Raw genomic sequence first — 114,699 nt, 5'->3', positions numbered from 1 at the left:
CATTCGCCGCACTCTACATCAAATTGGTGTGCATGGCTGTCACCCCAGGAGGAAGCCTCTTCTGAAGACGGTACACAAGAAAGCCCACACGTCTCATCAGACCATAGGACATGGTTCCAGTAATCCATGTGCTTTGTTGACATGTATTCAGCAAACTGGGGGAGACAGCCATGCACACCAATTTGATGTAGAGTGCAGCGTATGGTCTGAGCACTAACAGGCTGACCCCCCCCACTTCTTCAATCTCTGCAGCAATGCTGACAGCAATCCTGTAATGAGTCACATGACATTTTGGAGGGAAAAAGACAACCAGTACTCAATTTGGACATTTAGGGATGTACGTTTTTTCAAAGGGGTGTACTCACTTTTGTTGCCAGGGGTTTAGATATTAATGGCTATATTTTGAGTTATTTTGAGGGGAAAATAAATTAACTATTATATAAACTACACACAGACTACTTTTAATTGTGTCAAAGTGTCATTTTGTCAGTGTTGTCCCATGACAAGATATACCGTATTGGCTGGAATATAAGACGGTGTTTTTTGCATTGAAATAATATAAGACAGTGTTTTTTGCATTGAAATAAGACTGAAAAAGTGGGGGTCATCTTATATTCGGAGTGTAGACATTATACCCATTCACGACGCTAGATGGCGCCAGATATCATTGAAGCGAATGCTGAACTTGACTCCCCAGGCCAAAGCGAACCCCTTATGGCATGGGTCCCCAAACTATGGCCCTTCTCCACATTTGGTCCGGCTCCCTGAACAATACCAGAGAGCATTTTGAAATTTTTTTTTTCATTAGTGTTATAGTGTTATTTATTTCCTGCCCTTTTTCGGTGAACTCTGAGAGGGTTATTTGGTTATTATCTATTTAATTAATAGTGTTATTATTATTTATCATTATGATATTATATTATTATTTTTATTTACTTTTGTTCCATGAAGAATCCAGAAAGGGTTATTTGATTGTGGCTTTCTGAAAAACAAATTTTTTTTACATTTAGGCACTCCTGCAATCGTCACACTTTTTCTGTTACAAACTGACCCCGGCCCCTCATCAGAGAAGAAAAAAGTTATGTGGCCCTCACAGGAAAAAGTTTGGGGACCCCTGCCTTATGGTTAATGCAGTTATTGCAATTTTGTTGTTTTATCACAAAAGATTATTTACATTTCAAAAACCAGAAGCCATTCATTTACAAATGTGATCGCACTTTAGTTCACATATTTAAATGCTCAGATATTAAGATTTGAATGAGGCAAAATAACATGCTTTTTCTCTCAAATATATTGTTATAATCATTTGTTTCAGATGTACTATAATTATTTTCTGAATAAAAATTAATTTGGTGTTCAAAAAGTTTTTTTTTTTCCAAATTTGAGTCATGAAAAAGAGAGGGTCATCTTATAATCAGGGCCGTCTTATATTCGGGCCAATACGGTACTTAAATATCTGCAGAAATGCAAGGGGTGTACTCACTTTTGTGATACACAGTAAGTAAAGCTGATTTGAAGTAAGGGAGTTTTCAATGACATTCAAGGTCATTGAATAATTTGAAATCGTACCTCAGGGCACCACAGTGTTAAGTAAAACTGCCGACCTTTTCAAAGAGACCCACTAGTATTAATGTACACTGAACAGAAAAGTGCTTGCACGGTGTTACTGACACCTAGTGTTGTTTAATTGTTTGCCATGTATGCGTCAAATAATAAGACCTTGTCTTAATGAATTCCTTGCATTGCTCATATTGTACAGAGCAGCTGAAGCTCTCAAATTCTATGAGCATCATGGTTACGGATATCGCACGTTAGATCATTGACACCACTCACAAGATTTATTGAGGTCTTGGGTGACATCACACAATATGAGGATTTGAAACAGACTTAAATTATGAGGACTATTACTTGTTGAAATCCAAATGGTTCCACTTTTGGGGCAATGAACTATGGTGGTTCCACTGCACATATAGTGAACTATTCAGTTTTCACCAAATCGACAGTAAACAAAAACAACAATGATAAGTAGTCATGTAACAGATTATATGTAGTGAAAAGCTTAACTAGAAAAGAGAAGGCAAAATGTTTGATGAATTGGTACGAAGTACACCTGAGCTTAAAAAATGTATTAACGGTTCAGACGGTCTGAAAAGGTAGATCTGTTTTTAAATTGAGGTTACTGCTGTGAGTCAAGTGTCTTACTTGTAGTCCTTGCTCCACGTATTAAATGAAAGGGGAAAAAAAGATCTTGGGGGGAAAAAAACAGAATGTGGGGTAGGGGGGCTAAGAAAAAAAAAAGCTAAATACTGCAACAAAGTAAAAATATTAACAGCAACAATGATAAAAATCAAATAAAAATGGTTAAACAATTTAGTCACTTACCAACTTTCTGTACTATTCGTTATGTGTTACAATAGACTAGTTTACAGTAGTCTTCTAATATTGTTTTATTTGTTAAAAAGTAAATAAAAGCTAAATCAATCAACATTAGTAATTAATTGGTTAAGGAGCTACTGTATAATGTAGAACCTGTTTACATTGTTTTAATTTGAGGACAGGTTAGCTTCTATGGCCAGTTCTACTTAGCTTATATAGCTACTGTACACAAAACTCATCCAGCTTGTACTTTTGAATTCGACCTCATATTTCATCAGATTTAAGTTATAATTATGTAACACTACCCTATTTGAAGGTTTCTATTTCTATGCGGCTGCTTTTGCTAGCCAGATGATTAATGCTGCATTCCACAAGAATGGAAATTCAGAGTTTTTTACTTCCGACCAGGAAAAGTGCACTGGAATTCCTCTCAAACTTAGAAATCTAAGTCAGGGGAAAGTTATCTACACCAACTTCACCGAGTGTCCCAATCATAAAGGGTGAAACATTAAAAAAAAATAAAATAAAATAAAAAATAAATTTTTAAATGGTCATCACCTAAACTCGGAAAAACTTTTAAAATAATTTATCTTTTTTTTCTTCTTTTTTGGGGGGCAACCAAGAAGAATTAATGTTCTAAGAGTCTACCAAAATTGACCTTCGAGATGCCATGGACTACTGAGGCATTTATAGTTGAGGCATATTTTCGGCTGAAGTCTATCCACGCAGCTCAATTGCAATTCAAAGAACAGTTCGGATGTCGTGAATATCCTGCCCACTCAATGATCTACAGATGGGTCAACAAGTTCGGAACCTATGGGACTGTGCATAATCGCAAGGGAAAAGACACTAACAGACAATCACACTCTGGATGACTATGGGATGGCCATCAAGAACTTTGCCCGCCGGATCCAAATGTGCCTGCAGCGCCGAGAAGCTCATTTGCAGCACATTTTTTGTGCGCCAGTGAAACAATGTTTTTGTAGTACAGATGTGAAACTTTGTAGATGTCTGCTATAGACGTGTGCCAATTACCGGCTTCAAGACATGCCGTGGTATGAAAATGTTAAGGTTTCAAAACCGCAAAGATTTTCCGTCATACCATCCCTAGAGTATTAGCTGTTTCTTATGTCCCAAAAATGCAAGGAGAAATGCCTTGCTTGCAGCTGTAAGGCTCAACCCCCCCCCCCCCCCCCCCCCCACCGGTTGTTACTCAGTGTCAGTGAGTTAGCGGTGTTACACGATGGGTAGAGGAGGTGAAACTGAACTTTTTGCCCCATCAAAAAAAAAAAAAAAAATCGCTGGTATGGGAATAATTTGGCTAAAGAAAAGTTAGACAACTGCAGCTTGGAGGAGAAGAACCAAACAACATGTAAAACATGTTCCGAGGAGGCAATACCTCCAATATGATTTCGCATTTATACAAAATTAAAGATTACTAATCGCTGTCATGAGCGTTTCCCACCAGCCACGTGAGTTTAGTCCAGCGTGTTTAGTGTGTCTCGCGGTGGTAAAACGTGTTTTTTTTCTCTCTGGCAACTGTCTGTGTTGAGAAAGAGAGTGTGCATAATGTAAACATGATACGAGTCATACACACGTGCTGTTTATGGAAAGTAATTCAATTATTTTTGCTCTGATTGCATTAATGTTGAGCTGTGGCTGTGGGTTAGGCTTCCCTAAAGGATTGCATTAATTTGTGATCTTATTTAGAATACATATATATATATGTTCCAATTTGCTAATTTGTTTTGAAAAATAAAATTTAATGGAATAAAGTTTTTTTGTTTTTTTAAACCCAGATATCTCAAAGTAACGCATTCTAGAGCTGTAATTGCAATACCGTGATATGGTGAAACCATGATATTTTGCCTTAAGGTTATCATACCGTTAGAATATCATACCGGCACATGCCTTGTCTGCTACATACACTTGACCTAAAGTAGATAATGTTTTTTGTCGATCTAAATTAAGGAAGTTATTCGACTTTTGGGGATGACCTTTTTTTTTTTGTTTTGTTTTGTTTTGTTTGTTTTTTTAAAATTTGTATCGCTCTGTAAAATATACTTTACTAGAATTGAATAAATATCTATTGGGAATAACTAGAGGACACAATGTGTTCTGAGGAACAATACAAAAATATTATGCCAATAAAACATCTTTGTTGTTTACACTGGCCTTGAAAGCTTTAAGGTCGCAGCCAATACAAACAGACTTCTTACTTTCACTGAATGCAGCATTAGAACACCTGTTAGAGAATGAATACAAATATCACTTCAGCACGCTCCTGCTTATAACAGCATGTAGTTCACGAATATTAGTGTAATAATGAGAAACTAATTCTTCAACATGAATTAAACTTGATTGACAATGTAAAACCTTTATGAGGTTAGCTATAACTAACCTGATTGTGCCATCTTGTGGTTTGATTTTTAGTCAGAAAATACATGTAAAACTATCTCAAATCATCTACAACCCAAATTCATAACACCAGACTTATTTGAGGTCCACAATTTGTGTATGTTTACTGTTTAGTAATCGTGAAAAATACGCTTTGGGATTAAATTAATCTGAAACTAAAGAGCGAATGTGTACAAAAAGATAAATGCAGGTATGAGAGGATTAGTGATTAAGACAAAAGAAGGAAGATTAAATCGCTCCTTCGAGTCCGTTGACCCAGTTAAAATTCACTGTTGACGCAAATGCATGGTAGAAGCGTAGAAAGAATAAATTCTCCCTACAAGGGAAAAGCTCTAAAATGCCTTTTTAAAAGTGGAAAAATTCCATTCCAAGTCATTAAGATGACTCTACCTTAATATAATGTACAGTGTCAGACTAAGAGAAAAAATGTAGGAATCATCCAGGAAAGTCAATGATTATGTGGTAGCATTTAGAGATCTACGTCTCAAAATCGCGAAATTTTGAAACTAAAACATCTGAGGCATGTGGACGGTGCAAATTTAAAGCACTGCACCATATTTGATTGACCTAGTTTTGTGTTCTATCAAGCACGCATGATTAAATGAAACATGAATAACATTTTCTTGTGTTTATGTATAAAACACTTTCTTAGTTGCACTTCGGTCTTCTGTGTAGTTGGCTGGTAAAGTAGTTAATGCTGTAAATACGTTATAAGTTTAGATGAGGCTGATTGTTTTTTTTTCCCTCTTAGCAACATATACGTTTTTTTTCCTGAGAGTTATCCCAGTGGAAAAATTGAGAATAATATAAACTGAAAGTAATAGCTGTAATAATCAGCACAGGTTGATAAAGCACTTGTCAAAACTTTTCAAGTTTTTCACTAAGATAATGAATTAACTGCTTGTTATCATTACAAATTTCAAACATGACATTTTGCTCTCATGGCTGATGTTGATTGAACAGCTTGTCATTCCATCATTCTTACAAAAAAAAAAAAAAGATTGTTTCCTCTCCATGATCTACTTCAACTTAATGCCATGAGAAGCTGAAGTTAATATAACAAACCGCACGCTTCCTCCACTTATAGGGTAATGGGAAAAATCACAGTCACTTAAGTACATCGTAACATATTTTTGTTTAAAGTGACAAAGTAAACTGTTTATTGTCCATTTATGACCCTCATTCATATCTTTAAAAGATATTCTATTTGGACTTATCAAGCAAAGCTGGGCTTTTAAGATGCGAAAAATAATTATAAATTACCATTGTTTGTTTGTCATGTTAATATTTTGCTGCCCTCTCAGGCAATGTTTTGTTTCACATCCTTTACTTGTATAGCAGTCACCCTTTTCTCACTCCAGCTTCAAAACTGATCACACTCAGTTTCCCTTAGCAAGGTCAAGACGGAGGCAAAATCAAAGGTCAGGCAAAAGGACAGTCTCCCTAGTGCATTCTTGGGAAGGGCAATCTAGAATGAGAAAAAACATCCTTTGAGCAAACAAATGGTAAAAATCTATCTGTTGTATATGAAAGTATCATAGTTACCAAACATCAAATATGTGTCTCCGCATCAGAGTAGCCAGGCAGAGAGTCTCCATTGGAGCAGCTCTTTGGCATCTGTTGAGCATTGGGCAACATTTGAGTGGTCGTCTCTTCTGGTGCTGCTGTCTGGCCACGCTCCAATCGCCACTGTATCAGGGGTACACAGAACAGCACCACGCCTCCAATAATGGGGGAAACACCAGCTGCAGAGAAGGCTACCGTATAATTCCCAAAGTAGTCGTGAAGCAGACCTGAGGAGTGGACAAGGAAGACGTAAGTGTATGTTCTGTCTTCACCTAAAGAATTCCTGGTAAATCAAATTGCCAATTTTTATAAAGTGGATTTTTCTTTTCTGGCTGCTCTGCTTCCAGTACCCCTATGTGGATCTTAAAAGAAAGCTTCAGCTTTTATGTTCAACTAAGTCCATCTAAACTGTCCAAGGCCTTCAAAATAAGTCATACTGGCCAAAAAATTACTTAAATCATATTAGCAATGGGAGTCTTCATGAACCAGTCATATTTCTAAGTCACCTTAGAAGCCACAATAATGACTCTTTCTTACTCCGACTGGCTGGTCAGGGCAAAATCGATTACAGCCAAAAAGCAGTAGCAGTATACATACAGTGGGGCAAATAAGTATTTAGTCCACCACTAATTGTGCAAGTTCTCCCACTTGAAAATATTAGAGAGACCTGTAATTGTCAACATGGTTAAACCTCAACCATGAGAGACAGAATGTGGGGAAAAAAAAAAACAGAAAATCACATTGTTTGATTTTTAAATAATTTATTTGCAAATCATGGTGAAAAATAAGTATTTGATCAATACCAAAAGTTAATCTCAATACTTTGTTATGTACCCTTTGTTGGCAATAACGGAGGCCAAACGTTTTCTGTAACTCTTCACAAGCGTTTCACGCACTGTTGCTGGTATTTTGGCCCATTCCTCCATGCAGTTCTCCTCTAGAGCAACGATGTTTTCGGGCTGTCGTTGGGCAACACAGACTTTCAACTCCCTCCACAGATTTTCTATGGGGTTAAGACCTGGAGACTGGCTAGGCCACTCCAGGACCTTGGAATGCTTCTTACGAAGCCACTCCTTTGTTGCCCTGGCAGTGTGTTTGGGATCATTGTCATGCTGAAAGACCCAGTCACGTCTCATCTTCAATGCCCTTGCTGATGGAAGGAGATTTCCACTCAAAATGTCTGGATACATGGCCCCATTCATTCTTTCCTTTACACAGATCAGTCGTCCTGGTCCCTTTGCAGAAAAACAGCCCCAAAGCATTATGTTTCCACCCCCATGCTTCACAGTGGGTATGGTGCAATTCAGTATTATCTTTCCTCCAAACAAGAGAACCTGTGTTTCTACCAAAAAGTTGTATTTTGGTTTCATCTGACCATAACACATTCTCCTAGTCCTCTACTGGATCATCCAAATATTCTCTAGCGAACCGCAGACGGGCCTGGAAGTGTACTTTCTTCAGCAGGGGGACACGTCTGGCAGTGCAGGATTTAAGTCCCTGGCGGCGCATTGTGTTACTGATAGTAGGCTTTGTTACTGTGGTCCCATCTCTCTGTAGGTCATTCACTAGGTCCCCCCGTGTGGTTCTGGGATTTTTACTCCCCGTTCTTGTTATCATTTTGACGCCACAGGGTGAGGAGGGAGTTGAAAGTCCGTGTTGCCCAACGACAGCCCCAAAACATCACTGCTCTAGGAGGAATGGGCCAACATACCAGCAACAGTGCGTGAAAAGCTTGTGAAGAGTTACAGAAAACGTTTGGCCTCTGTTATTGCCAACAAAGGGTACAAAACAAAGTATTGAGATGAACTTTTGGTAAAGACCAAATACTTATTTTCCACCATGATTTGCAAATAAATTCTTTAAAAATCAAACAACGTGATTTTTTGGGTTTGTTTTTTCCACATTCTGTCTCTCATGGTTGAGGTTTACCCATGTTGATAATTACAGGCCTCTCTAATATTTTCAAGTGGGAGAACTTGCACAATTAGTGGTTGACTAAATGCTTATTTGCCCCACTGTACAAGAAACAAACGTTACAAAAATACATTCATCATTATTAAGTACCGTTGTGTTATACTGTTAGAATGCGTTTGAGAACTGCAGTTTAGGAGTAATGTTGCTGTTCATGTTTTGTGCTACTGGGAAGGACAAAACTCTACTCTTAGTACTATAAGTCCTGATCAACCTGTGACTGACTTCCCAGACACTTCATACCTTCAATGTTCCTTCCTACTTTCATACCAAGAATGTTTCAAAGCATGCATAGCTCCAGTTTAAAACCAGATTAAGGGTGAGACTCAAAAGAGGTCATAGCATAGAGCATAAATAAATCAATAAACGAAGACCTCTGTGCTCTGTTAGCGTGCCGTTATAGCCTTAAGGAGATGGGAGGTTTGCTTGCCAGAGAGAGGGCTGTAACCTAAAGATACATCCTCAAGATAGCCCAGAGTTGGCTGTAAGCCCATACTTTTCCACACATCATTCTCTTTACAATTACACAGCTCCACCCTCATCCCCCGTCCCCACACAGACACGTTTTAGTCTCTTTCCCCCCAAAGTCTTTTACTTGGCTAATATTTATAAACCAGACGCTCGCTCTGAATTTTACCCTTTAGTTAACAGCCCAGAATAAAATTATAATAATAATAATAATAAATAAATAACTCTTTAAAAAAAAAAAAAAAAGAGAGAGAGAGAGATAAAAAAAAGGTTAAAAGCTTGTCCCTTACCAGCAATGGGTGGACCAGCAGTCATTGGAAGAGACATGAGGCCGAGGAGATATCCTATGGCCTGTGACGCCTGCATAGGCCCAACCAGCTCAAATGCTATGGGAGCCATCATTGTCAGGAAACATCCGTCACACAGTCCCAGAAATACACAAACGACCACAAGCTCCTCAAAGAGAGAACACTGAGGGATCAATATGGACATGAGGCCCAGGGCTATAAAAGATACCACCTATAAAAGAAAAAAAATAAAGACTTGTCACAATCTTATTATTTTTTCTTATTTTTACATTGTGTACCATTATCTATCTATGTATACATTATTTATATGTATATTTGTAGTTTTTCTAAAAAAAAAAAGCCTGTTTGTCTGTGTTTTCATGAAGACAAACAAACAAAATAGTCCATCGACTTGTTTTGAAGCGACGGGTGTTTCGTTTGTAGATGACTTTTAAGCTTGCTTGGCACCATAGCGCTGTTGGGGAGTTGCTGGTGTCGCATTCAAGAACTACTCGGATTTCTCGCCATCGGCAACCTTGCTGTCCTCGCTAATGTGTTGGAATAAAACACATGGGGTAGGACTGACCGTCATCATGTATGGAAAGGACACTTTCGTGTACATCGACACTTGACGAGTCTAATCCAATGATGTACAGTAGACGTGCTGGGTCCACGTTGTTGCGGACAGCAATGTGGCTAGAAATCCGAGCAGTTCTTAAACGCGACACGCGCAATAACTCGCTCATTTGCAAACGACCGAAACCTTCTACCTAGTCCTTCCTTCCTTCTGCAAGTCCGCCCGACAACGTTAAAAAAAAAATGCAATCACGGCACACCTGGCAATCTCTCACAGCACACCGGTTGAATGGTAAATGGTGTTATACTTATATAGCGCTTTTCCACCTTTCAAGGCGCTCAAAGCGCTTTACACTACATCGCCATCTACCTACTGGTGACGCAGCACCAGGAGCAATGTGGGGTTCAGTATCTTGCTCAAGGATACTTAAGCGAGTTCATCAGGGCAGAGAATTGAACCCACAACCTCTGGGTCAGGAGTCAACTACTCTACCACTGAGCCACGCCATCCCCCGCCATTGAAGACAATCAACCTTTGCTGCCACCTACTGTCAACACTGTTGTTGTCCAACATGCCTCCTACCATGCATTGAAGCGCTACAGATGTAAATAAAAATGAAAATTCATGTTCTGTGCTAATAATTGCTTCAGTTAGTGTTCCAGTTGTTTGATTAATTGCTAGTTATGGTATTTGGTAACACTTTATCTGACAGTGGTGCCACACTGGCATGAGCATTAATGAACAGATATCATAGTGTTATCCGGCAAATTATCTCACTTTTGAATGGATGTAAAAGATCCAAGCTGGACATAAATGGAGTTAGTGACATAATTTACCCAATGACACTTCATAATAAATGTCACAAGCATTCGGTAATGCCCATTATGACGGTCTTATGACATTCTTATGACGCCTCTGTTAAATAAAGTCTTACCTAATTAACCAGAATTAATCAACAAATAAGCCGCACTGGACTATAAGCCGCAGGATTCAAAATGAAGGAAAAAAGGAACCGTTTATAATCCGAAAATTACGGTACATGTTTTTAGTACTGTATATTCCACACTATAAGGCGCACCTAAAAGCCTACAATTTTCTCAAAACACGACAGAGCGTCTTATAATTCGATGCGCCTTAAATATGGATTAATATTGGTAATCATGACCTGACATTCTCTTTAGCGCAGCTCTATCTAGAGGATGCATGACGCAACCCCAAATATTACTACTGCTACAACTACTACTAGTACTACGCCACAAAATGTGGTGCGCCCATATATGAAAAAAGTTTTAAAATAAGTCAATTAAAAGTGCGCCTTATACGCGGATGCGCCCTATAGTGCGGAAGATATGGTATACTATGTTTTAGTATACATTGGTGGACTGGTCCAAACTTAAGATCCATTTATGTGAGGCATTTGGTCAGGCATTTAGAATTTTATCAATATTCCACACAGCACAACACATTTGGTTAATATTCTAATTTCAAGATGTGTTCATTTACATTCTAGTCATTCAAATATTTAGTATTGACACTTGGTAAGACGATACAGAGTTACGGTCAAATGCAGTGTCTATTTTTGTAGCTGGCAAGTATTTACATCGCTACCTGCATTCCATAATGTGGACAAAAAAAGTCCTCGTAAAACAGAGGACATTTCCATTCACTGTGACGTCTTTCGCCTTGAGGCTAGTGTATATTTTAGTTTTATATCGTCGTATCATACAATATTTGCTTTTAAACTGTCAAGCAAGTAAGACTTCAAACATTGCTTTCACAACCAACAAAGGTATTTGATGGCACCAGTTTCATTTTGAAAAAGTACCAAGATTTCCATTATTTCCTATATGAGTTTTTCTTTTTCTTTTTTCCACGGTCCTCAGTGTCCTGAAGCGGATCATTTTTTTTTTACCTTTAAAGTTCCAGTCATAAAATTGCGTAGTTACTTTGAATTAGATATGCCTGTTTGCCTACTAGCTTTATAAAGGTACAAGGAAGGAAGGAACGGAAAAATGCCCCCCCCCCCAATATGTGTTTGATAAAGTGCAGGGTTTGCACTAGGCTACAGATTACCTTTGACGTAATATGCTTACTTACATGTCCTGGCCTCTAATTTAATGTGAGCACAGAGAAACAGCTTCAGCAGAAATTGAAAACAAACCTCTTAGTAACAACAAGAAAGGCATATTTTGAGGGCATGGACAAAGCAATGTAATTTGAAACTACAAGTACACAAAAGACACATGGCAGTTCACCTCATACTACTCTACTTAACTGTGTTGTACCTTTTCTACTCTATTAGAACAGCATCACCCCTAGCAATATCCAGCAGTTTTTCATTATGGAACTCTTGTATGAGTACAAATTGGGATTCATCGAAAGCCAGACTATTTAAATTTATACTGAATGAACTTTGGTTCTGTGTACTAATATGCCTGTGCCCAGGACTTGGTTAAATAAAGAAACAGTTTCAGATGAGGTTAATAGTTTATTTGAAGTTAGTTATTAAATGTGGAGGTTGTTGTCCTGTCCTTTGTATAAAAGTACAGCACACTGTGTGCGACTGCGCTTCAAAATAGAAAATGTAATTACATATTCCATTAGAAATGTACGAAAATGAGGCTATATAACGACAAAATTCAAAATAAAATGCACCTACCTACATTTGGTGCTTACATGAAACTATTCGTTTATTTGTAGGCTTATTGAATAAAGCCAAACTGTTTTGGCCAATGCCAAGACAATATGTATAATTGCAAAATAATTTTAACATACAGCATATGTTAAGCGCAATTTACATGTTAGTAGTTAGCACCGAGAGTAGAAACCTTTAAAGCAAGGGATGTTTGAAAACATAATTTGCTTTTATCTTGAAGCTAACCCACCAAAGGTTGATATACGGCATATAGCATACTGTATGTACAATAGTTTATCATTTATGAAAATAAAGTTAAAATGAAAAAATGTATTTCACAAAAATTACAATTTTTAAAAGTTTAAGTTTTTAAGTTTTTTTTTTTAAGTTAAAAGCTTATATAGATGGTAAATTAAAAAATAGCTATATAAATGGTTTTAACAAATGTTACAGAGTACATGCAAATATATTGAAATTTAAAGTAAAATACAACTGAACTGTACTAGGGCAGTGAATCAATCGAGTACCACAAGAGGGAGTCCACCTTCAGCTGGTCAAATTTACCGACATAAAGCTATACAGCATTTTAATATACATAATGGTTAAACTCTGCAGCTTGAGAAGATATATGTAGCTTGTGTTGTTCAGCAAAATAAAAAATAAAAAAATTAAAATGAATAGTTGCTATAAAGTCAGTGTATCCAGCACTTAATTTTGACAACTGACCAAGCTGTGAGGGTTTAAATTTAACCTAATGTTCAAGTCTCCATTGACATTTAAAAAAAAAAAAACAACAACAAAAAAAAACAGAGCAATGTTTATTATCTTCAAACTCTCTATTGTTATTCATTTTCTAACCTGCATGTAGATCTTCTTCAGGCCCGGAATGAGGTCCCCAACTTTGCCGAAAGTGAGACGCCCCACCCCTGATGATGCTCCGATACACACAAGGAGTACCCATTCTTTCTTGGTCCCCTTGAACTGCTCGTCCACAAAGTTCATCTATCATACAAAAAGTTAGACGGCTACAACCAAGTTGGTGCGATAGACAAACATAGCAATGTAAAAATAAAAATTAAAAAAAACCTCAAAAACATATTTACATATTTTGTTAATACTTGATTTAGAAACAAAAAAAGTGGTTTGTCAACTAAGTCAAATGGCCTGCAAGAAAACCTAAATTTTAATATGTGGAAATGCACAGCAAGAATATATGTTTATATATGTTTAGGTCAGAAGGTAGCAGTCACCCCTATCTCCTAAATCAGATCTCAAACATAAAATCCTCTAAAGTTTTTCTGTACTATTTGCACTGCTTTGAACAGTTTGTTATGCACAAATGGCTATAGGATAGACATATTTCAAAACACAGAGGGACTATACAGGAGAGGTTTCCTGAAGTGGTTGAGCCATTACAAAGGCCGGGGCTGTGTTTACATCTGGACTGAGGCCTGAAACAACAGGTCTGGCAGGGGGAGGCCGAATATGTAACATCCGACATCTGGATAGAGTAGTGCCAAATTCACAGCTCTGAAAAGCAGTTTTACTAACTACTTCAATGATAATTTAGTTTTATAGCTTAAGGTAGTTAGCAACCTTGCTACCAAAACTCTATACTAGTGGGGAAATACATTTCAAAATATTCTTGACATCCTAAATATACATCACTTGCTCATGTTTAGTTTCCCTTGAAATGTTGCATTATCAGACTGAAATGTTGCAACTTTTTACTTATTGTGTTTATAGAATTAGGCAAAAATCAGACAATAAATTTGCTCATTTGTTACCCATTTTCCCCCACCTTGCATTGCAGGCTATATAGACTGAAATTTTGCACTTTTGTTACCGACCATATATGACTTCTATGTTTTTCTATTCTCGATTTTCTGATTCCATCTAAAGAATGCCATGCAAGTCTTTTTTTCCTTTTTTGACGTCAATGCCATTTTTTAGTTGACATTCTGTTGTTATTTGCAGTGGCATGAATAAACAATACAATGTCTTTTACCTGTTAGGAAATAGTTTATAAATGTTTCATTGTTTTTATTTGCTTTTTTTTCATCTTTGAATCTTTGTCACTTTTTTCCCATGTAGAATCGCATTGTATCGTTTTGTTTCCCTATAGTGTATCAAATTTTATCGCTTTCAAACTGAACCTAATAGTAACCGAACAGTTATGCCTTTAAAAATATAGTTTTTGGATCAGATCGCAATGGGTGTGTCAAGATCAGGGGTGGGCAAACTATTCCACAAATGGCCGCAGTGGGTGCGGGTTTTTGCTCTAACCCATTGAGAGGACACCTTTTCACCAATCTGGTGTTTTACAAGTGCAATCAATAGCGTACCGCGTGTAACACGTCACCTTTTTTTATTAATATTCATGACGTTAGCAACTGCTGCTAGAGGGGTCAAACTCGCGTTTGTCCCTCATGCTAGATGCATGTAAATAGTGTACGAACAAGATGTTTACTGAGCTAAACCTAACAATTCTGTCCAAAAATAATGTCCCTGGCGCCAAATTCACTCGTAAAGATGTGAAAGAACATACAAATGTTCAGTGAAAGAGATGGCTTGAGTGTCAAGGGCTGAAAAAGATGGGGAAAAAGAGCCAACCTGATCCAGAGGTAGCTTTTTTATCGACACCTTTTTCTTGTGTGCATTGCCTTACGCCACTGACAATGACATTCTCCTGTTTCAACAAACTATCCTTTACCACTTTATGCCCTGTCTTTCTTATATATCCTCAGGTTGTCTTATGTCTATGACCGTTCTTGGGGGATACTTATATTGCTATTTTCCTGTAGCACTCACAAATGCTACTAAGTGACAGCCAACGAACACTTTTAACTTTTTCATTAATAACAAATCATAATTCTATTAATTTTTGTTCTTTACAACAGAAAACGTAAAGCTGTTAAATCTAGAGCGTACCTGTAGGCATTAACAGCCTTACTAAAAAAAGACCAAGGCCAAACATGGCTCATTTATTTAAATATCCGTATTTTAGAAAAATAGGCCTACATGACTGTTGTGATATATGAATAAAATTTTAATTTTTTTCAGGTCGTTTATTGTCAGACAGAAGTAGCACGGCAAAAAGCCACGCTATAAAATAAGTTAAAATATCAAAACGGCTTACCAATGGATCGGGGTTGTCATCTGTAGGACCATGGCCCCCAACAAAATGGTTACTGCATATGAAGGTGAATGGCTTCACCTTGCTGGTGTTAAAGTGGTCTTTTGAACGTGCACACATGTTGATCCATTGTTCACATTGTTCATTGTTTTTTTCCGCCCTGAGTTTTTGCCTTCGGGAAACGTATGAAGAAAACATCCTTCATATGTGGAAAGTCGTAATGTCTAGAGTCGTTTCTACAAGTTCCATAGGAGCAGTGTTTCCTCTGCATGCTCTTTTTGAAAGATTACTGGCAGAAAACAAGCAGTACTAGCATGGGTTGTATGTGAGTGTGTTTTTATGTTGACCCCCTTCCGGTTTAAGATTGGGACGTCACGCAGCCTTGCGGGCTAAAATTAGCATTTGTGCAGTACCCTATTGATTGCAGTCAGGTGTTTCTTGTTTTTGCTGAAACCTCATTGGTTAAACTGTCTGTGCTGGATCAGTTGGAACAAAGACCATGACCCACTGCGGCCCTCGAGGACTGGTTTGCCCACCCCTGATCTACATTCATATTAAATCTGGCTCATGCCAAGGATTCCCATCCCAATTTTTACCGTCAGCTGTTTTTTAAAAAAAAATAAAATAAAAGTGACATGAACCAAGAGAGTAATGTTCTTACCAGATGAACATAAGGCACAAAGTAGCCCAGTACAGCTGTAGCAACTCCGAATGCCCACACACGGTAAGTGAGGATGCGAAATACTCGCAGGTTGAAGTATTTTCTGACCCCCACCAATGCCTTATTCCACCAACTCCCATTCTGAGGAGTCACCCCTGCCTGGGATTGCGACTCAGCGGTGCCTGTTGGTCCCATGCGAGGTCCAGCAGGAAGCAATGGCTTGAATGTTAGCGCCAGGAAGGCTTGCACCAGCATGAAGACGCTGAGGATCTGGAAGGTTCTGCTAAGTCTATGTGGCTCCACTACTTTGTTCAGCAAAACCGGGAGACCCATGGAGAAGAGGCTAGCACCTGCTGTCACCACGCCATTGGCAAGGCCCAGGCGTTGGCGAAAGTAGTGGCCAAGGATAACCAAAGACGGTTGGAACGCGAAGGAGGATCCACAGCCAAACAGTATACCATATGTAAAATAGCGGAGGCTCAAGGAGCTAGAATAGAAAAACGCATGATAAAAGATTAATAGGGTGGCACTACTACACAGTGAGTCATTCAATGATGATTATTTTCATGGAAACATATTTTTACTTAGAAAAATAAAAGCGCATCTTTAACACTATAGCAGAGTTCTCAACTTATGAAAATGGTTGCGCGTGGGTGCGTGCGCTTTGTTTGTACAGTGTTTCCTGGAGGATTTTTTTTTCAGCAACTGGGGCACAACTGGGGCAGAAATAAATCTAAAGAAATACACTTTCAAATGTATTTATTTTATGTATTATGTATAAATGTATTTTATTTTATAATTAGTTTTTTTTAAACTTCATATCATAAATATATATGTATATATGGAGAGAGAGCGAGAGAGAGCGAGAGCGATCATGATCATGAAACTGGATACACATAAAAATGTTCTTTTATAATCATATGATTAACGAGACAATGTTTAATATGTTTTAGTTAATTTGATTGATTTGCATTGCTAGAGTATAATCTAATTTGCCCATTAGCTAGAAGCGTTTTCAATGAGGCTTTTAGTATAAATGCCAGTATGGAGCTATGCAGTAAAAGCTAACAGGTGGTGAAAATGATTTAAAACGTTTTAGAACCAAATTTTATTATGGACTAAACCATGACAGCAGTTTTTGTTTAAGAACTTTTTTAAAGGGGGTTTCAAAGTTATAACAAGTGGCCCTTCAATCACTATAAAACTGGTTGTTTCACAAGAGAGTCAGCTATCTGTTTATTACAGTACTGTTCAATCATGAAAAATTCTTCTTTGATTTGTCCTATACTAGATGCATTAAATTTATATTTCAGCCAAAAAACATTATCCTCATAAGCCACTCTTTAGCTGCCAACTTGAATGAATAGGGAGCAAATAACAGCTTACTTTGCAAAAGATGTACTCAGCAATCCGATGAATGCCAGGAGCGCCCCGCTGACGGCAGTTTTACGACAGCCAAAGTGGTCCGTGAACATGCTGACCACCGGTGAACAGAAGAAAATCATCCCCATGGCAAGAGCACCGACCCAGGCTACAGAGATAATAAAGGCATCATGTCAGACTATATTAGATCTTTATGTTACATAGATATTACCTCCGCACAATTAAGGCAATGATATACAGTAATTGATATGCATTGAATTAAAGCTAACAGATAGGTGTGTAAAGTATATCTTCTTTTCCAGAGGAATAATTGAGCTGGAAATGAAAAAATGTACAAAAAGCTACTTTTGTCTAACTTTGTCACATGCGTCACGTTAGTGAGCAAAATAGAGAACTCTTAGATAGCATTTATAATAAATGCAAGCATTCCATTTTAGAGCAAAACAGTGGAAAATGTTAACATTAATACATGCCATCTTGTACTTACTGACTTACTTGTATGTAAAGTATTATTAATAATATATGCAGGGGTGCACATAAGTGGTCCGCATGCGCACAGGTGTTGTGCTGAAAAATAGCCGCCCCGCGTGAAATGCCCCCCTGATGGGAACGCTTATTTATAACGCTTTATTGAGGTGAAAACATCAAATGTTTTCATGGACACATTACAGTAATGGATTTACGACTGCAAAATCAGTTTTAAATAAATAAATTAGACAAAATACTAGTACTTTATTTTAGTAAGAAATCGTGGACTGGGCCACATAACCATCTTTGAACAGAAATGTATTAGTCTACAGGTTTTCACGACCATATCTCAATGACAATCACACAGGTATGACATTTATTAGTTCAAGCAGAAAAAAAAAAACAAACAAACATATACTCACGGTACAAAAAAATCGTTTCCATGTCCATCGATTGGTAAGAAAAAGCTGTACAAGTGACGTGTGGGTGCTCAATAATAAAATCAATCAATCAATCAATCAAATAAACGCTCAATAAAGCGTTATAAATAAGCGTTCCCGTCAGGGGGGACATTTCACGCGGGGCGGCTATTTTTCGGCACAACACCTGTTGAACATCGGACGTAGACAAACGCGCTGGCCCTCAACGACTTCCATACGCTTTTGCGTACCGATGGCTGACCACCGTATTTGCGGCGGACACGAGAAAATAACTTCTCAAAATGTCAAAGAGGCAGGCCACACCGAGTAATTACTTCCGTGTTCACCCACCCCCGTCAAAAGACAGATAGACGACAGAGACGTCACCGGAGCTACCGAAAAAAAGGACTTTTGCTGAAAAGTGGCTACAGGATGTACCATGGCTAGAAGCAAATGATGCTCGCACGGTACAAAATGTGCCCTGAGAATCCCAATGTCGCCGATAAGAGCAGCGCATTTTATGTAGGGTCAAAGAATTTCAGCCATCCAAACTTTGAAAAGCACGAAAAAAACAGCATTTGGCAATTAAGCAAACTGTCGATGTCAAACAGGACCCCGCTCGCCCTATGGACAAGTGGCGGAATAAAGGTAATGAACAGCGACATGCACTGACAAACGTGTTTTTGCTCGCATTTTACAAAGCTAAACATGCACGTTCAATGAGGTCTTATGAGAAGGACATCCCACTTTTAAAAAGGCTTGGAGTTAATGTGGGAGCCGCATAATGCCTTTTATTTTGAATTGGTGCTTTTTATTTCTTTACATTTCACTTCAAAGTAATGGCAATTTTGTTGTGCCAGTTGATATTAATCAAGCATTAATTGTTAATATAATTAATTAAAGTTAATTGGCTCTAAGTAAAGCTTGTCATAAATTTATCGCATCAGGCGGGTCGGCTCTCAAGCTCAATGAGGACCAAGTCACATCTCCAGGTCCTCCTCTGAGAACCTGGGCAAAAAAATTATGTGCACCCCTGAATATATGTATTAATAGATGTGCGGACATACAGTGTAATTTAAAAAGTCTACATAACCCCACGTCAAATGCTATATTTAAATGCTCAAGATACATGGTCAGCCTGTTAAAAATTTTCACCATTAATATGAAAATAACCTATCCTGTCCTTATATAGAGTAATTGTTTATTAAGTATGCACATCTTACAATTGCACATGTGGCTGTGTTCTGAATCACCGGTACTCAATCAACATTCAAACTCAGGTTAATTTGAGTCAGCACACATGGATAATACTTATAATTCCTCTAATTATGCCAAAATAAATCTTAGTTATTCTGATCAACTTTGAAATCATTTTTTTCCCTTCTAATAGCAAATGTGAACTTTCCTCTCATCCGGTGTGATTTACCCCATACGATTACATGAAACTTTTATGTATACAGTATATGAATATTAGGGTGGGGGTCTGTGATGTTTAATTAAGATTAGGTACATCAGAAACTGGATGAAGTTGGTCAGAGGTTCAATGTCCATACAGCAAAGGGGGTGGGGGGTTGGACAACGTTCCAAATGGCCACACAGAGACAAATGCAAACAGACAACTGCCTGGCTGTAGTTACTTGGAGAGCAAAGGTACAGAAGTTTTGAGATCACCCTCATTTTATAGCCCGTGCACTTTCAAGTACATAGTATACCCACCACTTTTCCTCCAGGATTCAGGCAAAATGGAGTGATTAACCCACTTGCATGGTTTTAGCCATGCAGGCTCAAATACAGGTGCATATCATATAATGATAATTAGAATGTCGTGAAGAATTTATTCATTCGGATGGCATTTCAGAATTAGAAACTTATTTTTCATAAGTTCAGTCCAGACAAAGTGAGACACATACTTCTAGCTTTAGTTTCTTGTACTTTTGATGTAGTATATAAGTATATGGCTGATGTACTGTATGTATGTAAGTATTGTATGCATGTACTAAGGATGCAACAATACTCTGTTTTCGGTTCGTTCGATGCGCCCTCTTCAATTGAATACGCAAAAACATTCGATCCAATTGAAAAAGCTCCCAAAATGTATTTTCCGAACTTTTTTTGTGGTCTCTCTCGGTATAATGTCCGGCGCATCTTTGCCTTGTAAATAAAGCTATAAGAAGGCTCCTCCCCACTAGCAGCCCCCCTCCACTCCTCCCCCAAACTGCCTGAAGTGCGGGAGCCATGGCGCACGAGTAAACACAGAAGCTTAAGGAGGCGGCTTGTCGGTCTCACCGTCGTACAGATCCATTGTGTGGCAGCATTTTGGGTTAGTGATACACTGTCCCAACTCGTAGATATTTAACAAAGACTGTCTTCACAGATATGTACAACAATGCCCACCAATATTTTGTTGCCGACCTGGCTACTATGAACAGCCTCGGTTTGACACCAGACAGCTTAAACCCTGGGACACAGAGCGCTAACTCACGGTTACATGATGAGCAATGAGTGGCAAATTAAAACCGCTGCACTTAAAACTCGTCCTGTTCATGAAAGTCGATTGTCAAATGCTGGTGTTGTGCAGTAATGAGCAGACATGACTTCTGTGGCGTTTGTCAACTTTTTTAATGCCCCGAGTAAATTCCCCGACAACACTGGCGCGCACACACTAGATATCATCAAATAGCAACCTAGATGTGCTACGTTAGATCCCCCCAAGTCCCATGCAATTGGCTATGTGAACCCAGAGTGATCATGGTACGCGAAGTCCAAATACTACATCGATGAATTAAAAAACGCCACGACTGAATGGAAGTTATGCAGGCCAAATCAATCCATACAAGTGACTATAGATAATGATGCAAATATTGTTAATTCAGTACGAAACACAGATGGGCTTGAACCACAAATAGGATGTTTTGCTAATGTGGTAAACATAGCTGCTATGAGAGCTGTATCAATCAACAGTAAAGATTGTTCTTAGTACTTCTATACAAAATTTCCTCAGATTAGTAAAAAGTAAGCACACAAATATTATGCACTAAAAGGCATGTTAATACGATGGCTTGTTATTTTTGCTTGTTAGCAAAATTTTAAAAAAAAACGTTAAAAAAAATAATAATGACACTTGTATTTTTTTGTTTCGGAGCATTAAGTGTATTGAATCGAATCGAAAATCGTGTCCCTCGTAACGAAAATCGTACCGAACCGTGACTTAACTGTATCGTTGCATCCCTAGAATGTATGTACGGAGGGAGGATCTGTGAACCATAATTATCTAAATTAAAAGAAATAAAGAATCTACTCTATGTGCAATGATACGATACAAAGCAGTCTGAAATGACTGACAAAATATATTGAACTTTTTCCAATACAGTATTCTAATTAAAGGCTTCTGTACATGAAAAATTCCTTTTATGAAAAGTTTTTCAAAGCTTTTTCCGTTTCATAATATTACGAAAAATTGTCACAAAAAAGATCACACGTACTGAAATAGATATTTCCCGCTTGCAGCAATGCAATTATGTGGCTATATTTGACTTTAAATGTAGACAAATGAAATATACACACCTCGATGTGCTACACAATGCTCATGTATATTTAACAAAAGAAGAATATTGTATATAATTTCATCAAGACACAAATGAAATACAGGTAGTCTCAAGGTTACGAACGAGTTCCGTTCCTATGCTGGCGACGTAACCCGAATATCCGCGTTATCGTAATTAACCCTTTAAGTACCCCCAGTTTCCCCCTTAAATCTCAAATTAACTGTTTGTTTCAAAGTATTGTATTTTTTTTTAATAATGAAGATTACAATGTCCTCTGGTGGCAGTGTTGGGTCTGGCTAGACTCTTGCCTTTTATCGACTGAGGAACAGACTCGTCTGACATGGCTATAAGGGCAGCTGCGCTGCTCTGGTTTGGCCAACATAAGGCTGTAAATTGTTTCAGCTAATATATCTTTGTGTATGCATTTGTAGTTAGCTACAGTTTGCGGAGTTATGTGTGAGCGATTTGTCATAGCAGCCATGAGAATTGTAAATACTTTAGCATTCGTAACATTTAAGCCAGCAGACTTTTTTGTTAGGCAAATTAGACAAATTTAATCTACTAATTTTACATATTGATCAGACTAGTTGGATGTTTGAACACCAATTGTTTTGTGTTAAGTGTTTTATTGTCAAAATGTGTGTCGTTTTGAACATAAGTGTACATGTGAGAGTTACAGCTTGACAAATTGTCAAAAGTGAAGGAAGTAAAAAGCTTCAAAAATCACAATTACCTTGATTATAGTCTTTCAAGCTGATCAAATGCCCTTTTAATGAGGACAGAACATGTAATATTAACCAAATAAAGTATAAAATAATCATACCTGTGAGGTACAATAAGGTGGTGTTTACGCGACTTAAAATGACTGGAGACGAAATAGCGGGGAAGACTTCGATGTCGTAAAGTGAAATTACGTAAGTCAGGTTCGTCGTAACCTGGGGACTACCTGTGACAAACAATGGCTGCCGAAGTTAGCTCGTCTTTTAACACTCCGTGTTTACTATGAGCTCAAGTGGTCATGTAATAACGGCTGTAGAATAAGATGGAACCTAACAAAATAGTGACATTTAAGTACCACTAAGGCGCAACAAAGCATTACAAATAAAGATCAGCGATCATGACAGCAAAATTTAATGTGGTGTTTCAGTAGTGTTTGGACCTAATTAGATCATTTACACAAGGGCGTAGGTTTGCATAGGGACGGTAGGGACATATCACTTCCAACTTTTCAGGATGCTTAAATTGTCCCTACCAACTTTTACGCAACCTTATTTGCATTATATAATGACTTCAATTATATAGGTAATTTAAATTGTCTTCCCATGTTGTAAGGACAGAATTAACCCTATCATTATTTAGTGAATTACTATACTTTCAATATTTTCAGACTTACATTGACCCCTCTTCACTTGCTGAATGTGCTAGTCCATTTTTCCCCCTTCAAACGCAAATTTGATTGGCTGATAACTTGACACCCCCACCCCCCCCCCCTACATTCACACATGTGTTCACAGCTGGTGTTCTGTGAAATTTTTCACCCTGATACTATTTTGCTCCCGAAGCTTTTGTGGTGTTGAATAAGCACTCTTTTACATTCAGTTGGACCCTCAAAGTTATCCAAAGGTGCTAAATAAACAAGAGATTATTAGATTAATTAGATTATTGTTTTTGCCAGCGATGCCGAGAAGCTGTAACAGCTGTAGTAGTAGCAAGTATCTCTACCGATTTCAACAATGACACGTCGCAAAAATAATCACATGACTCCATTATACTAATCAAATGCAAGCTTGCCGTTCTAGCTTCACGCCAGCCTGCTCAATCATGTGGTCTTTAGCACTTTTGATATTGAGCGCTGCTCTCAACATGACTCGAAAGTGCGGGTTTCAACCTCTATCTCAGTTATTATTTGGCACTGATTGACCAAGGAAAACCAGATACATGCTCGTTTTGATTTCCAAATAGTAATAATGAAGGAACGCTTCACTATTAAAACTAGGAACTGTTTTCTCCACCAGAGGGCACTCATGCTCTTTGGACGAATAATGCCTCATTTATGGATTTTTTTTTTTCTCTCTTTGGAACTCAATGATTTTTTTTTTTTTTTTTTTTTAATTTCTTTGGTTTAATGTGGTTATGTAATGTGTTATTGTCCAGTACCATTATAACAACAATTCATGTACCATTGTTTTAAAAAAACAAACAAAAATAAGCAGTTACTCAAAATGTTACTCTTACTTGAGTATTCTTGTCACTGTATACTTTTTTACTTGTACTTCAGTACATTTTTTGGATGATTACTTTTACTCTTACTTGAGTAATATTATTTTGAAGTAACGGTACTCTTACTTGAGTAAAAGTTTTGGCTACTCTACCCACCTCTGCGTTTAAATATTGCAATTTAAATTTTCTTATAAAATCCAGACACCTATTCTGGAAGTTTTCAAAATGTTTCTTTAGTAGTTTTTAAAAACAAAGGTTAAATCAAACGGTGTACCACCGAAACCAATACGTATGCACTGCAAAACCCAAAACTTCCCTTGTTTTCAGTGTAAATTTACTAGAAATAAGTGAAATTATCTGCTGTCCTTCAATAAATTTTACTCACTTAGATTTCTTGAAATGAGAAAAATACCTAGCTGAAAATAAGCTTTAAAAAACTTGTCAGAAATGTTCTTAATTCAAGAATAGATATTGTTCAAAACATTATTTGAAAGCATTTTTTTCTTGATTTAGAAGAAAAATGACCAACTTGTAGTTGTATGGCCTTAATAAGAACAAATACTGTAGTAATAATAATATTTACATAAAGTAAGTGGAAGAATCTGATGCATTAATCTGTTAACCAGCCTTTAACACTCAGAACAAGATGGAGAAAATTATTGGAGAAGATTTAAGAAAAATGATCAGATTAAGACGTTATAAATTTGAAGTGTCGAAGTTAAATAAATTTGTGTTGCTTTATTTTGCATTATTAATTTAGCCTATCAATTAATTTGGTTCACATTGGTGAGAAGTGTAGCCCTGACCACCGTTCACCCAATCCGCTTGGTCTTATTAATGTCCCATCTCAAGCAAAAAGTGTACATGGAGGTGATGCTGTTATATCGTCCCTACCAATATTGTGACCAAACCTACGCCCTTGAATTTACATGTGAGACACGATTCGATATACGAAAAGAAATCATGATAAGAAAGCCTCTCCGGAATGAATTAATTTCTTAACTTGAGGTACCACTGTATATGCATATTTTTTGTTTTTAATTCATCTGCGGATTACAAGCACATGTTTTTTTTCTCAGTAGTGCTAGTTAAACAAACATATTATTGAATTAGTCCACAATGCTGATAGGTGACTGGGTTCAAATACAAAGCACAGTAAACCTGCAGGCTGCAAAGAATTTGTGAAAATGTTGTGTTCACGGAGCACTTTACTCAACTTACACTGTGTACAAAGACACACATATTAGTTAGGGGATAAGGGATGGGGTTGGGGGGGAGGGGGTGCACGTGTGTGTGTTGCGCTAAATAGTTACAATATATTGAGCAAGTGATAACTCCCTCTACCTATCAAAAGTCTGGTACTGAAGGAGCTGGTGAGGAATTCTTCAAGGCAATGCAGAGGCTGGGAAGAGTTTTCCTTCTGTCCACCACCTCCTTACACGAGTCCAATTGACGGGCCAGAAAACAGCTTTAGTTTTCTTAAGCCTCGCTGAAACTACACGATTGTTGTCCAATTTTAATCTGACAGAGAAGTCGTGAACAGTTGTTGATTGTCATGAGTTCAGAGTTGCGAATCACTTCTTGTAGTGTGATATATTTAAAGGCTGATGATTCTGGCAACTAGGATTCCTCTCGACTAGGACACAGAAAGTCTGGCGTCAAATCACTCCGTAAAGCCTCTTCCAATCAATGTCCATCCAAAACAATTATAGTTCTCTGTACATATCACAATATGTACCGCAATAATTATCGCAATATATCGCAAACCCCAAAAAAGTCGCAATGGCAGTTTTTTTTTCTCCCCAATATCGCCCAGCCCTAATTTCAGTGTTAAAAGCATGCTGTTCTCCAGAACTGCAGAATTCTAAGCTATGACTGTCCTTTGTTGGCAATTGATAAATGCATTTCATTTCCAATGAGCACTTTAGATTGAGAACACATTCACCCTGACGATGCCATGCAGGACATGGGGTTTCTTTTTAAGTTCTGTATTGAATAGTTGTAACGCGCTAAATTGTGTGATACAGAGCCCACATTTCACTTTCCCTACGCGCCAATTTTTCCCTGAATAGGCTGAATCAAGTGTACTCATTGTAGAGCATTACACAAAGAGTCTGCAGCTGAAAGAGATGAGAGAAAAGAGAAAAAGAGCGTGTGAGAGAGAAAGAGACTGACAGAGAGAGAGAGAGAGAGAGAGAGAGAGAGAGAGAGAGAGAGAGAGAGAGAGAGAGAGAGAAGTACTTTTTTGACAGTTATTTAAAGTTTAATATATTTAAATGAATGCAAGTGTTTTCACAAGAATCAAGTTGGAAGTTTTAAAACTGTAAAAGTACTAAATTATTTTACAACTGTTTTCAAAAGTTTTTGTCTTCTAACATGAGCAAATGTTTCCACATATTTTCTGGAACAAGACACCAAAATTTAACAGTTTAACAGTAAGGTTTGAAGTAGAGCTGTCGACATAGTCGACGTAATCGATGACGTAAATCCGTCGACGAGCACAACATGCCGTCGACGGTTAATGAAGGGTTAAAAATATATATGCGTGGAAAGTTAGAATGTCGGATGCTCTGTTTGCAAGCGGGGACAGCGGCACAAAGCCAAAAAAGCGCACCAGAGTGTCCAAAACATCGACTTATTTCAAAGAAACAAAGGAGAGTACGCTCTTCTGTCCTGTCTCTTCAGTGCCAAGCTTGGCTGCACGTCGGCCGTGAATAAACACCTCAAGCGCCTTCACGCAGTTTGTAATTTTTTTTTTTTTTCATTTTTTGTACACCAGAGGGTGCTGTCGCCTTACTAAATAATAATGTTTCATTGACAATGGGCCTATAAGTGCTATTAGTATTGTTCTTAATGCTAATTGAAAGGTTTATTTCATGTATGTTATGGTTTATTTTATGGTATAGAAAATTATATAAGGTTAAAAGGTCATAAATATATACAGTGATTGCACTCAAGGGAGAGATTGTCAATGATAAGGTAAAGGCAATTCATATAGGCAATTCATTGATATATAAATAAGGTTTAAAAGTAAAAAAGGTGAAAAGTTTTTGTTAAATTCTAATTGTGTTGCTTTATTTGTGTGCACCGTAGCCTTTACAGTGTGTTTACATCAAGGATGGAATAAAAGTTGTAAACCATCAGTTTAAGAGACCATCTTTTCAATCGGGATGCTACACTAGTTAATTCTATCAGCATTTGAACTCACTGTTTATTTGTGATTTATTATTGTTATTTACGTGTTTATTTGTACTTTAATAAATGATTTGAGTGTTCCAATGTTTTTTGTGAATTGATAAGCGTCAACAAAAATTTCATTGCTAAATTAGTAAAAAAAAAAATTAAATTAAAAAAAATTTAATTATTAGATTAGTCGACTAATCGTAAAAATAGTCGGCTGACTAATCGGGAGAAAATTAGTCGTTTGAGACAGCCCTAGTTTGAAGTACTATTTATCACATTAAAAGCATCAACTACAGTGCCTTGCAAAAGTATTCGGCCCCCTTGAACCTTGCAACCTTTCGCCACATTTCAGGCTTCAAACAAAGATATAAACTTTTTTGTCAAGAATCAACAACAAGTGGGACACAATCGTGAAGTGGAACAAAATTTATTGGATAATTTAAACTTTTTTAACAGATAAAAAACTGAAAAGTGGGGCGTGCAATATTATTCGGCCCCCTTGAGTTAATACTTTGTAGCGCCACCTTTTGCTCCAATTACAGCTGCAAGTCGCTTGGGTATGTTTGTATCAGTTTTGCACATCGAGAGACTGACATTCTTGCCCATTCTTCCTTGCAAAACAGCTCGAGCTCAGTGAGGTTGGATGGAGAGTGTTTGTGAACAGCAGTCTTCAGCTCTTTCCACAGATTCTCGATTGGATTCAGGTCTGGACTTTGACTTGGCCATTCTAACACCTGGATACGTTTATTTTTTAACCATTCCATTGTAGATTTGGCTTTATGTTTTGGATCATTGTCCTGTTGGAATATAAATCTCCGTCCCAGTCTCAGGTCTTGTGCAGATACCAACAGGTTTTCTTCCAGAATGTTCCTGTATTTGGCTGCATCCATCTTCCCGTCAATTTTAACCATCTTCCCTGTCCCTGCTGAAGAAAAGCAGGCCCAAACCATGATGCTGCCACCACCATGTTTGACAGTGGGGATGGTGTGTTCAGGATGATGAGCTGTGTTGCTTTTACGCCAAACATATCGTTTTGCATTGTGGCCAAAAAGTTCAATTTTGGTTTCATCTGACCAGAGCACCTTCTTCCACATGTTTGGTGTGTCTCCCAGGTGGCTTGTGGCAAACTTTAAACGAGACTTTTTATGGATATCTTTGAGAAATGGATTTCTTCTTGCCACTCTTCCATAAAGGCCAGATTTGTGCAGTGTACGACTGATTGTTGTCCTATGGACAGACTCTCCCACCTCAGTTGTAGATCTCTGCAGTTCATCCAGAGTGATCATGGGCCTTTTGGCTGCATCTCTGATCAGTTTTCTCCTTGTTTGAGAAGAAAGTTTGCAAGGACGGCCGGGTCTTGGTAGATTTGCAGTGGTCTGATGCTCCTTCCATTTCAATATGATGGCTTGCACAGTGCTCCTTGAGATGTACAAAGCTTGGGAAATCTTTTTGTATCCAAATCCGGCTTTAAACTTCTCCACAACAGTATCTCGGACCTGCCTGGTGTGTTCCTTGGTTTTCATAATGCTCTCTGCACTTTTCCACAACAGTATCTCGGACCTGCCTGGTGTGTTCCTTGGTTTTCATAATGCTCTCTGCACTTTAAACAGAACCCTGAGACTATCACAGAGCAGGTGAATTTAAACGGAGACTTGATTACACACAGGTGGATTCTATTTATCATCATCGGTCATTTAGGACAACATTGGATCATTCAGAGATCCTCACTGAACTTCTGGAGTGAGTTTGCTGCACTGAAAGTAAAGGGGCCGAATAATATTGCACGCCCCACTTTTCAGTTTTTTATTTGTTAAAAAAGTTTAAATTATCCAATAAATATTGTTCCACTTCACGATTGTGTCCCACTTGTTGTTGATTCTTGACAAAAAAATTAAATTTCATATCTTTATGTTTGAAGTCTGAAATGTGGCGAAAGGTTGCAAGATTCAAGGGGGCCGAATACTTTTGCAAGGCACTGTAAGTAAAATTTATTTTTAAACCATTCAAACACAGTTTGTTTCATGATTCTGGGAGAGCTTTAAATTGATCCTAGTTGGGGAAAAAAATATTGCATAAATAGAAAAAAATGGGTTCCAATTTCAAACCGTCTCTATCAAAGTTCAAGACACTGAACGTACATGTTGAACGTATTAATTATCAAATTAAAAGCATCGTCTAAGTATAATTAAAACTTCTGAACCAGTTAAACAGGCGCATTTTGTTTCAGGAGTCTGTGAGAACTTCTATTTGATCATAGTTGTGGAAAAAATATTGCAGAAATTAAATTGACTGTTTCCAATGTCAAACTGTTACTCTCTATCCTTACCGGTATATATAAATGAAACTGTGTGTGCGAGTGTTCATTCACTATGGACTCCGAAACGGCTGGGCGGATTTTGATGGAATTTTACTCAATAGTATTTTATCTGTCTGGGAGTGTTTGTAGATGGGTTTGATCTCTGTAGGGCTGCGTTTCAATAACAGTTTGAGTTGCCCTTGCTCAACTTGCAATGACGTCACACTGAGGCCACTTGGAGGGCGGAGGAAAAGTGGGTGGAGTGGAAGTGAAAGACATAAATGGAACACACTTGCCCTCGTTCATTCACAAGCCAGACAAGCATGGATCAATCACATGTTGAAGTGGCGTTATATGCCTTACTCCAAATCACACAAAATAAACGGAAACTCATGTAAATAAGACAGAGAAGTATTCCGCACTTGATGGCAATGCGTCCGTACCTGGGAATGAACAGAATTATTAGTTTTGTATAAAATTTTATTTGGGAAATTCATTATTTTATTTATTTATTTATTTATTATTTGTCTTTACCTTATCATTTGTAGACAGATTTGTTGTTTAAATAGATTTAACCTGCTTTGAGTTTAGTTGACATTAGTTTTAGCTTCAGTCCCTCCCAATGCCATTTGATTGACAGACCATTCCTTTTGTTAAAAGCAAAATAGAAAAGGCAAGCGAAATAGAAAAGTCAGTGACAAAAACTAATTCATTTTCTTCTTCTTTGGTGGTATATATACAGTAGCCAACGGTGTTTGAGCTTCATTATCACCACCGCAAGGACATATTTTCCGTGCACCACAGCAATGCATTGTGGGATATCAGGAGCACTGAAGTGACCACCGTTGTTGACTTGATCACTAAGCCCTCAAAGGGTCGATTTCACCAAGTTCACTTCGCCGTTTAGGGAAATGGAACAGCCCTTAAAGCAGAAATGTGAAGTAATTTCATAACATGCCAAATATGGTCACAATTAAAGTAATTAAACATTGTCCAACAAATAAAGCATGAAAAAATAATTTATATGTTGTATATTTGACAAAATAATCGTGTTTCCGAAGTTCGAGCCTGAAAGGGGACGAACCCGGAAGTGATACGTCACTCCGGGAACAGCGATGGCAGCTCCATGCATACGGCCGCCATACAAAGCCCTTCAAACAATGATTCAAACAGCGATATAAGCGATAGATCAAGTGCAAGGGAGGAGATCCAAGTTTTTGAAGAGTTGGAGGAAGAAGAGGAGCTTGGAATTTTATGTTGGACCTAACATGTATAAGCCAGACGCTAATCAGGATGCAAACAATGTGCCTAGACTACCTGACATGGAATGGAGACAAGACCCATCGAGATTACAAAATTGGTAAAATATAGGCTGTTAATATTTTCATGATTTGAAGATGCAGGCATTTGCACATAATTTTATGTTTTTGTCTATCTGATGACATTGTTAAAAAAAATAATAATCAGACTTCATGTTCATTTTGGCAGATCCGGCAGCTCTCGTGCATATAAAATAATAATATAAAAACGTTGGGGGGAAAGAAGATGAGTCGTTGATGGCTTTCTCCACTTTATTGTGGCAACAATAAGAAAACAAAATAATAGCGGACTGCCGCCACATTCGACCGCAAAGTTTTGCTTCTCGCTGATCTCCTCCTCGCCTCCTACTACTCCAGCGTCTCTTAAACGGATCGTGCATAGTGTCTTGTTATGAGCTTTTTGTTTACAAATGTATCGAACACACGACGTGCTGACAACTTTGTTTCTTTATTAACACATGGAGCTAACAGTACGAACACAGCTCGGGGCTCTCGGCAGGAAGTGGCGTCTAATGGCGTGAGGAAATGTAGTTTTTTCACACAAGTGAACAGATTACAAAGCATCACTTCAGTGTTGTCCCGAGACTACATTTCCCATGATTCACTGCGTGACCTGCACGCTCGCTGATTCGCTGCCAGACATTAAAACCAACATGCTTGTTGTTGTCACCTGTCAGCGGCTCTCGTACGTAAAACACAAACTAAAAGGCTATCAAGCGATCACCGTGAAAGAAACGCCGAACCGTACAAATGCAATGCAATGCTTGAAGCATGAAGGTGGAAATACATAATACAAATACAAATAAATGTGCACAAACTCACCGGCGGTGTGTGTCTCTTACGGCAACATGACCGTGAATTACCGCGACGCCTACCCGCTTATATGCACATCCACACCCCTTTCCCGATTGACAGTGGATTAACCCTTTCGGACAAGATCGTAGATGACGCACAATTTAAACACGCTTAACCTAGCGAACGCAACAACAACTATGATCGGGGATTGCCACGAGTTAACTTTCGGCTAACGTCGCTAGCTTATACTGTTCATTCCACAACAGTTGGCAGGCTCTGCTTTGACAAAGTCATCAGTCATCTATCCAAAAATCACACATACTTTTTGGCAAATCCTTGATCATAAGCAGACCGGTTAAGGAAGCAGGCATCTTCGAAGTGTTTGCAGCAGAGAACACTACCTGATGATGGCGTGAAATTCATTCACTTCGTGCGAACGAAAGATGTCCATTTACGTGCCCTGCTATCCTTTGGCCACTCATACAACTTTTCGTTTGAGTGAGAACAAAACATCGCCACACACCGCTGTGGGATCTTACCGAGAAGCAATGCAACAAACAATACTGTTCTATGGCGGACTTCCCTCGCACTTCCCGGTGTGACGTAATTTCCGAAGATTTCCGAAGATTACCGAAGAAAAGCATTTTCGTTGTCAAGGGCGTTGCTATGGGTTAAACAAAGAATCTGGAAGGGTTGCGTTAAAAAAAATAATGAAAATATGCTTATAATTGTTTAGCCATTGATATTATTCAAAAACATGGTTGGCCAACCTTACTTCACATTTCCGCTTTAAGATGGCGGCGGGAGTTCCCCCAAGGGAAAGTGCGCGAGGGCACATAAAACCGTGATTGAAACGAAGCCTAGGCCTCCATTTGCGGAAAATTCCTTCGAACTCCAAAAAGTAGCATTGAAAATGCTACTTGACTGTGGATGTGACAGTGCCATCTTTAGGCCGAAAAACGCATCTCTTGTGATTGCAATGTCACAGTTTGCGATCAAATTTTATGGTTTCATGTGATAATATGTTGTGGCTTTGAGTACTCCACAACAAGACACTAAATTACAAAAAATGTTCAATTTGCCGGAATGTTTATATTAAGGGATTCATTTCAGCTAGATATTTTAATCTATATAAAGGCGAGTTTGTCTGTGTGGCTGTTTGTGTGTTCTTGTTTTATGGCCGCCGAAACGGCTGCGCGGATTTAGAAGACATTTTACACAGTTGTACTTTATGTGTCTGGGAGTGATCTTAAATGATCTCTTTAGGCCTCCATTTAGTGCAGAAAATTAATTCAAAACCAAAAAAATTAGCATAGAAAATGCCACTTTGCATTTTTTTATCCGAGCCACGCTGGTAAAAATCTAAATCTATAAATCTATCCAGCATACGTTGAAAAAAATCATGAGGAAGCCCACATTTCGAGGTTCCTTATGTGTCGATTTAACAAACCTTGGCCCCAACAACCCAGCACAGGCTATTCATTCATAGATGAAAAATAAGTTTGCTTTGATTTTTTTTAAAGTCAACAGAAATGCAAAGGTAATATGCATTTTAGATGCACCTCGTACATATTTATTTTTCTCATTTTAGTTTTTTAATGTGTGATTTTTAATTGTCTTTTTTTGTATGACTTTCAAGGCATTTTGTTTTCTTTTGGGGGTAAAAATTAACTTGTATAACTTTAGGGGCTTTCCATTTCTACTGGTTAACTGTAAAAAAAAAAAAAATCTAGAAATTTCTGACATTCTACAATATTCTCTTGACAATAGACTCAGTTACCAGTGAGTGTCTCTTTTCCTGTCAATTTTGTGAAGCAATTAAGCAAGGAAGAACACACACTGCAGTAATATACTGTATTTCATATAGTTCTACACTGACAGAATATAATGTCAGCATACACAGTTGGAACCGGTTCTTCAATCAAAATTGTCAAAAATAATTAATGGTTACTGTCCCAATTCAGGCTGGGTATCAAGAACAAAGCAGTCCTATCCTTGAAACACAGCCATGAAACAGGCATGTCAAATAAAGAAGTCAACTGAAGCAATACCATGTCCATGTCAAATTAAAAATGATAATAATTCTATCAGCTGAGTTTTAAATCTTTAAACTCGTTTGGTTGCATAAGTATTGAAATGCAAACCTTAAATCTTAGGTCAGTTGTGCCGGTAACATAAGGTGTCATGTCACTGGCATGTGGTGTATGATCTTGGTATAATGAATTAAATTTGAAGTAGAGGATACTTAGGCTAGGTTCATACAGCAGGTCTTAATTAGAGATTGACCAATATGGATTTTTCAGGACTGATACCGATTATTAGTAGTTAGAGGGGCCGATAAACAATTTTTGGACCTGATATGAATTTGCATTAAAAGTATAAAAACTGGCGTAAAAAAATGAATAACGCAAACACTGAACTTCATTGAAACGCCTCAAGCATGTTTATTGAATCACATAAATAGTGCTGCACTTTGAGGGCCTTAAAAGCTGGAAAAGCGCAACACAAGTGTAACTCCTTACTATTACCATTTAACCAATCAGAGGACGGTGTGAATACCAGTGCAAGAGACAGCAGGCAGGAGAGAGAGGCGCAGCTGTATCTGAGCCAAAATAACCGAGTTTCAAATGGATTTTTTTCATATCGGACGGTCGATTTAAAAAAAAAAAAAAAAAAAAGACAGATACAAATATACGTCAAATTTCCAAATATCGGCGCCGATAATTGGCCCGGCTGATAATCTGTCTATCTCTAGTCTAAAGGCTGATTTATGCTTCTTCGTAGCGGTGACGGCAGACCTACGCCGTAGACTGACTTGTTCCTCCAACAAATCCTGACTACACGTCACGTCAACGCGCGTGACGTGAACGTCAAAAGAGTGTGATTGGTCCGCTCAGGATATTGTTTCCGGTTCAGCAAAACAACAACACCATTTTTAAACATTCGCAAACGTCTTCTGTGTCGCCTACGCGTCAACATTAGCATTAACAACATTTGTTGTTCAACATTGATTAGCTACTGCTGCAAATACACACGTTCCATCTCCGTTGCCATGGCTATCAATGACCGTAGGAAAACTACAGGAATTCGAGAAGAGTCCTCTAAAACCGTACAAACACAAAGCCACATCCCTCCAGTGGCATGGCGGTGAATTACAGCACAAAGCGTTCCCTTGACGCAGAACTTCGAATGCGCATTGACGGCGTCGTATCTACGCTGTCGCTCCGCCGTCACGGGAACACAGAAGCAAAAATCAGCCTTTAATGCACACTTCCAGTTTTCATCATATTTATTTTTGTGGCGTGCACATTCAGACTGCCATTTTCCATTGAGCCCGTTCAAGTATTACGCATGCGCACTAACTCACATCCAACAAACGCTGAGCAAAGTGACCCGCATGCACAAAAGTATCAAAACAAATGCATTTTTTTGATTTGCAAAAAGAGAACACAAATAACAGACATAAATAATCCCAGTTTACTCTTATATTTAAAGTTTATATGAATTGATAAACCGCATTCACGCACTGTGTGCCAGACGCTCTAACTCTTTGCTTACGTAATTGCTGCATGAATTCCAAGTTAGGAGACTTGAGACTTCAGACTTTCGCCACATTTTGAAAAGTTTTGCCCAAGTCGGATTTAAAACCACATACGAAAGTGACCCAGATCGGATTTAAAATGGCCCACTTCTATGCGACTTGTCACGTTCAGACGGTCAAATTAATGCTTCACTAAAGTCGGAAAATCACGAAAAAATTGGACTTGTGCATTAAGACCAGGAGTATGAACCTAGCCTTAGAGACACGATTGAAACCCCATGCCTCAAGATAAACTTTTAAATTAGCCTAGTAGCAAACAAAACTAAGTTACAGGAGGTACGCTACAAAACATGAAACTCCCAATAAAGATAAATTAGTTATGAGTTGATATTAATTTAGCAAATTCTCTCGAGTAACTTATTTGAAGTATTCTAACTCATTTTATCATGTTAAAAATGAATTACGTAATGAGTCTTGGAGCAAAACTAAGTAAAACGAACTTGAAAAGATAAGTTGTTTTCAATTCAAATGTTGAGTTGTGCTACCTTGAAATGTTGTTGTGTGAACATAGCCCTAGTCTTTCTCCTGATGCGTTCAAAAGGGATGGCCAGCCAGAATGTATAGCTCACTTGTCTACACATTGCTCTGTCATTGAGTGACCCAGTTTTGAATCCTGCTTGGATCAACTTTATGTAGTTAAACCCGGGTTAAGTCCAGTTTACTAAAAATCTGGGGTTCTGCTTACTTAACGTAAATTCAGCTTAAAATTTTGAGTTTTTGGCAATAACTTGCATTTGTTTGTAGTTGTTTTCCATCAAAACTTACAAATGCAAGCGAAATAGGTTGATTTGAAATTTCATTTTTTGCCATTTTTTTAACAGTGAAGTCTTTTTTTTTTTAACTAATATTTAAAATGTTGGAATAAAATACTTACTGTATAACATTGAACATGGGCTACAAATAAAATACAGCCAATTTTTAATGCACTGGAAATGCACCAATTTACCTGTGCTACTGTGACATCTTTGGCTGCAACTGACTAGAAGGGGTCAAAATGTCTAAGTAATAATGAAAGCTCATTTTTCTGTTAACAAGGTTGTAAGGTTACATGAGATGCTCTTTGAAGACATGAGAATAATGCTGGGAACATGGAACCAAAGAAAACATTTACAAAGATAAACTGACGATGGGTCATATGTTTTAGTTGTGATGTCTTATGTTTTATGTTTTATGCTTTCTTTCTTCGGGTTAATCATATCACATCTTGTAACTGTCAGTGATACCGATGATGATGATGACAATAAATAAATAAATAAATAAATAAATGTTTTAGTTAAGTTTATTATTCTTCCAGTCACATAACACGACTACTGACTTAGTCACGACAATAGTCGTTTATTTATTGCTACAGTAACAGATTGAGGTACAAGACAAAAGAATTGGTACCAAGGCACATTCCAAAGCGACCACATGAACTGGCTTTAGCAGGTCCTGAACAAGGTTGTTGAGATTTTTAAGCCACACAGCAGCAACCAGTTTTAATTTGCAGAAAAAAAAAGAAGACATTTTTCAGACTAGCCTAGGTAACTGGCAAACTCCACAGTGATAGGACAGATTGATTGAAATGACATTCATTGTTGAATTTAACATCCATCTATCCACTAGCTGGACTTTAATCCATGCTGGCTTTGGGCGAAAGGCATCTTAGGTTACATTCTGGACCGGCTGCTAATTAAATACATGGATCTTATTGATCGAGCAAACAAACATTCACACTCATACCTATGGACAATTTGAAGGGTTAAATACTTAAAATGTATGTTTTTGATAGAAGGAAGCTGGTGTAGCCGGTGAAAATTCACACAAAAGATCTCCCCCCCCCCTCCCCACTGAATTTGAAAGCCTTTTCCGCACCCTCAGTGTTGTACTTGACCGAGCAGAATGCAGCTGAGTATACACCTTGGCGTTGCAGGGTTTTTGTATATGTTGGCACAATCGGAATGAAACATCTACATGCCAATGTGTAATTACTGGTCAAATCTAGACCACCTGCAAGTAATAAACAGCCCACCGGCTGCAACAGTTTAACAGGGTGGACTTCAAAGCCAAATAATCTGAAGTTACACTATTTTGAATTCAAGCAAAGGTTTTTATGAATATAGGCCTCTAAAAACAGTAAACTACATAGATTTGCCAATTTTAGGAAAACTTTGTTTGACTATTAAACAACTGTTTTTCGTGTCTTTATTGCAGCAAGTATTAAAAGAGATAACATTTATAAAATGTCAACCCATTACACGTGACTTCAGCCTACCCCATGGGACCCTGGTCCATTGAGTATCAAAGGATTAACTGTACTGGTGTTTTGCTTTCCCTTCTTGTTTTTTTTTTCTTTCTTTTTCACCATAAGAAGGGTTGAATCAAAAATTATGATGAGAATGACAAGAGCCAAAAAATAAAATATACAACACTACTATCCATACCACTAGTTCTAACAAAACATCTGTCCAGATTGTTTGTTTTTTTTTAAATTGTGTCAATTTGCCAAGCAATAGTAACAGTTCCCACAGTAATTTTTATTGCCGTCATTCCCGTTAGGATGTTTTTCTCAGTCCAAAACAATCTGTGTCATTAGCGTCACAAAATGATTTAGTGTCCGACCTCCTCAGAAATTAAATGAAATCACAATGTAGAAAAAGAAAGGTGTGCAAACATAACACAAAAATATTCATAGTAGTCACCTAGATGCTGACACAAAATTATTAATTTGTGAGTCAGGTGTAGATCAATCGCCTTCAAATTGCAGTTCTCCAGTGAAGACGGCACTTAAAGGGGTTTTAGAGGAGCATGCATAATGGATCACAAGCAGTGGAAAAAAACTTTCTTTTGCAGTTAAGCTTTGGCAGTCTTGTTTTGTTCATAATATAGTTGTTTTGTTCTTACGTTGGTTGGATTGATCTTAATCCTTTCAGATTCGACACTGGCCGACGAAGAATTATGTAAGGAAATGGAGGACAAAATGTACTGCCCTGTTTTTCCAGACCAGATTATGAGGAATCTTCCAGGTTTAACTCACGCTTTGACAGAGCCAAACTATACAGTACATTTAAATTCCTCTTGGGCCTTAAAGATATAACCAAGATATTATGAAATACATCAAGCTGCTAAGTCATGGCCAGTCCAAATGAGCAGAACACATCTGCGCTCCCCAGTTTATTTTCCTCCACATAACTGCTTTCACCGTTGATGGCGGAGGGCAGACATTGTTCCAGCGTACAGTCTAAGAACCTTAATCCTTTCCGATAGCTTGACTTGAACCTTCACGTGTGACTGTGCATCCCGTACGGAACGAATTCAAAAGGCAAAACCTACAAGTTTTGTGGTGTGAACTTCATTTATCCATTTATACTAGTATATTCCTTGACAGCAACAGGGGTAAGGCGGGACTCTGGTAAACCGTGGTCAACATTGTCAATAGCCTGTGATCTAAACCAGAAATATGCAGGTAAACAAAGCAGCAAACAATGGTCTGATTCCAGTGGAGGCAAGCTTTATGAAGAGCTCCACTCAAATGAAGTCAATTCCTGGAAATCTAATTATCACAAGCTTTTATAGTAGTTATTTCCTTCACAAAGCAGTCACATCCTGCCAAGAATCTTCCCGCCCAGGAGTTTCTGGCAACAATATAAGAAAAAAAAACTATAAGAAATACCAAATAATTAACACAACTTTTGGCTAATTATTATACCACAAAATTTTTCATTGTACAATGTAAAAGATGCAGCCCCCCCAAAACATTCCAAGACTAATGTCGCAAAAAAAAAAAAAAAAAAAAATTCAATTACTTACTACAAGTTTTCTTTTTCAACTTGATTGCCATGGAGTATAACTGTGACCTAAGCCTCAACACTCATTAAACTTTTTTTCACATGTTTTTTGCTATATTCTGTGTGACAGTCCATCAGGTACTACACAGTGTATGGTTATATGACCCATAAGGTTACACTTGCTTGGATGAGTAATGGATAATCAGGTAGCAAAACACAAAGGCCTTTAAGAGAAGAAGTCTTATGTTGCCAAGGGGTGAAGAAAGCAAACCCCAAAGTGTAGTCTTGCTACAGGGCCAGATGAACAATTAGCGCATCTACAAAATGATCCTGCAGCGTTTGTTTCATTCACGCTGCGAGAAAAAAAGCCAAGCATTGAGACAGGATGACTTAAGGCTTTTTCAACACACATGCCTGTTCACAATGCTCTTAACATATGGCATTTCCTGGTTACAAACAAACATCGCAGAGCTTGAACTACCTCCCTACTCATAAAAACGGATTATGTGTAGTGCATGAAGATGTGGTACTGAAAGCTGAAAAGGGTGTTAGACTATAGGGGGCTTATGTTGAAGAATAAACTTGTGGTTTTAACTTGAAATAAAATGTTTTGTGACAGTCCTGAAACTTTTTCCCCACAACTCATACAGTATTTGATTCAGAATGGAAAAGAAGCACTATCTGTTTGGTTTTCTTTTTGTTTTTTTACACTGTTGAGACAAAATGAAGTTAGAAATTGTTTGAATTGGTCATATACTGGAGGTAACTTATTGCAACCATGATCATTTTTAAAGAAACACTTGGTAATTGTTCAGTTTTGGTCAATTTTAGTGATGCCAGTGGGAAAAAAATGGTAGTGTTTTGCCTTACGGAAGACTGCGTTTCCCATGAGGACCAGCCCGAACCCGCAATGTGTCGTAAAATCATCAATCAATCAATCAAAAATCAATCTCCCGGTTACCTGCAGATGGATTAAACAACATTTCTGTTTCCAACGGCTGTGTGAAAGATGAATAGTAATAAGGTAATGAATCCAGTTGTGGCTAAACAATAGCATATGATGGTTGGCACCCGTGCGCCTTAGTGTGGCTACACCCCCAGCCCACCCAAACTCGTCAGCGCAGAAGAGTTCGGCGGGCTTTTTTTTTCCTCCTCAGACAAATTTTGTCTCTTTTGCTGTTTTTTTTGCAGAATTCAGGCGAAAGCATTCGCATGGACTTCAGTCTTTATGATGAATGGGGAAGTGACATCCCAGATAGCAGACCTACAATAAATAAACGTTGATTTTCCATCAAAATCACGAGTATGGTTGACATCGAAATTCTTGACGTAGAGTGACATTGACACAACGTTGATCTATGCTATGTCAGGCTATGGTTGGGTTAACATTATTTTATAGTTGATGAACTAATGTTGACAAATACTTGATTTATGTTTGACCGGGTAATATGATTGAAAAGTCATTGAGTTATGGATGAGCGGGCGTTTTGGTCGAAAACATAACATTGATTCAGCGTTGTTCCAATATTAATAATCAAAATGACGTTTAGGTTTTGTAAGGATTTCAACGCTGAAGCAACATTAAATGAGGATGCAAAAGTGACGTTGAATCAACGGTACATGATCGACAGTGGAATGTTGATGCAACATCTTTTCAACGTCGGTCTGCTATCTGGGATATGCCGTAAAGCAGTCAGCACTTTTGTAGGTTTTTTTTGTGTGCCTGGCAGGGTTCCTGCGACCCTTCTCAAACTTTATTAGTGCCGGTGTTCTGACAAATTTTGCAACCCATCGAAAATTAAAGTTAATTAAGTTAGTTAAAAATGGCCGCCAATGTAGCGATTCCAAAGTAAACACTACAGAATTTCTTTAAAGAAAGGAATATTTACTTACATTTAATCATGTACAAAAGTTCTCAGACACATCCTGCCATGTTAGCTGCACACAACAACTGCACCCCGCTCTTTCACTGTTAGCGACTTTGCCGTGTCGTTAAGCACTAATTTACGCCATTTTCGTGTTGTACATGTATGTTCATGATGTCATTAGTTTATTTAGCACCTTTGGATAACATTGAGAGTCCAACTGAATGTAAAAGTTGGCTTTTCCACCGCCACAAAAGCTTTAGGAGCAAATTTTTATAAGGGAGCAAATTTTGACAGAACACCGGTGAATGCGATAAAGACACCCTCAAGATATAAATGAGGTGTCATTCAACTAGTTGTCAGTCGACATAATATCAAAAATGTTATTAAAATATTTTATAATGGTTGAAAAGCTACCTAGTGTTGCTTTAAATGTCAAACTTCTTCGAATACTAAAACAAAGGTCATATGGGTGGTTTGCCATGATGAAGTGACTCACAACATTGAAAAACTGCTTTTGGGGGGAATGTGTTATTAATAGCTTACTGTTGTACGTTTATCGTGATATAAACGCACTTAAATTGTAGAGCGTCCCTCATCTAAGAGGATGATTTCATGTAGACTGAATGAATAAATGCAGGTATACTACTTACCCACTTTGAACTGGGAGGTCTTGTCCTCGGGGTCTGCATGCTCCCTCACCAGCATCATATGCAGGATGCCAAAAGAGTTCTGAATCCCGAAGATGGACCCATTGCACCAGGTGGCTGCCAAAACCACCAGCCAGCCAAAACCACCTTCAGGCGGAACGAATCCTCCGCCGTTCCGCTCCGTCGTATCAGGTTCAAGAGCCGGGGGTGGAATCAGCTTGCATCCAGTCTCGATCAATTGTACTGTGCTGTCCTCCTGGGGCAGTTTATGCTCACTCTCCGGTGAAAAGTCATCCTTCTCCCGCCCTGTATCTTTGGCAGCATCGCCCTGCTCGTCCGGGGAACCCGCGGCGGACTGCTCCGTCCCGGACACGCCGCTAGACGGCTGCGCCTGCTTGTCTACCCCGTTCGTCCCCATGCTGTCTGGTCTAGCGCTGAGGTAACTGCGGGCTCTTGGCGCACATACATGAGATATAGGTCACTCACATAAGCGTGGATTTGAATAGCAGATTTGATTGGCTCCCCTTCAAAACATAGTGGCCGACAAGCTCCCTATGCGTTGCTCACAGTCTGGGCGTCAATAATAAAAGCCGCGAGCCCAATATGTGCCATTTTGACAGACTGATTTGATTGTTGGCGCTGTTATTTTAAAAGAGAAAGAGTTCTAACAGATTGAGAATCGTGTTTACTTTTGCTGGCTTCCTCGCTCACCAAAGAACCGGCCGGACCACTAACCTGAGAGCACCTCGTCTCGGCCTATAGGCACCACTTTAGTCCCCGACGACAACGCAACGACGGCTGAGTTAAGGTAAACTGTTCTAATAAAGTGGGTCTAATTCACGTGTGTATATTCCACAGGCTCCTTCGTCTCGGCCACACACCGATCAACACAACGACGCCGGTCGGGCTGTCATTCAACAACTAACTCACGCCCTCCTTTCCTGGCAGTCGTGGTGGGTGGGTCGATTCAAGGAGCAAAAAATATCGATACACACAATGATATTTGTACGTTTTGGTATCAGTGTCATGATGTCGTTACTTGAGTTTCTGTTGGACTATTCACTGCTGCAGGTTTCAGTAAAGAGGTAAATTATCATAGTTGGCTGTGTTTGTATTGCTACTCACCAGTCACATCTTCCTGAACTTTTTCTTTCTTTTTTTTTTTTTTTTAATATATATTTTATCATTTATAAATAATAAATTACTTTTATGCTCATTGACAGCTTGTTGTAATGGAAAATGTCACTTTGGGACAAGTCATTTATGCCACCGGTCCCCAACTACCGGGCTGCGGACCGGTACCTGTACGTGGCGCATTTGCTACAAGGCCGCAGAGAAATAAATAATTTATTAACGACTCCAATCTGGCCTTTGGCTCTTGACACATCAATATCCCTGTCTACTCTATAGATCTCGCGGCACACCACAAACCAAAAATGTTCAGAATTTACTTTACAATATATTTAATTATAAAATGATTTCTCAATATTTATACTTTCTCAGTGTGCAACTTCAGCCAGTTTAGATGAACACAAAGGCGATATGCTGGCCGCTGCTCTCAGTCTGTTTTTTTTTTTTTTTTTTTTTGTTATAGCAGTTAGGCTTGAAAAGCTCAGAATTATCAGACAGGGGGACTTTAGCAATGTCTTTAACCGCATCAGGGCCGACAATGTCACTGACAATGGCTTTGCAGGCAGGTAATAGTAATGTCTCTGCTGCAGTGTGGGACTTTTTGGATTTAGCAACAACTTCAGCAACAAGGCTTGGAGGGATTTCTCATATACCTTTGTAGTTTTTGTAAAAAAAAGGGAAAAAAAAGAAAAAAAAAAAGTTGCCTGTTTCGCTGTGTTTTCATGAAGGCAAACAAAATAGTCCACCGACTTGTTTTTAGTTTGAAAATGATGTTTAAGCTTTCATAGGCGGACTTTGACTTTTGGGGCGAGGGGGACACAACATGTTGATAGCCCCGAAACATAGTGTCAACAATAAAATTAACTTACAAAAATATTTATAATAAAAAGTTAAAAATTAGCGTTTTTTGTTTCCCATCATTTTTGAGGGGAATTCAAAATAAGACTGCTTAGGACAGCTATACTTTTTGCCAAGATCATCCATTGTATATGGTAGGCATGCCAGTGTCGTGCCAATGTGGTTACCCCCGTCAAAAATTGTATCCCCTGGGCGGAGCCACTGTGCTGCACTTATTTGCTTGATTTCCATGTTTTGGTGATGTAGTTATCTGCAAGGTTTTAAAACATGGCCCGTCCATCCAAAAAAAAAAAACTTTTTTTTTTTCCTGACGTATAACGTAAAATATGTACTGAACGTAAAATAGGGCAATGCTTTACTGTTTTACTCGTAGGATGACCTATAACTGTTATTAAAGAAATTCAAGTCCCGTATGGAGTTCCTCCAGTTTAATAAATGTCGGTGTCCAAAATATATAACTGTGGTTCTTTTCTGGCTTCAATTAATTGTTTAAGTCGACATAACTCATAACTAATGCGTGTGTGTGTGCGCGCTCCCGCGGCCAGGGGATATAATTTTGATGGGGGAAACTACATTAGCAAGACACCAGTGGTGGCTCTGTTGTACAATTAGTGGGGTGAATTTAAACTCCACTCACCATTTTGACTGTGGTCTCTGGCATTTCATGGTCCACATCTTATATCTTTGGTTCTTGCTCAGTAGTTGTTGTCGCTTTTGAAAGAAATTACATACATCCATCTTTGGAAAGCTTAGGTTTGAAGAAATTATGTACATCCATCTTGCCTCTTTGCTCCTCGGGTGGTTTTGGCTAAGCAAAGCAGGTGCTAGTCACAGGATCTGTTCGAAAAATAATTTTGACCCATTATAAAATATCTCTTTTTTTCATTTAATGCATTTTTGTCGTTTGTTTTAGTGTTTTACAACTTTTATAGACAATATTTTACCAGAAAATTTAATTAAATGCAATGCAACTTTTTGGCCACTGGGGGGCCTTTAACTCCGCCTATGACTTGGCACCATAGCGCTGTTGGTAGCTGCTCGTGTCGCGTTCAAGAACTCCTCAGATTTATAGCCATCAGCCACCTTGCTGTCCTCGACAATGTGTTTGAATAAAACAAAGGGAGGATCTATGGCCGTCACATATGGATAAAATGGAAAAGACAGTTCCGTGTATATCAATACTTGACAATTCTAATCAAATGATGTACCTTAGACGTGCTGGGGTCCACATGGTCGCGGACAGCAAGGTGGCTGATGGCTAGAAATCCGAGTAGTTTTTGAATGCAACACGAGCAATACCTCGCTCATCTGCACACGACCGCAACCTTCTACCTACTCCTTCCTTCCAACTGCAACTCCGCCCGACGACGTTAAAAAAAATGCTATATTGGATAATTTGTCGCGGCACACCTGACGATCTCTCACGGCACACTAGTGTGGCGCAGCACACTGGTTGAAAAACACTGCTACAGACTAATCCGAGTAAAGATTTGTATAGGTCACCATCTATTGGTTGGCCACAATTACTAGGGTGTTTGCACACCTATAGAAGCCCAGCGCCGGTCAATGTAAACAGTCACTTTAAAAAACCGGAGATGTGATACTTTTAGTTTCATAATGTTAGGGTTCGCGGAACCGGTGGGGGGATCCCAACGCAGGCAACGTGACAAACACGATGAGAGAGATCATTCTCGTTTATTTGAGTCTCTAGCTTCAAGCGAGGCAGGAGGCGGAATGGTCGTGGAGAACACTGGCTTCCACGTGTGTAGCTGTCAGCTGGGAGTTTGACAGGCTGGGGTTGACAGAAGTATCCGACGAGGGGCGCGCTGATCAGGTCGTGGAAAACAGACAAGTTGTTCGGGCGACGTGGTGGTGCGTCCGCTGGGCTTTTAAACTGGCTGATGACGATTGCTTACAGCTGGCCGCTCCACCCGTCTGACGTTCGACCTGTAATCAGGCAAAACTCCCCTCACCTGAGGCAGGGCTCAGGAAGGAGGGACGGAGGCCCTAACACATCATAGGAAATATGTTTGCTCGACTAGGGGGTACTCATGCTCTTTGGACGAATAATGCTTAATTTCTGTGAATTTTTTTTCTCTTGCCAGAATTCAATGTTTTGTTTAATTTTATTTCTTTGGCTTAATGGGGTTATGTAATATCTTACAGTACAGTATAAAAACAACAGTTCATATCGAAAACTTTGTGCTGAGAAAAAAATAACCTTGTTTAAAAAAAGAGAAAATTTGAACATCTTAAGCAAATGCTCTCAATGTTACTCATTACCTACATATTCTTTTCACCAAACACATTTTTTTACTTGTACCTGAATTTTGAGGATGAAGACTTTTACTTGAATAATATTATTCAGAACTTACGCTACTCTTACTTGAGTGAAATCTTTGGCTACTCTACCCACCTCAGTTCATTTGGTAGGTTTTACCTGAAGAAAATGGCAGTTTTTCATATAGTATGTTTTATATGCATTCATCGGTGGGTAGATAATTTTGGGTTAGATGTTTGAAAAGTAGGTTGAGGCAAAAAATAAAGTGTAGGAAAACTTGCTGTAGGCAATTATTCAACACTGATTTGTAATTAAAAATCCAACTCTTCCATTACACTAACATTCATGTTTATGTAAGATGGGAGCAAGCTGGGAAAAAGTAGAAAGTCACGCTAGTACAGAAAGAACATGAAAACTTAACATTGGAACACGGCCGGATTCAAACCTAAACTTAAGAAGTGAAGCAGATCTACTCACCAGACAACCGCCATGCAAAATAATTGTTCCAAAATTAATATTTAATTTATTTCTAATTTATTTATTTATTGCTATAATTTAATTTAAATTTATTGCTACATTAATATTTAGCATTACCTTATAGTATTTTTCTCAAAGTGCCACTTCTCACCGGCCATTTTCAGAGCATAGAATTGATGATTCTGGTAGTCCAATAAAAGACATTTCGGCCTCTTATCCAAATGAATGAAAAGACCTGGCTGAATGAGATTATTCAGACACATTGGTTATCTGTTACTTTAGCCAATATTAAAATAACAAAAAATACCATTTCTGTTTAAACGTTTGGTTAACAGATTCATCAAATAGAAATTTGTTCTGAAAATGAATACTGGAAAAACTTGTAGACTACTATTATAATAAAGCTCAAATTACATGTAACAAACTGTAAATCCAGTTTTGCACTAACTGTCAGATGGATACTTTAAACTTGCTATAATTACACTATAGCTATTTCGCCAGTGAGCAATAATACGTGATATAATACAATTTTTTTTCTAATTGTAAACTTTAACCATTTGATTTCCTAGTTTAAAAACAAAGTCACACTCCAATGAAAATGATTCGGTGTGGGTGAAATATCGGTATCACTTGCAAGCTTATCGATAACTAGAAGGTACTGTATGGTTATGGTGTCGAATCGATACCTGGCCGATTCACTGACTTTTTCGACCAATGGCTGGGCTTGGTACGCGCGTGCGAAGCGATGATACTTCGTCTCCTTTCGGATTCACGAACAAGCACGAACGTGTCTCGGCGGATTGCGAACTCGCTCACCCGCCTGGTTCAATTCACGTTATACACGTTAGCTTCTTGGCTAGCAAACAAAATAGTCACGATAGTCACTTAATTTGTCAACACATGTTTGTCGGCGAATGTGAAGGTTTTACAAATTATAGCGTCATAACTATCCCAACTTCCTCATACAAATGGTTGTTGTCATGTGGGTGCTTATTATTTACGTTAAATTAAATCACCCTCGACTACAACAAGTTATTTGACGTGCGTAATAATTGCTGTTCATATGACTAATAGTTAAGCTTTAAAAAGGATAAAAGCGATTATTTTTCTGTCGTTAAAGAACTCGGTCAACTGAACAATTCTAAAACAATGGACCCCCTCCTTTTCTCCCCATCTTCATGAACGGCTGGGTGGGAAAGTAGTTGGGTCTGTAGCAAGAAAAATGACAAGTTTCCTGAAAAAGTTATGGAATGGGTAAATTGCCATAATGCCCTTTGTTACCAATAAATACATTCAGTAATCTATTTATGACACGGTTTTGTTATCTGAAGTTTCCTTTGTACTGTTTCATTCTAGCGTTTCCACCATACTGTTTCAATTACTGCACTGAACAGTAACACGTATTTACCGCAAGGAGGCACTGTAACTTTATTAAATCAAACTCAAGATTTCAAGAAATTTGTATTTTCCGAAAAAAGGTCAAATGTTGTGGATACTGTTAACGCCAATAAACCCAGATACAAGTTATGACTACTTGAGAAAAACAACAACAATGTGCTGCATATTTTCAATCGATGGTTAAGGTTTTCTTTGCACATGAACCATTGGCAGAGGAAAATATTTATATTGAAACCTAAAAGCAGTGCTTGTCAATTATTTTCTGTTATGCCCACCCAGGAAGACGTAAACGTTTCGCGCACTTCAATTCTCTGCCGCCGCTGTAAATAGTATCATTTGTCTATAAAATTATTTTTATAAGTACACCTCTGCATAACATTGTCTCCTTTCTTTATATTAAAGGAAAAAAAATACCTGGTTTTTTTGTTTTTTTTTAAGTCACATCCAAACTGTAAAAATACACTCAAGTTACATTTTTTGACCATTTGATATCGATTTTTTTTTTTTTTTTTTTTTTTTAATGACTGAAAAAATATAATAATAATTCAACAAAAATGACTGTCATTGGACAGAGGGACTGTTTTTATATTAGTATCAGTCTCAGCTCCTTTGCTATAGTGTGGGGTTATTTTGTACTGAGCAACTTGGTATGCCACCTTATATGATGCTGGAAGTGTTCGCTGAAGTACTGATGTAACACTGACAAAGCAGGGACGATTGTTTGGAATGTTCGGCACGTTTTCGCTGAAAAAAAAAATCAAGCGACCGATCAATGTTATTAAGGTCTAATGTCTTTAAGTGACCTCTTAATTGATTTGGCTTCCTGCTATCCGCTGCACACATTTTTAGACACAGTAAACTGACTGGTCTTTCCACACTGTGTTAAAAGTCATAGCCAAAAGCCAAAGATTCATACACGTCGTCATATTTCCTCGTCTTAGCTCTTCATATCTCCAGTGCTCTTTGCTGTGTGCTCTTGTTTGGTTCAAAAATACTTTGCACACTCTGAAAATGAGAGGACCACTGCCACCCACCGAGTGGATGCACAATTACACTTTATTCTAGTACGGCAAAAAAGTATGTTCCCCGAGGTCACATGCGCCACCCCTGGCAGTGCCCCACTATTTGAGAAGTACTGCCTTAAAGTATTGTGTTTTGACTTTAAAGCAAGACTACACTATGGAACAGTAATTATTGCCACATGCTGTACTTTTAATGTGGTTTAACCTGTCGCTACTATGGTAACACTTTATTTGAATGCGTTTTATGACCCTGTCATAAAACTGTCATAATTGTGACATGTCACTTGTCATGAATATATATGAATGAATGCTTCAACTTGCTGTCAGACGAGTCAAAGGTAACACCAAACAAGGAATGTACACGACAATACACCATGTGCCCTTAGGTTTTCCCCACAAAAACGGCAGTTATCGCTCATTGTAATTTGTGAACTTAAAATTGACTGCAACAGACAGCATGAGTCACAATGCATTTACATCACATCTGTGCTTCTGTGATTGATTCTTTTAGATTTAGTCTATGCTTGTTAGCTCACTAGCATCAATTTTGAAATCCAGCCAAACCCCAGCAAACCAGACTGACTTGCCATGACTCTTGCACATGGCAAAAGAAATAAAAAGGTCTTTACAGGTATCATTTTATGATGAACAGTTTTATGACACTGTCAAAAGAAACATTCACTTAAAGTGTAACCATATGTGGAGTTTGGGGGGGGGGGGGGGGGCAGGGAGGCACCCCCCCCCCCCGTGGCCAAAAAGTGTAATTGCATGTAATTGACATTCCTATATATGATTTTAAAATTAAGAGTTTTTCGGTAAAACATTGTCTATAAAAGCTGTAAAGCAATTAAACAACAAAAATGAATGAAATGAACAGAAAAATATATTTTTATAATGGGTCCAAATTATTTTTCGAACAGATCATGTGACTAGCCTTTTAGACAGTCATTTGCTTTGCTTAGCCAAAACCACCTGAGGACCGAAGAGGCAAGATGGATATACGTATTTTTTTCAAACCTAAGCTTTCAAAGCAACAACAACTACTGAGCAAGAACCAAAGATTTAAAATCCAGACCATGAAACGCCAGACAGCACCGCCAAAATGGTGATAAGTTTTAATTTGCCCCACTAAAGATGCTAATTGTACAACAAAGCCACCACCGGCTGGTGTGCCATATTTAATGGAGGACAATTTTGGCGAAAATTATAGCTGTTCTAAGCATCCTGATTTAAAATTCCCCTCGAAGATTATGGGAATTAAAAAAAAAAAAAAAAAGCTAATTTTCAATTTATTATTATAAATATTCTTGTAAGTTTATTTTATTGCTGACACTGCGTTTCGGGGTCATCAACATGTCATCACGATTTAACAGACAATGTCTAAGTTGTTGGGCATTTGGGAAGCTACCTAAACAGTTTCATTGCACAGTGACATGACATCATATTGCCTCTTTTTATATTCTGCCATTAACAGATTTGTTTCTCCATAGTTTGAATTCTATAGCATATAGGTTGAATTAGTGCTGTTGTTTTTTTTTTTTTTTCTATTATTATTATGTTGCATAACTGAATTTTTTTTTGTCATTACATCAGGTTGTGTTTGCTTTCGACGCTACTAGACATGAATGTAATGTAACACTCCAAAGGGTGAACAGTCATGTTGACATTTACTTATTGTAATTGCTATAGCATGTGATCCATCTCATGTTCATACAACCTAAACAGATCAGTTGAGGGTGGGGGTTACAGGAGGGATTCAGTATTAGTTTCTGGTGAAATTCCTAAAATAGTGATTCCACAAAATGATAAGGATTGTTGTTGTTTTTTTTTTTTTTTTTTATAAGTTAAAAATGGCAACCAAACAAATAACACATCCTATTTTTTTAAATTTTGTAATTTCCAAGACAGATTTTCATTTGCATGATTAAACATCCCTCAAACACGTGCTGAGTGAATGAGTCATAAAATGGTAATGCAACATCATCATTTGGTCACATGTTACCAATCAGCCCTTTCATAAACAGCAAGGCGACATTGTCTACTCGGAAAAATGTGCTTTAAATAGTAGTTCACCTAACTTCACAGAGGCTGGTCACACAAAATTACCCAGGGATTTGGTTTTCAATGTAATGTGGTGTCAAAGGTGATCGGCCACAGCCAATAACAGAGCTTCCTGTTAAAATGGGAAAAGAGAAATCCTCGGAGCTGTGTGGGTAGGAGGGTAATTAGTGTCTGTCTAGCAGAAGAAGGATGTTGAGAGGCCCACACATTTCTCAGACACAATGACAGTCCTGAAATGAACACAGTCGATGGGTATTTATTGGTCTGAACTTACTCAGTGAGCGTTCATAAATATCATAAATGGTGGTCATAGAATTGAGAAATACTGAAGACAATTTTCCATGAACGTCAAAATAAGTTGTGACGCCATCAACACCACTATGTTGGTTAGGATGGCATTTTGTGCAACATGCTCAAACATGCTGCACCAGTGGGAGTGGAATTCTGCACCGGCTAGATGCTTTTTATTTGCAGTTGCATGACTCACTCCGGGTTCATTTATTCCTCAGGGGCCTTATAACACTACAGTTTGTACAAATCATCAACAGGCTGGGTTGTCCACTGGCAGAGTAGTCCAATGATATATAACAAACACTCTCCCTTTTGAGTTTGCGAATTTAACCCAATCCGATAGATTTTTCCCTTGTACAGGGTACTTCACAAGGTCAAGTTGCTGAAGACTAAACAATCATATCCGTAGTGGAATCTCGATTGTCGAATCTAGATTTGTAATGCCCAATTTGAGAGGTGAGTTGGTTTTCATCCTAAAATGACTGTGATTATCCCATAACAAGGAGTGGAATAGCACTAGTCTGAATATGACATCACAACATGGAGAAAATATCAAAAGGTGATCAAGGAACAAACATGAAATTTATGAACCCCCTTTCAATTTCATGTTGTAAATGATTGACATACTTACATATTTCCCTCTTGCAAGAGATAAGCGCCTTATTCCAGATTAGAGTCATATACAAAAGTTTGACCACCATTAGATTGGTTGTTTTTCAATGGCTGTGTCCTGGAATGTCATTTAGGCGAGCCCAGAGATAGGCCAATGAGGAGTTGTACAGAATCTCACCCTCAGTCAAATGAACAACTGGGACATTGTCAGACGGGTTCCAGAAAATTCACAAGTAACGACAGACAAGATTGCACGAAAAAAATTTGCAAATCGGACACTTGTAAAATGCATTCTATTTTTCCATTGTGAGAATAATGTAATTTTATTTTATTTTTGTGTGTCAAGAAAAAACAAAAACAAGAATCAATGAGGAGTGCTGTAATAAAGCACAAAGGTTCACGTTCCTGCCATTTAAATGCAGAAAAATGGCTCGCTGTGATATTTTAAGCTCACATGCACCGCTGCAGTTTGTTCATTCTTTGAAATTCTCATATAAGGACTACAGAATTTAAAAATTAACTCATTGGCTTCCTCTAATGGCAATAGACGTCCAATGCCTACCAACCCTCAGAATTTATCATCTACCGTTGTCAATGGCAGTGAATGAATTAAGTAGTGTATTTTATGTTTACTTGGATTATCATTGTTGTTTGTTTGATGCTTAATGTTCCCAATGGCAGTCAATGAGTTAAGGAAGACCAAATTCAGAGAGCTGCTTCCAAAAAATGTATATAACATTTTAAATAAACTGTATAAAATAGATAGCCCGGTACATTCTTTCTAAAAATGAAATGCATCACCCTTTATGGCCAACTAATAATCCTGTTTGTTTGTATATCTGTTTTATTAAAAAAAAATATATATATATATATAAATCAGAGGTTGCGCTAGACATTTTCGTTGTCTGTCATTTTGACTGACAGGGTCATAAAAATCCAGTCATAATCTATTTTTACCAGTCACTTAAATTTTTAAAATGATAATGATGACATATTCAATAGTATTTAGTTTTCATTCATTTTTAATTAATATTGTAACGCTTGCTTGGCGGCGAAAAATTAGACACGGAAGTTGTATTTTTCTCCCTCTTTTTACTCTGCTTACCGCCAACGACATCAACAAAACAACTCCACTCCCAAAGAAAAAGAGGCAACTATATAGACCCCAATCACCAACGTCACACAATGATCTTAATTGTGGTTGTCAGCCCAAAATCTTCTAAATATATATTAAATGCATCTTACCAGATATAAAATGACTACTACATAGTCTGTGGATCGTTTGGTGCCCAGATTTCTTGTCGAATTACAGCAGTCCATCTCGCTCTCCTCTTCGGGTCTCTCAGAATACGGTAGAACTTCAAGTCTCTCCGTCTATCTTCTCTGTTACTGCAACCAACCGCCACACACGCCTTCGCCATTTTGATTATTAATGTTAACGAGCAGAAAAACACGCTGTAATAGGAGGCATGTACGTAGCGGTAATGTGTAAACACGACGAGCTGACGGACAATATGGCTGCTCCAGTCAGGGGGCGGAGTTGTGACGTCATGTGATTGAGGTCTATAGACAAGTTTCCTGAGCGAAATAAGGGCGCCGCCATCTTGGAAAATGTCTGCTTCGCACTTCCGGTCCGGTCGAGTGGCAGTGTATTAGCAGTGTATTAACGACGATAAAACTATGAAATCAAGCCAGAGAAACCCATGGAATCTTCAAAAATTGATTCAGCACGACCTAGATGACACGTAGATGAGATTGGATGGCAGTTCGTGTCACTTCGTTGATCATTCGTGGACAAAATTATTATCAACGGTCAGCCTATGTTAACGTGAGGAATGGATTGATACTACGGCCATTAGTGACCAAAATGTGGTGAAATTACAAGTAATATTACATTTGCCGACTGCAGAAGGGCTGACATGGATTGTTTTGTTACAAGGAAATGCTACAAGGTTATGTACATATGATGTAAACACAAATAGTATGTCATTCTTTTTTTTATTGCAGGCATTGATCGCAATAAAACATTTAGACATGATTCAATTTCTTGTTTTATTTAAAACGATTGGTGCACTCCAAAACAGGTCAATAAATCACATTTATAAAAGTATTGCAAAAATAACATACGAGAATGTGATATCAGACCGCAGAGCTCCGGAGCCTCGTGAACAAATAGCGACATCACGGAGGCCCTCGGTGGCATTTAGATGTGCTTTTTTCCCGTCCTCGGTAATTCCAGCTCCAATAGCATATATTTAAAGACGCTACCGTTCACAAGTTCGTAGTTGGATCACGGCGATCTCGGCGAACCACCGTCTGTCACAATTCCTGCCTCTCTCGGCCTCTCCCGGGAGTCGAGCTGTCATCATCATTGTGGAACGCAAACTATATATGTTCGATATATGTCCATCAACGTACAAGTCAAGTTGTCTTCTCTTTTATAACAGCATTTCCCAGCTGTAAACAAATGAATAAAAACTTGTAACACTTGGATTTATGCGGTGCATTCAAACACAATTAGCAACAGGCGGCTAGCAGCAGTAGCAGAAGCTAGTTGTTGTAAAAATGATTAAACTTCGTAATTACAATCATCATCGTAATATCAATAGCAAAGGCAACAAGTCGTTTCATGCGCCAGATTTTAGGTTTCGTATTTTTAGAGCACATTACCTTCCATAACAGCGGGGGCATGACTGCAGGAGCTGTCAGTTTTGTCCATCTCCTTCCCTCCCACCTGTATGACGAGTACGAGCACCCATGGTTTGGAAATCGACATGGTACGAAGCATGGAGGCCTTGGCTTGGTTCTCCACCCGCCTACATCAAAATAACATTCCCGGGATCTTGTATAGACCCTACCCACCGACGTCACAAAACCACGTGCTCGCTGTATGGTTCCGCCCACTTGTCCGTCATTTTGTCTCTGTATTAGCATTGGTTTCAATTGATCGAGGAATTTAAAATGCATTTCATGGAAGACCCGGTGCTTTCTGATGCCGTAAACTCACTGGATGTGTTGCATAAAAGGCGTTATGTGGAAAAGCTTCGTTCTATACAGTCGCCAGATCCATATTTGATGCCCAAATCGATGTTTTTCGACCCACTGTCTTCGCCCTGTCTGCCTAACATCTGCTACGCTGATATTTACAATTATCTTGTCCACACAAAATCAGCCTCTTCTCACGAAAATTTGAAAAACTTCAAGAGCTTGGAGGCTTATAAATACTTCGTTGCTGGTTGGGTGAAACAGGTCCTCGTCCACGAAAATTCGGCAGGAATCTATCTTGTGCTTGGAAAGGTGAGTTACGAAATTTTCAATTCAAAATCTTTTGTTATTGCTAACATCCACTGTCAAGTCTAATGTATTTCATGTCGTTTGTCAATGGAGTTAAGGCTTTTAATGTTTATATGGTTTAGCGATAGCACTCTCACTACATACATACGTGTATGTTGTCGGCGATTAGCCTAGCAATGATCTTAATTGTGGTTATTTGTCAGCCCAAAACCCTCTAAGTATATCTTAAATGCATCTTACCGGATATAAAATGACTACTACATAGTCTGTGGTGATTTTTTGGTGCCCAGTTTTCACGTCGAATTGCAGCCGTCCATTTCGCTCTCCTCTTTGGATCCCTTGGAATACGGTAAAACTTCAAGTCTCTCCTTCCATCTTCTCTGTTAGTGCAACCAACAGCCACACACGCCTTCACCATTTTGATTATTAATGTTAAGGAGCAGAAAAACACGCTGTAATGGTGAAGGCGTGTGTGGCGGTCGGTTGCAATAACAGAGAAGATAGACGGAGAAGACGGAGAGACTTGAAGTTCTACCGGATTCCGAGAGACCCGGAGAGAAGAGAGCGAGATGGGCTGCTGCAATTCGACGAGAACACTGGGCTCCAAACGATTACCACAGATTATGTAGTAGTCATTTTATATCTGGTAAGATGCATTTAATATATATTTAGAGGGTTTTGGGCTGACAACCACAATTAAGATCATTGCTAGGCTAATCGCCGACAACATACACGTATGTATGTAGTGAGAGTGCTATCGCTAAACCATATAAACATTAAAAGCCCTAACTCCATTGACAAACGACATGAAATACATTAGACTTGACAGTGGATGTTAGCAATAACAAAAGATTTTGAATTGAAAATTTCGTAACTCACCTTTCCAAGCACAAGATAGATTCCTGCCGAATTTTCGTGGACGAGGACCTGTTTCACCCAACCAGCAACGAAGTATTTATAAGCCTCCAAGCTCTTAAAGTTTTTCAAACTTTCGTGAGAATAGGCTGATTTTGTGTGGACAAGATAGTTGTACAGTTCAGGGTAGCTAGCAGATGTCAGGCAAATACGGCGGAGACAGCGGGTCGAAAAACATCGATTTAGGCATCAAATATGGATCTGGCGAATGGATAAACTGAAGCTTTTCCACATAACGCCTTTTATGCAACGCATCAAGTGAGTTTACGGCATCCGAAAGCACCGGGTCTTCCATGAAATGCATTATAAATTGCTCGATCTATTGAGACAATTGATAATACAGACACAAAGTGACGGACAAGTGGGCGGAACCATACAGCGAGCACGTGATTTTGTGACGTCGGTGCGTAGGGTCTATAAAGACCTCCCAACTTCGATTCCACCGCCACTGACTTAACAACGGTAAACAGGCGGAAACGGAAGGGGAAGGAAGACATAAGGAAGTAAACCGGAAGTACCTTCGAAACTTGTCTATACACAGGCGACAATCTAGTCCACCAATTGGATGACGCGCTGGCACACCGGGTGCACCAATAAGAACCTCGCGTTGATGTGTCAATCACGGTGCTGCCGCCAGACCACGGTGACGCTACAATATTCTGACAGAATAGCCAACGACGTCATGCATTAAGAGAGACAATAGCTAATTAATATGCCACCCTGTGGTCTGGGGTGTGAATTGCAACCTGTCAAAATGACGGACGGACTTCAGCTTTTTCCGTCACCGTTTTAAAAAACCGGTCAACGACGGAAAATATTCGGTTAACGCGACCCCTGATATATATACCAGTTTTTAATACCAAACTGTTAATTCAAACGGAATACTGTATATGCGACTGTTTGGAATGATACTTTGTAAATGTGACTAATTATACTAGTCAGCCTCTTTCGGTCATAAACCTCACTACTTATCTCTGTGTGAAATTTATTTTATGAAATCTTTCATTTCAGCATTATGAGTCTGTCATCCTGTTTGACGTCTTTACCGCATATGACACTTCCTCAAAGATTATTCATAGATTTATGGACAGACACATTTCTCAAAAGAAACAACACACCCACTTCACTGAATGCGCGTAATCTGTATGCATAAATAGTAAACAGATGTTTAAATGTTCAGAGTATAACAAACCAAAGCTAATTGAATATGTCCCATAAGAGTGTTTGGAAAAAAAGTTAAGGCTTTAGACATTCTGGAGACAGAGTGTTCTGAAAAGAAGACTGAAATGAATCAAAGTCTGATAAGCCATCGCAACATGTACCATCTCGTTACAGTTTTGTGAAACTTAAAAGCGCCCGCATTTGTGGCCAGTGTGGCTCATGGGGGCTGGAAGAAATGGTTGTCCTTCGGGCCCAAAATACCTGAAGACAAATACGAAGATTAAAGACACTCTTCTGTGATTTGGTTTGTCTCCAAATAGTGCAACCATTTTGTCCTTCATAAAAACTAATAAAGAACTTGTGACTTCTTTTCACCCTGCACTCCCAGACCCTCAATAAATCTGCTTGTCTGAAAATAATCAGCAACACTCCGAAAGAGTTGTTTTATGGATTACAAATTGCAAAACAAAACTCCGGACTCAATCTAAATTGTTTGTATTCTTGTAAATCCATTTTGCACTGCAGGATTCGGCCTAAATGACCCCACTAAAGCTGTTTTCCATCTGTTCATGTGTAGTCGTTGTGGGTATAGTTGACATGCACACAACTGTGTGCATTTTAACACACATTTTTCAGTGTCATGTGTAATGGTGAAACAGTAAGGAATTCCATTCACAAAGTCGTATTTGGCTGTGCTCTTCAAAGGGTTGTTTAATCTTTTCAATAATTTATTACTACTAGATTTGTTATCAAATAGGCCACACTTCATATGAACATGACACGATTAAGTCATAAAAGTTCGCATTCACACGATCTCACTTAGGTGCAGTTTGCAGTCATACCGTACATTCTTTTGAAGGAACAAAAGTTGTCTATAAAGGAATTTGTTATGGAAAACCAAATAAATGTTCCTTCATCTTATTCAAATTCATGAGTAAATACAGAGAGCTTGATATCTTTCACAGCTTTACTCCACAAAGAGGTTAACATTCATTGTTCCTCTTCAGTGACAAAATGGGCTGCCAGCGCTGCATGGAGACTATTAGAAATAAACAAGTGTGCATTCCTCACCCCCTACTCTCAAAAGCACACAGTGATGCTGACCCAATGTACAATTCATTGGAGCACCTGCATAGCGTGTCGGAACTTTCTGTCACAGCTTTTAGCACACAAAAAAACAACAACAAAACCAAGAAAAAAAAAGCTGTCCCACACAAGTAGCCTTATGCTGCAGAAAGATAAATATGCTGAGCAGTGCATGAGTTGATGGTAACATTGCACAAACTAGTCCACATATAAATTCCACAATAGGCATATAAAAGTGTTATCGTAGCTTGAAGCACTGTTGGGAAAGGCAGCATTGTGAAAAAAATGAGCAGAGGCAGCATGTGAAATAGAGAAGGGGGGAGGGAGAGGCACCAAGGGGAGAAAAAGAGGTTGGGGAGGAGGAGGAGGAGGAGAAAAGTTTTATAGAAACTCACAGTGAGAACAAAAAGCGAGAAGCGCACTCACAAGGATAGACTGAGAAAGACACTAGAAATATTCCTCACCATTCAACAGGTACTGTAAACCAGTTTACTTATTTGTGTTCTAGATAGAAATTTGCAATGGTTTATATTTAGAGATTGGTTTGTTTGAATAGAAAACGGATTACTCAATCAACTGAAACAGTTTTCTTACACTTGGATTCAAGTTAAGTTTCCACGGAAACCATTGAACAAGTGTGTGCACTTAATTGGTAGGACTCCAGTAGTATTTTCTCTTTTGTAAAGTTAGGGACTTTTTCCTTCTGGTAATATTTTCCAAGTAAAATCAAAACTTATTTTCCACATTTCCTGTTTAGGTAAAACACAAACATGCATGCTCAGACGTTGCGTGAATACCAAAAAATGTATACAAATAAACAAAAAGTATGATGAATTTTATTTTCCTCCCTAAATTTTTGAGACATTATTTATACCTCATGGTTATTTCCTTTGTTTTGTAATTTTTTTGTTTTTGTTTTAAAATACACACTTTACAACAGGTACTCCTGTCTAATGTGACTCCATTAGAAAAAAATGTTGTGCAAATCTTTTAATTCGTCAGGGGGGGGGGGGGGGGGCTGCATCTCTATCTAAAGATCTCAATTGTTTTAAAATACAACCCCTGGCAAAAAGTATGGAATCACCAGTCTCGGACGAACCCTCACTCAGACATTTTATTATGGAGAACTAACTCAGATAAAAAGCTTGAAAAAATAATGAATTAGTTCCAAAGTGCAACTCTTTAGCATTCAGAAACACTAAAAGAAATGAATAAAAAACATTGTGGTGGTCAGTAAATGTTACTTTTACAGAGCGAGTGCAGGTAAATAAATATAGAATCACTCCATTCTGAGGAAAAATATATCGAATCATGAGAAAGAAATAACAATCAAATAACATCTTTTGTATTTAGTTGCACCACCTCTGGCTTTTATGACAGCTTGCAGTCTCTGAGGCATTGACTTGATGAGTGACAAATAGTATTCTTCATCAATTTGGAGCCAACTCTCTTTAATTGCAGTTGCCAGATCATCCTTGCAGGTGAGAGCCTTGCTGTGAGCCTTGCTGACCATTTCTTTCAATTTCCACCACAAGTTTTCAATAGGGCTGAGATCTGGGCTACTTGCAGGCCATGACATTGACTGGATGAGTCTTTCTCCAAGGAATGCTTTAACAGTTTTAGCTCTGTGGCATGATACATTGTCATCTTGGAAAATGATTTCATTATCCCCAAACATATTTTCAATTGAAGGGATAAGAATGTTGTCTAAAATTTCAATGTAGACTTGTGCATTTATTGAAGTTTTAACCACAGCCATCTCCCCAATGCCTTTGCCTGACATGCTGCCCCATATCATCAAGGACTGAGGGAATTTTGAGGGTTTCTCCAGGCAGTCATCTTTGTAAATCTCACTGGAATGGCACCTAACAAAAGTTCCAGCATCGTCACCTTGTCCAATGAAGATTCTTGACCCATCACTGAAAATAACCTTCATCCAGTCATTCACAGTCCATGGTTGCCTCTCCTTAGCCCATTGCAGTCTTGTTCTTTTCGGTTTAAGTGTCAATGATGGTTTCCTTTTAGCTTTCCTGTATGAAAGTCCCATTTCCTTTAGACGATTTTGCACAGTTCTGTCACATACGTTGACTCCAGCTTCCTCCCATTTCTTCTTCATTTGTCTTGTTGTACATCTTCTGTTTTCAAGACATATGGCCTTTGTCATGACGTTTGGATGCCTTCCTCAGTCTACCAGTACGCTTGACTTTAACAACCTTGCCATGCTGTTTGTATACTTGGTCCAGCTGACTGTGAACAGCCCACATCTTTGGCAACCATACGTGTAGCGTTACCTTCTTCAAGAAGTTTGATAATCCTCTCCTTGGTCTCAAGAGGCATCTCTCTTGTTGGATCCATGATTCTTGTGAATCCACTTGGTCCACAAGCCCTCCAAGGTTTGATAACTGCACGGTTTTTAACTGCTGACTAACGAGCAGATCTAATCTGAGGCAGGGGCCCAATTAAGGAAAGAAAATTGACTGGGTTTGTCTGTATGTTCTACTTAAAATGGAGTGATTCCATATTTTGTTCTTCAGAATGGAGTGATTCTATATTTACTTCCCTGCACTTGCTCCATAAAACTAACATTTTCTGACCACCACAATGTTTTTTATTCATTTCTTTTAGTGTGTCTGAGAGCTGAGGAGTTGCAATTTTGAACTAATTCATTATTTTTTTCCAAAATTTTTTATCTGAGTTTTTTCTACATAATAAAATGTCTGAGTGAGTGCTCGTCCGAGACTGGTGATTCCATACTTTTTGCTAGGGGTTGTACTACTCCAAGCACACTATTAATCCTACTAGAAGCATTGTTTGTACTGGTCCTTCTGAAAATATTAGCGTATTGTGATAAAGTTCATTATTTTCTCTAATGTACTGATAAACATTACTTTCATATATTTTTGATTCATTACACACAACTGAAGTAGTTCAAGCCTTTTATTGTTTTAATATTGATGATTTTGCCAAAAAAGTCAAGAGAAACCAAAAATCCCTATCTCAAAAAATTAGCATATCATGAAAAGGTACTCTAAAGAAGCTACTAACCTTATCATCTGAATCAACGAATTAACTCGAAACCCCTGCGAAAGATTCCTGAGGCTTTTAAAAACTCCCAGCCTGATTCATTACTCAAAACCGCAATCATTGGCAAGACTCCCGACCTGACTGCTGTCCAGAAGGCCATTATTGACACCCTCAAGCAAGAGGCTAAGACACAGAAAGAAATTTCTGAGCGAATAGGCTGTTCCCAGAGTGCTGTATCAAGGAACCTCAATGGGAAGTCTGTAGGAAGGAAAAAGTGTGGCAAGAATTGCTGCACAACCAGAAGAGGTGACCATACCCTGAGAAAGATTTTGGAGAAGGGCCGATTCTAGACCTTGGGTTACCTGCAGAAACAGTAGATTGAGTCTGGAGTAGAAACATCCAGAGCCACCGTGCACAGGCGTGAGCTGGAAATGGGCTACAGGTGCCGCATTCCCCAGGTCAAGCCACTTTTGAACCTGAAACAGCGGCAGAAGCGCCTCACCTGGGTTACATAGAAGCAGCATTGGCCTGTTGCTCAGTGGTCCAAAGAACTTTTTTTAGACGAAAGCAAATTTTGCTAACACCATAACACCATGTCATTCGGAAATCAAGGTGCCAGAGTTTGAAGGAAGACTGGGGAGAAGGAAATGCCAAAATGCCTGAAGTCCAGTGTCAAGTACCCATGGTCAGTGATGGTTTGGGGTGCCATGTCAGCTGCTGGTGTTGGTCTATTGTGTTTTATCAAGGAAAGGGTCAATGCAGCTAGCTATCAGGACATTTTGGAGCACTTCTTGCTTCTATTTGCTGAAAACCTTAATGAAGATGAATATTTCATTTTTCAGCACGACCTGGCACCTGCTCACAGTGCCAAAACCACTGGTAAATGGTTTACTGACCATGGCAATACTGTGCTCAATTGGCCTGCCAACTCTCCTGACCTGAACCGAGTTGGGAATCTGTGGAATATTGTGAAGAGCAAGTTGAGAGACACCAAACCCAACACTGTGGATGAGCTTAAGGCCGCTATCGAAGCATCCTTGGCCTCCATAACAACTCAGCAATGCCACAGGCTGATTGCCTCCATGCCACACCGCAGTGAAGCAGTCATTTCTGCAAAAGGATTCCCGACCAAGTATTGAGTTCATAGCTGATATAATTAATTGAAGGTTGACTTTTTTTGTATTTAAAAACACTTTTTTTGTATTGATCGGATGAAATATGCTAATTTTTTTAGATAGGGATTTTCTGTTTTTCTGGACTTTTTTGCCAAAATCATCAATATTAAAACAATAAAAGGCTTGAACTACCTCAGTTGTGTGTAATGAATCTAAAATATATGACTTTTTTGCCAAAATCATCAATATTAAAACAATAAAAGGCTTGAACTACTTCTGTTGTGTGTAATGAATCTAAAATAATATATGAAAGTCTAATGTTTATCAGTATATTACAGAAAATAATGAACTTTATCACAATATGCTATTTTTTATAGAAGGATTAGTACATATATAAAACACGTTCCCTCTTTCAAAAATTTCCTTGAATTGTGAGGGGGAAGGAATTATATTGTCTATCAAGATTTTATCTATACTGATTGAATGTGTTTGACAAAGTTCTGTACTCTGCCTATAATGCTATTGTTTCTTAGCAAAACCAGTCTCATTAGCAAGTGCACTTATTAAGTGTGTGCATGAAAATGTGAATTTTTGTTATGATTAACATACCAGTAAATTAATGTATTTGTATTGTCATCATCATCAACCATGTGACGTCTCTCCACAGACATGACATCACTACGTAGGAACCCAACTGTGCTTCTCCTCTTTCTGAGTGCCTGGCCTCTCCTTCCCTCCTGCCTTATCACAGACGCTGCATCTACTTCGCCTCCCATCACTCGTCCACGATTTAGATTAATTACCGGTTTAGATCTCGATTATGGTGGGGATTATGGTGAAGATGATGAGTCTGGCAGCAAAAACCCTCCAGAAGTGCATGCCACTACTAGGAGGAAGTTTCTCCAACGGGAAATCTGCAATTTTAACCCTTGTTTGGAGAATCAGGTGCCCTGTGCCAAGCTGTTGGCAGAGACTGGTTGCCTCTGCCCTGGAATTAGTGGAGCTGACCAGTCTCCTCATGCACCACGCTTACACGCACTGATGCCAATCAACAAGGGGGAAAACAGGGGCAAAGTTGAGGTCAAATGGTGTGCTCCAACCTCTGTGGTGACTAAGTACAGAGTAGTGGTGGAAGGACAAGACGAAAAAACAATTGAATTTGGGGAAGCTTTTCGACAAGGTTTGGTCGGGTCTTTGGAAATTGGAACCAAGGTGTGTGTGGAGGCAGTTAATAAAGCAGGACACAGCACACCCACAGAGTTTTCCTGCTTGCGATATGACCCTCCCTCGTCATCAGGCTATGAGGTGTTAGGAGGTATTATTGGAGGAGGGATTCTCCTTTTACTCCTGATCTTTGCTGTGATCCTCTGGAGGTGTCAAAAGAACCGAAATGCAAAGAGAGACTCAACCGATGGACTCGGAAACCCATCATACAGTAAAGAAGAGACGTTGTAAACTAGAAGACACTTAAGGGCAGGCACTTAATAGTTTTTTTTTTTAAAACAATGGAAAACAGTCCAAAAGTGGATTATTTACCATACTAGGAAATATGTAAATATAGAGATTATTGGTGTGGGTTCTTATTTTGTTTTTAAATACCATGTTACATTTCAGGGCTAGAACTACCTATTTTTCCTGGCAATTTACTTTTATAGTTTTCTAGAGCAGTGTTTGTTAATATTTTGTAATAATGACTGAAATATGGGAGTAAAATAATTCTGCCAGGATTATGAGTAATTTACATTTTGTTTTATGGAGTTAAATCATCAGAGCAACCCAAAACTTATTTCCTTGTGAGAAATACAATATAATTTGTAATAGTAATGACTATGTATTACCATGAAGGATAATTCCCTTTGTAGAAAAAAAAAAAAAAAAAATTCTACACCACTTTGGGTTGTGTGATGTCAGGTGATGTGTTTCGGTTTTAATGTATTAAAAGAAAGAAAACATTTTTCCTCTTGACCACAAATTTTTAAAACCTAGAAGTATTTGTTCATTGGACAAAGAAAATTAGGGAAAATTTCAAACAATTTCAACTTGTCTTTTCGTGGTCCACTTTCTAAATCTGGAATATTTAGATATTCGAACTCAAAGATGACCAAATGAAACTATGAACATACCATGTGTATTTAATCGATGGGTCTTTGATTAAAAAATGTTTAGTTGCAATTCAAAAAGGAAATTTGCCAGAAATGTGAGCTGAAGATGCCCCCCCCCCCTTTTTCATGGAATCGGGAGTAGGTGGGGGGGGGGGGGTCTATGCTTAAAAGTGAGAATTGAAAGTTGTTGTTTTTTTCTTAAAGAACATTTGAGCATTCATTTCAGACAGTTTGCCGAAAGGAGGTAGGCAATGTACAGTACTACTGTGTGGTGGTTTAAAGCAATTGATTGCTCTTGGTGTGCTTTAGACCGTCTCTGTAAACAACTGTAAGAGTGTAAGAAATCACAGTTAACTGGTACACCACTTAATGCAGGCCAGACAATTATATACTGTACAGGCCCAAAGTTTGGACACACCTCATTCAATGCAACACAAATGAAGGTCCTAACCCCATTGATAAAGCAATAACTTACACAAATTAAACCTGAAAAGGCATACCTGTTAAGTTGAAAACCATTTTAGGTGACTCCCTCTTGAAACACAAAAAGAGAATGGCAAGTGTGTGCAAATAAAAAAAAAAAAATCAGAGCAAAGGTTGGCTACTTTGAAGATACTGGAATATTATACATGTTTTTAGTTATTTCAACTTTTTTGCTAAGTACATAATCCCACGTGTTCATTGATATGTCTATTACCTTCAGTGGGAATTTACAATGTCAATAGTAATGAAATAGAAATGAAAACGCACGAATGAGAACGTGTGTCCAAACGTTTTGCCTGTACTGTACGCAGACAACTTTCTGTTGGCAATGATGAATAAATCAATATTGATGACAAAATCATGCTCTTAACTGAACGGCTACATTGCATTTTTCACTATAATCATCAGATTCCAAATCAAATCAATTTTGGGGTTATTTCACTTCATTCCATAAAACACAAAAGACTAACAGCTCTCCTTTCTGGCTAATTTCATTTTTTGATTCGTACTTAAAACTCGACCAATACATTTATTATCATTGCTTTTATTAAAACACGGAGTGTCATTGAAAACCAACCAAGATAAACACTAAAATACATGGTTGCTTTTGGTATATTGCACCATGTTCTCATTCATGTCATTGCCCTCCTCTCTCAGACCACTCCTTGTATCCTCCGGTGTAATTTCGTGCACTGGAACACAAGAACACACAAGTGTTGATAGCACTACGTATAACAAATGCAACAGCGCAAGAAAGAAGAGTAAATACAATATTGTCAACAGACAAAGTCTGGATGACTTGTTTATCAAGTACTTTATGAGATAATAAATTGACGTACTGCGAGTAGCCAAGTTGCTTTGCTTTGCATGTGGCCGTTTCCCCTCGTTTTCCCATTTGGCAATGAAAGACCAGCTCTGAGGAGTTGAACTGTGGCTTGTTAACTCCGTATTTTGCTTTGAATTCTTCTGGTGACATCTGTAAGGCCACTTCCACTGCATCAACTGAGTTATAGAAGTGAAAAGAAATGGAAATCAATATTAGTGATTGTCAAATAAGAAAGACAGGTGGAGTTGCAAAACAGCATTCCATACTAGGCTAAGGAGCTTATTTGGTTTGGATTGCTGTATTAGCTAAATGCGCAAAAGGAGCAAACCTGGGATATGAAGAGATCCAGGTATACGTCCCTTGTCCACTTCCGACTGAGTACGGACGTCAATAAGACATATATTTGGGTGCTCCAAAAGTGCTTTCAGATCCTCATATGATATATCCATAATGACTGTAAAGCATAAAAAATATGCAATATGATTGATTAATGTTGAATGCTCCCAATAATTGTCAGCATTTTCTTTTAGGACTCGGATGACAAGACACAATCGCAAAGTAAGTAAAATTGAATTGTAAGCTAACTTGAAACTTCAGTGATAGGATTCCACGCCCAATTAGAACCATGGAAAAAGTTCTATAATTGAGCCTGCACCAGTGAGAACATGACACATGAATCAATATCAAAGCAACACTAGGTAACTTTTCAACCTTTATAAAATATTGTTATAACATTTGTGATGATATGTCGACTGACAACTAGTTGAATGACACCTCTTTTATATCTTGAGGAGGTCTGTATCGCTTTCACCAGCACTAATTAACTTTGAGGAGGGTGGCAGGAACCCTGCCACACAAAAAAAAACCCTACAAATGTGCTCACTGCTTTATGGCATATGTCACTTCCCCCTTTCCCTATTCATCATAAAGACGGAAGTCGATGCTAATGCTTTTGCGCGAATTCTGCATAGATGGCAGAGCAACAAAAGAGACAAAAAGTTTTTTTTCTGAGGAGGAAAAAGAAGGTTAGGCTACCAGGATATACAGAATAAACATTGGCCCGGCTTTCACTCGCTGACGTAACGGCAACCAACCGCACTTGTCAGCGCTGAGTTCGGGTGGGATGGGGGGCTTAGCCACACGTTTGCTAATGTTGCTATTGTTTAGCCACAACTGGATTCATTATGTTATTACCGTATTGGCCCGAATATAAGACGGCCCTGATTGTAAGACGACCCCCTCTTTTTCAAGACTCAAGTTTGAAAAAAGACTTTTTGAACACCAAATTAATTTTTATACAGAAAATAATTACAGTATAACCGAAACAAATGATTATAACAATATATTTGAGAGAAAAAGCATGTTATTGAAATGTAAATAAACCAATCTATTGTGATAAAACAACAAAATTGCAATAACTGCATTAATCATCAAAGTGAAGTCTAACTGTAACTGTAGTCTTGAAACAAATCTGAATAAGGAAAACATTGCAATAAAATAATGCAAACTGGTTAAACTAAAAAGAGTAGCTGAGATCTGTCATGACAGAACATCGCTTCAATGATATCTGGCGCCATCTAGCGTCGTGAATGGGGAGAGTAGCTCAGATCTGTCATGACAGAACATCGCTTCAATGATATCTCGCGCCATCTAGTGTCGTGAATGGGTATAATGTCTAGACCGTGAACATAAGACGACCTCTTCTTTTTCAGTGTTATTTCAATGAAAAAATACCGTCGTATATTCGGGCCAATACGGTACTTTTCATCCTTCACACAGCCGCTGGAAACAGAAATGTTGTTTATTCCATCAGCAGGCGACCATCATGATTGTACGACACTATGTGGGTGTGCGCTGGTCCTCATGGGAACCGCAGTCTTTCTTAAGGCAAAGCACTACCGCCTTTGTCCAAGGCGTCGCTAAAATCGACCAAAACTGAAAAGTTCCCAAGTGTTGCTTTAACTTTTTGAAACGTCAAAATCGTTTGTGTGTTAAAGAAAAGATCTTGACGGTAAATTGATACAGTGAGGTAATTTAGATGTCTAATATAGTATTGGGCTGTTATTGTGTTGTATCCGAGATGGAAAATGCTATTTAAATTGCAGTTTTTTTTTTTTAGCTGTTTTCTGTGTTGTGTTTGTTTTGCATGTGTGCTTGGAAAGTTTACACTTCCTGGTTTGGTCTCACTGCTCGAGTGTTTTGCTGAGTCAGTGCTTGTTCTTCAAGTGACTCATGAATAAACATAGCATTTACTGAAAAATGGCTTCAAATTTTGCACTACTTACAGCATTTCATGCTCGTACGTGTCATTATTATCATTTTAAATGCAAAAACCATGCACGATTGCCGTCTCTAAACTGAAAGTAAAACTATCAGAGCACGTTTCGCTAAATTGATAAACCTCTGAAGCGAGATAAAAATTCCAACCAAAAATAAAGTACTTGGAATATTCACTTACCTGAATCCGTCGTAGTCGAAGACAGCCTGTTAAAGTTTGCAGTGCTGCACAATGAATGGACCACAGAGTGCAAAGTCTTCCTGGTGTTGTGACTAATCATTGGTCTTTCACCGACAAGAGGCGGGACGTATGGAACCAGCGTTTTGACTCTGCGTTGTGTATCGTGACAATCACGACGGAGGAAACCAGTTTTAATTGAGGTGAGCCGAGGTGAGCCACAGTGTCAGACAAAGCCAACAAAAGACAATCCTCTGATCTAATGTGGTGATAAAACATGAACACACAAGTGGCGTTGCAAGCTTACGACAAACCTAATGGAGTCAATCAAATAACAATCCTCCGGTCAAATGCGGTGATAAAACGCAAATGAATGACAACGAAATGTGTTGAAATACCGGTACAGTACTTCATAAATTTGCAAATAGGAACAGAAAGAATTAAAGGGGGCGGACCCACTTTAAAGACTTCAGTGTTACATTAATTATTGACGTAGAGAAACACAAATATAATGGTCTATTTTGTTGACATTTTCTCGAGTGTTTTTTTTTAAATAATTCATTTGAGTTTTCCATGTTGTTGCATTTTTCCAAACAGGAAACTAAAGGGAATCTTGCAACAAATTATTCATTAGATTATAGTTTTTTATTTTTTTTTAATTATTATTATTTATAAGATATTACTTTGTGTTTGGAGGCTGACAACACAAATAGGGGGAGCGAAAAAGATATTTAACACAAAAAAAGCAATTTTTTTCACGTTACTTTTGTTCAAAAGTGAATATTTTTGGTAGTTAATTTTTTTTTAGCCCCATCAGGAACAGAGGCCACAATATTAACATTCGGTGTGGCTCAAAAAGTGATGTTCAGATAAGTGGACCTCATATCTCTATAAAATTATGTTTATTTATTTATTAATTTTTAATAATTACTTATATATATATTAATAACTTATATATTAATCAATGTCCATTTTTTAAAAAAGTATAAAAGTACTATGATTATGAAGAGATACAGAGGTTGGACAAAATAATGGAAAGACCTTAAAAAATCAACAAAAACTAAATATATATGGTGTAGGTCCGCCTTTTGCGGCAATTACTGCCTCGATTCTCCGAGTACAACTTTTGAATTGTTTCCAAAGGAATTTTAAGCCATTCTTCAGTTAAAATACCCTCTAACTCTTTTAAAGACAATGGCAGTGGAAATTGATGTCTTAATTGAATCTCTAAAACTGACCATAGATGCTCAATATTGTTGAGGTCTGGGGATTGTGCCGGCCATAGGAGATTCTCAACTTCATTAGAATATTTCTCATGCCATTCTTTAACAATTATATTCAATGATTATATTGCCAAAATGTTAGGTGTTTCCATTATTTTGTCCAAACCCTGTATACTGTGATTATGGCCCCCAGTAACACTGTAAAGTATTTTTTTAAAACAGTATTTAACTCATGATCTGCCATTGCCAATGATAGACGTTGAATTTATTCAAACTTGGTTGTGATGGTTCATCGATGGCACTACACGTCCAATACATTTGTACTGAGGGGCAAATGAACTGTCTTTTGTTCTCATTGTCATTTTTTTTTTTTTTTTTTTAAACCTTTAGGCCATATCGCCCAGCCCTACGCCACGTAATAAAAAATTACTGCGGGTTTGCATTGGTGTTATTTGGTCAATGAATAAAAATTAATAGCGTAGTCATATTATGTAAGAGTAATATAAAAATACGATTTTTTAAAATTAAAAAGATTATAATAAAATGCATTATAAATTAACAAAGCATATATAAAGAAAATATTTACCCCAGTAATAAAAATATTTTCAAAAATGTACTCTCTCTAAAAGCATTTATGAAAGCCACCCAGAAAGACATTACATGATGTTTTGAAACCAAATTATTGGGTTATAGCACGTGTTGCTTTTAATGTTTGCTTTCCTCCACAACAGAGCTACAAAAAGATGCTGGAACAAATAAAACAGGTAAAATTGGTCCTTAAACAGGTAAATAATGTACATTTCAAATACGAGACGCATAGTTTAAAACGTTATCATTCAATCTGTTGTCGAGAATTCCCCTAATGGTTAGCATACATATTAGCATAGCGACATGTCGGATGTGCTAGTACTAATGCAGTAATTTCCCTTGACCCATAGGCGCTACGGCTCCTTCTACTTTTGGGAAAGAAAGGTCACCCACAAGGGGGGGTTTTAGTGCTTCTCTGGGCCGAATCGGGAACCGCAAACTGCACTGGTATGTAAAACTATTTAGCCATTTTAGAATGCTTCCTTGGCAACAGCTAACGGTGGCAAAGTTCATGCTGATATTCTGTCTACATTTTCAAACTAAGGTTGGTAAGATATTATTCATTCTATCAATTACATAACAACATAAATAACAAAATATATTTATTACATAACCCTGTAAACTTTTTCGATGTACAGTAGGCTTATATGTTGTTGTGGACTCACCTGCATCATCAAATGATTTTTGTACTCCTCAGAAATTTATAAACAAATACGGAATTTGCCACAGGATATCTTATTCCAGATCACATTTTAAATGTGATGGGTTGTGTCAGCGCCTTAAAATCCCTCCAATAAATACAAAAGATTTCAGAGACTAATAAACCTTTAATTTCCTCACTTGAAAAAACAACAACAATTTGGCCTGTAGTCTAGATTAGTTTAGATTACTGGTCCTGAGAGAGGAAACCTAAACAAAGTCTGAAAAGTGTGTCCCCCATATGTTGTGCAGTTGCAGCTGCTGGTCCTAAGTGGAGGAGAATCCAACCGGAAACACTCCAGAATGGTATATACTGTATACTCACACATGTAGCTCTCTAAATACTGTCAGTCATGCCATTTTTTTGTTTTGCATTAGTCCTCACAGATTTAAAGTTTACCTGCACAGGACCACTTCCTGAGCCTGCCCTACAGGATCTATGCACTTTTACAGACAAGCACGGCTCATTGAAATTTCTGCTATCCTTTCAAGTATAAACAGCACTAATTGTTTGAAAGTATTTCGTCCAAAAAAAAAAAATCTTGTCTGGTTGTCTCTTGATGCTGCATATAGGCAAAGGATTTCAGATGCTTCAGTCCAGAGTGGCCTGCCCGTATCAAAGCTTTCCTAACCATATTTAGTCTGGCAAATGCAGCAGTAGGCATGATTCTGTACACACATATTTCACATTCTTGAACTGAAGTGGGAAGAGTAAGTGCTCACTCTCATTTTATAGATAAGAGTGCACCTTCGATGTAAATTTCCTCAGCAGACCATTCTGGAAGAATTCAGGTTTGTATTATTTATGTAGCAGTGCACTTCAAGTGGAATTCCGTATGTACGTATTTATCACTTCAACATTCAGCAAAGACAAAAACATTTAGCTAGTTGTCTTCATTTCAGTGGTTCAATTTAGTTATCAACATGTTTTGACTTTTACTGTAATTTGAAGCCAAAAGACCAATGCTTATCAAATACCAGACATCAACTAAGTATATTTCGAATTTAAATAACTATGAAAAATATCTGTCACTGTGATAATAACCTAATGTTTATATTCTTGCAGCGCAAACTTCACTAGGAGACTCACACTGGCAATGAGACAATCATTGATGTTGGATGTCACCTGCAGTTTCCTGTTAGTAGCAGTCGGTCAAGTTCATGTAAAGTTACCACTTTAACCACCACACATCTGCTAATAGTACTGTACTCTGTTTTCTCCCAGAAAAACACCTACATTTAACATTTTTTCCAATTGTGGTTTTTACACTAGTGTGGAACTGTTCTGGCTAATAGTCTGATCTTTTTCCTTCCCTCTCATGTATAACTAAAAAAGTTTACAATCAAATGTGAGAATTTATTATCGACATGCCAGTTTAAAAAAAAAAAAAAAATCATGCAACTCTATTATTGAATATTTAACTACTGTCACTAATTAATGCATGACTCTTAAAATATGCTGTCATTAATTTATCCTATTTGATATTTGAAGTGCCAACAAGCTAGTCAAAAATGGAAGTTGGTGTCCCGGTGGGCACCCTGTCTTGGGCAGTATGTTGCCTATCAGCATTCCACCTGAGACCATGGACAGAGGCCTCTACGGGGAACTCAGCATGCAGCTTGTATCTCTGTTGTCACCTTGTGTACTGCCATACCCCAATCTCAGAACCATTCTAACACATGTGGAAGTATCCTTTCATTTTTGAATGCTATTATTTCATATTTATTAAGCTAATTTCTTCAAGAGGAAATTCGCCCCACACGCAGCATTTGTTTTATTATTATTATGTTTTTTTTTTTTTTTTTTTTTTTTTTTTTTTTTTTTTTTTTGCAAATCATGGAACCCGATCACACAAGTCATAGTGGTATGAAAAAGTGTCTGAACCTTTTAGAATTTCTTACATTTCTGCATAAAATCACAATCAAATGCGATCTGATCTTTGTCAAAATCACACAGATGAAAAACAGTGTCTGCTTTAACTAAAACCACCCAAACATTTATAGGTTTTCATATTTTAATGAGGATAGTATCCAAACAATGACAGAAGGGGGGGAGTAAGTGAACCATCACATTTAATATTTTGTGGCCCCCCCTTTGGCAGCATTAACTTCAACCAGACGCTTCCTGTAACTGCAGATCAGTCTGGCGCATCGATCAGGACTAATCTTGGCCCATTCTTCTTTACAAAATTGCAGTATTTCAGTCAGAATTCTGGGATCTCTGGCATGAATCGCTATCTTTAGGTCATGCCACAGCATCTCAATGGGGTTCAAGTCTGGACTTTGACTTGGCCACTCCAGAACGTGTATTTTGTTCTTTTGAAACCATTCTGAAGTTGATTAACTTCTGTGTTTTGGATCATTGTCTTGTTGCAGCATCCATCCTCTTTTAAGCTTCAACTGTCTGACAGACAGCCTTAGGTTTTTCTGCAAAACATCCTGATAAATTGTTCAATTCATTCTTCCATTAATAATTGCAAGTTGTCCAGGCCCCAAGGTAGCAAAACTAACCCAAATCATGATGCTCCCTCCACCATGCTTCACGGCGGGGATGTTGGTGAGCTTTTCCATTTCTCCTCTACACATTACGTTGTGTGTTACTCCCAAACAAATCAACTTTGGTTTTATCAGTCCACAAAACATTTTGCCAAAATGTCTGTGGAGTGTCCAAGTTCCTTTTTGCGAACATTAAATTTGCAACAATGCGGTTTTATATAGCGGTGACTTCCTCCGTGGAGTCCTTCCATGAACACCATTTTTGGCCATAGTTTTACATATACAGTAGTTGATGTGTGCGCATAGATATTGGGCTGTGCCAGTGATTTCTTTAAGTCTTCTGCGCTGAACTCTTTGTGTCATCTTTGGTGGACGGCCTCTCCTTGGGAGAGAAGCAACAGTGCAAAACTCTCCATTTGTGGACAACTTCTCTGACTGTCGATTGATGAAGTACCGGACTTGGAGAGAGATGGTTCTGTATCCTTTCCCAGCTTTATACAAATCAACAATCCTTGATCGCAGGTCTTCAGTTAGCTCTTTTGACCAAGGCACGATGCACATCCGACAATGCTTTTCATCAAGATAATTCTTACCAGGTGTGTGTTTCATAGTGAGCAGGGCAGCTTTAAACCACGCATCAGTTATTGGGCACACACCAGAATTAAAGTGTTTGGTCAAAATGGTTTTCAATTGCTCTTTAAGTCTCCTTAGGCAGAGGGTACACTTACTTATTTTTCCCCCTTCTGTCATTGTTCACATGCTGTCCTCATTAAAATATGAAAACCTATAAATGTTTGTGTGGTTTTAGGTAAAGCACTGTTTTTTCATCTGTGTGATTTTGACAAAGATCAGATCACATTGATTGATGGTGATTTTATGCAGAAATTCCAAAGGGTTCAGATACTTTTTCATACCAGTCTACATTAGCAATGCTGAAACTCTTCAGTTCAGTTCAGTGCACCTCTACCCATGACACAGACTTTCAGTATATTTATTTTAACAGAAACTTTTTTTTTTTTTGGACCATAATCGTCTGGTTCCAAACTTGAATGATTTTTATGAGTTTCTGCCACCACACCAAATAGTCATATCTTCTCACACAAAACCTACATACTGTACATGAAACATCTTTAACCTTTGGTTAGGTGATGGCTTACACTCCTTCTAATGTTCCCATGACGTTCCGTTTCGCCTTCTTCCGCAATCTCTTGGCTCATCCGAATTGCCAGGAATTGATTCCGCGAATCCTGCATGGGCCCTCTCTAACAGGTTAGATGTCAAGTTTTATAGGGAGCAGCACTCATAGCACGTAGTCAAGATTCATAGAGTATAATTTTCTAAACAACCCAACATTAAACATACGTTCTAAAACATTAGTGACTTTTTAACATAGGATTAAATTTCAATAGTTTTAAGAAGCAAGAGCCCTATGTTTACAAAAGAGTGAGTGTAAGCACAATGATGGCACAAATCGGCTTGTTAAATGCACCCACATTACTTTGGTCTAAAGAAATTCAACTTATGTAACGAATAATAGTTCCCACATTGAAAGAAGATGCTCTGGGGTTCTGTGACAACAGTGATGGGGGATAAATAACGTTCACATGCTAAAAAAAAGACTGCTGATATTAATTCACTCAGCTCAGTTTTTAGCAGGACAAAAGCGTTAAAAAACAAAAGGAAAAAAAGTAGTTTCTCATTTGGAATGATCTGTTTTTCTTCTCAGCTGAACGAAAGATCTGTTTGAAATTATTTTAACAAGCTCAGTGTGCCTGTTTTGCTGCATAAAATTACTTCCAGGTTTGATGAAGACTGAAGCTTACGCTGTAGTTGTTTTCAGGCCTGTGGAATTATCCCACATATTAGCCACTGACTCAGTCGCCTCAGCGAAATATTCTGTCATAGAAAATGATATGATTCAGATTTCCCAAAATGCACTATTGTGTAAAAGGGAAGTTTGATATACAGGCTGTGAGGGAATTGTTCATCTATTGGTTCTAGCTTGTGTTCACATCTGCTAATGCTTGCATAATGTGGTTAGGGGGGAAAAGTTGTTTGTTTTTGGTTTCGCTTCAAGCGTGAATCAAGTTTCTCGAATGGCATAAATTTAGACTTAAAGATTGTGTAAAATAGTTTTGATGTTTTCTATCTAAATAAGTTTCAAGATAAGATTGGAAAACATGTGCAAGGTCTGAGAACAATCTGGCAAGTTATAGCAGTTATAGAGTTAGAGTATAGAAAGTTACAGCAATAAACTCCTTTCACCTCGTAGACAGGCAGTATTTTTTGGGGTCTAAATAAGGGATTTACCGACCTTGGCAAACCCTTTGATTTTTTTTTTGCATTCCCCCTTCCCCACACATGGACTAAGCAATGTCAGTTGTTATTTTGGACAATTTTGAGATGTCTTTTTTTTTTTTTTATTACAAAGCCCATTTACCATCCACTACATAACACTATTAGTGAGTAGACCATGCCTATACTCCTATCGTCTGCTGGCATGGAGCTGAGAGCGAGGTGTGTCGAGCCAATAATTTTGCCGATAGATGTGCTTCTAACTGGGTTCATAAAGCCTCGGAGGGATGGAGGAGGGATCGAGTCATGCCAAAAATGTGGCTGACAGATGCTTCTTCCTGTGTACACTGTACACGATCACAAAGCCTCACTGGCATGGTCGATGAGTTGTGTCAGCATAGGAAACCAGTTAGAAAAGTTAGATGAGTTCTCAATGTTGTAACAAGTTGAGGTAGTTGGCAGTTGGCAATTGAGTCGGGCGTGGTTTGAGCACAGTCAACGGATCCACCTACAATATATCTACCAAGACTGGACAGCCCTGGCCTTATTTTTCTCCATTTTGAAGACTTATGGCATATAGTTAGCAATTTTTTTTATTCATTCAAATTTGGTGTGCTTGTTAACTTTTTTAGAGGGCGTGTCAAATGATGTATTGACAAAAAAAGAAAAAAAAAAAAAAGCTACAATGCTCAAGTAGGTCGAAATCCAGCGTAGGGCTACTGTACCTTTAAACACGTTTTGTTTTTCCTTGAGATAACTGTTGTTGTGATTTGGTCTAAATAAATAAAAGTTGATTTTATTTTATTATATTTAGAACACATCCATAACTGAACAGTATGGACATGCAGATGACAATGTTTTTTTGACCCCCTTAGAATGCTTCAAAGTGCACCAAAATCGGCAGGCAGGTCAAGACAGGTGCTTGTAAAGACACATTCCAAATACACTATGTACCGCCCCCTAGCAGTCATTCTTTGTCCCGCCGACGCTTTGAGCCCTACTTAGACCCCCTCAAAATGTTTCAAAACTCACTAAACTCAACAGCCAGGTGAACACTGGTGAAAACTTTGATAAAATGTAAAAAAAAAAAAAAAAATTTAAAAAAAAAATTTATATATATATATATGTGTGTGTGTGTGTGTGTGTGTGTGTGTGTGTGTGTGTGTGTGTGTATAAATATGCGTAAATGTGTGTAGCGCCCTCTAGGAACAAAACCAACATTTCATTTCATTTTTTTTTTTTTTTTAAGGTAAAAGAGGTGATAACGCAAAGGTTAAAATTTAGAACACATCAGTACTATATGAATGGGATACCATACGTGGTGCCCAGACTGCCGTTAGTACTGCAGAGCGTGTACCCTGCCCCGCCCTGGTAACGATACAAAGGACATTCCACTGTTTTGTGCTTTTTTTGTGGTTACACTTTTGTATAGTATTTTGGTTTATATAATTGCAAAGAGATAGTGGCGGTATTAACACTGTGAATATTCTCATTCATCCAGGTCATTCATTCTCTCGGTATTGAATAGCTGGCACCTAGATTAGTTTGTTTTTATATTTGTGCTGTGATCTGAGCAGGCTTTATCTGTGCCCCACATGCAACAAGGCTTAAATTGGGCCTGATAGTAGTATTAAATGGTATATTATATTGGAACATTTCATACAAGGCTGATATGCCATATGCACATCTCGCCACTTAAAAGTTACAGTATATATCTAAAATTCACACCCGTCTAATTTCTTAATTTCAATCAGGTAATCTGAATGAGTAGCATTGTAGTGTACTTTAATGTTGTCTACCGGTATTTTGGATTTTATGTTTTTTTCCTTTATGTCTTTGATCATTCTCTGCAGATCCTTTACATGAAGGCAGAATTGTGTACTCTGTGGAGGACGAAACCTGTCAGGAACCTGAGAAAAAGTTAGATTTGCAGCCCGTAAAACAGAAACTCTTGATCTTCCTCCTCTTTCAGCACACTGACCCATTTGCATCGCAATTGATGGACTTCATTGGTGAGAGACTGGTGCAGCAAACCCAAAACTAGATTTTCAGTCTCACTGCTTCTGATGATGAGGAGAAATTGAGTTTAAGGATTCACATTGAAATGACTCTACCCTCAATTTTTTTTCAATCGTAGTAACTGAAGCCCTGATTGAGCACCACCTGGAGGATATTCTGAACAACAACGGACGTGCAATTACAGGAGCACTGCTCAGTGAGATAAGTAACACAATGATGGCTCAGGATTGCAGAAAGAAGGCAGGTTCAGTCTGACACACACACAGTAAACTACTGTCATAGTTAAGATACTAAAGGTGTGTGTATGTTTGTGCGGAAAGGACCAAGAGAAGCTGCTTTCGGCAGCTGAGGTAATTCTCAGCGCGTCCATCAAGATTGTGAGCTGCAGCACCAACCTGAACTTCAGACAAGCCTGCATGAGTCGCATGCAGGTGACATTTTAATGTTTTGGAATTTTTTACTTTACCAGATGATTACAGCCAATTTATGTGTGTGCAGGTGAGCGATACACATGGGCTGGCCGCCTCTCTCCGTGAAGCCTTGCTAAGGGTGATATCATGGAGATGTAAGCCCAGGACACGTTGCTATAACGCTCAGGTACCCAGGAGGCTCGTTAAATTTGGGGTAAATATTATTGTGATGACGTGCGGCATGTGCTATATTTCTTTACTTTAACAGATAGAAGAACATCTGCAAAGTTCTGAGGTCTCGAGAGAAGAAATTTGACCCTTAATGTGTATATATAGTATGGTAACCAGTATTTGTTTTTTAATTTTGAAGAAGCAGTTTTCTAAAGAATAGTTTGTACACAGTACATGGTTCTTTTAAATGTACAGTTGTTGAATAACAATATGTTCAACCTTTTGTTAAGAATTCGAAATTTGTCAAACCGCATATACAAGAGCAAAAGCTTACTAATCAAGCATTCCACAACATGTACACGTGGACAATAAATCCACAGCACATTTTCTATTATTCAAATTCATATTCTGTATGCACACGCAATGTTAATTTAGCCTAAATAAAATTTTGACTGGCTTATGAAATGAAACAACGCTCTTGTTTTGCAGCAGTATCTTCCTTATCTTATGACCCCAGAGCTGTGTTATCGTTTTAAACAACTACAAGCGAAACCAAATGTGTACAATAGAGACTTGTCACATCACCCAGTTGGTGAATATTCCTGCTGTGGGGTGCTGTGGAAACACACAGTACCATGAAATCATCAGGGGTGTTGTGGGAAATTAATTATCTTATTAATTATTAATATTTTATATATATTTTTTGCCATTTTAAAATTATCTTTCTTCACTTATCAATGACGGTGACGAATTGTGACCGGATCAGCCTGTAGTGTGTTTTTCCACTTTAATTTTGAGCATAACTCCAAATCCAGACCTTCATGGTTTGATACATTTGATTTTCATTGTTAATGTTTGTGTGATTTTGTTGTAAGCGCATTCAGCTATGGAGAGAACACATAGTATTTCGTTAACTCAGATCTACAACGTGTGTCTTTACTTTTCTCTTTATTTTTTTGTGTAGTGTACATATCATTGCTTCCTTTGTGGTGATTACAATCAACAACAGCATGATTTCTGGAGTGTTTTAAGTCAGCACATTGAATGTCACTGACAGCGGCACAGCGGTCATCCACGTCACAGTTCTGAGAGCAAAGATCCCGGGCTCTGGCCTCCGTGTGTAGAGTTTGCATGTTCGCACTGGGTCTGCGCCGGTTTTCTCCGTATACTCTGGTTTCTTCTCACATCCCAAAAACATGCAGGGTAGGCTGATTGAACAGTCCAAATTGTCCATTGGTATGGGTGTGTGCATGAATGGTTCATTGTCTCCTTATGCCCGATGATTGGCTCGCAGCCATTTCAGGGTGTACCCAGCCCCTACTGCCCATTGTTATTTGGGATAAGCTCCAGCACCCCTGTGACTCTCTTGATAAGCAACATAGAAGATGAATGAATGCCATTGACGACGACTGACGTTGAATCCATTTGAACAGGGAGGTTCTGGCAGCGAATGTTCATTTTTCAGTGTGATCATTCACTGCCAGCCCCTCTCAAGCACAATAGATTGGACGTCTACCACCATCACTGACAGACAATGAGTTTTATGTAAAAAAATATATATATATATATTATTCCTCATGTTTAGCGTACCGCACGAATGCTATTTTTAGACCGTGACGTCACCATCGTAAGGTGGAAGTGGGTCTTTATAGACACGCCCTCACATACAATCCATATTATTTCTGCGTTTTCTCTCCGGTAATCTTTCAAAAAAGAACATGCCGATTAAACACTGCTGCTATGGAACTTGTAGAAACGACTCTAGACATTACGACATATGAAGGATGTTTTCTTCATACGTTTCCCGAAACCAAAAACCCGGAGGATAAAATGTGAAGAATTGGTCAACTTACGCGAACGTCCAAAAGATCAGTTTAACGCCAGCAAGGTGAAGCCATTCACATTTAATATGCAGTAAAAAATTTGTTTGGGGCCATGGTCCTACAGAGGACTAAGAGGTAAGCGATTTTGATATTTTTACTTTTTTTTTTTTGTGTGGCGTTTTGCCGTGCTGCTTCTGTCTGACAATGAATGACCTAAAAAAAAATAAAATGGTATCTACTGCCACTGTTACCTCTTCTGTTGTACAAAAACAACTCTAGTAATGGGAAGTGTATATAAATTATAGAATTAAGATTTGTTGTTAATGAAAAAATTTAAAGTGTTTGTTGGCTGTCACAGAGTAGCATTTGCAATTGCTACACAAAATAGCAATGTAAATTGCCCCCAAGAACGGTCAGAGACGTAAGACAACCAGAGGATACAATAATGTATATAAGAAAGACAGGGCATATGGTGGAAAAGGATAGATTGTTGAAACAGGAGAATGTCGTTGTCAGTCGCGTAAGGCAATGCACACAAGAAAAATGTGTCGATAAAAAAGCTAACTCTGGATCAGGTCGGCTCTTTTTTCCGTCTTTTTTAGCCCTCGACACTCAAGCCATCTCTTTAACTGAACATTTGTATGTTCTTCCACATCATTGCCAGTGAATTTGGCACCAGGGACATCATTTTCGGACAGAATTGGTAGGTTTAGCTCAGTAAACATCTCGTTCATGCTCTATTTTCACGCATTTACTATTAGGGACAAACGGGAGGTTGACCCGCCTAGCAACAATTGCTAACCTCATTAATGTTAATGAGAAAAAGTGACGTGTTGCTTGCGGTACGCCCCTGCGGTACGCCATTCATGTTTGCATGAATATATGGTACTCACTCCAGAACTTTAGAGGGCGACAATGCGTCTGATTCGCAGAGAAAAAAAAAATACCGGAAAAGGAGGGAGCGCAAAGGCAAGCTTTCGCGGTAAAATGAAAGTCTCCTTCGAATGTTGACCGAAAACGAATAGCGTCTGGGCCCAGAACACAATTGAAGGATTTATTCATAAGCATATTTCTTAAGGTCGGACCCCTGGTATGACGTCCGAGTCTGGAACTGCTAACCGCTAAAGTATTACCACAAAGAATTGCGTTCGGTGCTGTTTGAACTAACAATGTCTCCGACGGTAACCACAGAAAACTTGAAGTCTGAACTTGAAATGTTCTGCATATCTTGTGAAGATGACTCTGCATTAGAAAAAAGTAAGTAAGGTTTTAAACCTATGCTGTTATGTTGTTTGGTTATCTCCTTCGGCTGACAAATGACTTGTGCAGTTTACGCGTTCACCGTGTGTCTTGTGTCCCTCAGTGGTGGAACAATGTCTTTGTAACGCAATCAATGCAGACAAATGGGTTTTAGAATGGGTTGCATATAGTACCACAAAAAATGGACTGGCAATCTCTGTGGACACTCTGGAACAATTTGAACACGAGGTGCGTGCAACAACCAACATATTTCACTATTGATAAATCTGTAAACAATGTTTATTAAGTGGTACGTCATCATTAAGTTGATGTTGAACAGTTTTTCATTGTTTTGGCAGGTGTTAAATAAGAGGCATAAATCAAAGCATAGCTCCAAAACAGAAGAGCGACACAGACCCAGGGACATTCACACAATACAGGAAATGTATCCTTTTTTTTGAAGCTATACATCCCGCCATATTCTACCTTTTGGATTTACATGGCGAGAGGCCAATGCATCACAGACCTTAATTTATTTTGGCTTCAGAATAAAAGCAGAAGAAGAGGAAGATAATCTACTGGACTGCTATACTACTCCTTCAAAAGTTAGTTGTCACTTTTGTCTTTTGCAAGTAAAATTTTGCTCGTCAGTGATGCCAAAGTATCAGAATATTTTCCTGAAATGTGGCCCATTTTTTTGTTTGATAAATAGAACTGTTCAGTAGATGTGTCCATTTTGTATCCTTGCATGAGCTCACTGAGTTTGTGCACTTTTGTTTGTTTTTGTAGGGCTCCCAGAAACGAGTGCTGACCACACCAGAAAACCCTTACTCAAAGAGGAGCTCAGCCTTGTTGGCCAGTCCTGGCGTCCTGTTGTCTCCTGCCTGCTTTTCTCCCTGGTATTCTGCAATACATATTATTAATCCACATTGAAGAAGAATCCTCAGTGCCCGCGAGTTTTTTTTCCCTACTCCTCTTGTTTTCTCTACTGTTCTGAAACGCAATTTTGATTGTTGAAAGCACTGTGACATCTTTTAAATGTTACAAAAGACATTAATCATTTTATGTGTGTTTCACTTAATAATTATGCCTTGCATTGAGATGTCTGTCAACCTCTAAACTGTAGCCTACAGAAATTGTCCTTGTCTCTTCAGTCCAACTTCTTCACAGAAGTATAGTCAACGTGGCGGGAAAGGAGAGGTGGTGGTTTCGTTTGGGGCAGTGCAGGGTACACGTTGGGCTGGGAGGAAAGCTCCCAGTGCGGAGTTACAATTGGAGCTACTGGAAGGGCCTGAGGATTCCCTCCGCAGCAGTTACAAGTACATGTTCCAGAGACTGCGAGACATTCGCAATGGTGAGGGAAGGAAAATAGGTTTACCTGACAGTGTTATATTGTACGATGTATCTCAACTGAGTCAACCCCTTGTTGAAATGTATTTGAAAAAATATCCTTTGTCAATATGGTTTGTGTTATAACCAATGCCCTTTTGTAATATTGATATCAAAATTACTCGTTTTATTGGTTCATTTCAAACTACTGTAGATTCTTTTCATCTGCAAAAACTGTACGTGTCACTGAAGAATCTTAAAATTAACTTTCTAACACAGTGGTTCTTAACCTGGGTTCGATTGAACTCCAGTGGTTCGGTGAGTCAGTCTCAGGGGTTGGATAAGGTAAAGAAATGTAAAGCTTTTTTCGTATGCTGATTAAATCTAGGTAAAGTGGCTTTTTAGGCCAGGTTTTGGACTGGTTACCTCCCAGTTTACAGGCTTAATCCATTTCTTTTAATTGCTAGTCCTCGATCTGATGGGAGGAGGAACTGGTTTGTTCAGTGGAAGGTTGACTCTCACTTGGTATGAAGGAATACAACAGACCAATGGGCATTGTGGTCTCAAATTTTAATCTGTTTATAAAAACATGCTGTCAAACTGAGAAGAAGTTTGAACGCGAATTTCCAAAATTATAAAATTGCAATTGCCAGCTTGGATAAATCTGTTTTGAATTTGAAAAAAAAAATGCTGTAATATCTGATTTCAAAGGGTTCAGTGAATCCACAAAGTAAACTTGTGGGGTTCGGTACCTTTTTAGCAAGGTTAGGAATCACTGTTCTAACATGATAGTCACACTGATTTATTCTCAATTGCATTTTCCTTCAGTGTTGACAGACAAGATTGAGATGCTCGGAGAAGACCTTAGGTCTCACTACAACATTGAGGAGTTTTCCCCTGCTTCACTGCCAGCACAGGTACAGCATTGTAACAAACACTTAAAATCCTAGTTTTTTTATGTCATGACTTTTTCATATTTACTGTATATTAGCAACTAGAAAACATGCCTTAGATTTTTTATCACTCAATCCATCATTATATATTGTGCAGGTGTAAATGTGTCGCATCATCCATTGGTGTCTAATGTTGTATTTGTCCTTTTACTAGGACAGTGTGTCAGTTTTGGGCCAGGTGTGTTGTGACAGTAATGGCAAATTGAACGCGCAGTCTGTTTTGTTGGAAGCGGGACAAGAGCAAGGTGGTCAGCAAGTACGTGTGGACCTGTCAGAGCTCCAGCAGTACTCACTGTTTCCTGGCCAGGTTAGGTTTTTCAAACTACGGATTAGTAGTTTTGAATGAATTTAAAATGTATTGTCACCAAATAGTTGTGGTTATTGAAGAACATACACTGCACGGTGGTATCTCCTTTGCCTGTGCGCTGAGACTGTGTGCAACAGGTTATATGGGCCACCAAAACTAACTGAGTATGCCAAGGAACTGGTCTGGAGACTCAGCCAGCGTCCGACCGAGAGCTCTCACAAAAACAAAACAAAAAAAAAATCCCATATAGGATATCCACCCTATGCTTAGTGGAAATCCATCTTCACAAATGCGCCGCTAATTTCCAATCTGTTTCCATTCTCCAGGTGGTGGCAATGGAAGGGATGAACACAACCGGAGGGAAATTGATGGTTTCTAAACTCTACGAGGTTTGCTACAGTTTAAACCTTATAGGTCCTCTGCCAACAAAACCACTTTAGCCCCCACTGTTTTATGCTTAGTATAAACATGAGTCTGTGACCTGGTTTAAGTTTGACACGTAATTTGACAGACGCCTTTGACTCAAATTGGCTGACAAGCAACATTCTCATAAATACATTTACAGGTTTTAAATGACCATGGCTCAGCAGTCCTCTTGTATTTATGAGTACAACTGATTTTCTGATAGTGGGGATGGCTTGAGAAATAGAAGAGGGGAAAAAATGTCCATTCCAGGGGACTTCCTTGCTGCCAAGGGACCTGCTAAACGTACATGTGGATGAAGTTTTCGGTCTTTATTGCCAAAACGTACACGTGCGGCCGTGACACACATTGAATGGGAGCGAGCTGACGTGCTTCAACAAGTGACATTGTGATTTCATGTTACAAGGCAATTAGATTGCTAGGTATAGAAAAATGCTACAATGCATAACAATTGTCAGCCATTTCCCAAGGTGTCAAGTATACCACCAACCGGACCAAAGCCCATCACATTCAAATTAGAGGTTGAATTCGATCTAATCATAGGAATTAAATATCGAACCGTAATCAGAAATCCAACCATCTAAAATAATTGAAAACTGGTGTCTGGGGCTTTTGCAACCTAATATATCTTGCTTTAGCCTGATAAGAAGAATGTGGTGAAAGGGAACCTTAAAATGAAAGGTGATATCAAGTTCATTTTTACAGAGCTAATCTCACTTATCATGTTGATACTTTTGTATTTTCCAGGGTATCCCACTTCCCTTCTATTCATCAGAAGCTAAAATGGACTCAGATGAAGGTAAGGGAAGGATGCTCAAGATTCTTGATTGCTTCGTTGAAGATTAATGGACCTCAAACACTTGCAGTTTCACGATGGTCTGAATTTGTCTTTGGTGCAATTCTAGAGCCGGTCAACGTGCTAGTGGCTTGTGGGCCTTATACTCCATCTGACAGCCTGAACTTTGAACCTCTCCTGGACTTGATTCATGTCATTGGAAGGGATCGTCCTGATGTGTGCATACTGGTAAAGCCTCGGTCCTACATTTTCCAGCAAAATACTCAGTTTTCACATGTTTTCCTTCTTTTTTTGTTTTTTTTATTTATTTTTTTTTGCAGCTTGGTCCTTTTGTCGATTCTAAACATGAAGAAATTGCGGTAAGGTCACCATTTAATGTCTCTGCATCATCAAGCAAAATTAAAATATACACCTTCATATATTGCCCATGCTAAAAACAATCTATTCCCCCAACCAGAAATCCCAGGTGACTGAGCCGTTTGAAGCTATTTTTGCTAGATGCATTGAAAGCATCTTGGAAGGCACAAAATCGTAGGTTTAAACGTCCATCAACACTGAACATCATACATTTTTATAGTATCTTGCTCTTCATACAGGCCGTATAGTAGTGGTTGTGGTTACAGTGGATAATGGTTCACACTAGACATGTGCCGATTACCTGTTTCATGGTATACCGTGGTATGAAAACGTTACGGTTTCAAAACCGCAAACATTTTCAGTCATACCATCCCTACGGTATTAGCTATTTTTTATGTCCCAAAAATGAAGGGAGAAATCCCTCGCCTGCAGCTGCAAGGCTCAACCCTCTCCCACCGGGTGTTGCTCAGTGTCAGTGAGTCAGCTGTGCTACACGATAACCGGAGGAGGTGAAACTCCTGCGCTGTTTTCCCCATCGAAGAAAATGAAATCGTTGGTATGGGAATACTTCGGCTACAGAAAAGTTAGACAGCCGCGACTTAGCGGAGGAGGGCCAACCGACATGTAAAACATGTTTGCGAAGGGTGGCTGCCGAGGAGTCACTATCTCCAACATGATTGCACATTCATAGAAAAATAAAGGTTAGTAAACACTGTCTTGAAAGTTTCCCACCAGCTACGAGAGTTAACTTCAGTGTGTTTAGTGTGTCTAGCGGTGGTAAAACGTGTTTTCTTTTCCTCTCTGACAAATATCTGTTGAGAAAAGAGTGTGTATCATGTAAACGTGATACGAGTCAAACACACGTGCTTTTTATGGAAAATACTGTATAAGCCCAACTATAAGACGGCCCTGATTATAAGACGACCCCCTCTTTTTCAAGACTCAAGTTTGAAAAAAAGACTTTTTGAACACCAAATGAATTTTTATATGGAAAATAATTGCAGTACATCTGAAACAAATTATTATGACACTATATTTGATAAGGGTGTAACGGTACATGTATTTGTATTGAACCGTTTCGGTTCGGGGTCCTCGGTTCGGAACAGAGGCGTACCGAACGAGTTTCTAATGTAATGTAACCCTTACTTTTCGAGGCTGTGAGTCGATCGGGTTACAGTTTCTTTGTGTAGATTATATTTACTCCGTCTTCTCTACTGTAATGAGGACCAACACGGTAGGACTGTTAAGAAACGTCAACTGCGCGACAACATGGCCGCCGCGAGAACGCAGTGAAACGCGGGCGTTAAAGTCAATCAGCCAATGCACACCAGTCGCAGTGCGGCCGCGTGTTAGACGCGTCCCAAAAGCGGCTCAACACGACGCACGAGAACGGCAGAGTTGATTATTTGACGCAAGACGCGGCCCTCCTGCATCAATACTACTACCGGTAGCTAGGATCGGGCCGGAAGTCACTTGTGTAAAAATACGGTGGATCCGGTCGAGTTTCAAACTAATATGCAATCGTAACCTACTTTTTGGGTCCATCAGATCTCTTGAGTGGTAGATCGCGGCACAGTTGACTTGTCTTTGTTGATTTACTGCTGTCTTCTCTGCTATAATATTAACCAACACGGCCCCGTGTTCAATACAAAATCCTCCTACCACAACAAAACAAGTAGGAACTAATATTCACATAGGAACTAAAGTTATACAACATAAAATATACAATATAAATGAATACTACATCTCCTTTGTAAAATATAAACACATAATAAAATGAATAATATCCCATTTAAATGAAATAAATTGAAATAGGCTAAAACACCTGTAATTAAATAATAAAAATAATACACCCTGCTTACGCAATTAATTGTATTAATTTCTGTGTGGAACTTTAACTTGAGAAAATCCACCAATAAAGCTTTTGAAAACCGTTCAGAAGGAAAAAAAAAATGTTTCATTGAGGCATTGCATTTGTAAAATACATGTTAAAATCTTGGTCATTGGGATTGCTTTTCTCTTTAGCACAGGAATTCTTTTTTCTTCTTTCTTTCAGAAAAGTCTGAAAGGCAAATTGTTGTTGGATTATCTTTAAATACCTGCTACTTTTTGAGCAGAATTCAAGCTTCGTATAGGCTAATGTTCCTATTGTTGAAAGCACAAAAGTGTGTAATAAACAACTAGCACATTTATATTTTGCATTTTGTTTTCTTACTGTACCGAAAATGAACCGAACCGTGACCTCAAAACCGAGGTACGTACCGAACCGAGATTTTTGTGTACCGTTACACTCCTAATATTTGAGAGAAAAAGCATGTTATTTTGCCTCATTCAAATCTTAATATCTGAATATTTAAATACGTAAACTGAAGTGCAATCACATTCGTAAATGAATGGCTTCTGGTTTTTGATATGTAAATAAACCAATCTACTGTGATAAAACAACAAAATTGCAATAACTGCATTAACCATCAAAGTGAAGTCTAACTATAACTAGTCTTGAAACAAATCTGAATAAGGAAAAACATTGCAATAAAATAATGCAAACTGGTTAAACTTGAGAGTAGCTAAGATCTGTCATGACAGAACATCGCTTCAATGATATCTGGCGCCATCTAGCGTCGTGAATGGGTATAACGTCTAGACCGCGAATATAAGACGACCCCCACTTTTTCACTCTTATTTCAATGCAAAAAACACAGTCTTATATTCGGGCCAATACGGTAATTCAATTATTTTTGTTGTGATGGTGGTAATGTTGAGCTGTGGCTGTGGGTTTAGGCCCACCTAGAGGACTGCATTTATTTTAACATTATACTAATGTTCCAGGTTTCTAATGTTTTGAAAAATAAAAATCCTGTTCAATAGAATTTTTTTTTAAACCAGTATATCTCAAAGTAACACACTTTAGAGCTGTAATTGCAATACCGAGAAACTGATATTTTAGCTTACTCCAGTAACATACCAGAAACGTCAACGGCGCGTCAACGGTCCCGCCAGGATAACTCAGTGAAACGCGGCCGTTAAAGTCAATCAGGCAATGCACACCAGTCGCAGTGTGGCCGCGTGTTGGATGCGTCCCAGAAGCACTCAACGCGTCGCACGCGAAAAGAACAGAGTTTGTTATGTGACGCGAGACGCGGCCCCCCTGCGTCAATAATACTAGGTAGGATCGGCCAGACAGGAAGTCACTTGTGTAAAAATACAGTGGATCCGGTCAATTTTCAAAGTAATATGCAATCGTAACTTACTTCTTGAGTCCATCAGATCTCTTGAGGCTGTGGGTATATGGGGTCACAGTTTACTTGTTTGTGGTTTACTGCTGTCTTCTCTGCTATAACAATAACCAACACGGCAGGACAGTATCAACTCTGCTTTTAATCTCGGCGCATCAGTACCCCCGTGTTCAATACAAAACCCTCCTACCACAACAAAACAAGTAGGAACTAATAGTCACATAGGAACTAAAATTATACGACATAAAATATAGAATATAAATGAATTCTACATCACATTTGCAAAACATAAATACATAATAAAATAAATAATAGCCCATATAAATGAAATAAATTGAAATGAGCTAAAACACCTCTAGTTAAATAATAAGAATAATACACAAATCCTGCTACACAATTTTATCGATTAATTTCTGCTTGGTGCTTTAACTTGAGAAAAACCATCAATAAAGTTTTAGAAAAATGGTTATAAGAAAAAAATTGATTGAGGAAATTAATTTGTAAAATACATGTTAAAATCTTTGTCATTGGGATTGCTTTTCTCTTTAGCACATGACTTCTTTTTTCTTCTTTCTTCCTGAAACAAACCTGACCAATACGCGCGGTCTGAAAGGCAAATTGTTGTTGTTTTATAATCTTTAAATACCCGCTACTCTTGTGTGATCTTGCAATTCTCGCGTGAACCGATCGAGCCGTTCCACAGACGTGCTGCTCGTGAAATGCGTCCAATGGAAATTGACGCCGAGCGTCACTGGTGCGTTATAGCGGCGGAATCGTTGACGCGACGTTGACGTTTCTGGTGTGTTACCGGGGTTAAGGTTATCATACTGTCAGAATCTCATACTGGTACATCCCTTACTTTACACACCTGCCTAATGGGTCAGAGTTCAAATATTTACTATGAAAACGTCCTATGTGGGGTTGGCATGTCTGGTTTGTGTGGGTTAGGTCATACGTAAAACTCGTATCAAAAAGTATTTTAAATATTCTTCTGACCATTGGGTGCACTTTAAATTCTTTTATTTTCTGCAAAAATGTCAGGCATTTTATAATCCAGTGTGTTTTATATATGAATTCTGGTTGTGCTTAATGACCTCAAATTTATTTTGTTGGAGCATAACTGTATTATACAAGTGCTCAAGACACGTGCGTCATTCATCAAGCCCATAACTAAAACAAATAATAAATGAATTCATAAATGAAAAACTAATTACAATGGGAAAAACAAATGAAAATGCAGTACATTGGCTCATTAATGTGCCTTAAAATCAGGTGCGCAAATAGCAGCAAAGCGCACAGAATAAACCTTTAAATAGTAAAAGTAAAGAAGTACGAATCTGATTCCAAAAAAGTTGGGAATAAAAGTGTAAATAAAACTGAATGTGTTCACGTGGAAATGACTCATTTAAGTGTTGTATTCAGAATAGAGCATAGATAGCAGGTTGAAAGTTAAATTGAGAAAATATATCGTTTTAAGGGAAGATAAGTTTATTTTAAATTTCTTTGAACAAACTCAAAAACGTTGGGACAGGTAGCAATAGGCTGAATGTGTCAAATTGAGATTTCTTGACACCATGAAATTTTGAATCGGGATATTTTTACCTTAAAATGTTATATTTTCTTAGTTTAAATGTTTGCTCTGTCATCAATGTTCTATTTGGAATATTGAAATCTGGCACTTCCACATCATTGCATTCTCAATTTGCGGTGTCCAAACATTTTTGGAATCTGGTTTGTGTTCAAAACTACTGCATACTGTTATTTCACATTCATTTTTTGAACAGCTTTCTCACTTTATTTTTATTTTATTTATTTTTTATTGTTTTGTTTTCAGCGTAGGCTGTCGCCTAGTGTTTGTTCCGTCCCAGAGAGACATCCACCATCATTACATATATCCACAGCCACCTTTCACACTGCCAAGCCTCTGCAAGAACCCAGTAAGACGGACACACACACATTTTGTAAAAAAAAATATCATTCATAGACGAAGCTAAAATTATTTTTAATCACTGCAGCGAGTGACTTTGGTTCCTGACCCCTGCACTGTGCTGATTAACGGTGTGACGTTTGGCATAACCTCCACTGATATCCTTCTACACTTGGGGGCGGAGGAGATCAGCAGGTGAGGGGGCAGTTTCCTCAATTTTAGATAAGCAAGAACACTTGGCAATCACTGGACTGTGATTCCCAGCTATATTGTGCTTCAAACTTCGCGCCCTCAGTCTATTACATTTTTTTCAATGAATTGAAAAAATATAAACAGAATTTTATTTTAAAATGTTAAGATAAATGCATGTATATGTGTACAGAGTATTGTTTTCTTTGATATATATATATCTCATATCCAGAGGTTGCGCTAGACTTTTTCGTTGTCTGTCATTTTGACTGACAGGGTCATAAAAATCCGGTCATAATCTATTTTTACCCGTCACTTAAATTTTTAAAATGATAATAATGACATATTCAATAGCAGTGTTGGTCAAAAGCGGTGCGTTACTTACTCAACTCTGAATAAATTGAAGAAACTACCAGCTATGTTGTGTCTACTCTCTGCTCTGTTGATTTGTCATCCAAGACTCTGGGTGCGTTCAGGTTTGAGAATAGCGCACGTACTTCTGACTCCAAGCTGTTTGTCCCTGCTCATTCAATTAGGCTACGTTCATACTACAGGTCTTAATGCACAAATCCGATTTTTTTGTCATATCCGTTTTTTTGGCGTGCCCGTTCAGACTGCTTTTGTCCATTGAGACCATTCAAGTATTACGCATGCGCTCTAATTCGCAGTCCGACACGCGCCGGTGCGCAGAAGCATAAAAAAAAATGACAAGTCATCCGTCATTCCAGGGATATCATATTTTGCTTTTCAAAAGGAGGAGACAAATAACAGACATAAATAATCCCCGTTTAGGCTTATATTCACAGTTTATATGGATCGATAGCATGCACGCACTGTCCGTGCATGTCAGACTCACATAAGGGCAGTTTGCCCTGACTCTCTAAGACGGGCTGCAGCCAGACCCCTCTCCCGACTCTCGGTCGTGTAGGAAATGTTGAAATACAGCTCACATAGAGCAGAGAGAAAACCGATCATTCTCATGCTTATCCTCAACCCATTTTTATTTTTTTATGACTGTTGTCAAGCCCGGCCCTTCCCCAAAAGCCGTGTTCACTGCAAGCTAGGTGCTAATAACGCACAGCTAAAATCGGATTTGGGACACTGGACGGTACAGACCGCCGCGACAGTCTGGAAAAATGTGGCCGAGATCGGATTTGAACCACATACAAAAATGACCCAGATCGGATTTGAAATGGTCCACTTCTATGCGACTTTTCCCGTTCAGACCGTCAAGTTAATGCCTGACTCGAGTCGGAAAAACACGAAAAAATTGGATTCGTGCATTAAGACCTGTAGAACGTAGCCTTAGACAATGCTCTCCAAAGCTTCCTAACGTTTCCGTGTTTGCTACACCTGAATGCTAATTCGGACGTTTTTCGAGTAAGGCCAACGACGTCATGCATCAAGAGAGACAATAGCTAATTAATATGCTCACTCGCCACCCTGTGGTCTGGGGTGTGAATTGCAACCTGTCAAAATGACGGATGGACTTCAGTTTTTTCCGTCACCGTTTTAAAAAACCGGTCAACGACGGAAAATATTCGGTTAACGCGACCCCTGCTCATATCATAATTAAAACATTTGTTTGTAGTGTTTAAAAACATTTATTACAATGAACATATACATACGTATAAGGGGTTTTGTTGTTGTTGTTTTAAATTATACAAATAAGCTCCGCCTCTACTTCGTAGATTTTCTAGGGGAGGGAGCGGTACCTATTAACCGCGAAAAATGAGGGCTGACTGTGTTCCTCATATACAATATGTATGGCGTGACTCACCTTATACAAATCAGTGTTGTACAGGTGCTGACCAGTAAATTAGAATTACATCAAAAAGTTGAATTATTTCAGGAATTGCGTTAAAAAATTCATGCATTACCCCCAGACCGATAAATTTCAAGTGTTCATTTTAGTTTTCATTATTATAACTGACAGTTAATGAAAACACAAAAATCAGTAACTCAGAAAATTAGAATATTTTGAAATGGTTCTGTAGAAGATGACTGGTGCCACACTAATACTGTATGCTGACTAACTCAAACACCTGTAAAGGCCTTTAAATGGTCTCTCTGGGTGTATTCACACCTTTCATGTTTGACCAGACCAAAAAAGTTTGTGATGCGCACCTGATGTTCTAATTTACTGGCCTGCACCTGTATGATACATTATTAAAGCTCGAACTATTTTTGGAGCTGATAGTCATTTGCAGTTTAAAAAAAAGAAAATAAAAAAGAGTAATACAAACACTGAACTTCATTTAAAAGCCTAAAGCATGTTTATTAGGCCTGCAACTAACGATTATTTTCTCTATTGATTAATCAGACGATTGATTAAACGATTCATTGGATAAATGTCACCTATTTCTTATCTTCTCAATTTGCCTTGAAGTTGTTTTAGGCATGTTGTAAGTAACAATGAAGACAAAATAAATGACAAGTATTTCCTTCAAAACTATTTTATTACAGCTTCCTTACTTAACGGTAATCTACAACTGTATCGATTATCAAATTTGTTGCTAGCTAATTTGTTAGTCGATTTTAATCCATTAGTATTTGTAGCCTTATTAAGAAGCTAGTTTAGACAGTAAGATGTCAGAAAATTGGCAAAAATGAATTGTTTTCCAAAGTAAAAGCAAATTTTTGTTCGTCTCCTACTTTGACTTAACAAAAATGTAATGAAGAAATCAGATATTTACAACTGAAGTTACAATTTACACAAGTTTAAGGTGAAGAAGGTCCTAAACGATTAATTGGTTATCAAAATAGCTGTCGATTAATTTGCTAATCGATTAGTTGTCGTTTCATCGATTAATTGTTGCACCTCTCATTTTTTTTAATCACACAAAAAATAATTGCTCCAGAAGTGCCTGAATTTCCTAGACTCAGAAACATCTCTTATAAAGATGAATAAAAGAGTAAATGAATAGCTCTCTCAAATATTTCCACAGACAAGAAAGATGACCTCGTCTAAGTATCCTTAAGCAAGATACTAAACCCCATGTTGCTCCTGGTGCTGCGTCACCAGTAGGTAGGGCCTTAAAAAGGTGGAAAGGCGCAACACATGTGTAACTCCATTTACCATTTCACCAATCAGAGGACTGGGTGAATACAGGAGACTGCAGGCAGCAGAGAGAGGCACGGCTGCATCTGAGCTGATATAAATTTTTAAAAAGGCAGATATACGTCAAATTTCCAAATAACAGCGCCGATACTCGGCTCGGCGGATAATCGGTCTATCTCTACACTTTTATAACGCTAATGCCTGCCTTTAAAATGATACATTATGAGGATAGAATGATATTGGATTGAGCAAAAATACCTGATTCCAGGTTTTATGTACCGATGTCCTCTGTAGTAGCTTTTGCTCTCATTAAATGGTTGCGTTCTTTGTTGCAGTGGCACTGGCTCAGACAGATTTTCTCGCCTTCTGAAGCACATACTGACACAGAGAAGGTAGGGGGGGGAAATATCACCCATGCTATTGATTGACCTCGCTATGGTCTGTATGCTAGATATAGTATGCATGTTTCCCGTCAGCTACTATCCACTGTACCCACCCGTTGAGGATGTGAACATGGACTATGAGAAGTTCCAGAGCTTTGGTCAGATGCCACTCACACCAGACATTCTCATCATTCCATCTGAGCTACGCTACTTAGTCAAGGTACAGAACAAGCAAATCTGAGTCATTTTATTTTTCCCGTAAACTATGTTAATAGACAAAATCTCCGCAGGATATAATTGGCTGTGTATGTGTTAATCCCGGACGCCTGACCAAAGGCCAGGTGGGTGGCACTTACGGACGGCTACTCATTCAGCGTGCCGCCTCAGTAGACGAAGACGAGAAAAGCATCCACCATTGTTTGGCAGCTCAGGTGGTAAAGATTTAACCAAAAGAAGGACTAATACAAATGTACTTAATGGAGACCAATTTTGAACCAACCGGCTCTTGATATCGCAGTCTTGTGGCCCACTAAGTATATTGCATCAACTAGTTCATTTTTTTAAATAATTGCGTTCGAATTGTTATATTTACAAATCATTTGGTTACATCCACAAAATCTATGATGACTCTACCCAGAAATCAGTAATAAATACACAGGCCTGAGAAGGGGAGGCAAGGTGCTTAGAACTTGTATACTGTAATTGTCATAGAATAGCTTGACAAGAATCAAACTATGACACATATTTCAAAACGGGGTGTTAGTTGGCATCCACGTTTTTTAATGGTACTTATTTGATTTATTACATAAGTACTAACACCCCCTCCCCATGAGAAACCCATTGTCCAATCAGCATGTTCATTAGGTGAAAGAAGTTCACCTATCCACTTTAAGTTCCAAATGCAACATGGTTCCCAATGAACATAAGAATTCCAGATCTCTGACAAAAAAAATAACAATTCTGTGTAAATATAAACATATCCTATAGCAACAACAAAATATAATAGCACATACATAGTATGTGTGCTCCCTGTAGTATGAGATGGGTGGAATACAAAAACATATATGTAATCGTATCTAATGGTAATTAATCATAAAAATGGTCATCAGAGTCACTTTGCTGATCCAGTTGTGGTCCCGCTTGGAATATTGCCATGTTGCTTATAACTGGAAAATAAACAAAACCTGAATAAACATCCACAAAGTCCCATAAGTTTGAATTTTTGTTCATCTTTTTGACAATACCTTTGGTGGCGGTGGTATTTTTGGGTTTCACTACTATTTTGAAATCCTTGTTCCTACAAATGAAAAATGGAGGTAGATAATTTAACTGAATAGATTTCTACTCTTTATTCTACTTTACTTACTCGCTTATCTTTTTATGAGTTTGAGGAGCAAGGAGACTCTCAACGTCGTCATCATCAAGTTCACTTGAGTCTTCATCAGATTTCCCTGTACTGCTTCCCACCTCGCTGTCATTGTCGTTAAAACCCTCTTGTGGACTAAAGTGCACCCTGGATGGGAAAGCACATCTGTGCTGTTGTCTTCCATCATTTTATTGAGAAACCAAATCAATTTAGCTTCTTACTTGTTCTGCGGATGTGAGAAAATAATGTCATCTGAATCTCTCTCCTCGGCTTTCTCCTCACTTGATTGCTCCTCTTCTTCCAACTCCTCTTCGGCATTATCCTCACTGACGTCCTCATCCTGCAACCAACACAAATCTTTTTTTTTTTCCTTCTCGTTCACCTTGTCAGGTTGGCAGTTATCTCCTACTTGATCTTTATCAAACTGGTGCTCCCTGTCATCCCCTGGTGACTTATCTTCTGCCCCATTGTCCTCCAGGTTGCGCTCATCTTCATCACTATTGTCATCTGTCTCTTCATCCTGTTGTAGTTCTTCGTTGTCTTTGACTTCTGGAGTCGTGCTGCTTCTACTGCTAGACTCTGATTGGGAAGGTGAATCGTCACCGCTGCTGCTCTCGGACTGGTTTAAAGGACTTCGACTAACTTCATGTTCATTTTGGGACTTGCTCATAGAATAGCTCTTTGGGCTATCTCTTTTTCCTCTTCCATTCTTTGTGGTCAGTGGGGATCCACCAATATTTCCCCCAATGTTCACCCTCGTGGAGTTGCTGCCTTTATATGACGACTCAATGCTTTTAGATGTCTGACCCGCTGATGATGAAGTCCTTAATGATCTGATTTGAAAAAGGGGAAAGTGACATTCAAGTGCACGTCATATTGTGAGTGGTCTTTTTGGCTTCACTGATGATTTACATCGATATCCTACTTACCAACTTTCAGATAACTATGTCAAGTTTTAATCAAAAGCAATACAGAAGTCTGCATTAACATATAGGCTATGAATGACACATTAAAGTTTAAAAGTGATCACAGCAGGTTTTAATGTAAAACTGGCGGAATGAAGCCATACAAAGAACCTCTGACTTAACCGCATAATGTGTTCTTTAGTTTCAGTTTAGAATGATGAGAGGGATGATTGATTGTTCTACGTATGGTGTCTTACAGTACAGTAAACTACGATTATAAGGTTAAGTAACACCTCTTGCAGTGTTAATAAAAAGTGAAAGTTTGTCTTTTGGAAGGCAGGGGTTTATACAGCTCCTGTGTTGGAGCTAATGAAGTGACATCACATGACAGTATTTGACTCGAGTTGATTCGGCTGCATCATATCGATCGTAACTCATGGAAGTGATCACCAAAATCCATCACTAAAATTCAAGGAAACGAGTACTAAACATTTATTTAAAAAATAAGATTTTGTAAGTGTATAAGAATGAGAAAGTCTTACTCCTCAGAGCTGCTTCTGTCACCCTCTTTGGTGGTCCTTTTCTTCTTCCTACTCATCACCTGTCTGGAGTCTTTGCTGGTGCTGGTGTCACCGTTTTCACCGGACTTGCAGGGCAAACGGACTAACAGAATGACAAACAATGTATATAAACGCCAGGCATGATTATTATTAACAGCAATGCTTTACTATTTGCACCTGGTTTAAAATCCAACTCCTGGGATAAATGCCTGCATTTGCTCCTAAAGCTAATGCTTGTCACTGCATCTTCAGCATCAGACACCATTGAGGACCGGGGGGTGTCCACCTGATTGGGAGGCCAGTCAGGTGAATTATGTCTCTGCCAATATTGTGGCTTCGGAGACGTGGCTATAAGGGGCTGGAGCTGGAAGGTCTGAGTACATGGAAGTAAAGTTGGAGAGAATGCAGAGGCTGTCATTGTCTGCGCAGAAAGGGATTGAGAAGGTACAGAGTGCATATAGGCCGGAGAACCGCCTTGGCCATTGCACAGTTGTGTAGAACCATTTCTCTGTGCTTGACTGCTACAACCTATGCATAGACACGGTGTATAATGTTAATGACAGGAATACTCATACACAGTAAAAACAATGCATCCATTAATCTTCTATAACGCTTACCACTTGAATATAAATGTTTCCCAATGGATTTAGACACTTGCTCTTCTTTTTTGAGACACATCTTTAAACACTGTTCCATCCTCTGTAAGAAAAACATACTGTGCTCTTACGACAATAATAGAATATATCACATAATAAACAGCAACATCTGGTAAGTGTAAAAATTCCTGGTATAGAATAAATGCATAGGGTGCAATGGGAAGGTTGTGCTCAATGCTGTGACAGTTTTAACTATGAGCAGGTGGTATTCTCATTTATATGTAGTTTTCTCCAATTAATATACTGCAATTGTACGGTATTTGCAGTTAAGGCAGTCATGTCTATGAGCAGATTGACAATCACAGTCAGACACAGTTGATCGTGGCCCCTGATTCAGTTGATACCTTTTCGTGGTGAACTTGTGTTTTCTCTTTGTGTTCTTGCTGCCTGTGGGAAGCGCTCTCCTCCAGGAACAGGTCATACTCCATCTACACAGGTCAAACTGTTCATCAAGTTTTTGCATTAAAAAGTATAAATGACTGAAAACAGAGAGACCTCTTTAATGTTTAAATGGCCGTCTCTGTACCCGAATAGTCTTCATAGAAGCGGTGGCGGCTATCATCTCTCTCAGTGTGTCTTGAGCTTTGTCAAACTGCTGCAGCAGCTCTCGGTTAAACTGTCGTGCTGCGTACTCTCGGTCTTTCAGCTCTAGCCAGCGTTTTCGCAAATGTATTGTTTGACTGAAGAGAACACAAAGGCAGTCAAATGAGCAAGGAAATAATTCATTTCCCTACAATGAGCAAGAAAATAACTTACAGTGATCCCTCACTAATCGCTGTTAATGGGGACCAGAACCAACCACGTAAAGTGAAAAATCGTGAAGGAGTGTCTATCCCCCCCCACCCTATTTATAACATTTTGTCTGTATAGATATCAATATGTATACAAAACCCTACAAATGCATGTTTTCACTATCAGATCAAACGATAATTTGAAATGTGATTATAATATAAATAACGTACATAAAAATGTAAAATATACAGTAAGTATGTACTGTATTCCTTCAATTTCATGTTACATTTGTACGTGTACATACATACGTAAATGTAAAGTGTACATAAATGTTTCTAGAACGCTTTCATTCTTATGATTCTTATAACAAGATTTAAAAATCCACGATGCACTGAGGGCAAGTAAGTTGAGCCGCGAAATACGAAAGATCACTGTATTTCCCTACAGTCATATGCAGAGGTTGCGCTACACTTTTTCGTTGTCTGTCATTTTGACTGACAGAGTCATAAAAATCCGGTCATAATCTATTTTTACCCGTCACTTAAATTTTTAAAATGACTATATCTTGATGCAGTCACTATATGTATATACACAATAATACAATAATACTTTATAATATAAAGTAACTAACATTAGTGCAGTCATGGATTACAGTAAGCAGGCCAGTGCTGTGTTTCCCTATATATTTTTATTATGTATATACAGGATATATATATATATATATATATACACCCCCCCAAGTGGGACCATGATCCTAATACATTTAATAATAATAAAATATTATATAATTCTATTATATATATACTGTATATATATTTTTAATTTATTATTATTATTAAATAAAAATGCACGTTGATAGTTGATACGACGCACATAAAGGCAACTTCTTTTTTAAAAAAATCGTTAGAAAGTTGTATGGACTTACAATCCGCTAGCTTGTTGTTTCCTGTTGTCTTCGGAAATACACCTGGGTGACGGCGCGTCAAGTGTTCGTTCATAGCCGACGTGCTCCCGTGGTATGCGAGCTTAGCTTAGCAAAAAGAGTAGACACAGTGGCGGCACCTTCCATATTTTCCTTGAAATAATTTCAGGCTCTGGCTAGTCTGGTCCGCTTTTTTGGCTTTATGCCGCTTTCACCGTGTTACCAATTCTGCCCTTCCTGGTAATTGGCGGTGTTTTCAACTGCTCGCTGCAGTGAGGAGTGAACCGGCGATTCACTTGATTCCACTGCATTAGTCCCTCTTTTTTCACCACTTTTATCAACACCATCGGCGTTTTAGGGCTTTTTGAAGGAACTTCGGACACTCATTTGCCTTGACATTTTTCCGAGTAAGGCCAACGACGTCACGCATCAAGAGAGACAATAGCCAATTAATATGCTCACTCGCCACCCTGTGGTCTGGGGTGTGAATTGCAACCTGTCAAAATGACGGATGGACTTAAGTTTTTTCCGTCACCGTTTTAAAAAAACGGTCAACGAAGGAAAATATTCGGTTAACGCGACCCCTGGTCATATGTAACAATCATGAAAATAAAATTCGGATACTTACAGCATTTGAAGCCCCACAGATGAGTCGTTGTCACATTTCAAAGCATTTGCCTTATGGAGACTGAATAGTGGAAACAATGACACAGGACACACCATTTTAGAACTAATACGACTGTGTTTTTAAAACAAACAAGGATCTTACCTTGCTTTTTGGGTATTTCTTCTCAGATTTCTATAAATGTTAAAGGTGATTACATTTGGATTCCTAAGTGACAGTAAATTGTCAGATGTAGCCATGAGAGCAGATTTGCAAAGGCCACTGAGATTAAGGTCACTTCACGGGTGGGAGGGAGCAGAGGCAGGAAATCCTCTTTGACTCCAGCAGATTTGCATATTTAGACACATCACCTTGTAGTGTATATATATATATGTATATATATATATATGTATATATATGTATATATATATATATATATGTATGTATATATATGTATATATATATATATATATATATATATATATGTATAGTGTGTGTGTGTGTGTGTGTGTGCATATTTAGACACATCACTTTGTGGTATATTTAGGTTTTTTAAACCTTTTATCAGGATTGTAAGACTTGAAAATGCCAGAAGTAAACTGCCATATTCTGATTGATATGTGGTTGACTGGAGGAAATATTGTTATTTAATGTGTAAATTGAAACTTTGACCTGATTGGCCATTAACGAGTGCATGTGTTGCTGGGCTGAGGTCTCGAGTGAGTGTGTAGGAAACATCAAGTGGGCAGGTACTTGCATAATAAGGAGCATTGTGACATCACACAGTCATTGATTTCATAGCTGCTCATTTGCAAAATGATTATTTGGAAACCTCTGGGTTTGGAATTGACTCCAAGTGTCTTAAGACCCTGCAGTAGCGTAGATTGCTACAGGCAGCTGGTTTAAAAAAATTCTCCAAAGGGATGCATCATAAAATACCCAATTTCATCATCACAATAAACCTTGTGGACTGTATGGCAACTCCATCGCTTCATGACATTTGTAGGGGGGAGAATTATTTTTTGTTAACTCATAATATCGCTTTCAAAAATAACAAAATGTATGACTTTCTGGGCCACACTCACTGCCACCAGGGTCATTCCGCTGTTTACTTGTATTTTTTATTTATTTATTCAACAACATTCATAATCTGTTGAAACTGATTAGAAGTGGCAAACAAGCCATTTCGTTAAAAATTTTTATTCGGATTTCAGTTTTATTAAAAACATAAACATCGTTAAACTTTGAACACAGTGTAGCTTTGTGGGGAACTGACAAAAGAGGCTGTACCAGCCCAAATACCCCATAAACGGGCTTCATTGTTGTGGATGGGAATAATGATGCCTGTCATGGTGCTGCCCTGAAATCACAAACCACACAGATTAAAAAAATCAACCAGGTCACATATTCATAAAAATTGAAAAGTATTGTAGTTCAAAGCAAGGTTATCTATAATTTACCTAATACAAATGTGACAGGGACTTGATTTTTCTAAAGTAATTTGACAGTATTAAAGCAGGCTATTTATGTAGACCTACACCAAGGTGTTTTGAGATGAAGTTGTGCTATCAAGAAAGGTCATTAATAATGCTTTTTTAAAATTTATTTGTTGTTAATGTTTCAGTTAATCCACTATGAGTATGCCAATATTGCGCTTGGGAATACAGTATATTTCTATATGGATGAAAAATAATAATGACAATGTGGCACGGTGACTGAGTGGCTGGAACGCCTGCCTCGCAGTACAGTACTGCTGAGATCAAGGGTTCAATCCTGGGCTCCGGCCCGTGTGGAGTTAAAATATTCTCCCCATGCCTACGTATTTTCTCCGGGTACTCCAATTTCCTTCCACCTTCCCAAATATGCATAGTAGGCTTACTGGACAATCTAAATTCTCCATAAGAGTGAAAAGTTTTTCTATATCCGTCCTGCGACTGGCTTGGCAACCAGTTTTGGGTGTACCCAGCCTCTTGCCCATTGTTAGCTTAGATATGCTCCAGCACCCTCATGAGGATGAACCGTACAGAAAATTAATGACAAAAACAAATAAAAATATTAGACCTAATTCCAAAGTTGTTATGAATAAAAACAATGCAATGATGATGCAAAGTGCCAAATGCCACTGTTTTATTCATAATAGAACATATATGACAGGTGAAAAGTTTAAACTGACAAGGGGAAAATATGTTGACTTTTAATTCCATGGTGTTAATAAATCTTTAAAAAGTTGGTATAAGGTCATTTTCACCCCGTGTGACGGATCCCCTCTTTTTCCAACAGTTTGCAAACGTCTGGGAATTGTACTTAGACGAGTTTAAAAATAGGAACGCTGTTCCATTCCTGTCTAATTCAGGCCTCTAACTGTTCGATTGTCTTGGCCCTTTGTCGCGCTTTTACAAAAAAATAAAACAAAAAAACATGATCATATAAACATTTGTTAAACTGCAGACGACGTTAACCCGCAGGTGTTCTACGCAGCGACTGCGAGACATCTACACAATGTTGAATGCTCTGCTAGTGCGCTTGCGCACCATACGCATGCGCACATCGGTTAAAAGCGGCGAGTACTCATTATTTTTTAAATTACTTTTTCATTGCTTGAAAATTACTTTTTGCATGTATTTCCCTCTCATACCGTAAACCATTGTGTTTTTTATGCTAGCTTTCAAGAAGTGTTGATCAGTGGACCACACTACATTTACGTATTTTGGGAAGACATTTTTAGTACGTTCTTCCTCTGCATCTAAGGAAAAGAAGTTGGACGCGCACGGCAGAATTTTGGGTGCCAAATTCGCCTCGTATTGACGTTTCGCCGATGTAAGACATTTTGGCTGAACACCGGATCTGACGTCACGCGTCCTCCCCCACAACTGGTCCGTCAGATATAAAAGGTCTGAAACTGCATAAACAAAACTTCCTCCCCCGCTATCCCATTTTACACATTTACCTCATCCACGATGCTCCAAATAATTCCGTAAAGCATATGTTAGGTAATGGAAGATCTGTACTCCAAAAGCTAACCAAGTAGCTTGTTGGCTAATGAACATACCAACTACGGTGCGTCTTTCAAAACAGTCAGTTCTCCCGCTCAGCTGTATCCTTTCCACGACCAGGCATGACTAGCTACGCGGCCCAGGTCTTTAGCAAAGTGGAGAGAACATGCTATCATCTCCCCGTAATCTTCAACACCTTCCTGGTCTTCTCCATCACTGGAGAGGTGAGCTACCTTGTGTTGATCGAGGCTCCGCTGCAGGCGGAACTGAAGAGGACGGAGTGGTCTTCGCGATGGAAATCCCTGCACCTGCTGGCCCAATACTTCATGCTTTGCAACATTTGCTGGAACGCCTTGCTTTTTGTCCGAACCAGCCCGAGCATCAAGGGCGTGTTCCTGGGAGGGGATGGTGTGGGACAGGGATGGAGGTGAGCAAGTTTTGGGGTCTCGAAATTAATAACTGGCTTCATTTCATGTCTCACATGTAAAATAAACAGCTGCTCCAGTTAGTTGGGTAACAAAACGGAGTAATAAATTGTTATTACCCTCGATTGTGGACAAAGACAGCTACAGTTGCTGATGCACTTTCAGCTGTTTGATTAATTGAATGTGTCAGCTCGCATGGGCATGTCTTGGACACAGCAGCATTTTATTTTCTATTCTATTTCCAAATTAGATCAAATATAATATACTATCACATTTCTCTGAACTGTTTTGTTATCTGAGGTCTAAGAATTCCCATCTGATAATACCTCTCTTTTCTCCAATTTTTAATTTTTTAAAATATCCTCCAGGTACTGCTATGCGTGTGAAACACACACTCCTTCACGCTGCTCCCACTGCTACGATTGCAAGGTGTGTGTGCTGCGACGGGACCACCACTGTGTGTTCTTTGGACAGTGTGTGGGCTTTCGTAACTATCGTTACTTCCTGAGCTGCTTGCTGTTCATGTGGTCAGGGCTCCTGTATGCCACGCTGATGAACGCTGAGGTCTTCATCGTCATACTGAAGGAGGGTGTGACGATGCACAGCGTTCTGTTGCTGTTGGTACCCTGGATCATGCTGATTTCAGGTAATAGGGTGCAGTGGTACATAGAGTTGTTTTATATACAGTAGATACTTTTTATTTCTTATATATATATATATATATATATATATATATATATATATATATATATATATATATATATATATATATATATATATATATATATATATATTAGTTTTGAGCCCTTGCATTGCATTGTGTTTTTCTATTTATTTTTAGGATTTTGTGATTTTGTTGTTGTTGTATCAAATTATGAGTCGTGGTCACATCCATGTCTCTTTGTTCCAACCAGGCCAGGTCTCGGCACGTGCCTTCACCTTTGCCTTTATTGCCGACACGTGCGTTGTGGGCCTCCTGTTGGTTTCTGCCTTCTTCTTCTTCCATCTCTTCCTACTTTTCCGGGGACAAACCACAAGGGAGTGGTACTCATCTCGCCGCCCCTACAACCTGGGACTTCTGGGCAACTTGCGTCACACCCTTGGTAGTCGCTGGTACTTGTGTTGGCTCTGTCCACTTATCCAGTCACCTTTACCTGGAGATGGGATACACTTCCAGGTGACAGGCTCACTGGAACCCACCCAATAATAAGTCCTGGGTTTAGTTCTGTTGAGCAAAAACAATGATTAATAGCTTATGTGAAGGCTGGACCTTTGAATGTTCACTCAAAAGAAAAATGTTTTCCTAGCAGGAATACTCTGCACTGAAAGTTTGTATGTATTATTGGTGGTATTATAATGGTTGTAAATTCTAATTACCACCACCGTCAATCACACAGTATTTTTGCCGTTTCTTTTAGTCTTTAGATGATACCATTAGTGAAAGTTAGAACAAGGATGTCCCTTGCCAAGTACATCTACCTATCATTTCATATTGCATGACCTATCTTGCCAGAGAATGATGATTGCAGACCTGTGGCCCACAACATTGACATTAATAGTGACCGATTACCACCTATTGCACCGATTGCCTTATTAAATCACTTTTTCATTACATAGTACAGTGGTACCTGTACTTATGAATGTCTCTACATACAGAGTTTTCGGGTTAAGACACGCCTCAACTTGAAAATATTGCCTCTTGATTAAAAATAAACAAAAATCCAGTATGGCTGGTACTCGCAGCCCCCAGAGTTTACTGAACGTAACATACTAATAGCTACTCAGCCATTTGCTATTGCCTAGCATTGCTGGCATCCAATTGGCTGTTAGGACCTCTACTGCTCTACTGTATGTGTATGTATGTATCCTAACGTCCTCTTCATTCGCCCCTCCTGTTCCGACAGCTTTACGTAAGTGTATTAACTTTTTTTCTTTTTTTTTTTCTTCTTTTTTTTTAACAGTATGCTCAACTCTGATTTTATGTTTAGTGTGCAATTATCTGATTGTAACATGTATTTGTTGCATATTTTGATGCATTTTTATTGATTATAAAAGATTTATGTCTGAATTTTGAGGACCCTGGAACAGATTAGGGCATTTACATAGAGAACCCATCTCTATACAAAATTTTCAGGTTACGACAGTACTTCCAGAACCAATTAATCTCGTAAGTACAGGTACCACTGTACATTTATTTTATTTTGTCTTCTGACTTCTATTATTGTATCGTGAAAAATGGTTTCACAATACTGTAGGCTACTGTACAAGTGTTCTTCATGTTGTAATAAAATATTTGCTGATTTCTTGGATATTTGCCCATGCAAATAAATCGTGTCTAATTGATTTAATTATAATCTGTTTGAACTTTTTTTAAAGTGTAGTTGTCAGTAAAGGCTTCTGCTCTCCATTAGTTGTTTACAATTTTAGTATTAAATTTAGGTACGCCAAAGGGGGACGTTTTCTGTGTACATTTTATTTTTGGTTGGGGGAGTTATGGGGAAATCATCAATAGCAATTACTGAAAGGTAGTAACTAGCATACAAGCATTTGGGGGGGGGGGTTACTTGTCGTCCTTTTAAATTGTAAATGTGCATGTTTTGTTTTTGTTTTGAGGAAGACACATCAATTACGATTTTTCTTTTTAATTTTGTCTCACATTCACCAAAGTACTTATTTTTGCTATGGGGATTCCAAAGTCACACTAATATGGTTAATTTATTGACGAACCCTAAGAGAAACCAAGACGCACCCACCTGTAGTTAAGCTAACTATCAAAATCGAATAAAACGAGTAAGAAAAGTGGTAAGCTTCAATCAACACAAACTATCTGTTTGGATGTGTATTAATAATTAGCATTCATACAAGAGTCGATTGCTCGTTTTTTGCTCGTCAGCTAATTAGCTAGGTTTGTAGGCAAAGTATGCTAAAGCTTAGCATAAATTAATTGCTGTTGTAATCTCCGTACAGTTATGTTTTTAGAAGTTATTTTTAAATATGTAAATATTTTGCTAAATTTAAAATAGTGTTTTATTCGATATTCGTTACACCGTCGGGAACAATATATGTGCACTTTATTGTGGTGTCTTATCTCACGTGTCATTTTCCATTTCCAGGAAGGAGAACATGGATGTGTTGGATGAAAATATGTAGGTGAACTAAACAGAGAGCCACGTTTTTTATTTAATTTAAATTTAGCAATAAAATTAACATTGTGCTGATTTTCTGTGCTTGTGTGAAGGACAGCAAAGGAGGTGCCTGATAAAATAGCTGAGCTTGACAAAAGTCGTAGTCAGCTGCACCTTCAAAACACTGAGATGAAGAATTTACTCGGTGCAGCAAATGATGAGATGACCGCGCTGCGATCAGAAAACGATGCATTTAGAAAACGAGTGGACGCGTAATCACATCTTACTTTTATTTCACATCACAACAGTTGCTAATACAATGAAAATCTGACTTGATTTTGCAATCAAACCTCAGTGTTTTGTTTTTTTTCTGTTTCTTAATTTTAGTCATAACTTTAAAATTCTGTGTTGGCCTTTATTTGTGTTTTTCTTTCTTACTATTATGCAGGCTGGAACAGACCCTTAATAGCCAGCGTCTGGAAGCACAACTTGTCAAGTTACCCATGGTTAATGGCTTCGATGTAAGACAGTCTACTAGAGTTGAGCAACAAGAACTAGTTAGTGACCGTGTGTGTTGTGCTGCTCTTTTCAAAAAAGTATTTGAAAATGTATCCGTACTAATATAGTAGAGAAAGAATAACTCTATAGCTTACTTGGAAAATTTTCTCATACTGATTGACCCTTTCTGTTTTTTTGTTTGTTTGTTTTTACCAGCAGGAGGACGAATCCAATTTGATAAAGGAAGAAAATGCGAAATTAACTGCAAAAGTATAGCATCTCTTCTCCACCGATATTCATAATTGTGTGATTAAAAGCATAATGCAAAAAAATAAGTGTTAGCAACTCATCTGCAACACTTTAATTTTTTATCAGGTTCGGAGACTTCAGGTGCAAAGAGAACAAGACAAGAAGAGCCTGAGCGAGTTTAGTGTTGCACTTCAAAACATTGAGGTAAGCTTTCTCGGAACTATTTTATTGTACTATCGGACCAGTATTTGTATTTCAAATAATCTTTTGAACATTAGAGGGAGGCTTTGCAGCAAAAAGATGAATTTATTGAACAGGTACTGTCTTTAAGGATTTTCTAAACCCTAATTTAAAAAAAAATGTATATATATATTTTTTTAATTCAAATACTTATTGAATAATTTTTACCGCCAGTTCTTTATTTTAGTTGTCATTATGTAACATGTATGTATCTGTGGCAGAATAAATTGCAATTAAAGCAAGCAGAGGAAACTGTAGAGGAGTATTCCAACATCATCAAGGTAAGGATGTTATGACTAGCTTTTTAATTTTTTGTTTTGTTTGTTTTTTTGCCACAACAAAGTACTGACATGTTTGATGAATGCTTGAATTCATTGAATAATTAATAAATTAATGATAAACGACAGTGTTATAACACTAGAGACAGGTCTTGGGCTTAACAACAAATTTAGAGGCTCTTGGTCTTGTCTCAACCCCCCAAAGCTGAGGTCTTCGGACTCAGGATTTTCTTTCTCATATTTTAATGAGGATAGCATGTAAACAATGACAGAAGAGGGAAAAATAAGCACGTAAACCCTCTGCCTAAGTAGACTTAAAGAGCATTTGAAACCAATTTTTACCGAACAATTTAAGTCAGATGTGTGCCCACTGCCCAATCACTGATGAATAGTTTAAAGCTGCCCTGCCCACTATAAAACACACACCTGGTAAGAATTGTCTTGATGTCTGATGTGGATCATGGCTCGGTCAAAAGAGCTGTCTGAAGACCTGCGAGCAAGGATTTATGATTTGTATAAAGCTGCGAAAGGATACAAAAACATCTCAAAAAGTCTGGATGTTCTTCAATCGACAGTCAGAGAAGCTGTGTACACATGGAAAGAGTTTGGCACTGTTGCTTCTCTCCCAAAGAGTGGCCGTCCACCAAAGATGACGCCAAGAGTATAGCGCTGAATACTCAAAGAGCTAAAAAAGAACCTTAGAGTGTCTGCTAAAGACTTACAGAAATCACTGGCACAGTCCAATATCTCTGTGCACACATCAACTATATGTAAAATTATGGCCAAGAATGGTGTTCATGGAAGGACTTCACGGAGGAAGCCACTGCTGTCTAAAAAAAAAAAACATTGTTGCTCATATAATGTTCTCAAAAAGGGACTTGGACACTCCACAGAAGTCTTGGCAAAATATTTTGTGGACTGATGAAACCAAAGTTGAATTGTTAGGGAGTAACATACAACGTCATGTGTGAAGGAGAAATGGAACAGCTCACCAACATCCCCACCGTGAAGCATGGTGGAGGGAAGCATCATGATTTGGGGCTGTTTTGCCACCTTGGGGCCTGGACAACTTGCAATCATTAATGGAAGAATTACTTCAAATGTTTAACAGGATGTTTTGCAAGAAAACCAGAGGCCGTCTGTCAGACAATTGAAGCTACAAGCAGAATGGATGCTGCAACAAGACATGATCCAAAATGCAGAAGTAAATTAACTTCAGAATGTTTTCAGATGAACACAGTGCACGTTCTGGAGTGGCCAAGTCAAAGTCCAGACTTGAACCCGATCAAGGCCGGCCCAGCCTATACGCAGACTATGCAGCTGCTTAGGGCCCTACCCTAACCCTGACCACTAGGGGGCTCCCAATCTGGCAACCTCATTTTATACGTTGTTAATAGAGCATCGTGAATAATGTGGCGCATAGCTATTTATCTATGCAAACATCCATTTTCTTGTCATTACAATCTGGCAACCTGGGGAGTGATGTTGAGCCTGCTTTGCGATGATTGGTGCTCAAAATTGCTTTGAAAATAGATGCATGAATATGTTGAAGAGAATTTATCCTTCTGGAGCAGAGAAACGAAAAATCTGATTAATATACAAAATATGGACATATGGGTTGGATTGCATGAATAGGTTTCACAGTACACTGTGACGAAATGATGGGCCCAAAATATAGGCCACTTGGCATTATTTTGCTTAGGGCACCCAAAAGGCCTGGGCCGGCCCTGAACCGATTGAGATGCTGTGGCATGACCTAAAGACCGCGATTCATGCCAAACATTCCAGGAATCTGACTGAACTACAGCAGTTTTGTAGAGAAGAATAGGCCAAGATTATTCCTGATCGATGTGCCAGACTGATCTGACTGCAGCTACAGGAAGTGTCTGGTTGAAGTTATTGCTGCCAAAGGGGGGCCACAAAATATTAAATCTGATGGTTTTCTTACTTATTTTTCCCCCTTCTTCCATTGTTTGCATACTATCCTCATTAAAATATGAAAACCTATAAATGTTTGGATTATTTTATTTTAAGTAGACGCTGTTTTTTCATCTATGTGATTTTGACAAAGATCAGATCACATTTGATGGTGATTTTATGCAGAAATATGAGAAATACCAAAAGATTCAGATACTTTTTCATACCACCGTATGTGTATATATATATGTTTAGTTATTGGGTCTTCTCTTGGCTGAATTCTTTAGGCCAAATTATACTGGATGTGTTTGCAGTATGGACCTGCCAAGCTCCGTGTTGACTGCGTGCTCCGCAGTACGTCAAAAAAATAGGACAAAACATACCAGCTGCGCAAAACTGTGGTCCGGCAACTCTGTCCCGTCGTGAACTGTCGCGTGATCGTGCGTGATAATGTGGCATTAAAAAAAACGACAAAGAAACACACGGTGTCTGTACTCAATAAAGAAGAGAGAGAGGTGGACTTAATTTGACTGAACGTTCCCCGATTTTTTTTTGCTTTTGCCATGGGTTTGTGACACCCCGACCACGCCACCAACCCGTCCTCTACTATGTAATTACTGTTTTAAATTAAATGACTTGCATAAAAACTCACTGTCTACCCTCATAGCTTCTGCTATGGCGTTCCATGCAGATTCCTTTTAAAGGTTGTCCTTATAAAAAGGATCTGCTGCATCATAAATGACTTTGTGACTTTCCACCACCATGATGAAGCGTTGTTCGTCCATGTTCGCTGGTGTTTAAACCGTGAATAAGCACCTGTCCTGTTGACTCCAGGCCTGGCTCCGCCCATTTTGACAGGTGCGTCTCCAGCAAAACTAGAAAGTAGCTCAAACCATCCGCCGGGCTCCGGCATGCCGAAGATGGTCCGCAGTCTATCCGTAGCGCATATGTGGTATACTTTGAACAATAGGATATAATGGAAACGGTGTGGCTCTGGCGCTATATCTTGCCGGACACGGGCCGCAAATGCGTCCAGTAGGATTTGACCTTTAATCTCAGTGAGTTCTGGTCTTATGCAAGTCTCGGTCTGGGATAGTGTGGTTTTGAGCTCAACATTAATAAACAGCAAAATATATTCAACAATTTACGCTAAGTCAACTTCTGAGTTTTGATTCTTTAAAATTACAGCGCTATGCAGATACTAGGTAATACTCATTCAAAAATGGGAAAAAGACTATCAAAACACAAACATGTTCTTGCAGACACTTTCCTTTCGAGACTGGTCTAAAAAAGCAAAGCAAAGCCACCAACACTTTTGTGTTCTTGTGACCAAAGGATTATCTGAATAGTTAGAACTTAGCTGCTTGAGTTTTGTGTACTTTAGGATCTCAGGGAGACAAACCAGCTGCTGAGGAGTCAGTTAGAGGACCGAGAAGATGAGGCTTTGCTGTAAGTATTTACAGTATTTATTTTACATACATTTTGGAGCCATGATTTGGACTACAATAACCACATATGTGTCTTATCTACGTTTGAGAATATATAATATTACTAGATTGTCACCAATCTCTTTGTAGAGGTACAGGTATATCTGTATCTATATGTCGTATTATACTGCCAACTGATGGCCATGGCAAGCATACTGAAAAAAGCAGTGCAATGTGTAACATATTTATGTCACACTGCTGTTGCCATACTGTTCACTTCAAATGGGTGTGGTATTACTTTTTCTTGTTGTTGGTTTGTCTTCTTACAAAACAGTACTATGGAAACATTACATACAGTGCCTTGCAAAAGTATTCGGCCCCCTTGAATCTTGCAACCTTTCGCCACATTTCAGGCTTCAAACATAAAGATATGAAATTTAATTTTTTTGTCAAGAATCAACAACAAGTGGGACACAATCGTGAAGTGGAACAACATTTGTTGGATAATTTAAACTTTTTTTAACAAATAAAAAATGGAAAAGTGGGGCGTGCAATATTATTCGGCCCCTTTACTTTCAGTGCAGCAAACTCACTCCAGAAGTTCAGTGAGGATCTCTGAATGATCCAATGTTGTCCTAAATGACCGATGATGATAAATAGAATCCACCTGTGTGTAATCAAGTCTCCGTATAAATGCACCTGCTCTGTGATAGTCTCAGGGTTCTGTTTAAAGTGCAGAGAGCATTATGAAAACCAAGGAACACACCAGGCAGGTCCGAGATACTGTTGTGGAGAAGTTTAAAGCCGGATTTGGATACAAAAAGATTTCCCAAGCTTTAAACATCTCAAGGAGCACTGTGCAAGCCATCATATTGAAATGGAAGGAGCATCAGACCACTGCAAATCTACCAAGACCCGGCCGTCCTTCCAGACTTTCTTCTCAAACAAGGAGAAAACTGATCAGAGATGCAGCCAAGAGGCCCATGATCACTCTGGATGAACTGCAGAGATCTACAGCTGAGGTGGGAGAGTCTGTCCATAGGACAACAATCAGTCGTACACTGCACAAATCTGGCCTTTATGGAAGAGTGGCAAGAAGAAAGCCATTTCTCAAAGATATCCATAAAAAGTCTCGTTTAAAGTTTGCCACAAGCCACCTGGGAGACACACCAAACATGTGGAAGAAGGTGCTCTGGTCAGATGAAACCAAAATTGAACTTTTTGGCCACAATGCAAAACGATATGTTTGCCGTAAAAGCAACACAGCTCATCACCCTGAACACACCATCCCCACTGTCAAACATGGTGGTGGCAGCATCATGGTTTGGGCCTGCTTTTCTTCAGCAGGGAAGATGGTTAAAATTGACGGGAAGATGGATGCAGCCAAATACAGGAACATTCTGAAAGAAAACCTGTTGGTATCTGCACAAGACCTGAGACTGGGACGTAGATTTATCTTCCAACAGGACAATGATCCAAAACATAAAGCCAAATCTACAATGGAAGGGTTCAAAAATAAACGTATCCAGGTGTTAGAATGCCCAAGTCAAAGTCCAGACCTAAATCCAATCGAGAATCTGTGGAAAGAGCTGAAGACTGCTGTTCACAAACACTCTCCATCCAACGTCACTGAGCTCGAGCTGTTTTGCAAGGAAGAATGGGCAACAATGTCAGTCTCTTGATGTGCAAAACTTATAGAAACATACCCCAAGCGACTTGCAGCTGTAATTGGAGCAAAAGGTGGCGCTACAAAGTATTAACGCAAGGGGGCCGAATAATATTGCAATATCCCACTTGTTGATTCTTGACAAAAAATTAAAATTTTATATCTTTATGTTTGAAGCCTGAAATGTGGCGAAAGGTTGCAAGACTCAAGGGGGCCGAATACTTTTGCAAGGCACTGTACAGGCTTGCACAGGTTGTCATTTCCTTTTATTTCAGTGGGAAAACAGTGTTTTGAGTTATGTGGCCACCAAACAAATCAATTCTTATTTCAAGGCACCACTGTATTTTGGAAACACCTTCACTGAGTATACACCTCTGTGTACACCTATTTATTTGGGGTTGTTTCTGTTTTCTAGAGCTACTTACAGTGATTCAGTTGGAGAAAATGAAGCATCGCATCATCCTGTGATGACCTTCGCAGAGGAAATTATGCTTCTTGTTGCCCCAGTCGAAATGAAAAGCATAACAGCACCATCCATGGATTCAGTTCAAGTATGAGGCCATTCTTACATTGAAATATAAAGACCCCCCCCCCCCCCCCCCCACTACAGATGGTTTTTCTAATACAAGCACTGTAATTCTTGGACTTTAGGGTGCACCTGTTTATAGGCAACACCCAAATCTAAAAAAATACTGCCTTTGTTTATATATAGGCCACGCTGGACTACACGCTACATATTATATTATGGGATATTTACACTAAAGCTCGTTACACTATATAATAAGCCGCATTGGGCTGTAAGTCGCAGGGTTCAAAGTTTGTGTGTGTGTAGGGAGCAGGGCAATATAATCTAAAATGTATAACAATATATGATAATGGAGGGGCTCAGTGATGTGAATCAAGTTTTATATACAGGAGGACACTAAAGCCGAGGAACTGACCAGTCCTCCAGCCAACCAGCCAACAAACAGGTAACATTCCAACATCAGGTTTTGTACTACAGTCACAATTAAATTTTGCACGAGTTCACATATGATCCTCTTCTTCTAGGTGCACAGAAGCAAACGAATTCTCCACCCGGAAAATGTATGTGGTCTGCATGGTCATTATCACCATTTTGCTCATTCTGGCTACAGCAGCACATGCAAGAAATTTAGACTTTCTTCCATTACACAGCCTTTGGAGGAGTCTGTGCCGGATGTTACAACCCTACTTTAGTGTGCACTATGGAGCCTTACCTCCTATCTGATATTTTTTCCATTTACTTTGGATGCATGTCTTAATTTTAGCACATGCATTCTGTGTTGTTTTTTCTGGGGTTGAAAAATCCTGCCTGAAACCCATTTTGCACATTTAGTTTTTTGTTTTTATCTGAAAGTAAAATGGTGTCAGATTTATCAAATGTAAGCAAAGCTTGGACATTTTTCACCAATAAGATTACTTCTTGGTTCATTAAATTGAAACAAATCTAATTTCAATACTCTTGATTTCTTTCTTTTTTTTTTTTTTTTTGCATTCTGTAACTAATTGCCACCAGAATGCACTTTAGTGACGTCACAGACATCATGTACACCAAAACATCGCATGAAAGGTATGTTGGAAATGCATGCGTACCGCTTGGCCCCACCCTTCAGAAACTTGGAGCGTTGTTGAAGGATATCAATCATAAGCATCTAATTAAACAATTACTTAAAAATAACTTTGCAGAAATCCTTAGTGATATTTTTTACCCAACTCTATCTATTCAGTTTCACATTAATTTTCAATCTCCTCTCATATATATTATCAAGTAGGGATGCAGAGATCACCAAAACATCGCACGAAAGGTATGTTGTAAATGCATGCGCACCGCTTGGCCCCACCCTTCAGAAACTTGGGGCGTTGTTGAAGGACACCAATCATAAGCATCTAATTAAACAATTACTTAAAAATAACTTTGCAGAAATCCGTAGTGTTATTTTTTACCCAACTCTTTCTATTCAGTTTCACATTAATTTTCAATCTTTTCTTTTGA

At 38.5% G+C, this 114,699-nt stretch overlaps 8 protein-coding genes across 15 annotated transcripts; 5 read left to right on the top strand and 3 right to left on the bottom strand.

The window, feature by feature from the left end:
* Nucleotides 1–3,577: 3,577 nt before the first annotated feature.
* slc16a2 (solute carrier family 16 member 2) lies at nucleotides 3,578–42,567 on the bottom strand. Its single transcript, XM_057850093.1, has 7 exons — nucleotides 41,610–42,567; nucleotides 17,482–17,626; nucleotides 16,096–16,582; nucleotides 13,157–13,300; nucleotides 9,090–9,318; nucleotides 6,340–6,587; nucleotides 3,578–6,262 (listed from the first exon to the last, which is right to left on the bottom strand). Exons 1-6 carry the CDS (start codon nucleotides 42,022–42,024, stop codon nucleotides 6,346–6,348), a joined length of 1,662 nt encoding a protein of 553 aa, XP_057706076.1. The 5' UTR covers nucleotides 42,025–42,567; the 3' UTR covers nucleotides 3,578–6,262; nucleotides 6,340–6,345.
* A 15,954-nt stretch (nucleotides 42,568–58,521) lies between these two features.
* si:ch1073-303k11.2 (leucine-rich repeat neuronal protein 4) lies at nucleotides 58,522–64,469 on the top strand. The gene is made up of 2 exons (XM_057851121.1): nucleotides 58,522–58,667; nucleotides 63,000–64,469. Exon 2 carries the CDS (start codon nucleotides 63,002–63,004, stop codon nucleotides 63,785–63,787), a length of 786 nt encoding a protein of 261 aa, XP_057707104.1. The 5' UTR covers nucleotides 58,522–58,667; nucleotides 63,000–63,001; the 3' UTR covers nucleotides 63,788–64,469.
* A 150-nt stretch (nucleotides 64,470–64,619) lies between these two features.
* Nucleotides 64,620–79,397, top strand: zgc:195212 (DUF4554 domain-containing protein). 2 transcript variants are annotated; one of them, XM_057851119.1, is made up of 15 exons: nucleotides 64,620–66,301; nucleotides 70,153–70,185; nucleotides 70,360–70,456; nucleotides 70,961–71,014; nucleotides 71,087–71,199; nucleotides 71,282–71,365; nucleotides 71,445–71,500; nucleotides 71,775–71,846; nucleotides 72,201–72,396; nucleotides 74,350–74,473; nucleotides 77,353–77,511; nucleotides 77,637–77,758; nucleotides 77,839–77,949; nucleotides 78,017–78,115; nucleotides 78,197–79,397. In XM_057851119.1, the coding sequence occupies exons 1-15, from the start codon at nucleotides 66,281–66,283 to the stop codon at nucleotides 78,242–78,244; spliced, it is 1,389 nt and encodes a 462-aa protein (XP_057707102.1). In that variant the 5' UTR covers nucleotides 64,620–66,280; the 3' UTR covers nucleotides 78,245–79,397. The 2 variants fall into 2 exon arrangements, with proteins under 2 accessions (XP_057707102.1, XP_057707103.1); XM_057851120.1 differs by lacking the exon at nucleotides 64,620–66,301 and adding an exon at nucleotides 68,329–68,401.
* On the bottom strand, nucleotides 65,460–68,643 carry LOC130924502 (thiosulfate:glutathione sulfurtransferase-like). The gene is made up of 4 exons (XM_057851122.1): nucleotides 68,202–68,643; nucleotides 66,072–66,197; nucleotides 65,757–65,919; nucleotides 65,460–65,609 (listed from the first exon to the last, which is right to left on the bottom strand). The coding sequence occupies exons 1-4, from the start codon at nucleotides 68,299–68,301 to the stop codon at nucleotides 65,555–65,557; spliced, it is 444 nt and encodes a 147-aa protein (XP_057707105.1). The 5' UTR covers nucleotides 68,302–68,643; the 3' UTR covers nucleotides 65,460–65,554.
* A 1,424-nt stretch (nucleotides 79,398–80,821) lies between the features above and the next one.
* pola2 (polymerase (DNA directed), alpha 2) lies at nucleotides 80,822–95,346 on the top strand. 2 transcript variants are annotated; one of them, XM_057851066.1, is made up of 18 exons: nucleotides 80,822–81,179; nucleotides 81,286–81,410; nucleotides 81,521–81,606; nucleotides 81,703–81,766; nucleotides 81,951–82,060; nucleotides 82,316–82,515; nucleotides 83,319–83,407; nucleotides 83,598–83,750; nucleotides 84,077–84,139; nucleotides 84,921–84,972; nucleotides 85,079–85,197; nucleotides 85,290–85,328; nucleotides 85,427–85,500; nucleotides 90,397–90,499; nucleotides 90,578–90,684; nucleotides 94,075–94,131; nucleotides 94,216–94,342; nucleotides 94,413–95,346. In XM_057851066.1, the coding sequence occupies exons 1-18, from the start codon at nucleotides 81,092–81,094 to the stop codon at nucleotides 94,566–94,568; spliced, it is 1,812 nt and encodes a 603-aa protein (XP_057707049.1). In that variant the 5' UTR covers nucleotides 80,822–81,091; the 3' UTR covers nucleotides 94,569–95,346. The 2 variants fall into 2 exon arrangements, with proteins under 2 accessions (XP_057707049.1, XP_057707050.1); XM_057851067.1 differs by having other exon boundaries at nucleotides 80,826–81,179; nucleotides 81,709–81,766; nucleotides 94,413–95,345.
* On the bottom strand, nucleotides 92,970–100,223 carry LOC130924463 (protein starmaker-like). 4 transcript variants are annotated; one of them, XM_057851062.1, is made up of 12 exons: nucleotides 100,033–100,223; nucleotides 99,892–99,951; nucleotides 98,136–98,289; nucleotides 97,954–98,037; nucleotides 97,571–97,652; nucleotides 97,131–97,481; nucleotides 96,936–97,056; nucleotides 95,898–96,321; nucleotides 95,710–95,828; nucleotides 95,489–95,635; nucleotides 95,367–95,419; nucleotides 92,970–95,288 (listed from the first exon to the last, which is right to left on the bottom strand). In XM_057851062.1, the coding sequence occupies exons 1-12, from the start codon at nucleotides 100,125–100,127 to the stop codon at nucleotides 95,209–95,211; spliced, it is 1,770 nt and encodes a 589-aa protein (XP_057707045.1). In that variant the 5' UTR covers nucleotides 100,128–100,223; the 3' UTR covers nucleotides 92,970–95,208. The 4 variants fall into 4 exon arrangements, with proteins under 4 accessions (XP_057707045.1, XP_057707044.1, XP_057707047.1 ...); XM_057851061.1 differs by having other exon boundaries at nucleotides 95,710–96,321; XM_057851064.1 differs by lacking the exons at nucleotides 99,892–99,951; nucleotides 100,033–100,223 and having other exon boundaries at nucleotides 95,710–96,321; nucleotides 97,954–98,051; nucleotides 98,136–98,268.
* Nucleotides 100,224–101,760: 1,537 nt separating this feature from the next.
* Nucleotides 101,761–105,738, top strand: zdhhc24 (zinc finger DHHC-type containing 24). The gene is made up of 3 exons (XM_057849937.1): nucleotides 101,761–103,287; nucleotides 103,654–103,931; nucleotides 104,200–105,738. Exons 1-3 carry the CDS (start codon nucleotides 102,983–102,985, stop codon nucleotides 104,490–104,492), a joined length of 876 nt encoding a protein of 291 aa, XP_057705920.1. The 5' UTR covers nucleotides 101,761–102,982; the 3' UTR covers nucleotides 104,493–105,738.
* A 115-nt stretch (nucleotides 105,739–105,853) lies between these two features.
* Nucleotides 105,854–114,467, top strand: LOC130923852 (liprin-alpha-2-like). 3 transcript variants are annotated; one of them, XM_057849936.1, is made up of 12 exons: nucleotides 105,854–106,087; nucleotides 106,399–106,431; nucleotides 106,524–106,682; nucleotides 106,859–106,931; nucleotides 107,128–107,178; nucleotides 107,284–107,361; nucleotides 107,436–107,474; nucleotides 107,619–107,678; nucleotides 110,977–111,041; nucleotides 113,101–113,236; nucleotides 113,601–113,656; nucleotides 113,736–114,467. In XM_057849936.1, exons 2-12 carry the CDS (start codon nucleotides 106,409–106,411, stop codon nucleotides 113,932–113,934), a joined length of 939 nt encoding a protein of 312 aa, XP_057705919.1. In that variant the 5' UTR covers nucleotides 105,854–106,087; nucleotides 106,399–106,408; the 3' UTR covers nucleotides 113,935–114,467. The 3 variants fall into 3 exon arrangements, with proteins under 3 accessions (XP_057705919.1, XP_057705917.1, XP_057705918.1); XM_057849934.1 differs by having other exon boundaries at nucleotides 106,859–106,967; nucleotides 107,125–107,178; nucleotides 113,736–114,465; XM_057849935.1 differs by having other exon boundaries at nucleotides 107,125–107,178; nucleotides 113,736–114,464.
* The last annotated feature ends 232 nt before the right edge of the window (nucleotides 114,468–114,699 follow it).

Source organism: Corythoichthys intestinalis, chromosome 11 (genome assembly GCF_030265065.1).
Source record: "Corythoichthys intestinalis isolate RoL2023-P3 chromosome 11, ASM3026506v1, whole genome shotgun sequence".
In the NCBI taxonomy this organism is placed as follows: domain Eukaryota; kingdom Metazoa; phylum Chordata; class Actinopteri; order Syngnathiformes; family Syngnathidae; genus Corythoichthys; species Corythoichthys intestinalis.
The sequence above is the reverse complement of the archived record's forward strand: the minus strand, read 5'-3'. Positions and strand labels throughout refer to the sequence as shown.

Coding starts and splice junctions, on each gene's coding strand:
- slc16a2 (XM_057850093.1), bottom strand. CDS start 42,024: ATGGGGACGAACGGGGTAGACAAGCAGGCGCAGCCGTCTAGCGGCGTG. Junction 17,627..41,609: donor GACCTCCCAGTTCAAAGTGG/GTAAGTAGTATA, acceptor TTATCTCTGTAG/CCTGGGTCGGTGCTCTTGCC. Junction 16,583..17,481: donor CTGAGTACATCTTTTGCAAA/GTAAGCTGTTAT, acceptor TTTCTATTCTAG/CTCCTTGAGCCTCCGCTATT.
- si:ch1073-303k11.2 (XM_057851121.1), top strand. CDS start 63,002: ATGACATCACTACGTAGGAACCCAACTGTGCTTCTCCTCTTTCTGAGT.
- zgc:195212 (XM_057851119.1), top strand. CDS start 66,281: ATGACAAGACACAATCGCAAA. Junction 74,474..77,352: donor GCATGGGCCCTCTCTAACAG/GTTAGATGTCAA, acceptor CATTCTCTGCAG/ATCCTTTACATGAAGGCAGA. Junction 78,116..78,196: donor CACGTTGCTATAACGCTCAG/GTACCCAGGAGG, acceptor TTACTTTAACAG/ATAGAAGAACATCTGCAAAG.
- LOC130924502 (XM_057851122.1), bottom strand. CDS start 68,301: ATGATTAGTCACAACACCAGGAAGACTTTGCACTCTGTGGTCCATTCA. Junction 65,920..66,071: donor TGGATCTCTTCATATCCCAG/GTTTGCTCCTTT, acceptor TCTATAACTCAG/TTGATGCAGTGGAAGTGGCC. Junction 65,610..65,756: donor AAGCAACTTGGCTACTCGCA/GTACGTCAATTT, acceptor CTTGTGTTCCAG/TGCACGAAATTACACCGGAG.
- pola2 (XM_057851066.1), top strand. CDS start 81,092: ATGTCTCCGACGGTAACCACAGAAAACTTGAAGTCTGAACTTGAAATG. Junction 85,501..90,396: donor ATCTTGGAAGGCACAAAATC/GTAGGTTTAAAC, acceptor TTTTGTTTTCAG/CGTAGGCTGTCGCCTAGTGT. Junction 94,132..94,215: donor CACATACTGACACAGAGAAG/GTAGGGGGGGGA, acceptor GTTTCCCGTCAG/CTACTATCCACTGTACCCAC.
- LOC130924463 (XM_057851061.1), bottom strand. CDS start 100,127: ATGGCTACATCTGACAATTTACTGTCACTTAGGAATCCAAATGTAATC. Junction 98,290..99,891: donor TCTGTGGGGCTTCAAATGCT/GTAAGTATCCGA, acceptor TGTTCTCTTCAG/TCAAACAATACATTTGCGAA. Junction 95,289..95,366: donor AAATACCACCGCCACCAAAG/GTATTGTCAAAA, acceptor TTTATTTTCCAG/TTATAAGCAACATGGCAATA.
- zdhhc24 (XM_057849937.1), top strand. CDS start 102,983: ATGACTAGCTACGCGGCCCAGGTCTTTAGCAAAGTGGAGAGAACATGC. Junction 103,288..103,653: donor GGTGTGGGACAGGGATGGAG/GTGAGCAAGTTT, acceptor AATATCCTCCAG/GTACTGCTATGCGTGTGAAA. Junction 103,932..104,199: donor CTGGATCATGCTGATTTCAG/GTAATAGGGTGC, acceptor TGTTCCAACCAG/GCCAGGTCTCGGCACGTGCC.
- LOC130923852 (XM_057849934.1), top strand. CDS start 106,409: ATGGATGTGTTGGATGAAAATAT. Junction 106,432..106,523: donor GATGTGTTGGATGAAAATAT/GTAGGTGAACTA, acceptor GCTTGTGTGAAG/GACAGCAAAGGAGGTGCCTG. Junction 106,968..107,124: donor GAGTTGAGCAACAAGAACTA/GTTAGTGACCGT, acceptor TGTTTTTACCAG/CAGGAGGACGAATCCAATTT.